This window comes from Mercenaria mercenaria, chromosome 14 (genome assembly GCF_021730395.1).
Source record: "Mercenaria mercenaria strain notata chromosome 14, MADL_Memer_1, whole genome shotgun sequence".
NCBI lineage: Eukaryota > Metazoa > Mollusca > Bivalvia > Venerida > Veneridae > Mercenaria > Mercenaria mercenaria.
Genome location: NC_069374.1, coordinates 12,356,191 through 12,500,369, shown reverse-complemented (window position 1 = coordinate 12,500,369; position 144,179 = coordinate 12,356,191). Strand labels below are relative to the sequence as shown.

At 35.3% G+C, this 144,179-nt stretch overlaps 6 protein-coding genes across 10 annotated transcripts; 5 read left to right on the top strand and 1 right to left on the bottom strand.

Moving 5' to 3' along the window:
* The first annotated feature begins 9,996 nt into the window (after nt 1-9,996).
* Nucleotides 9,997-15,051, top strand: LOC128548254 (SH3 domain-binding glutamic acid-rich-like protein 3). The gene is made up of 3 exons (XM_053522741.1): nt 9,997-10,129; nt 11,997-12,164; nt 14,960-15,051. The coding sequence occupies exons 1-3, from the start codon at nt 10,085-10,087 to the stop codon at nt 15,023-15,025; spliced, it is 279 nt and encodes a 92-aa protein (XP_053378716.1). The 5' UTR covers nt 9,997-10,084; the 3' UTR covers nt 15,026-15,051.
* A 13,494-nt stretch (nt 15,052-28,545) lies between these two features.
* Nucleotides 28,546-65,434, top strand: LOC123526406 (neprilysin-like). 5 transcript variants are annotated; one of them, XM_053522952.1, is made up of 23 exons: nt 28,546-28,670; nt 29,074-29,198; nt 40,310-40,452; nt 43,397-43,429; nt 44,468-44,629; nt 45,122-45,205; nt 46,113-46,327; nt 47,050-47,229; nt 47,607-47,717; nt 48,689-48,828; nt 51,907-52,003; nt 56,719-56,847; nt 57,380-57,478; nt 57,830-57,907; nt 58,857-58,960; nt 59,212-59,270; nt 60,045-60,096; nt 60,823-60,890; nt 61,834-61,964; nt 62,380-62,445; nt 62,920-63,018; nt 63,636-63,712; nt 64,494-65,434. In XM_053522952.1, exons 2-23 carry the CDS (start codon nt 29,101-29,103, stop codon nt 64,591-64,593), a joined length of 2,325 nt encoding a protein of 774 aa, XP_053378927.1. In that variant the 5' UTR covers nt 28,546-28,670; nt 29,074-29,100; the 3' UTR covers nt 64,594-65,434. The 5 variants fall into 5 exon arrangements, with proteins under 5 accessions (XP_053378927.1, XP_053378928.1, XP_053378929.1 ...); XM_053522953.1 differs by lacking the exon at nt 28,546-28,670 and adding an exon at nt 28,856-28,874; XM_053522954.1 differs by lacking the exons at nt 28,546-28,670; nt 51,907-52,003 and adding an exon at nt 51,174-51,267 and having other exon boundaries at nt 28,954-29,198.
* A 4,769-nt stretch (nt 65,435-70,203) lies between these two features.
* LOC123526408 (D-2-hydroxyglutarate dehydrogenase, mitochondrial-like) lies at nt 70,204-97,677 on the bottom strand. The gene is made up of 10 exons (XM_045305539.2): nt 97,232-97,677; nt 87,850-87,944; nt 86,070-86,172; nt 84,436-84,629; nt 83,675-83,843; nt 80,085-80,261; nt 79,347-79,456; nt 73,550-73,721; nt 72,300-72,393; nt 70,204-71,012 (listed from the first exon to the last, which is right to left on the bottom strand). The coding sequence occupies exons 1-10, from the start codon at nt 97,518-97,520 to the stop codon at nt 70,856-70,858; spliced, it is 1,560 nt and encodes a 519-aa protein (XP_045161474.2). The 5' UTR covers nt 97,521-97,677; the 3' UTR covers nt 70,204-70,855.
* A 19,037-nt stretch (nt 97,678-116,714) lies between these two features.
* LOC123527983 (very long-chain-fatty-acid--CoA ligase bubblegum-like) lies at nt 116,715-118,632 on the top strand. Its single transcript, XM_053522479.1, has 3 exons — nt 116,715-117,659; nt 117,871-117,965; nt 118,590-118,632. The coding sequence occupies exons 1-3, from the start codon at nt 116,727-116,729 to the stop codon at nt 118,630-118,632; spliced, it is 1,071 nt and encodes a 356-aa protein (XP_053378454.1). The 5' UTR covers nt 116,715-116,726.
* Nucleotides 118,633-122,133: 3,501 nt separating this feature from the next.
* On the top strand, nt 122,134-122,793 carry LOC128548096 (3-[(3aS,4S,7aS)-7a-methyl-1,5-dioxo-octahydro-1H-inden-4-yl]propanoyl:CoA ligase-like). The gene has a single exon (XM_053522478.1). It carries the CDS (start codon nt 122,230-122,232, stop codon nt 122,791-122,793), a length of 564 nt encoding a protein of 187 aa, XP_053378453.1. The 5' UTR covers nt 122,134-122,229.
* A 319-nt stretch (nt 122,794-123,112) lies between these two features.
* On the top strand, nt 123,113-133,851 carry LOC128548095 (ficolin-1-like). The gene is made up of 6 exons (XM_053522477.1): nt 123,113-123,176; nt 126,483-126,613; nt 129,443-129,539; nt 130,910-131,053; nt 132,807-132,959; nt 133,796-133,851. The coding sequence occupies exons 1-6, from the start codon at nt 123,113-123,115 to the stop codon at nt 133,849-133,851; spliced, it is 645 nt and encodes a 214-aa protein (XP_053378452.1).
* Nucleotides 133,852-144,179: the final 10,328 nt, after the last annotated feature.

Below are 144,179 nucleotides of genomic sequence, written 5' to 3'. Positions count from 1 at the left end.
ATTGCCTTCCAATTACCTACTACTGCATAATCGCTGATAAGCAGCAGATAAGACGGCAGTTGTTTATTGGATTGCGGTGGGGACGGGGGAACATATATAGTAGTCGATCTAGGCCTTTAATGGCGCTTAATTTTCCAAAATAAGTTTGGAAAAATTACATACGATTACCGTATTCCCACTTTTGTTGGAATTCCGGTATAGACTGAAAAAAGTTTCCTTTCCAAGAAACAATGGAGGAATGAATACTGGAAGAAATTTAAATAAATTATGTAAAATAGAATGGTTTAAGTCCAAAGTATAAAAATAATAGATGCTAACTAGATATATCTAGATTTGATGTAAAGGTATAACTTTTTATATTCATATTCACAGGGTGTTGTTATGAGATATGTATCTATTAATGATAGATGCTAACTAGATATATATAAATTTGTTGTAAAGGTATAACGTTTTACATTCATATTCATAGGAGTTTCAACCAGGGTGTTGTTATAAGATATGTATCTAATATTTAATAAAATTTCCTTAATAAAATACTTTTAGTGGGTGATGGAGCAGTAGCATTAACTAAGCTTTATATAGTGCACCCCTTATGAACTGAAGCGTGCAATTAGGACCTTCAGTTTGGATTGTCTGCTAAATTCTGGTCATCTGACCAGACTGAAAAAAAAACAGATTGTAAATATTTGGTGTAGATATACATCAAATCATTCATTCATTCATTTATTCATTAATCCCAAATCTAAGATAGACATGTATAAAATAACTCCAGGCATACTGCCTGCCATATATTCAAGGGATATATTGAGATCATACATTGTTTATTCATTGTCACTTGTATCATTTTGTAAAGTGTTTTTTTTTTTCATATTTTTAAAACATTTTATATGTCCTAAGTTATCTCTTGCTATATCTTTACACCTTTAGTTTTATACAAAATCATACTGCATACACTTGAATTATAATCCTAAAAGTAAATACTGGCTTCTCTTGAAAACTAGTGAACTAATTCTAAATCCATTAAACTTGTTCCAGTAAAAATATTATGTCTGGTGCAGAATTTTCATAGGAAATATGTATCTTAGCCATCGTGCAAAACTTTTGTATTTACCACTCACCATACAAGAGTAGACACATGAGAACTTTTAATTGTTAGCTATATTCCTCTGTCATACACACTGGCTAGCAAAAAAAATAAGCTTAAAGGAGAAGGCTATGTTGTGTTTATCTTAACGCAGTTCAAATCTTAAAAATGAGTCATGGGCGCTTAGATATTTGATCAAAATGATGGCCATTTACTTGCCATAGCAACAAAAACAAATGGCTGATTTATTAAATTTTTACCAGCTATTATAAAAGAAATTACTATGCTTTACATCTTACACTCGAGAAACATTAATCTGTTTTAAAAGTTACTTGCTAAATATAAACAATTTAGCAATGTGTAGATGACATCATAAACCAACCATAATGGCTGCTTCTATGATCATCCATTTTCTTAAATTTCAAACTGCCATATCTTTTTAAATAGTGGTCCTATATGAAAGACTTGAGGATGGCTTTCATATAACATTAACATGTCAAGCATTACTTGCCTTTTGATTGTGAATGGTTACAATTAGCTGAAAGATTCCAGGAGATTTGGAAAAATGGCTAAACTAGCTGAAAGATTTCAATAGATCTGGAACAATGGCTAAAACTGGCTTTAAGATTCCAAAAGAATTGGAACAATGGCTAAAATTACAATAAAGGTTCCAATGTCTACAATTAGCAAAGATTCTTATACATTTGTACTTGGAACAATGACTAAAATTATTTAAGATTCCAGTCTGCATGCGTAGAACAATTTAGTCATACATGTATATATATGCATACCGAGTTCCAGCCAGACATATCAAATATAGCATCAGTCTGTCCTTTCTCTAGGATTACTGAGGTTACCAATATCAATATACTATATAAATACTATTCCAGGAACCAGACATATTAAATATGGCACCAGTTGATTTCCTTTCTCTGGGATTACTGAGGTTACCAATCTCATTTTAACTTTTATTCCTAAAGCTAACCACCCAGATGCTTTAAAAACAACAACAAAGAATGACTGTCATGGGCGAGTCTAAAGTCTTAAAATTTAGTTCTCCCTTTATGGCTGTATGGAAAACATTGAAAATATTTTCTTCTCTTCAGAAACTGCAGGCCAGTTTTCAAAGTAAGTTGGCATTTCTTGTATATTTGTTCAAGCTGTGAAACACATAGCTCTCTTGTTCCTATTAAGACGCATTTTCTTAATTTGTTATACATTAATATCGATCACAACAAATAGTTTATTTAAGTACACCATGCATATTTTAAGCACAATTTAGCCGAAATAGCATTAATCTAGAAAACGGCATATTGCATAGCTCAATAGGGAGAGCTCGGATCACGGGACCGTCAGTTCGATCCTGTTCTTCGAGAAGAACTGATAAAAAACAGTGTGTCTGAAATAATTTCGCCCCGACCTCTGATTCATGTGGATAAGTTGGCAGTTACTTGCGGAGAACATGTTAGTACTGGTACAGAAGGATAACTGCTAGAAAACGGTGGTATTAAATCCAAAACAAACATGCTTGAACGCTGTTTTCTTATGATCAGGGTTACCTCAAAACATACTATTAAACTATTAACAATAACATGTACAATTCTATCATTTGCCATATAGTAAAAAGTATTTTTACACTGATTTGTGTTTCAAAGACGTTTAATATTTGTTTAAGGCTCTTATTCCGTGTGTAGTTCCATCTGATTCATTCGACAGTATGTTGAAGAGATAACAAACTTTCTATGTAGGAGAATGCATTTTTGGGGCGATCAGCCCCAGACTTAACAATACGGTTCAGATTCTCTTATTAAATATGGTCTGCCTACAAGCAACCGGTAAACAATCGCCCCCGAAATAGTCCTAACATTTCAGCAGAACAGTAATAACATGTATGGCATATAAATATGTATAGCTGTCCCTGTCCAAAATATATAGAATGCTATAATTTCTATCTGATTCTGGAACTTTTTCGTCTTTGGTAAGGTAAAACTCAGTGACATAATACACACACTGTGTAATATGCAGAGATAAAGCTAATAAATCATCATGAGAAATGTAAGATGTATTTAACAAAAAGATACACAATATTTATAATTAAAATTTTATCGAAACACTTAGATAATGTTTATGTTGTTTAAATGGAAACGAGATTCCAGCGACCACTTCCTCGGTCTATAGTTAGCTCATCAAACAGACATTACGAAACCAACCAGACTTATTGCTGACTGGTTCCGAGCACAGTTTTATTCATAACAAACGTTTTTTGAAATGAATTGTACTGTCAATTATATTTTTTTTAAATAAAAGTATTACCTTTACTAGGTATGATTTTGCATATAATGCAATAAATAATGAGCACAAAATGTGTAGAATGTAAAAGGGAAGCATAAATCTTAAAAATCAATTCTTCCAGATCAGTTGCTAGGTTCTAGGGGAGGTAAGCGCTGCGTGGAATTGCCAGAAACAAATTACCACATTCTACGATGTGAATACCGAGACAGCGTACCATATTACTGCTACATGTACATATTGTAATGCCGTATATACCATCGATGATTTTGGCAAAATTGGTAAAAGTATTTTATTCTTAGGAGTAAAATTCTTAGTTTTCTGGTTGGTGTTGTAAAAATTAAGAAAGCTTCTTTTTTACCCAAGAATGTGTTATATTCCTATCACGTACAAAATAAGGTCCTTAGTACTACTGTCCATGATAAAATGAACGAACTAAAATGCTACACATTTGTTTCAAAGTAATAACTTGTTATTTTGAAACAGACCATATATAGCAGAAATCAATTTTTCCCGTAGACACACAAATAAAAATACAAACAAACACAGGTATGATACTTAGTCATAACATTTCATTTTTTATTCCTGACCAAATAGTACCTTTATCGTCACATGATTTAGTATTTTAAAATCGGTAGGGTGTGTTGGAATATAGCTCATTTTCTAGCATTTTGTTACGTACAGATTCAAGATTCAAGATAATTTATTTAGGCAAAGACATACAATATGTTCATTGCCGAACATGAAATATAACATTGTAATATGACGGTACAAAACAAGGTTTCAAACAGTTAAAAGAATCTATATGAGAAAAGTATGAAAATAATGAATAAAAGATTTAGCCGACCAAAAGGTTCCTTCTAGCGCATATTAAATATTCTTTTTAAAGGATCTGCTTTTAGCATCATGTTACAGATGCAGTGGCGTACCTGGGCATACGCCGATACGCCTGTGCGTACAATTAAATTCGACACCGGGGAAATGAAAAAGTGTGAAAAAATGCAATGAAATATAAAGCCTAAAGGGAATTAGGCGGCTGTTTCAAGTTCTTCGTTTAACAATATCATCTGCATGAGATTTATCAAAGTCGTTTTTGAAATAGATTTATTTGTTCCTGTAACTATCTTGGAAAAGGTAAGGGTATATTCTTTACAAGCATAAGGCACAGCAAATACAGCCAGAGCCACACATCGCCAAATAGGCCCACCTTAAATAGAAACACAGACGTACACATGCACGCACGCACACAAAAAAAACAGACAGTGATGACAAAAAGAACACTGTTGGCACCGCCCAGGAACGGGCAGTGGTAACAACTTCGATATTTTTCTTCATTCTATATTATATAAAGAAACAATTTTATTGATGAAAGCTTGTCCTAGTTTTCCCACAAGGTGCTCCTCCTTGCATTATTTTACCACGGGCGGACACCCGGGTAGAACCAACGACCTTCCGTAAGCCAGCTGGATGGCTTCTTCATATGAAGAATTCAACGCCCCGAATGAGGCTCGAACTCACATCTGTGAGGTGCAAGTGATTCAAAGTTAGTGACCTTAACCACTCGGCCATAGAGGCCCCGAGTAAAACATTGGTATTCAAGCATGCAAAGGGAGAACAAAAAAGCGCTTAATATAACGTCAATATCGATGTGCAATTCAATCTGGACCAGGATACCGAAATACTAAAGCAATTTACGCAGTTTGAATTTTCGTTTGCAAAAATTAGATGTGGTTTACATTTTCTAGGAAAAGTTTACTTTCGTGTGAGAAAGATATACCTGTATCAATGATTATTTGATAAAACCGGTTACATTCGCAATTTATAGGTAGACGCATTTATAAAAAAAAAAAAAAAAAAAAAAAAAAAAAAAAAAAAAAAAAAAACCGTCAAAATGCGGATGCAGAAGTCATGCATGAAAATTAAACATTGCGATGATTTCAAAAACGATAACAACAAAAACTAGAATATCCTTACACAATTCAATCGAGACTCTCTCTCTCTCTCTCTCTCTCTCACCCTCTCACCTACCCCATACTCGCATCATCACTGTTTGGCTCATAGTTATGCTGGTCGTCTATCTGGCGTACAGTTCCAAATCATCCAGGTACGCCCCTGAGATGTTTAATAAAACAATGATGAAAAATATGTTACAGATGTTTAATAAAAGAGTGATGAAAAATATGTTACAGATATTTAATAAAACAATGATGAAACATGTGTTTTGTTAGTTTAGGTCCATTTACGAAACGCAAAAACAGATCTGAACTGGTAAATAAGTACGCAAAAGGAAAAAAATTGCAAACATGAATTTCAACATTTGCAAATTGTATATTGAAATACTTGAAGCTAAAAAAAATCACGTGACCAGCGACAATTTCATTACGTGATATAGTAACCGTTTTGAGTTCTTTATTGTCAAAGGTCAAGTAAGTGCCTTAATTAGTCCGTGCGTGGTCGGTAGGACACACCGGTCAAGGCTGAATGGGTATATATGACCTCGCACCAGCCGATCCCTTAAGACAGAATTATTCTCTCTCTCGAGTTCAACCAGTGTTCGGTAGCCTATGTTAACCTTGTCCCACTAGGATTCGAACTTTGCCTGACCCGCTGTGATATAAAGGGGCGGTTACTGTCCCCTAGGTTTGACTCTGGGTATATCCATTGACTCTAAAATCCAGCCAATAAAGAAAGAAACAAACTGATAAAGTAAAATCCAGCCAATAATAAAATTAAAGAAAGAACCAAACTGATAAACAGTTTATGAATTTTATTCAATAGTAGGAAAGTTTCAGTTATAAATGCAAATGAGAATTTCACTAGTAGCGAACCTACAGTGTAATCCTTAAAAATTGATAGATCAACCTCTCATAATTATAGCGACTAGGGACTTAATAATTTCAGACCTCAAAGCTTATCCTTTCGTATACATAATCAATCAAATAAAAGTAGGAAATTTTACTCTAAAACATAAATTTACACATATAGGCAATCAGAACCTACAAAGGTAATAATCAAACACCTTTAGATAAGCGATTTTACCTATTAGGTAATATCATCAGCCGACAATAAATAATAAGACCATCTATCAAAAGTCCGGGAATCCACTGTCGGAACCTTCCCTAGTGGCACAGATCGGAATCTGGCCATCTGTCTGCCTCTTTGTAAATGCACACGAGCGTAGATGGGAAAAGACTTATAATTTGACTGAAATAGCATGACCAGCTAAATAGAGAAAAGTGTAAGTTTTATATATGCAATGCGCTGGACAGGAAAGTGCTACCAGAACAATGAAACGCCCTTAAATGCAGCGCACGATTGATATATCCAGCTCATACGCGGATCCACCCAATTTTCTCGGGGAGGGGCGTTGGGGGGGGGGGGGGGGGGGTATTTTTGTGGATGTTTGCCGTTGACAAGTACAGGGTTGTAAATATTTTTGGGCTGAATGCGGTCCTAGTGTTGCCTTTCCGAAAAAAACATTTTCATTCCTTTTTCTCTTCTTTCCTTTTTTTAGGATTTTCAAGATGGGAGAGGGGGTAGGGGGTGCGGATTTACGATTTTTGTGAAACTATATGCTAGTTATTTATAATTTTATAATTGTATTGTACATTCAGATAAGAAAACTAATATTTTCTGGAGTATAGCTTTTTACTAATTCTTTTGCAATACCTATTTATGTTATTTTAAAACATTTTAAAGATTTTATCAGTATTTCATGTACTATAATTACTAAAATCCTCCCCGATTTTATCAGTGTGCTATAATTACTTAAATCCATCCCGCAAAATTCACATATAATGTCTTAGTTATATGATGTTTACAAACTGAGAGTTGAATGAAATGAACTTTGAAACTTTGAAATTCCAAACTGTTATACAACTGCAAGCAACAACAAGACAGTTTCGAAGTAATTGAAACAATTTTGAGTTTTAAAAAAGGAAGCCTGTGGTTAATCAACTTATATAAAGTCGTGGTCGTCATTTTTATATTTTAGAACATTTCCCAGTGACAAGTTTTTGATCAGTTTTATCACTGGAATGAAGTCAGACTGTACCGCTCTCAAATCAATGTTCGTTAAATGATGAAATAAGAATTTATTTTAAAAATAATTTATCTTTTTGGTTGCGGGTTTACCCGCTACCAAAGTTAAGTGTAATTCTGACAATCATATAGCATCTTTATTTGATTCCAAATCACATCCAGAGGATGTTCATGTGCTACACAAAAAAGTCCTATTCATGAACAATGCGGATTAATTATCAATGATCAAGCAGTTCTGATTCAGTCTGTATGCATTCATAGATTGTTTAAGATTATATAAGATCTATCAATGATAAGGTTTTCCAGCCCATAGTTACATCACAAGCTAGGTCAGACAGAGTTCATCTTAGATACGAGGCACATTTGTATTTGTTTTTCATTCATGTATATTTATAGATTGCTATTTAAACAGAAAATAAATCTAACAAAACCCGCAACCACCAGACATTTCAAGACTTTTTAGAGTCATTAATTCAAGACGTGCACGAACACGTTTATTATCCCCCGCCGATGAAATCGGAAGGGGGGTATTGAAATGGCGTTGTCCGTCCGTCCGTCCGTCCGCAGCCATTTCTCAGTAACTAGCTGGTAGATTTTCATGAAACTTGAAATAAACATGAACCAACATACTGCGATGATGCCCGTCAAGTTTTTTTTTGATTGGTCAATTTCCCTTAGAGTTATTGCCCTTGATTTAATGAAAAATGCAAAAAAAATGTCCGTCCGCAGCCATTTCTCAGTAACTATCAGGTAGAATTTCATAAAACTTGAAATAAACATGCACCAACATACTGCGATGATGCCCGTTAAGTTTTTTTTTATTGGTCAATTTCCCTTAGAGTTATTGCCCGTGATTTAATGAAAAATCCACGTCTGAAGCCATTTCTCAGTAATAAGCTGGTAGAATTTCAAGATAACTTCTTGCCGGATATATTTTTTGGCCATTCCTCACCACAAGCCCTTTCGGCGGGGGATACCAATTCATCGGATTTGCTTGTTTTGCCTTGCATTTAGTACGTTAATCAAACGACAAAGTAAGCAAGTTATAGTTATAGTGACGTAGATTGGTATGGTGACGTAGATTGGTATGGTGACGTAGACTGGTATGGTGACGTAGATTCGTATGGTGGCGTAGATTGGTATGGTGACGTAGACTGATTGGTATGGTGACGTAGATTCGTATGGTGACGTAGACTGGTATGGTGACGTAGATTCGTATGGTGGCGTAGATTGGTATGATGACGTAGACTGATTGGTATGGTGACGTAGACTGATTGGTTTAGTGACGTAGATTGGTATGGTGACGTAGACTGGTATGGTGACGTAGATTGATCTCAGTCTTATGTTAACTTACTTCCCTTTATAGATTAAAGTTCCTTCAGGCTTTTAACTTAGTTTCATGTTAAAAACAGAAACAAAATAGGAATATGTTTAAGTACATTGTTAGAAAATCAACTCTTGTAATAGTGTATATACACATTTAAAACCATAAAGGGAGATAATCAAAAACAATGGATTGGATAATACTTTCTATCATGTTAATCAATATTCAAACCTTTGATAAATATGTGACAAAACGATTATCAAATATAGGATTTAGCAAGAAATTCGTACATTTTATGTTCGTAAGAAAACAAAGTGGCAGCCACGTCATAAACAAAGCCATTAAGGCAGTCAACAGATAACATTTTACAGAAAGTAGGTTCATTAATTGCCTGAAAATGGAAATATAATAAAAGATATTCATTAAATTATTAGACTAGAATCTAGTGTAATTATAGCGATAAAGATTAATAAAGTCCAGAGAAATCAAGTTTTGGAAGAAGCCACATTAATTACTCGTACATATTTAATAACATAGTTTCATCTGCCTGGCTGGACTTCTCTAAGAAACAGAGAAATATCTCAATACTTTTTTTCTTCCAAAAGTTTGTCAAAACATGACAGAAACTGCATTGAAGGAATGGATCATTTTTTGCAATTTAATGTGTTTAGAAAAGTAAGTGTGGGCCTAATATTCGATATAATTTCACTACGCGTTTGTAAAAATATAACACGACAAACAACAGAGAAAAGAAAACGGGCAGAATTGCCCCACCCTTCTACATAGTGCCACGGAGTCATGGATATAAATAATAATTCGTGGATGATTCCAATTTAATCAGAGGGCTACGTCTTTTAATCACTTTTTGTATGAGCACAATTTTGTAACTTTTCGAAAAGGATTCTTTCTTCATGACAACAAGTATCATCAAATAAATATATTATATATTGTTTTGTAAAGAAAGGAGCATCATTTGCAGACGTATACTATCAGTTAATCTGCTGACTCCCCCGTAGTGAAATAATTGATACTGCCAGATGTCTGCTATCAAATATCCGAAGAGGCTGTCGACGGGGATTTCTAAAATCGGCGATTATTAGGTTAGGTTTTCATTAGAAAATATCAAATATATTCAGATTTCTATGTTGTTGCATGCTTCTTATTGTGTTTATGCAAAGCAGACGATATTCTGTTCTGGATACCGGAAGAGATAAGTAGCGCGTAGCAAAAGACATTTTCTTTGAAACCTGCCGCGATCCCCGAAGTGATTCAGAGAAAACAGAATCAATAGCTACTTCCGGATACAAAGAGTCATTTGTAGTTTTTCGTATTTAAATGTTGCAAAAATGGTTATTAAATTGTATACAACGTCGATGACAACAAATAGAGAGGTTAGAATTTATTATATCCTTTTACCAGTTTTCCATGCATGTTGTCTTAGATTTGTTTTTATTTTACTTCAAGCTGTTTTCACATAAAACACATTTTTTATTCCTTGTATGTGAAAACTAAAATGATTTAACTTTACAATTTACACTAGACACTGTGCAGTTTTGTTCCATTTGTGCGAAGTGTTCTGTCTTGAAAAATATTTTCTTCAGGTGAAAAGTTTAAGCAGACGCGTACGCGGTTATATGGTTATATCGAATAAACTACACTTATAGCGGCAGCAAATAACATCTGATAAAATAGCTGCAGTTTAATATTGAATGTCGGAGTAGACTTAATTTTGCTCTTTCTTCTGTTCTTTCCCTGATATGTATGTAGATGTGTAATACAGTTCACTGCAGGTGGCATATGATAGATTCCCACACGTGTTGCAAATCACGTTACACGCCGGTCGGTTGCCATAGATATTACTTAATATTCTTTCTCTTTTCGCCTATAGGGAAAATGTGTACATTATATATAACAGCAATGTTGCTCTATCTTGTTTATCAATATCAAAAGCAGTATTAATTATAAAAACTTATTAATATATATTAATACCATACATCAGTCTGATTAATGGGGCATGCCACCAGAACAGAACAGAACAGAACATGCACTATTTGCGAAGATACTAGTATTCATCTGTTACATGTGAACAAATAAGTAAACAAAACATATAAAAGTGTGACATATAAACGTTCTACCAGGTGTGCACATATATACTTAAAGATGGTAAATCAGATTTTGGTCAACATGGCCATTTACTCTTATTTGCGTTCACTGAGTGTTAAATAAATATATGTTAGATTTTTCCTATTCTGGTTGCCAAATCAAGATGACATTATTTTAGCATAAGTATAAATTTGATAAACATTATTTGCCTAAGGAATGATGAGAGTATAAGAACTACTGTATTACGTATCTCAGATGTTAGTCTGGCAACTGACTAGATAATCTTTTTTCAGAAAAAAATAATTCTGTTATATATTCTGACTTCATCAGTCTTGGCTCTAATTATCCAGTGTTTTGAAAAGAGATGGGACATAATTATACAAAATTTGAATAGGCTCAGGGGTTATCTCCTGTGAACAAAACACAGTGTACTACTGGCAACTATTATCTTAGAATGCAAGTCTGTAAATTCATTATAACCTCCTTTTGTCTATCTTGTCATTTAACAATGGATACATTGGAATTAAACGAAATAAGCAGCTTCAAACTATTTTAAATTCTCCCTTTTGGTCCAAATTATTGGAATATCCAATGTAAAACCTCTTTTTAAATACTTTCATATTAAACTGGAATAATTACAAAATTTCGTAAAAATGATGAAACATACATTTCTAAATAGGGATCTAAACTCTACGTTATGAGTCTTTTCTTGTTCCGCACATAAATCTTTACACTAAAAATACGGAATTTGGTTAGTGCCACATTGAATGTCGTGTGTCGCCCTAAAAAAATGTCATAAAATGTTCCTTAAATGTGACTGACCACCGTTAAAGCAAAACTTCTAACGCCTGAAGTGATTTTCCATGTTGCTTACTGTTCTTAAAGTATTACAACAGTATCCGTGCAGTCTGATCATGATCTATACTGTTCGGCATTCAGTCAGTATCTTATTGGTAAGCACCCCTTTTAACAGTTAATGGTACTGCCCGAGTTGAAAGATGGACAAGTTCGTTGTAGACATTTAGCAGGGTAAGGGTTAAATCAGTCTCAGAGTGACACGGACACAATTCATGTCATATCGTGACTTTTCCAGTTTCAAGATCATAGTATAGTATTCTAATTTACACAAACATATTGCCAATGTTCTTTTTGCAGATCTTCAACAGACAGAACAGAATTAAGCATGTGTTCGACGCGAAAGGAATTGACTTTGAAGAAATCGATCTTTGTCATAACCAAGAAGGTCGGGACCAGATGCGGGAAAAGGCAGGGATTCCAGACTTACTTCCGCCAGCCATTTTCAACGAAGACAGATACTGTGGGGTAATACATCTTAAAATTATTTCCTTCCTTTCTTGAGAAAAAAGACGGTCCATATAAATTCCTTTTTTGTACACCAGGGTATTATTGATGACAGAAACGTTTCTGATTTTTACATAGAATGTGGAGGGATTCCAGTTGTGTTCTCAAACAATGTCAAATTCAGGTTGTAACTTATGCTTTCGGAGCTAACAGGATTCTCCCGAAATATTAGCCACAGGATTTAAACATTGTTGAAGTTTGTGCCTTTAGCAATCTAGATTTGTTTGCGCGGAGGTTGAAAGAATATATTTCTGTTATGTTTTTGTCATGTCCTATGATCGGCCATGGCACAAAGGAGTAAGTAGCAAAGCAACAAAAGTTACTGTCTTCGGGAAGAGGACATAAAGGTACGATGACATGAAAGGACGGAAAAACGATATAAGGTTATGAGCAAAACAGGTCCCATGAAAGTCCATGAGAAATACATAACGATGTAACAGTTTGATGATATCTTATCAAGTGGCAAGTAAATAAAACTTTCTGTGAGCATTATCTATTAGTTATTTTGATTATTTAGAAGATGGGCATTAATCCTTATCAGCTCAATGGATATTTATAGCATTAAATACCTCCCTTGAAATATTTAGCCCGAATACTTGAGCTAACAGAGCATTTATGGGGTCGGCATTAATTCTCCCGAATTGAGAGTACGCACGCATTGAATGCTAATGTTAATTAAACCTAACCCGTATATTGTACACTCAATACGTGCGTACATTCAGTAGGGGCGATTTAATGTTTTCGGCATTTATGGGTTCGTTTAAGGACATTATTAACGCCTCATCCATACATGGTAATTCATACCTATTGAAATGTTTTGTTATTCAGTTTTCATTATTCATAAAATCTGATCTAGTTTGGTGATTTCTATATGATACTTGAATTATGACCTCTGTCACCTGAGCACGTGTAACTAGTGCTATAATGCACGTCATACAAGCTTTACAGCTAGCATTTACGAAACCTTAATGTTATTACAAAGTCTTGGTAAAATCGAAAAGCAAATTCACGAATAACCATTTTATCAAAATTTCCCGAATTCCATTATTATAAATTAAAGGTCTTTTCGTTAAAATCAGTATTGAGGATTTTTTTTCGTCTCAAACGTAGGCGTTTTCAAAATCTTATATTAAAACACTAATCGGTTTGCATTACGAATATCTTCTTGGATCAAACTTTCAAAATGCACACATAGGGCGTTTCGAAAAAAAACCAGCAAAATACATAGGCTAAACTAGGACAAAACAAAGGAACACAGAACTTTGGACAGGGCCTTGGAACGGCCAGAGGCAAAATATTTCTGGAAGTTAAAAATCAGTTATGAATCACATATTAATTTCACTAAACTTTAACTCTGTTCTTTTGAGAATTGAATACATTGTCTTCCTTTCCCGTTTAGTTGTCTCCGGAGTAACACGAAAAGACTTAAGCAAAATACATACGAATGTTGTTTTTTTCGGTGAAAAAAAAGCTGTGCGTATGCTATATCCTTTATAGCTCGCAATCACGAAATGAGCCGCATCATGAGAAAACCAACATAGTGCATTTGCGACCAGCATGGATCCAGGCCAGCCTGCGCATCCGCGCGGTCTGGTCAAGATCCATGCTGTTCGCTAACGGTTTCTCTAATTGCAATAGGCTTTGAAAGCGAACAGCATGGATCCTGGCCAGACTGCGCGGATGCGCAGGCTGGTCTGGATCCATGCTGGTCGCAAACGCACTATGTTGGTTTTCTCATGGTGCGGCTCAGTCATGAAATATGATTTTATTGAGCACACTACTTGATACCAGAATGCGGACAAGGCCATTTGGAATATTTATGTTAATATTTATAAGTTTACTTACAAGACAAAAATGAAAGTTTATCCACCTAAAAAGTGGAAATCGTAAATCACACTTAAGAAAACAAATGTCCCACGTTAAGAACTTGTTCCGATTGTAATTCTACTTTGATTCGTTATTTACTTTAAAAGAGTAAATAGCCCGAAAATGACACAGTAAAAACTTTTACCAAATCTGACCAAAATCTTGGGACAGTCTATGTCTGTATTGTTGCAAAGTTCTCTAGGGGGTGGGGGTGGGGGGAACAAAATGGTCATACAAATTATATGGTTACGTGTCGAAACAGTTTACATTGTTACCGATGCCTGACAATGATGATGCTGGCTCTTTGATTTTGGCGGTCACGTTTTTGCTTGATGAAAATCTTTTATAATGACAAAAGCTAACTGTCTAGCATTCCCTCACACACAAAAAAAAACAACAACAAAAAACGACCAAATACTAGTATGTAATAAATGTTCTGAATTCATGTCGTCTCCTCAGCTCGTTTTTTTTCCACTGGACAAAACACTCGTACATTTTGTTACGGCATTTTCGTGTTACTCCTAGAGTCAGGTGCAGTGATGTGCCATACACATAATCATGATAATGTAGATCTCTCTTTATATAGCATGGTAACCTAACGAACCCCATACGCACAATGTTAAATGACTGCAGTGGTCAGAGCAACAAGGGTCCAAGGAAACAGGTCAGAAAACAAATATCAAAGCTTCCGCTGGGAGTTTTTAACTGTCTGTTGTGAAGTCCACCACCTGTCCCTTCAGACACAAGCAGCAGACGTTTGTCTTTGTCAAAAACTGCTCTAGAAAATAGAATGAATCCTCATTTTACGAGAACTTCTCAGCTCCATGACTTAAAATTGTGGTTTAAATAAGAGCATATACTAAAGTAACGATTGTTTTTATCCTATTCAGAATTTTCAAGAATTTGAAGACGCGGTAGAGGACAATTTGTTAAAGGAGTTCCTGAAGTTACAGTGATGTATTCCTGATGCTCATTTTGTTTTAAATGTAAGTATAACTTGTATACTTGTATAAATTGCCGGTCCACATGTGACTGGTCTATAGCTCAACCCTAAATTTTGCCGGGTTTAAGTCAGAACTTGAAGAGAGAGAAAAGACGAATATTTGTATCGAATGTCATGTAGTAAAACAGTCACTGAATGACTTGCCGGTCGATAGTCAAAACTACTAGCCTCCTCGGTCTTTCAGACCTCGGGCAGTAGTGGTAACTATTGACCGTCAAGTCATTCGGTAAGTGTAAACTATTGTATCTACGTCTTTATTTATGGGGAGCCTGACCTAATAGAGGAGTTTATTTATGGGGAGCCTGACCTAATAGAGGAGTTATATTGATTTAGGTTCCAACTGTATCACAAAATGTGTCCGGAATATTCTTCAGAAATGTTTTAGATGTTACGGCCCGCTTAAAGATCATACTAGTAATTAAATACAGATTCTCCGGATTTGTTTTCACTGTGTAGGATTTCAATTAAACTTTATACGATTAATCGATGTCAGACATATTTGCGCGTTTTCTATGTGTTCTGACTGGATCTCTGAAATTTCATGTTAGAAAGTATGGTTAAATCGAGCTGGTTTCACACAGTTTGGAAATTTCAGGCTGAATTATTTCCACATTAATGCCACTTTTAATACAATTTGTCTGGAATATTCCATACATTAAAATTTCATCCTACAATCCTAATTGTGCACTATTAAATTTTATTGATTCTAAGCTTGAACTATATTTGGCGAATTTGTCCTGATGGCCGCACGACTCTTGTGAAATTGCTGGTTGTATTACAACCATACTCCTTAGATAGGTTCTATACCAAGACTTGTCTTGCACTTTGTCAGTGTTTTCCATTTTAATATTTTCTTGTGGAGTTTTGATACCATAAAGGCGATTTCTAGCTCCCCCGATTCTAGGTGTCAGAGTGAGATGTCAGTACAGGTGGATAATCCGGCGTCCGTAATTTTGTAGTGAACTCTGAATAGAGGTCACTGTTTTGGCTCAGTCTTACTGAAACCTTGTCAGAATGTTTTTATCAATCAAACGTCGGACAAGTTTTGTACTTGTTCATATGCGTATCCGTTTCACCTTTACAGTTTTACTATACATTACCATTTCTATTTGTTTACTTTACTTTTTTATTTCCTTACATTTTTAGCTCACCGGAACCAAAGGTTTAGGGTGGGCTCTTCGTATTGGCGGATGGTCCGGCGTCCGGCATCCGTTGTCAACATTTTCTTCTCTGAAACTTCTGGGCATAATTACACCAGACTTGGTCTGTAGCATCCTGCAATGTCCCCTCTTAACAATGCTTAATTTTGGTCAGATCGGGGCACATGGCCTCTTATTAGGGGCCACTAGAGGTAAGCATAGAAAAAACTTTTAACGACTTCTTCTCGTGAAACGCTTGATGGATCTTCATCAAACCTGGTCTGTAGCATCATTGTAAGGTACTCTCCAAATTTCTTTACAATTTTCAAACAGGAGTACTTGGCCCCATTAGGGGGCCATGAGAGCTAAAAATAGAAAAACCCTTTTTAAACTACTCTTTTTCAGGTTCTTTATAGCTGTAGAATCATTTTAAAGTGCTCCCTTATTTTTTAAAAAGGGGACACTAGGTCGTTTTTTGTCTGTGTATGCAAAACACAGATATACCATAAAAGATTCATAGGCAACGTACGTGTAAAATTCGTGTCAAATAGTCTTGGTCAGGTGAGCAAATTGGGGCCATTATGGCCCTCTTTTTTTTAATTTCCTTTAAATCAAACTGCTGTTTTTACTCCCGCTCCCTTTTTTCCCCCCCCACTCCCTTATTATTGAAAATTTTCTGAGACGTTTTCGAGTGTCTTTTTACCCCAACTAAAAAGTGCTACTGGTTCTTCCGGGAAAACCGGGCTTTCGCGTGCATTAGTGCTCTACTTCGGCAAACGATAAAAAAAAAACGGGTTTTTTTCTACTCACCTCCAAAGAGCTGGGCTAAGTTATTCGCACATGCCCGGTGACCCTCTCTCTCCCTGTTCGGGGGTTTTTGTTCGCTCTGTCCCTAGGGTCAGGGTCCCCCTTTGTCTGCATTTCCCCAACAGAAGAAAATTTTTCAGGGCTTTGAGTTCCTTCGTTTGTCGTTTTTTATAAAAATTCGGAAATTTCGCCCGTTTAAACGGGGTTTGTCTGTCTTGTGTGGTTAAAGTATGTTTTTTCAATCTTTTTTAAACTAACGATGCTGTTTTTTGGTTTTAAATTAATTTTGATATATTCAAAAACTATTTCCGTTTCATTATTTTCAGTGGTGCTTAATATACCTTTGCCCAAAATAAAAAAAAGAATGCCACCCTGAAAACTTTGTCGGGTTTGACAGGATGTCTGCGTGCTTGAACAATGGAAAACCCGGTCTTAGAAACTTTTTCGTTTTTCATACACGAGTAAGTTTTTCCCGTGACATTTCTTAAATATTGGGTTTTCCACGAACTCTCAAACAATTTTTTGGGATTAAAGTTTTTTATTCTGTTTAGTGTTTTTTTCCCAAAACAATGTTTATCCGGCTTAAAATTTAAATCCTAAAACAATATAAAAATAGCGGACCTATATCTTTTTAATTTTTTACTGAAAATTCATTCAAGGGTTTCTATTACAGTTTTAAATTCAACTTCTTCTTTAACATTTTAAAAAAAGCGGGCGGGTGCGCGAGGGTCTTCGACAATCTAAATTTCAAATGAATTGAGAAGAAAACAGACGATACCCTTCGTCTTCTGATACTAGGAAAAATTGAATTAAATGGATGCTTTATTATTTCCCATTCAAACATAAATGCATAAAAATTTATCCCGTTAGACACCCCAACGAATGTGAAACCAACGTTTGAAAAAAAATGGTTAAACCTCTTGGAGCCCAACTCGTTTTCCCTTTGCTACTCTCAAAACCCAAAATGTGAATCTTAAAGATTTGTCAGACAGGTTTTAAAACATGCATTTTGGTTTTAATTAAAAAATTAAAAAATTTTAAATTTTACAGTCCGGGATGCAACAAAAATGCTACATAAACACAAAAGCCCAAAATGTTTACATAAAATAAATTTTAAAAATTTTGCATCAACCAAGGGAACTACAAAATTTGGGGAAAGCCTTTACCCGTCCCCACACACTGGGATGTCGTAATGAAATTTTTTAATGATTTTTCATAGCTCAAAAGTAAAAAGGGAAATGGTGATGTCTTTACAAATTTCCCCCCTCACAACAAAAAAATTTGTTTTTGGGTGAAAAAAAAATTCTAATTTTCCGATTTTACATTTCACATTTTTAAAATACGAAACAAGATTTCCCTTTAAGTTTTCCCCACTTTTATAAAATTTAAAAAAGTTTTGTGAATTTTAGAAGTTTAAAAAAACGAACTTTATGTTTTTTTACTTCAAGATTTTACGTTTTTCCCCCTTTAAGTTTTAAAAAAATCGTAGAGTGGAAATGGTGAGGGTTTTTGATTTTAAACTTCACTATTTCAAGGGTTTTGTGAAAAAAAAGGGCCCCACAAGAAGTCGTGAAATTTAAAATTTTGAAATTATTTATTTCTTTAAATTCTGTTTCCCAATTTTTAAATTTTTAAAGTGTGATGTCTGAAGGCACCATCGGTCCCTTTTGTAATTCTCAAAGAGAAATTTCCCGAAAAACACTGAAATAAAGCACTGAGATTGAAGGGATGTTTTAACAGTTGTTTTAAATCCCCAAAAAAGGGAAAAGGGCGTCTTTTTTTGACCTTTTTACTGATTTTTAAGTGATACAACATTTATAAACTGTTACCTTTAGAAGTCGGTTTCCACTTTAAAATTTGTGAATTTTTGTTTTAATTTTAAAATTTTTAACTTTAAAAAAAAAAAGGGTTTTCTATTTTTAAATCGCCATCACCTGGGCGAGAAAAAAAAATTGCATATTTGAAAAATTTCCCAGGGTGAACCATTTTGCTAAATTCGTAATTTGATCAATATTTTTTCATAACTTTTTCTTTCAATAAAAATTTGCGACGCAAATATTTCGTTGATTCAAACGATATAGTACATATATTGATTAATACAAGTTTTCCTTATATAAAAATTTTATTATAATAATAAAAGCTTTTATACAGTAAAGAGTTTACATCTGGTCCTCAAACCTTAAATGTACCAAGCATACATTTTATAATTCAATCAGTGATATGGTTAGAGACCACCAGTTGTTTTCCCATAGACTTACATTGTAACATTATGGCGTGTACGCCTTCCATACTCGAAACATTTTATATCTAATTACAAGTTTTCAAAAACTATTTTAGTTCTACCACAATATCGGACGAAAAATATATGAAAGTGATACTTTATTTAATAATTTTCGTGTGAATTTAGATGACCCCCTGTTTAACCATTGACATGGCGGGAGAAAAATTTGTTTGATAAAACTTTTTTTCAATACACATAAAATGTAGCAAATTTTTTTCAAAAAGTATAATACAATACTGTAAAGGCAGTGAAAAAATATCAAATTTTGAAAAAATAATCACTTCCTGGGTTTGTTTACATGACTGACCAATCAGAACGCACAGACGTTACCTTATTCCCAGGTATACACTTACCTCATTCCCAGTAAGTTCCCTGTACTTTTTTGAATTGGTGGTCTCTGACCATATGACTTGTTTTGATGACGTCGTTTATGACGTCATAACGTTAACGTTTTTCTGTTATTTTTTTACATTACGTATAACTTCATTCTGTCTCCTTTAGAATACTATATAATATGACTGCGTTATGTGTTACATGTACGTTTTATATTAGCTTGTAATGGTAACAAATATTATGAAACACCCTGTACATGTAATAGGGATTGTAACTGAGAACAACTGAATGTGATTAATTGAAAAATGACATGCGTGTTTTTAAAATCTTTTTCACATTTTAAAGGTTTACATGTGTTAATTGTCTTTCATTTAACATGTTTGAAAGAACGATGACATGACGAATGAAAACGAATTTATATTACTGACCAAAGGGTATTTCTGATATTTATTCCAAATAAAAATGTAAATAAAATGAATGTAAAGCATTGTCTCACATATTTCTACATAAGTGTTTTAGCCATCTTACATTTTTGATAATGAGCGCGGTCTGTAGTTGTAAAAACACACAGAAATGGAGATATTAGATAAAAGTAAAATACGAGTTCATTATAATTTGTCATTTCCATTGTTTTATTTTGTCCATTTCTTTTATTCTGATTTCTTGATATGAACGGGTTAAAATTATAGGAAACGTGGAATTTTAAGTAGTATTATCAGTATTACAATACGTTCCTGATCATATCCAAATATGTCTTGATGTAAGACTTTTTTATTTTGTTTTTTATTTTTAGTTTTAAACCCCTACGTATATGTTTAAGGTAGTGGACTGGTAACGACATTCGACAAGCAGTCTCCGCTGTTACGAAAATAGCCGAGGGAATCCGAAATAGCATACGGAGGATACGTATTCACACGGAAATTGCCGATTGTCATTACGGATCAATTATCTTAATATTACCCGCCCGGAAATGGAATTACATATCTTTATCTCTATATCACTTACTTTGTGCACGGTTTAAAATAGCCCCAATAAGTGACCCTAGTTACCTCCCCTGACGGTTCATCCACAGACTGAAATGAAATGAAAGTGATAATTACGTCAAAAGTACACGAGGACCAGGAGTATGCTTATATGTATTTAAAGCCTGTTCTCAAATATGTAAATTTTTATGAGCTGCTTATATTTGATAGCTTTTTATTATCTTAAGTGGTACTTAGCCGGTGAACAAATATTTAGACGGATTTTTTGCAATATTTATGTAGGTTTTTGTTACAAACTTAATTTATTTTACTTCTAGGTTAGGTGGTAATCAAACACTCTATGTCAACATTAGGAGACGCGGCCGGCTGGCAAAATTGTATTTAACAAGAAGTAAGCCTTCTCTTGTCACATACGTTTTTAATTGTAACTAAGACAGTGACCCCCTTTGACAGCAGGTTAGATTGACGAAGATTTGGTTGCTTATACATTCAATGACGAGCAAAGTACACGCTTATGTTATATTGTCACATTTTAATGATTTATTCAGTTGAGAAAGTTCACGTCTTTACATTTCTGCTGATATTGCATATTTTAAGGAGCATTCATATTTAGTTTTTTAAAACCTTTATATCAGCTTATTGCATGCGTGTGAGCAGGTAGTGTACATGTATGTGGTTAGATTGGAATGGCATTAATTTGTTTTGCTCAATCCACAATTCGTCTGGAATGTGTTGGTTCACCTTAAGCTGATGTGGGGCCAGAGAAACAAACTCAATGAACGATTTAGGTCTATTAGTCATTTCGTTTATTAACCAAGATTTTTTTTTTATTTTGTGCACGAAAATTCCGTGCTACAAACGTCAGATCTTTTCAATGTGATATCTCTCTTTGTTTGAAACGCTCCCGTATTTTGCCAATGCAACATATACATGTATCAAATGCCTTAATTTTTTTATCTTTTTCTGCATTCTCTTTGACAGGTAAAAATATTGATTTTGTATGCACTCTAATATGTGAAATATTATACATGTACTGAGTTTAACGTCATTAATTTTGATTGTATTGAAATAAAATTATATCGAGGTATGTTCATATTTGTTTACCCTTCAAGACCCCAAACCGGTTCTTTCACACATGTATCTTGGTGTTTCATTTGTACACTAATACCAGAAGGTGTAGAACAAATTTCGAGGGAAAAGTGAGCTCAAAGTTGCTTTATTAATGGATGTAAAATCTATCCATTGCAAATAAATCATCTGACATAAGTAAATGGCCCGACCTGAGTTTCTAAGTCAGTATTTAATCGGGCCGCCGCTTCCCATCCAACCCGCACTTTACCACCCTCTGTAAATGGTATATCACAAAATAAGATTTTACTCCCAAGTGAAAGCTATTTCTCACAGCTTTTGTGACCGAAGTGTATCAGAACTATTAATACATTTCAAAACAAAACTTGAAAGGTGTCACAATTTTTTTTTACAAATTCTTAAATAAAAAAATCTTTAAATACGACAATATTGACGTCACATCATAAATTATTTGGCGTCATGCGGATGCTGGCAAAAAGTACTGAAGTACCTGATCTACTTTTCTTAATAAATACATTTCAAAATCGAAATTTGTATTATAAAATAAACTGTTATATTTAACTGACAGACACTTGTTGTGCGTGCAAAATAATTCATTAAACGTCTTCACGGCCCTAAGTTATTCCGCAGGACGTGACTTCCTGCCGTGCTTTGATATTGTTAAAACATGGTCATGTTGGCGTCACGTCGACCCACTATTTGATGCCATAAATGTTCAAACAAAAAGCGCTTCACTACTTTATCCTTTTTTACAAAAAAGACATACAAGAATCGGGGGGAAATGTGTTTTAATATATTTAGTAGTGATGGGCAAATCGGTTAGATTTGCCAACCGATTAATCGGCATAATCGGACAAGCCAACCGATTCGATTAATCGGATATAATCGGTTACTCTAGTTGCATATCTATAAGTTCACCTCACAGTGTATGTTTTATGTCATTACTTAAGAAATGAACGACACAGACACCAAATATCATATTTTCATTGTATCCCTTCATAAACACGAGTAAGTGAACAGCATAAAAGTAAAATATTTGTGAAGATAGTAAACTTCAAATCAGGTACTCGTCTTAATTTCACTAGGGACTTATCCAGTGATATTGTGTTATCAAATTAAAAATATTTGGAGGCAAAAAATATTAACGATTTATTAATTCTTAGTTAACGACTGGAATGATTTCAATCCCACAAAATCAAAAATTGAAATACCTTTGCTAAATATATGCTTGCGTAAGTCTTACGGCATGCTATGCATACTGCCATACTAATGTCAAGAGTTTAGGTTGATGGTTTTCCCGGCTTAATTTTGTAAAAGCCATATATCTTCCAAAATCTGCGTGATCACAGATTACCTCAATTTCTTTCGAGACTTTGGAGGAAGACATTTTTACATAGAGTAGTTTCCCTTGGCGTAATTGCCCTAAAGAACCGTAATTACCAGAAAGTAAAAGTTCAGAAACAACTAAATTATCCGTTTAGGGTGCCAAGTAATTAATCGGTCAGGCAAAAGTGAAGTCGGCGATCGCGCTCATGAATGCAACGCCGACGATTATTCGATTGTCGCCGATTGTCGGCCCATCACTAATATTTAGACACGCTGAATCGGTTTAACGCCGGAACTTTCTTATTTTAATCAATACCGAATTTTGTCATTAACATGTTTAGGAGCAAGTTTGCAATATATTTATCACATTTTATCATTTTTTTTTTTTTTTACTAATGATATTCGTAACACGTGCCTCATATGGACAATATGAGTTTGTTTTAGTCTGTCACTGCGTGAAGAAATTGGTGTTCTGCTCTGTTCAACACCAGATGCAGTATTTTTAAAATGTACCGAGTGAATGATATGATATTTTATTAGCGAAATACATAGTTTACAATTTGTATACAATGTAACAGATTCAGAAATGCGCTTAGGATAGGGTCGAAAGTGAATGATATTTTAATCATACATGTAAAATAAACAATAACATGTTAGAATAGTCAATATTTTGCTATTCGCAAACAGACCGCCGTAACTTGAACTTGTAGCTTGCAGTACATCCTTATTTTTGTGCCATTTTATTTTGTTCCTATTCAGAAAAAAGTTATACGCAAAAGAACTACTATATACTTGTCCTTTAGGACTCAGATATCATATACCAATATCCAGTTACAGTCTGTTAGAAATGTAACACAGTTAAGTTGCAAAGAACAAGCTGCATTGCTGGACAAATATCGACATCTATGTTCAACACTGTACAGGACATGACTGTACAATTTGTTGCTATTCAAATGTGTCAACAAGAAAGTCACAGAGCACGAAATAACAAAACACACACAAAAAATAATAATGATAATGAAAGAAAAACGAATACGGTGCATAGTTATCAAAAGGGCGTGAGCAAATAAAAGTGTCAAAGTCTATATAACTGATAGACTGATACACCCGGATAACGCCGTATCCATACTTACATTTATTAAAGATTCTTTTCCACCAGGTGTAGCATAGAATGTATATATGACACTGAAAAATGATAAACTGGGTGACAATTAAAGAAATGCAAAAAGAATGAAACATTTCTGCATTATTTCAAAAGCGTGACAACGGTTTACTACCTTCTGCACAACATCTGAATAACTTGCAAAAATCTTATGTCAATAAGTAGTCACGTTCAGAGTACTCAGTTTAATTCTTAGGATTTTTAGAGAAAATAATTTCACCAAAAATGAACGTGTCAGTCTCTTTAAAGGAATAATAGATATCCATCTATTCGTAGGTGTCTGTAGGTTTAATATTCGTCATTTCCGAATTAGCATATAATGTGAAAATTTAATTTGCGAGCGCGGCATGAATCGAGACTGAAATTCGATTTATCATGAATCCGTGATTAAAGTAACCTGAGACTTGATATATCGCCTATGAGTGAGCTTGGGCGTTTGAATTTTCGTCCTACTTTTCCACTACACATTTATTAGACTGAACACTCGATACCTTGTCTCGTGAAGTTGTTAATTAAGAGTTAAATTTCAGTTAAGAATGTTGAAAGTAGGTAAACTGTTCAGTATTTGTATTGTAAAGCCGCTTTTAGCCCACAATATAGTCGTATTACCGACACTAGTTCAGGCCCTGTTCACACAAGCACATCCATGTTGAATTTTTTCTACAGAAGTATGAAAGTGAAAAAGAATCATTATTACGCTTAAAAATTTTATGCCTGTTGAATGAATATGGGTTTAACTACTGTTACAGGTCAGATAATTTAACCAGTGCTCATGGATTCTAAAGCAGTATGACTAGCTCTCTGTCTTGGGCCTTTTGAATTATAGTCTAATGCTCAACTTGCTCAACCTGCTGAGGTTACCAGCCGTGATATGGTTTAACATCAGAGTAATTACTTAAAAATCAATTGTTATTTTGACACAGGCGTTTTAGTACGGCCGAAAGAGCAAACTGCCAGCAGCGTTTAACTCCCATAGCGCTACAAAAGTCACTATACCATCTCAAGCGTCACATGGCCATGAAAGCCACCAGTCCAACCAAGACGTTGGCACAGAGCTTGATACAAAAAAACAACAACAACAAATCTACTGAATGCAGTGTCCGAGAAATCGACAGAGATTCCCGTTTGGGGGGGGGGGGGGGAGGGGGGGGGGGGGGGGGGGGGGGGTGTCCGCCATAATGCAAGTCATTCCTTTATAAAATGGCGGATCACTACCAGATGAAATGTAAGTCTACGCAGGTCAAGCCACAAGGAGATCAAATATAAATAGTCCTAATCTTTCTTCCTGTCCTGTGCCATTTTTAATAGTAGCGTGTTTCTTTCACTCTTCTTCGTTTCAGTATGTTCTTTCGAAATCTGCATGTTCCTATGGTATGCTAGGTAAAAATGGTGGCGTACGAAGAGTTGTGTAATAAAGCGTAACTTTCTTATGTAAATGTTAACGCCCTATTTTCTTTTTCTATGGCAGCGATATAGTCTTTATGGGAATATAAGACCCTGAAAATCGAATATTCTAGAAAATGTTGAAATAACGTTATTAAATAAATGAATTTTATATGAAATAAAGAACAGCCGGATTTAGTGGTGTTCACAAGATAGTTCCAAAAAGTAGTTCTATCCCTTAAAAAAAAACTTTTGTATTATCACGCGCATACTTAATCGAGCAGACGTATTTAACAATTTCATTTCAGTTTCATTTTAGTTTTATTACAGAGCGCATTAAAACTTTTGGGCTAAAAATAACCATTATGGTAACTGGGGAACGGAATCGTGTGTTTACGGTGATCGAACACTGTACGGTACAGTGAGTTGGCATGCAAGACCACTGCATTCAATGTCGTTGATAAACACTACAAACCGAGGGTTGAACGAAAAACTGTCATAACTTCTCATCATTTAATATAAGTAAAAAAAAAAATACAGCCAATATTTAAAACCCGTCTTCATGAACTGAATAATCAAATAGATCTTATGCTGGTGGTAAAGCGTTACACAACACAAGCGTACATTCTGCAGTAGAAATAAAGTCATGTAATTTCGCCGGTGTTTTAAGTTTTACAGAGAGCTCGTGTACCACACGACAAGAATAAATTCTCCAAATTTCTCCACCCCATCAGTTTTCTGAAGCTTTGATTACATATATTATATACAGAGACGGATATCCGTGTCATACCGGAGTGGATAGTCATAGGACAGGATTAGTGATTCACATGACCGTTGTAATGATTCAGTTTTGTTTTTGTTTTATATTCAATTTTATCTTTTCATGATACCATTCATTCGATTCGCATATCAAATAAAGAAGAAATAATCCTACACGACTCATCAAAACTCTGATAAAATGTTTTTAGTATTAATTATGTATGATATTGCGAAACGAGTTGCACATTATAAAATGGATTTGTAAAATTCATAGGAAGATCTCATGAAGTCTAGTGGCTCAAATCTCGCTTTGTTCTGTTAAGTTAGGATTTCCGCAACCTGTGACTTTTTATTACGTGCCGATGCAAGAGTTGTATTTATTTCTTGTCCTTTAGTATCATTGAGTTCATTAATGTTCCACTGTAGCCGTTGTTATTAGGGGACATTTTAATACCAGTCATGAACAGGTTCCATCAAACCCACTGTCATTTTGCTTGTGCTGTGTTCTACGCTACCAGAGTCTTTTTTTTTTCATTGGTTTATTCGTTTATCTGCTGATTATATATTTTTAAAGTCAACTGTTTTATCACGTGTCAGTTCAGATGCACAGGAATTGAACCACGAGGGCGTTAGCCCGAGAGGTTAAAATATTTAACCACGTGAACGATGAACCTTGGTAAATTAGGCGATAAACCACAAGAAGGCATTGATTGTTTTTCTTTCTTCACTGCTTTTTTTTTATATAAATCATGCTGGACTTTATTTAGCCGAGTAGTAATGATCCGGACGTCATCTGTTAATTTTACGTCACATATGACGTCATAATGCTCTCTTAACGGTCCGCGCGTCATCAGTTGTTTATCGCAGACTATACAGCGCTTGACCTTCTCTTCGTTTAACTGGCAATAAGAGCGAGCCTAGACTGGCATCAGTCGTTAGAGTCATTAAATGTAAAGCACTTGGCCATAAAATCCTCTCTGATACCACTTTCTGATAAAATTTACAATATCTCTAGCCTCTGTTGAGATAAGCCACAGTAAAAGGGAGCCACAGAAAAGTTGATATATATTTAAAAAAAAATAAGATGGGAAATGTTTAATCTCAACAGACTGTGTAAGTCTAGAGCGAGCCATGTTGGAATTTATTATGTGTGCGAAAGTTCGCGATGTTTTATCCATCAAGTAGAAAATTTATACGTCGTTATTATTTGGCTTACCAGATAACAAGGTCTCTAACTTTCTGTTCAAACATCTCTCCCGAAAATAGTTTGTGAAAGTTGATGAATCTTGGCATGGTACGCGTTGTTCCTTGGACGGTTCTCTACCAAAGTTGTTCATTGAAACTGTTCGGTACTGTCGCGAAAATGGAGCGTCAAATCTCAAAGAAAAAAATGTCTTCAAACGAAATCCTCAGTAGCCACTTATCTAATATTGATTTCTTCACAGAAAAGTTTCGTGGTTTACCCTCTTCTATGACTGTTGTTCAAATCATTTAAATTCGCAAAAAAATGTTTTTGAAGCCATTTTGATTCTTTAAAAATCGCAGGGCAAGTCTTTCTTATTACATTATGTCTATACAGGAAAACTTAAAACAATCTTCTCTGAATCTGCAAGAAATTTTGAAATGTTTATTGGATGACTATCAAACTGTTCAAGCTGTCCGATTTAATTGGGTTCTTTTTTTCTACATGTTTGATTGAAACTTTGATAATCGTTTTGTTTTTGAAACTACTCGTAGTATAAATTTTCTGGAATATTTCTGGTGTAAATCTCTACCAGCCATGCCAACCAAGCCTTTGTAACCGTCAAAAGTTCAAATCAGTCACGGACAGAGCTTATTTGAGCCGCACCATGAGAAAACCAGCATAGTGCGCATCCGCGCATTCTGGTCAGGATCCATGCTGTTCGCTTTCAAAGCATATTGCAATTAGAGAAACCGTTAGCGAACACGTGGGTGCACAGGCTGGTCTAGATCCATGCTGGTCGCAAATGCACTATGTTGGTTTTCTCATGGTGCGGCTCATTTACTCTTTGTATAAAAAACACTTATAGCGACACTTGAACATCTCATCTAAAACGTCTTTTTCGGTGACCCTCCACGAAAACTCTTTATTCTGCGTTGATTTGTTTTTAAAGAAAACAAACCATAGTCATCATGATACCAGATCATGCTGTAAAACCCAAGTGAGCAAAGTAAGGACATCATCGTCATCTTCTTGAACTTTTAGCAATAATGTAGCGTGATATGTAAAAAAAACTTCATACCCAGACGATAAATTTTATCTCATTTTGATTTGATATTAAGCTATATTTACTACAAGGTTCGCACGAACTGCGGTACGGATTAATAATAATAATTTCACGCTCTATTATAGTTGTGGTGCACGTTTTGAGCAGATACAATTTCTATAAATTTATATTTATAACTAATACACCGGTTTACCCGGACATTGCAAAGAAACTGCAAATAATCTATTTAACATGTTTTGTTTTTTTATAAAGTTTTGGGTTTGGGAGATTAAAGATAATTCTTTATAACAAGTAATCAGTATTTATTCATGTTATATCACTTACATTAGTTATATATCTCGATCAGTTTTCTGTCTTTATTTTGATACAAGCTTAAATATTCGCGTCAGTTTATATTCGATTTGATACTTCTGAATCGCGGTGAAATTTACATCCAAATAAATTGCAACATAGAATGAATATTCATTTGCACATTTTGCAAATTTTTTAGAGAAGGTTGACGGTTAGTAGGTGAACAATGTCTGCGGGGTACGACAATAAGGGATATGATAGGAAAGATATGGAAATGGGGACTAGTGGATTGGATGTGGCGAAAGACTCTCACGTCAAACTGAGGTAAAACTCTTTGTAACTTCCAAAATCTACACATTTTTTTAAACTTACTTTTACACCAATTAACGAAAGAAACTGATGAACCGCTCGTGCGTGTGATCGAAGAGAACGACATTTTAATTTATTGCACTATCTAACTTAATTAAGTTACCAAAGTTCTATTTTTCTGTTGCAATTTAGTCATCATCAGCGGCGCAATAGGTAAAACGGCAACACGCTCTGGTTCGGACTTAAGGCATTTATATTTGTACAATATACATGCTTATACAATATAAAATATTTTTTCTGCTATATAATATATGTGATTATGTAGATAATACAAAAACATTTGTCTATTTAATTCGTTCCAGCATGTGCATGATTATACCAGCTCGCATATTTTTTTGCAGGGTTGTAAAACTATTTCTTTCTGAACTTGTCAATATTTAAACGCAATCGATCCGCGAATTTTAAAATTGATTTATAGAATACATAGTAACACTTTATTTCGAAACTAAACACGAAGAAATGTGCGGGATGTCAAATACATTTTAGTAAACTGAGGTAATATGAGAGTTCTCACAATTAAAGCATTAGCATATGATCCATCTAAATCCTAACATCATGCGAAAGTTCACGAATGACCAAAGGTCACAAAAATACAAGAAACTCGTACACGAGATTTTAAGGATTTTTTTTATATATATGTTATATGCAATTGGATGCCCTGATGTTAGCGTTAATGCGCGATGTCTGTTAATGTTAATTTACTGTTAAATTTATGGATGTTCAAACTATTTTGTTTTTCTTTTCAATAGTTTGTGGCTTTTTAAATTTTTATTTTAAAGCAAACATGATGCAAACAGTTTGTTTTGAAGCGGATACGGATGTTGTTATGATTTTTAAAATACGTATTTCAAGGACATGCAGATCAACGCTTAGAAATACATGTAGCTCTAATGGGTTTATTCATTTCGGCTCGAGTGAATTTTGTCAAGGCGTATCCACCGAGCTTTCACGTCAATTGGGATTCCGACTGGCAAATTGCACCAGGGCCGATAGTCTGGCTCCCTGGCTGCATGGTTATTTTTTATATAAAGACAGGAAACATTTTATTAGAAAAGGTTAAGCCTCTAAAACAGATCAATTTTATCTGATGGCTGAACCATACCTATGTTCGGAGCCAGGGGCAATAAAAAATCTGGAGTTACTTCCCTCTTAATGAAGAAAACTGATATATGTAAATAAGAACAAACATAGGGACGGGAGCCAGTCTACAGGGCCGGATCAATGTACTTTTTAATGACCCTTTTATTATACACAAATACCTATTCCCCAAAATTGACTATAATTTTAGAAAAAAAAATAAGACTGAAAACTCGTGCGAAACGTTGAACTAAGTGGCGCATGGATTGTCTAGTCATTAAATTTTCTGATTGAACATTCTTCCGTATCCGATGGGACGTTACTACATGATTCGTTAGTAAAATGAATACATATAATAAAGGAATATTATATGCTTCGATCATGTATTTGATTTAACATGTGAAGTGTACAGGAGCCACGGATAATCTACAAATGCAAATAATGATAAAAGTTATAAGCAGTAAAAATTTTACAGCACCCACCTGTAACTACAGGGTGTCTAATTATGAAATCAGGTCAGACAAAGTAAATGACTTTACCATATACTAAATTGAGACCTAGGAATTAGACAATTAGTGGTTTCTAACATTGAGAACGTCACTGTTTATTATTTCACTACAGGTAATGATTCCCGAGTGTATTTATTCACTGGTAAATTAAGATATCGTATCTCATAACGGCGACATTTCGTGGCTGGTAAACTCATCACGTGCACGGGTCACTGCCAGAAAGAGGGATCGCCTCGCATTACAGTCGTGTAAACCGTGGGACAAAAACGTCCGTGCAAAAAAGGCTAGACCATTTGTGGACTGTTCGTGTGGAATTCTATTACGCGGCTTTATTCACGTGTCATATGTGATATCTATACGTCAGTAAAACGCGTACTTTCCTTTAGAAAAGGTATAACGAATTTCAACAACAGCAGCAACAATTACATTGTAATAAGTACAATTAATTTATTGTTTTGGAAATATGAATGGCATTTCATACTGTGGAAATGATCAGAGTTTGTATCATTTAAAAACAATTTTGACTATATTTCTTGAGAAGTAGTTCCATTTTATGATAAACTAGTTTGTGTAAGTAAGAGATGGATATAACGAAAGTGAAAATAGTATCAAATGAACTATGAACAGAACAGAAAAAAGATACGCGGTGTCTGATGACGCTGAAGTAGCAAACGGAGGTGTAAGCTATCAAAGGTATGTTAAGAAGGAACCGACAGTTTTTACTACTTTGTTGATGCAAGTAGTTTTTTTTAAAATGTTGTTCTAAATGTTTGAAATACTTTTGATTGTCATGATTTTTTTTTTTATAAATCTTAAGTGATGCAATAAGTTCTAGACAGTAGTTATTTTTTTTTATAAAAAAATACACAAAATCTGAGAAAATCTATTGCGTTAGCCTTGCAATAAAGTTTGATAAAAATATGTCAATGCCGATATTCTAGCGACTTAACTGTCTGTTTCGTGAGGTTACCCAATACTGACCAGCCATTCAATAAGCGATTTATGACATGTCATTAAAAAATCAATATTATTATTATACCAGATTTATATGCTGCTGTTTTTAAAACGGCCGGCATATAATTATGTGCAAGGTCAGGGTCACTTGAAGGATTCAATGTAGTTTTAGACGATGATGTTTGGTGATATGTTCTCCTAATAAACTATAACCCTAATAAAGCTGTTTTACACCACAAAATTGTAGCAACGCAATTTGGTATGTTTTTTATTACCAAATGTCAACCTAATTACAGCAGTCGCTATATACCAAACTGCGTTATACACAAATGCCCTGGATCTACATTAATATGGGGCAAGTAAACAGACTGTTCTTTTTTGTCCCATTTTTATCAATCAAATGAGAATAATAATGGATATATCTAAATACGAATATTTTTTCATACCCTTAATTCGAGTTTAATGATGTCTTAAATTCATTTTATTATATTTTTCGACATTTTTCTGTTATTTCAGCTAAAATAGCTATACTTAGGTGTTTGGGTGGTATGTAGTAATTGAGGGAGTGAGGGGGGCATTTTTAATTTACATGCATCTATGTAAACACATATAAACAGGTTTGTTTATGTAAATAGGTTAAAATAGTACGCACCTAATAAGAGCTGACAGGTTTTTATTATTATTATTTTTTATCTTTTTATTTTTTTTACAAGTGTCTGTTCCTGGTTTTTCAGATAACTTCGTGCGAGGTCACATAGAATTCATCTTAGATTTGAGGTAGATTTGTAATTGTTTCTTATACATATTATTTTATAGTTCTGCATTTGCTTTGTTACAAATAGAGTGTTACAAGTAGATCAAAAATATATTATTAATAGCGAAATTTATGAGAGTACAGTAAAGGTGGTGACTCTTAATACATTTGTATATCACAGTAAAGTTTTTATTACATTTGTACACGTGGCATGACCTTTTTAATAGAAAAAAATCGTAAAGTCAAATATTCTCTGCTTTATCCAACATGTTAGTGAACGGAAGAGAGGTACACAATAAATGTCATTAAACAGAAAAGGAATGTACTAAAATCCGTCCCCATCAGACATCTCAAGACTTTGATTATATTTCGTCAAGTTAATTGGGATTGTCTACATTAAAGGTGGTCAATCACATTTAAGCAAAATTTAGTGACATTTTTTACTTTTTGTATATTCTGTTAGAGATTTGTTTAAAAAACAAAAATACCCATTACTTAGAGTTAGATCCCTGTTAGAAATGTATACTTTATTGATTTTCATAAAAATTTATAATTACTCCCCTTTAATATGAAAATATTTAAAATGCTTGGTATTTCTTTTTATTTCCGTATAATTCCGAGTTTTACATTCGCATTGGATAGATATACCAAATATTTAACAATCTGAATCAAAAGGTGGGTTTTAAAATGCATGTAGCTTCTGAATTTCATTTTTTTCCATTCTATCTTGGTTGCGCAACCAAGATAGGCAAAGGGAGGTAATAATAATTTTTCAAACTTGCATTTCTAATGAATTCAATCTATATATGTAATTGTTAATGCAATTATTTTACGAATATAATACAATATATCGGTTAGTTATACATTTTATTAGGTAAAGTATGTTTATCACATTTATACTTATGATAAAATAACTCGATCTTGGTTGGGCAACTGCAATAGGAAAACCAATTATTAAAAATATCTCCAGTGAAAACCTAACTTGTATTAAGCGCTAACTGAACATAAATGAGTGTAAATGATCAGATGTTAAAGTTTAAAACAAATCCGTTACTTAGCCAAAATCTGATTATCCACCTTTAATAAAGTGATGAAATATTTAGTCAGAGATGCGCACGGTGTATCTTTAAGCAAATGCATGAAATTAAGTACGCAGCTGATAACGATCTTAACAAATCACATGAGCCGTGCCATGGGAAAACCAACATAGTGGCTTTGCGACCAGCATGGATCCAGACCAGCCTGCGTATCCGCGCAGTCTGGTCAGGATCCATGCTGTTCGCTTTCAAAGCCTATAGCAATTAGAGAAACCGTTAGCGAACAGCATGGATCCTGACCAGACTGCGCGGATGCGCAGGCTGGTCTGGATCCATGCTGGTCGCAAAGCCACTATGTTGGTTTTCTAATGGCGCGGCTCACATACTGAATTTACTTATGCAGCCGCAAAAACCATCAAAATAACATCGACCATGCATAAAATCTAGGTATGGTATCCTGTTTGGTTAATTGTGAAGTCACTTGTTATTTTACTAAATCAAGCATACAGCAATACAATGTGACATGATGACATTGAACACGACAACGACACGACAAAGCAAGATTATTGTGGGAAAAGCACAAAAAAACCCAAAAAAAAACACCACACAATAAAACTACATGATATGCAATACAGCGAGCGATATAACATTGACACAACGGCATTCAAAACCACAGAACCACGCAGTTTACAAAACTAATTAATATTCACCACATTATATTCAGACTGCGTCGCAATATCAAGCTGTTGCGATGTTGAAACTCACCGTCAAATTATCACATAGCATTGTCGTGACGTTCCGCCGCACCGTCATATTGTCGCATCACTTTGTTTTGATATAATAACGCACCGTCAGATTTTCAGATAACATTTTCCTGATGTTGCGCCTTACCATCAGATTGTCGAATCACATAGTTGCGTTGCACCGTCAGATTGTGTTCACGTTGCGCCTCACCGCCATATTATTGTAATGTAGCATTGCACCGTCAGGTTGTCGCACCACATTGTCCTAATGTAGCGGCGCAACGTCAGATTGTGGTATTTGCTTTTCGTGATGTTCTCTTGCATCATTGTGTCGGGATATTGCATCGCACCGTGAAAGTATCGCATTATAATGTTGTGATATTGGGTCGCACCAACCAGTTGTCTTAAAACATTGTCGTGATGTGAAATTGCCGAATTACAATGTCGTAATATTGCGTCGCATAGCCCATTCGTCGTATCACATTGTCGTGTTGTTCTGTCACAACGTCAAATTGTCTTGGAAAAAACATAGGTCGCCCAACACGACATAAACGAAACTGTTGCAGGCTCGGTTTGGTTGAGCCTGTTCATGGACGGTAGTGGAAATGCAAGCTAGCGTGTCCACGCCCTCTAGCACAACATATAAAAACAATGATTTATTTTATAACCATTTACGAGACTATCCCGATTGCTCTTGTGGACATGGTATTGAAGATGCGGAACATTTCTTTTTTAAATGTAGCCATTATGCCAATGCTCGTCGATTGTTATTTATTAATACTCGAAGATTTTATCCTCTTAGTACTCACAAATTACTTCACGGAATTGATTCACTTACTACTGAGGAGAACAAATCTTTGTTTTTAGAAGTACAAACTTATATAAAAAATACACATCGTTTCTCTAGCACTGCCTCCTGATCGTTTGACTATATATCTGTTTTGAAGGCTCTGGGTTGGGCTGGGTGTGGGGATTCGGCAGCGGATGCGATGAGATGCACTGATTGATTTTACGCTTATCTGTGTTAGTTTTATTGTTGTTTTTTTTTTCGATTGTTTTTTTCCCCCTGCATTTCTTCTATTTAATTTACTATCTTAACTATTCTACTATGAAAATTATATTTTTGTTAAGCATATATTTTTTTTCCATTCTAGTCCAAACAAAAATCCGCCATTTAGTTTAATCTAACATTAATTTGACAGCCAGGGACGGACCGATTTCTAATGTTGGCAAAACGTGTGGTCCAACCATTTTGTATTATCGCACATTTGCAAAGTTACTGAATATTTCTTAATGTACAGTAGTAATATATATGACATTGTCTTGATGTAATGATAGTTTGCTGTTGTATATATATTTACATATGTATCTGTATATTATTGTCTTGATGTACATTTACCATAATGTCTTGTGTGATGATTACAATAAAATATGATTAAACTAAACATATAAAAAGAAAAAATGCGTTGCGACAACGCGACAGTTTCGAATTGTCGTGCGTCTCGCCGCATTGTCACAATGTCATGACGTATTATCGTAATTCCGTGCCTCATTGCAGAAATGTCGTGCTAAATTGTTGTGCTTCGTCCTAAATAAATTAAGATCGACGTGCATCGGTTTCAATAGGGCTCCATATTTAATTAACCGATGGGTATTTCTAAATTATGAAATAAAATCATTAATCACGTAAACTCACTTAATGCATGAACGCTCAGTCAAAATACACTTAAATTCTAATAGTTACATTCACTACAAATGTTGTATGTAAAGAAAAAAATGCGTTTTAAATTATTTACGTGTAAACAACATTAGTGCAATAATAGCAAGGACGGACCTTTCTGCGAGATTGCACGCGCAATCTGCCATCATCCAAAAACATGAACAAAATGGCGTCTTTCAAAATTGGGCGTCTATATTTCAAAAAGAACATTAAATTATAACTTTAATAAACAAATCTTTCTGACGGTAATATCAATATTTAAACGACCTGACTGTATGATTAATGATAGTTTGAATAATCAAAGCATTGAGGCGTCTGGTGGGGGCGGGTTATGGTATATGTATTGCAAGTATTGTACATCTCAGTACCATTCGTTAGAAGCGAATATCTGAATTTGTATTTTCTCTATAAAAATGTCATGTCACCAGTGCAAAATGTAATTTTATAAAACACAAACAAAACAACATTTTGCACGCAAGTCAAAAACAAAACTTCACTATGAAAAATTAACTTTCATTACATTTACTTCATAAATTATTACAGAGCTCCAGATAAGATGCGTATATGCGTAAATACGTTTTGAAATTTACAAAAAAAACGCATTTAAAATCAAACCTACGCGTACTGATACGCATTAAAAACGGGATACGTATTTTACTCGATTAAAGTGCGTAATCCAATTTTATCGTAAATCAAGCACAGCCTTCTTGTAATCGAGTACAACAAACAAAAATGGCGTCTCATAAAAGTAAACGCAAACGATATAGTATACTGAAGTGTGTGACAAGAGATGACTCGGACAATGCCTATCGCTAAGCACGTGATCTATGATATATTATGGGTAACTGTTGAAAAAGCCGAAGCACCATACATGTGGGTGTTTCTGAAAAAAAAGACAAAAAAAAAAAAAAAAAAAAAAAAACAACGACAGTCAAAGTACCACTGGCTGTTGATATATCGCAGTGGTCAGTAACTGAAATTAAGATGTAGTGTAAGATGTCATGTATGCAGTAAACAAAATGTTAAAACTATTTGAATGAAGGCTCAAAAAATACTCAGGAAAACAGCATTGGTCAACAAAGGCACTTCAGCGGAGCACATGAATATCAGAAAATTATACAAACAGTTATTATTAATATGAACTTAGGTGCTACCTAGAAGGCAGAGCTTCCTTGAAAAAGTCACCAGTGCCCCTTGAAAATTAAAGGAGTGCTGCTGGAATCATCTGGAATCCGTTTTAGGAAGTTTATGTTCATTAAGATCTAGATTCTATTAAAATTTTAAGAATTGATGATAATTCATGATTTCTGAATGAATGTCTTAGAATGCATTAAGATTAAATCTTGACATGCGAAAACTCTACAAATATGCTATATACGAACTAAAGAAAGTTAGGGTTCTTTTTAGAAGGAAGAATGTGTCCAGTTTTAATTAAGGCAAAAATACTGCTATGATAGACGTCTGGTATGGGAGAATGAAAATCATTTACATGTACAAAGCTTGTTTAAAATCCAAAAGACTAGCCATCTTTAAGAGTTAGTGATGAGAATTTTACCCAGAGAAAATCACTGTTTGCCGAAATTCTCGAAAACTTCTGTTTTATTTACTGAACTGCTAAGTTAACAGTCTATGACATTTTTATGGTTAATCTTTTAGCACTACTGGTATAGAATAGGAATGGTAGTAGGAGCCTTTTTGATGTTTGATAATTCATAAGCAATAAGGTTTTTTTTCCCTAGTAATAAACTCTGGTCAGTGATTTTTAAGCTTGTGGATGAAATATATGTGAACGGGGAGAAGAGCATTATGTGCTTTTCACAGTTCAATGCCTGTATATTTTGATCCCAAAACTTTTTTAAAAGTAAGTTTTATCTACAGACAGTACTTTGGAACCTGACATCACTAACAAAACACTTGTTAAATTTCCCATGAATGACTTATTTTTTACAATGCTTTTAAAACTCATAATAAATAAATAAAAACTGAAATAAAAAAAAAAAAATAAAATAAAAAACAATAAAAAAAAAAAAATGCGTCTGCTGAGGATCGAACTCCCGACCTTTGGTTTTCAAAGCGAATTCGCTAACCGCTGCACCAATGTGGAAGTATAACGTTATCAACTCAAATATAAGTATATATAATAAATTTCAGTTATGGAAGCGTGATGAAAATCGTTTCGCATTGAAAATATTGTATTTTATCTGTTTTTTCTTCGTAAAAAATGTATTTAGCACTAAATTCTTATTATCAAACGCTCATTTACATTTTTATTCAATATTCAAAGCAGTAAGCGAGACGCTTTTGTCAACCGTAAACAGTAAGCGTCTACTGACGTCTTTACTGATTAATTACTATGTGCATAGTGCACATGAAAAAATCCGAACAACACCGATTCCAGAAAGTACCACGAATTTTCAACTCGATAGTATACACAGTTAGATCTCTCTATTCGTTTTCTTGTTCATACGTTTAACCGTAATGCGACGCTGTCGGCGCCGCTTTGCGGCGCCGGTAGCTCTGCTATTACCCTTTTAAATGATTTCGAATTCTAAAAAACCATTTAGAATTCTAAAATACCCTTTTGAAAAAATATCTAGGAGTAAAATACCCTTTGAAAAAAAAAACTAGGGGGTAAAATACCCTTGAACCTAAAATCTTACCTGGAGCTCTGTAAATATCTCACTTACATATTGCGTTATTAATAATATATTTCTGATCTAATTGTAAATCTATTTTTAGATCTGTAGCAAAACAAATGCAAAACTTAAAATACATGTATGGGAAACAAACACAAATGTGCTTAAAATCTATGATGAACTCTACTTGACCTCACATAATCCAGGAATTAACTTTGTCTAAATGGCCAACTGGAATGCAGTGATGTAACCATGGGCTTGAATACCTTATCATGGATAGATCTTATATAATCCAAATGGTCAATGTTAAATTATGACTGCTTGATCATTGATAATTCATCCGTAATGTTCATCAATGGAACTATTTTTAGAAGCTCATAAACATCTTTTCGAAGTAATTAGGAATAAAATAAAGATTCTATGATTGTCAGAAATACACTGATTATGCCCCCGCCCTCTTCGAAGAAGGATGGGAATATTGTTTTTCGGACGGTCGGTCGGTCTTTCCGGAGACGAATCGGTTTCCGGATGATAACTCTTGGGTCTAGGATCATGAAAGTTGATAAGGAGATTGGTCATGACCAGCAGATGACCCTTGTTGATATTGAGGTCAGTAGGTCAAAGGTCAAGGTCACAGTGACCCGGAACAGTTAAACGGTTTCCAGATGATAGCACAAGAACTCTTAGGCCTATGATCATAAAAGTTGTTAGGAAGGTTGGACTTGACCAATAAATGACTCCTATTGATTTTGAGGCCAGTAGGTCAAAGGTCAATGTCACAGTGACCCGGAACAGTTAAACGGTTTCCGGATGATAACTCAAGAACGCTTGGGCCTAGGATCATGAAAGTTAACAGGGATGTTGGTCATGACCAGCAAATGGCCTCTATTAAGGTTTTGAGATCAGTAGGCGAAAGGTCAAGGTCACAGTGACCCGGAACAGTTAAACGGTTTCCGGGTGATAACTCAAGAACACTTAGTCCTAAGATCATGAACGCTGATAAGGAGGTTGGACATGACCAGCAGATGACCTCTATTGATTTTGAGGTAAGTCGGTCAAAGGTCAAGGTCACAGTGACTTTGACACTGAAAACAGATTCAGCTCAATAACAGAAGAACACTTTTGCCTATAGTCTACATAGGATGGTTGTCTGTGGTCAGTATGTGACCCATATTGAGTCAGTAGGTCGAAGGACAATGCTATATTGATCTCCAATTGCGGAAATTGTTTGTTTGCACGACTTTTAGAAATAATATTTATATGTAAACCTGTTCGCTGATTAGACGAATGCAAAAATGCCCTTCCGAAAGTTTTGAACATGGTCGTCTAAAGGACAGTTTTGCAGATATAGCCGGTTATAGGGATGCGTTTACACCTATCTAGTTAAACTGTTCGGGTGAAATTTAAAGCGACCGTTTATTAGAAAGGCCGCTTAATACAGGTGGTATGTCGGCTGTACATGAAACTAGCAAATTTTAAATTTTAGCTCTTGCTCTGAATTTTTCTAATCATTACTTTAAGCATGTATAGCACTTGCAAAATCGTACGTATTTCGTTTAGTTTTGATAGCAAGTTAATTTCAGAATATTTGTAACAACACCTAGGTTCATACATTAAACAAGAGGTTCTATTTTAGTTTTAAAAAGGAAGGACCATGCGAAAGAAGAACCAAATGCGAAAAAGGACTGATTTTCCTCCTTGTTATTTTCTTCTTGGCGGTGATTGGGTTAATAATTGCTGTTGTACTTGTGAGGAAGGAGTCGGCTGACACAAAACCGGGTATGTATACAAAATATTGCATTTTAGTTTTCATTATTTTGTTGGCTACATTCTGTAAAATATTCTAAGGCTGCAGACCCATAAAATGACACTCTGCAATTTGCGTGCGATTATGTATTCAGGCCTAACTACACTAATGGAACCAGTGCGGACTATTTGGTCTATCGTATAAAGGAAGGCAGGTTAGTAAACACTATTGTTTCACTTGGGCTGGTCGCAGAGGTCTAAATTTAATTTCATTGTGGATGTTTTTGGACATTTCAGTAGAATAAATGAGAGGGAAGTAAAGTAAAGTTCAGTTTCAGTATTACCCGTAATACTAGGTCACATTAGTGTGATTTTGATGAATTTGCAGTAAGCAAATGTGACAGAAAAAACCTCTCTTAGAAGTCACATGTGTGTCAATTTTAAGATAATTCTTTAAGACAAGGTAATGATGTTCACTCTAAAATGGGTCCAGCTATTCGTTACAATTCTGTATTCTTATGGGTAGTTCATTGTTCATTTTATATAGAATATAAAGGGAATGGTATTAAGGCGGCGTGTCGAACCTTCTTCGCAGATGAATAACAAAACACTGAATAAAGTTAACAAACATACAATATCTGTACCATAGATGCATAATTTAGCACACGTACCGACTATCGATGTTTGACATGCCACATTTGACATAACATTAATATTTATCTTTAGATAACGTTGATTGCAGTTTTATTACTCTCATATATTGAATACCCTTTTCAAACGTGGATATTTATGCATACCATTAAAATATCATTTAAATGACGTTGATGGCAGATTTATTGCTCTCATATATTCAATACCCCTTTTCAAACTTTTGTGGATATTAAATTTAATGCCGGCTTACCAGTGATTAATTGGAATCTGATGAATACAATACAAGCGGTAATATAAGTCAATATTATATACCCTTCTCAAATGCGCTCATTTGATTGGTCAAAGGGTGCACGCGCGGGTCCGCAAAAAGCGATATTGACCCGAAAAAGTAATAATGACTCTTGTGATATCACTTTTTTCTTATATTTATGAAATATGGACCAGTCAAATTAGTGCATTTGAGAAGGGCATATAATATAACAATTATGGATTTATGTTTCGGACTATATGTGTTTTTACAGACCTGCAAAAACGATATTGACCGAGGACATAAAAACACATATTGATCTCAATATAAGTCAATAACTGTATAATAAAGTGCCCTTGTCGTCGGTATTCAGGTTCTCTGTGTAGTGTAATGGGGGTCCAATATCTTCTTAGAAATACTCTAGACCAACCATGAGATGGAGATATAGACAATGTTTCAAACAAAAATATATTTTGTAAATTCTACTATCAGACAGTTGACGACGGATCAAATTTAAAGAACACCTGACATGTACGCATGCTAGAAATGATCTTTGCAATAAAGATGGGTGGTGTCGGGTTGGGAGTGAGGACTTGATCTATTTTGTGGGTCCGCCATTTTGTTGTTAGACCAGTGGAAGGATATCTGAGACACTTTTGAAAACATAGACAATAAAAAAATCTGTAATTTAGCAGTTCCGGAATAAGAATTAACAATCCTCCATTTTAACTTTATATATTGATGCGCATGTAAATGTAATGTCTTCTCTTTACTACAAATAAACTCAACAAATATATACATTTCGCCTTGTAGCGATGCACCCTGGCTACGAGAGGCCGTTTATTACGATACACATTATACAATTATACAATGTTATACAAATGATACTATAACTCATTAATTGTGGCTCTCTCAATTTTCCACCTCACCGGAAAACACGACGTCCAGGAAAAAATAGACTTAGGTTGATCAGGGCTACGGATATGCGATATACATGTATATTGTATTTTGTCATTATTGTTTCTTCTCTTCAGAAGGAATATTATAGTTTGGTAAGTCACACTTGACTGAGCTACTGATATCGAAAGCTGTTGTCATTACAAGCTGGCCAGTCAAACTCCGTGACCTTAGAAATAACCTCTGACGTTAAAACTATTCTTTCCTAATTGAGGCGACTCTCTGACTGAACGCGTCCATGGATTACATATTACTAAACCCGATGATGGTTAACTGATTCTTTTATTTCCTCCATTCTTGAAGAACATAACATATGTACAAACAGATAGACATATATCAGCAAATTTACATGTAAACAACTAAATATTATCGTTATATTCAAATGTATGGTTAATATGTGAAAACAAACCCCATTGCGACCCTCTAATTATATGCAACAAATTCACGCATCGAATCATAATGGATTGACCGGGTCAATGTCTTATTGCCGTATTTACTCAACTGAAAGTGGTAACAAATTATATTTGTTGTTGGATTTAACAATTTATGTTAAATAATAACATGCGTAAATACCTACTTGATTTTTTTTTGGCAGTATAAAACAGACATAATTTGCAACCAAAATTTTACAAGATGATCATTATATATTTATACAGATGTGCCCTAGAAGGAACTTTTGCTATGCTTTAACTTGTTTTTGAGCATAGATCGGTGGTGTAATGCTCCTTCTCCTTCAGTTTGGAACTGTCCATGTTTACAAACACGTTTGTTTATTTTTTGAGGAGTACTTTACATTTTACTGAAATAATAAATCCATAAGTGAATTTCTCGTGAAATCACGTATCAAATTGATCAATACACTAAACGTATAGACGCTTCTTTAGTAAAGATCAAGAAAAGCGTATTTTGGTTGTCACGTGATTTAGAGTTGTGGCTTTAACTCTTTGAGAATTTTAGATCAGTCTTATTTAATAGGTCTTTGATTTGGGACAAGGGTGTTATGCATTTTCACGTTTCCATGTAATTTAAGTTAAAATCATATATATATAGGACTGTCATAGAAAAAGAATTATACAGAATAGAACTTTAAAATTTGTATGTAAGTTACTTCTTTCGTTTCAGAAATATGTGGAACACCAGACTGTGCTCAAGCAAGTAAGTCGGGTTAAATTTAAGATTTTTTCAAAATTGCTTACATACTGATATCAAAAGATGAGAAATTGCCAAAGATTAGAAATCAGATATTTCCTTGACTGGTTACTTATCACCTTCTTTCATTTGGCTGCAAATAAGGTATAGTATATTGTCACATGTCTCAAAACCCTTGACTTATTAGATTATTAGAACATGATTAATAGACACTCCTCTTAGAAGAAAAGGCACTTTTCCTCTTATAGTGCGGGCTATTTTTCTACGCAATATTTTTTTCTACCGCTAAGGTTACGCACCATTGACAGAGCAATATATGTGTTTTACCAACTGTTGTTATTCATCACTCCACCAAATGTGTGATTCCTATGGAAAATGTGAAATACTATAGGCGTTCATGAAAGGACCAATAACATAAAAATTGCGTGGACGATGGGAAATATAGAAATACAAAAAAATGTATTTTCACTTACAATACTTAAAAACAGAAATATGGAAATATGGTTTTGTATATATGCACGGATAATATATTGATATTGAAACATCCGTCAACGATTCAAATTGCATCGTCCATCTTTTTCAAAGACATTTCTTGTCCAATAATTTTAAAATCAAATGAAGTGAATTTATTGTAACTTCAACGGATGAAAATATAAACATAACATGGAATGAAAAGGAAGAACACCTACCAGATTGAACAGAAAGGCACCGAGTAGTATTTGAAAGGATTTAAAATAAGTGTCATTTATTACCATTTTTGCCTTTTCAGAGGGTACGAATCAGCTTCGGTGATAGCTCTAGTTTACATTATAAAAGCAGTTTTCAAACTGTCTGTATATAACAATAATACTCCACCTTTGTCCTCCAGAACATTAAGCATGTGATGGAGAATACGTTAGCATGTATGCAGTTAAAATGACCCTAGGCCACGGTTGACATTGAAAAGAGGTTTGATAAAAACAGTCTCTGAAAATTATTATGTTGTTATTTCATTTTAATAAACATAGATGCAAAATCTGTAGAGTATTTCTGTGTTATATTTAGCTGCAAGACTTCTAGAGAATATGGACATGACAGTTGACCCTTGCCAAGATTTCTACATGTACTCGTGCGGCGCGTGGAAGAAGAAAAACGTGATTCCAGAATATAGGTCAGGTTATAACGTGTTCGGTGTAGTCAGAGACAATGTCCAGGTGATAAATAAATGTAAGTGCGTCTTATTTAAAAATAAGGTAACAAAATTTCAAATTTGTAACTTTTTTCCTTCCGTTAAATTCACATTGGTTCAACTGCAATGGAAGCACAAATTTTTTTTGTTCAATTTCTTCAATTTGAATGTATAGGACAAGGCCATCACTTGAGTGGGTAAAGAAACAAAGATATTGAATTAATAATCTGACATATAATCTTATGTTACATTACTACATTATACTACAGTATAGTTTTAGGAAACATTAGTTTCTTTACGCCTACGGGAAACGGGTTTCCTCTGCTTCAGCTTATTGCCATTTGGTGTCTTCATCATTTACAGGGTCATATAAACGTTTATTTGGTCTCGTACCTTAATGAATGAGTCTTGGTGAGCTTTAGCAATATAGTCAAATTAGTCAAACCTTTATTGGAACTGCACTTTGTTCAAAGTATGAATATATTTTCGGTCCACCATAATTATGTGCACGCTGTTACGTCCTATTTCAGACCTGCTGGAAGACACGGCGTCGTACCCAGATGTGCCGAGCATTCAGAAAGCGAAAGACATGTACGCGTCTTGTATTGATCTAGGTAAGATGAAACATCCGATAAGTGAGAAAATGTTACCTTAATTTGGAACTTATTATAACTTAATAAAAGATTTAGACTGGCATATGGTCTTTTTTAGTGTACTAGAAATACTTCTATATGGGGAATCATGTCAAACAGTAAAGCTATGCACTGAAAGGCAAACACGAAACAACCGTGATATGGCATTATAAAGAAAGCGGAATTCTAATTTTATCATAAATCAACTCCTAGACAAAGTTTCTATACACATGTTTCTAATCTAGATCATTAAATAAATTTAGTTAAAGATATCTTGATTTATATCACGCTCTTAGATGAAATACCTGAAAATATCAGTGGAATTAATTGCCGAACTTTTTATTGATAATACGAGTACTAGCAAAATATTGATTTGGTTGTTGTATCTTTTATTGGTGTATAAACTTTAAGTCTTTATAAATTAAAATTAAAAAACAAACAAAGAGTAACCTTATCCATTAATACATACGTGACAGCCTCACATACCTATTGAATCTTGAGAATAAAACTGGTTTATAAAAATCGTTGTATAAGTATGTCCTTTTTCTTCTTCTTTTTTTATATGGAAACAAGATGGCCTGATGACGTTAGTTTGCACGGTAAATAGCTTCGTACTTTCTCATAAAATATTGGTGTTATTTTAAGCTGTTTGCATATAATAAACAGAAAAATCGTTAATTTTCACAAATACCATATTTATCCGTCACTGCGAAGATTTTACTCACGGTACGTGTTCGTTAAAGTCCTGGTTGTCTCCCTTAGCATTTTGAATGTACCTCTTTAAATAACGCCAGTTGAATATGTTAAGATAGAATATGTGTTTTCCAGAAAAAGATAATTTCCTACATATTCCATGCATTGACTGTCATAGACTACTTGTATTTTCCAGATAAAATCGAAAACAAAAATTCTACCGTTGCTATACCTTTGTTGGAGGAACTGGGCGGTTGGCCGGTCCTTGAATCAAGCCCAGGCGGCAGCTGGTCGGCTAGCAACTTTAATCTATCTCAGCTGCTGATCTTGCTCAGAAAATATAACAATAGACCTATAATCAACATATATATCTCCTCAAATGTTAAAGACTCAGAGAAGTACATCATCTACGTAAGTACCTTAATTTAAGACTGACTGTTTTAACCAATCTCACTGGTTCAGTTTTTACCTTGCTTGCCTTCATACGTACACGTATTTGCAAATATCTATGGCATATTAACTTACGTACTATGTAAGTCCAGTTATACCTGTACAAAACCGTTTCTATTTTGAAAGTTGTAAAGATTTATACTTTTGTTAGTATTTGCAAATGATTTTGCATAACTACATATATAGTTTCTTCACAGTTCATATATAGTATGGTCCTGCCATTAGGTCCAGATGTGATCAACCTTTCCACTTGTATGTATTTCCCTGATGGCGGTATTCCAGTTACGGTTATAACTTTAGCAGGATTTGCGAAAGTTCTGACTTCTTCGTCAGTGTGTTCTGCATGGATTTTTCAGACTTTACTGTACCGAAAGTTTGCAATAAAAAAGTATATTTGATATTTAGGAGAGTGTTGATCACTAACCTCATTACGTCCATATCTCTTCTATAAAGATCAAAAGATAACTTAAATGACATTTGTCTCTGTGGTCTGTCATTTTCCTTCGCAGTACAGACTGTATTGACGTATCATTTTCACTAGCCAACCATTAGGCAGTTGGGAAACTTTGTTTTTTTCTGGGTAACATATTTGATACTTCTATGTAGAAATGTGTTTTAAGCCGGTGGACATGTTATTCTAATAGTACTGATGACTGTTTTTATAACTTTATACATTAAAACAGTTGGACCAGCCAAGCTTTGGTCTTCCGGGAAGACTGTATTACCTACAAGACAGCTTATCGCACATGCGCGAGGCATATGTCACCCTTGCGTCATCCATCGCCAAGCTATTTGGAGCTGAAGAAGCCATTGCAGAGAGAGAAATGAGAGAAATTCTGGAACTGGAGATCGACCTAGCAAACGTGATTTACACAACACTCTTTAGAGCTAATTGCCAATAGAATTTTATCTAAAATGTTTTATGTTGAAATGTTTTGAATTTGTTGTAGACATACTATAATATTGGCTGTAACATCGGACTTTACAATGTGATTTTATTGTTACGAATGCATTCTTGGACGAAAGTGTGTTTGCATTTACATTGTACTAGTAAACATTCTATTTCTTGATCGTTTTATACTGTGTGAGGTCAAGGTAAGGTGTGTCTACTTTTTAAATGCATTATGCAATACAAGACTGCATTTTGTAAGCAAATAGCTAAATTGATATCTTCGATTTTATCTTATTAGAAACATCATCCTTAACATTGTCACCATAAGATAAAATATATTTGTTACAGATTAGCATGAAGCCAGAGGATAGGCGTGACAATGAAGCTTTGTACAACAAAATGAGAATATCAGAGCTAAAGCAGAACTTCACAGAACCGGGATCCACCGATCCTATACAGGTACCTGCTCTAAGCGTACGAATTTCAAAGGGATCTTAGACAGCATAATGGTATACAGAAAAGAGAACTTAGAATTCATAAATAGCTCTAGACAAAATGTTAGCCCTTACCATGCTAAATTTCTATAATGAACTTGTCCATCTTTCAATTTGGACAGTACCATTAACTGTTAAAAGGGGTGCTTACCAAAAAATACTGACTGAATAGCGAACAGTGCAGATCATGATCAGACTACATGGATGTGCAGGTTGATCATGATCTACACTGGTCGCAAAGGCAATATCAGTTGTGTTTAGCATGATAAGGGTTAATCTCTGCGTTGCGAACGAACGTGACACGTGACACCGGCTACAAGTTGGTATGCTGTAGTAGAGTACTCTGATAGACTGTTTGCATTTTAAGTGAGGAAGAATATTTTAAAAACATTTATATAGTTACCCCTAATGACGTAATAAGTTAGGAAATGATGTTAATATTATTGAACAATACCAACACTATATTTTGACGTCACTGGATAATCCAGGGTATACTATGTGTATTGTTTCTACTCAAATGACATACGTCTCTCAAATTTTGCAAGCACGTTGCGAGTAGATGGACAATATTGAGTTTGAGATCTGTGGTTCAAAGTTCAAGGTCACAATGACTGTTATTACAAAAGACATTTTCAGCTCAATATTACAAGGATGAGTGGCTATACGATCAAAAGACTTGGTAGGCATTTTTGCCTATCAAAAAATGAGGGACCCCTATTTCTTGTTCGGCTTAATTCCGAAAGTTTATCTCTTCTCAGATTGGCGAGGGCTCGCACAGATAACAACATTCACTGCATTTGAAGGTTTCTGTCCTTTCCATTCTTTTCAAGCAAACATTCTATCGTAAATCTGGTCGTCGAAAAGGGCAGGAATTGAATAAATAGATTTATAAGCTCGGCCAAGCATGTTTTTTTTTCTGCATTAATTCCATTGTAGTTTGACTGGTTAGAGTACATCGGTGGTGTCTTTGATCTGGAGGGTGTGAAGATACCGATGAACGAGAGTGAACATGTTGTCGTAAGAGCCGTGCCATACTTCGAGAAACTGTTCAACGTTCTTCAGAAACACGGGAAACGGTATTTTCTTAATTTCAAATGTAAACCATATTAAAACAACTCGTAGTGTGCTTTTTCTGGGTAGGAAAAAGAATTTATAGGGCGGAAGTGTTTGGGAAGAGCGTTTTCCTAGACTGCATAATCTGAATCATAATATAAGATTGTCGGTACGAAATCCGAAGAGTCCAGAACAAATATTCAGTACTGGACTTCCCAAGGAAGGAGACAAGAAGACTAGAATAAACTAGACAAGGTGGACTAAACTATTACAAATATAGTGTAGGTAGATAACAAGACGAGAACTACACAGTCAAGATTCGAGAAGTATCATAGAAGGTTGTGTACGTATATTTCTTTCTGCAAATGTAACTTGATAATGCAGTAGTAATTTATAAACAGAAGAAGAATTCTTACAGCAATATGACTGATATTTTGCCACTATCTTATAAATTAATAAAGATACAAAAATAAAAACAAAAAGTGTTATATAAACATAACGTAATATGCTGTTTTTATTTGAAAGGTATTGGCATAATACTAGGATATACATTATGCACATTTGATTGATTGTTTTTGTATAAGTATTCGCTAGATCTAGCACCATTTGAGCATTTCTCTGCATTTCTTCTGTATCTGTGCATGCATTAGTACCTGCTAAATGACGTTTCACTTCAAATTTCTATACGCTTATTTGTTAGATGTTGCTAGTAAAAAAGTTGTTTCTAGTACTGCCATGTGCACTGTATTTTTCATCTTTCTGTCGCAAAGAGTAGTTGAACTGTGACACGACAAATGATTCACTCACAGAGTTGCCATTCCTGACCTTGTCCGCTAAAACGTGATTAAATTCTAATAGGTACAATTCAAATGGCATATGACGTTAGGAAAGATAACGAATTTTTAACACGACCCGATTTAGTTCCCTGTAAAAAAAAGAAGCTATGTGCGTATGCAACAAAATGACTGTCTGGACGTCACAGTTAGGGGGCGTCCGGGTAAATTCGGACGATTTTTAACAGTTCGAGTTTGACAGGTTGCTGTGAAGGTAATTTTGATTCGCTGCTTAACAAACCCAAGCAGTAAGGAGAAAGAATATCTACAGATGCAATATTCAATCATATTTAGCTTTGTTATTTGAAAATGTTGTCACACAATCGATTTCATTGGCCCTGCCCTCAGTCGGCATAACTCGGACGAGGTAGGAAAATTCGGACACATTGTAGGAATAATTCGGACATAACGAAATACGTAGGAATAATTCGGACACTAAAATTGTTTTTAAAAAGTAAAATTCAAACATCTGAAAAATATAGATATTCATCATTATTTATATGCAGTCAAACCTGTCTATAAAGACCACCCTCGGGAGAGTCTTTATTAGGAGGTGGCCTATATTCACAGGTTAAAATACGCTGAAAATGTTAAAATGGGAAACAAAATATGCGGTCTTTAGAGCCAGGTGGTCTCTGTTCAGAGGTGGTCTTTAACACAAAATCGAAAACAACGTAGTACAGGGAGTCTGCACTGTCCCTTAAAATTGCATGTTCGAATGTTTCCTACTATAAGAAAACAGGTGTTTTAACCCAGACACTTAAACTTTTGCCTTATTTTAGACAATCCTTTGGGGGAAAGCAACAGATATTATTGAGTTTTTAACATATTTATCTTCCATTTTGAATACAAAGTTAAAAGCAGTACTATAATATTATGCCTGATACATGAATTGAATCCTCTTCGAAAAAATCCCGCCTTCAAAGATATCTTTGTTGTTCGCAGAAAGAATGAGTACTACGTCATTACTTCAGTTGTTACGTTATATCCGATATTAAGATGTTTGGTGACTTGATTGTATTTTAACGGAGACATATCAATTTCACAAAAGAGACATAAATTAGCCTTATCGGATGTGAGAACATATAATTATAGATTTGACTTTAAAACTGTACGAACTATGCCGATGTCCGAATTTACCCGGACACCCCCGTGTTAGCGTCAAGCTTCATAGCGGCCCGCTGGGAGAGAAAACCACACATGCAGGCACATATTTGGATATTGTCAAGGATGTAGATAATGATCCTTAATCTTGTATTAGAATCGAAAAATACAAACAAAAATACTTTAATAAAAGACCTTCTCTTAAACGTTTTGCACGAATTTTCCTGTCTTATTTAGTAGACGAATTTCTAATCCAGGGACAACACAGATCAGGTTAACTGATCGTCTGTTTACGTAAACAACATAAACATATAGACATGCATACAATACATCTTTGATATATAACCCGATACAGTATGGCACTTTTTGTCGTGATGTGGTTCAGTCTTGACTTCTGTATTACTATGCTAGTTAACTTGTATCTTCCACAGCGTAGTTGCTAATTATTTGGTGTGGTATATTACGAATAATCGAGCCAGAAACCTTGACAGCAGGTTCAGGGATCTCAGAAAAGCCTACAACAAGGTAAGACTTTATTCAAGTTTCATTTCTATCTTCTCTACCATTTGATTCACATATTCCGTAGCAGTGTCTATTTTTGCACATATATTGTAATTTGCCTATTTTTGAAATATGAATTATTCGTAAATCCTCCAGAACTGGTAATTCTAATGATATCGTTAAGCCTAGTCTAAGTGCTTTTTATCTCTCCATTGTAAAAAGATCGCAATCTTGGAATGATCTAGTTACTACTAATAGTAACCCATTTGCATTTAAGAAATGACTATGTAAATGCGTGTCAGCCATATTGGATCTATTCTAAGAATGACATCAAAGTGTTGTGTTTTTTTTTCGAAGTGTTTGGAGCTGACTCATATACTCACGCGGACATTGAGGAACAGGTCCTCGGCTCTAGACGGAGATATCTCAATGTGCAAACAGAAAAAAAAACATGGCTAATGAAAATTCGATTTTTTTAGACTGGTGTTTAATTATTTTGTGTAGTGCAGACATTAAGAACCTCATAATAATATCATTAATATGTGCACATGACCTGCTGCAAAATAAGTGAATCAAAGGAAAATGAGAGCATTTTTATTACATAAGAAAGTATATGTATTGATACAGTTATTTCTTTTAACACTGTTACTAACTATATTTCAGCAAAGTTACTAACTATTTAATGTGGTACGTTGTATTCAAAGAAGTTGTTGGTAGGCTGGGCAGTAAATTCCTTGACGCAAGATCTTCATACAGAGAGGTGCTTGTATTTGCTAATTTTGATTGAAGTGTGATTCGATTCTCTACCAAAGACACTTTATAACAAAGTTCATATATTATATATGTGTTTATGCTGCTACTAGTTGTATATCTGTAGAAATACGAAACAGCAAACACAGATCGCACAGTAGTAGATTCAAAAAGTGCTAACTGAGTTTTTGTCCTGTCTAGTAACTTCCTTTAGTTTCGTTGCAGTACCCTGCAGAAATCACATGACGGACGTTTGGTAGCATTTTCATCATGAAATGATTACTAGGATTCTGAGAACTAATATAAAGTTGGTCGGGAAACCTTGACTGTTGAGATACAAACCAGTTTTTTTCGGTTTTGTTTTGTTGTAATAAGAAACCACCTTTTTCGGTTCTGTTTTATGTTGTTTAAGATGTTGTTGTATAAAGAGACCAGTTGTGCTTGAAGACCACTTTTTTGGCCGTCTCTTAGTTGGTCTCCTAATGCAAATTGTACTGTGTAAGGCTACACCCCACAACTAAAATTTACGTTTTACCTGACTGAAAATGTTTGAGCCGCACCATGAGAAAACCAACATAGTGCATTTGCGACCAGCATGGATCCAGACTAGCCTGCGCATCCGCGCAGTCTGGTCAGGATCCATACTGTTCGCTAACGGTTTTTGTAATTGCAGTAGGGTTTGAAAGCGGACAGTATCGATCCTGACAAGACTGCGCGGATGCGCAGGCTGGTCTGGATCCATGCTGGTCGCAAATGCACCATACAAATGGTTTTCTCAAATGGTCGCAAATGCAAATGGTTTTCTCATAGTGCGGCTCATTTTAGTTGCATCAAACATGAACCCCACGTTTACTCTGGTTTGACATAGGCAATGCAATGCACTTCAAGGATTGTAAGATAAAAACATTTAAAAACGGTAGATGACTACCCTTATAAAGTTTGCTCATTTTATTGGTGATAAAATTGGCAGCTGTTCTAATCGGAAACCGATATATAGAGCTATATATTTTCTTTGCAAAATCTCATAAATCTAGCAGTAATTTTATGGCACTTCTCACACATTTAGGCAGACATTTCAAAACAACCAAATTTGCAAAAACATCTTTACACTGATTTTACAATCTCTACCCATTTTGACATCATAATTTACAATAACGGGGTCACTCTGTTATCATACGCCGAATCCGGGGTGTATCCCTCTCTGTGGTAAATAATAAAACGGATCCCTCTCTGTTCACGCACAGGACCTTCTTTGTGGTAAACAATGAAATCCAACGTCGCCGCTTTGACAGGGAGGTTGGAAAATCAAATTTTTCATCCTGAACACAGGTTTGTGCATAAAAACGTATGAACCACGGGAAGACGTAGCTATCTACCATTGCTTTTTTATCGTTACATTTGTTTTATCAGTTGATACACGTCCAAACGAAGATGGAATGTAGACCGAGGGTACTGGCTCGGATGAACATCGTGCCATGTTTATGAAACTTAAATACGGCTTTCCTTGAATATAGCAAGTATCTAGTACCTTAGATGTGAAGCCGTTGATCCAATCTAATTTGTAAATACACTATATGTGGTTATTTTCCTCATGTTTCCTTAAAAACACCCTACTTTCGATTTCGTTAATTCACGAGATCCGTCTCGGTCGGTGCAATTTTGCCTCACAGGATCCCTCTTGACTCTCTGCACCCGGCACGGGAACCATCTCGGAAAATTTTTCTGTCGGCACCGGCACCCTCAACTTCGTTGTTAGAATTTTGAGATGGTATTCGTATTTAAAAACAGCACAAGAATACAGACTTGTCTGCCCGGATGGACGGGGGGTTCCTATGTATGTTATGGTACAGATGTGCCGCTGAAATGTCCCCTTAGGCTCTTAGATTTGTGATCGTTCACCGTCCGGCGTCCATCCACATTTTCCTTTAAACAACATCTCCTCCTAAACCACCAGGTCAGGTTTGATGAAACTTCACAGGGGTGTTCCTTGGATGGTCTTCTTTAAAATTTGTTCAAAGAATTGAATTCTATACAGAACTCTGGTTGCCATGGCAACCGAAAGGAAAAGCTTTAAAAATCTTATTGTCCAAAACCACAGGTCCTAGGGCTTTTATATTTGGTATGTGGTATCATCTAGTGGTCCTCTACCAAGATTGTTCCAATTTCCCCCTAGGGTCAAATATGGCCCCGCCCTTGGGGTCACATGGTTTTCGTAGACTAATATAGGGAAAACTTTGAAAATCTTCTTGTCCAAAACGACAGGGCCTAGGGCTTTGGTATTTAGTATGTAGCATCATCTTATGGTCCTCTACCAAATTTGTTCAAATTATCCCCCTAGGCTCAAATATGGCCCAGCCCCGGGGGTCACATGGTTTATATAGACTTATATAGGGGAAAACTTTGAATATCTTCTTGTCCAAAACCACAGGGCCTAGGGCTTTTATATTTGGTATATAGCATCATCTAGTTGTCCTCTACCAAGGTTGTTCAAATTATCTCCCTAGGGTCAAATATGGCCCCGCCCCGGGGGGAGGAGGAGGCACATTGTTTAAATAGACTTGTACGGGGAAAAACCTTTAAAAAAAATCTTGTCTTAAACCGTAAGGCCCAGAGCTTAAATATTTAGTATGTGTTATGCTCTAGTGGTTCTCTACCAAGATTGCTCAAATCATGACCCTGGGATCAATATAAGCCACACCTGGGTGGTCCCTAATATTTTACATAGACTTATTTGCAGAAGTGGCAAAGAAATTTAGACCACAAGCATAATGTTTGATACAGATTTCAATATTCATCTTGAATTGTCTTAATCATGACCTACTGACCTACTTTCTTGTTATTGAAGGTACAGCATAGAAATTTGGACCACCAGTTTAATTTTTTTAAACAGATTTCAGTAGTTATCTTGAATAATCTTTACCATGACCTACTCACCTTGTTTTTGTTAGTGAAGCTTAAGCAAAGAAATTTGTTCAAGCAAGCAACTAAACTCAGGTGAGCGATATAGAGCCATCATGGCCCTCTTGTTTGTGTTGGTAGCTGGCATGGAGAACTACTAAGAATAAAACACTTTACATTCACGGACAAATGTGCAATTCGGGGAGCATCCATCGTTTTTTAAACGATAGCCCTTGTTACATAGACTAAGACATGTTTGTCCGTTCGTTTTTTTAAATGGTCTGTTGTATTCACACCAATAAGTGCAATTACGGTTATCACCTTTAAATAACGGGAATAACGGTTTAACGGTTTAGTACTGCATGGTGAAGTAGTTCAATCCTTACCGTTATCCCCTTTCATATATTCCTACTATAAATAGTAAATGTTCGATTATTCAGAGCTATAAAAATAAATCTGTGTATTTTATACTTCTTTGAATAAGAATACCATCTCAAAATTCTAACACTGAAATTGAGGGAGCCGGTGCCGATAGAAAATTTTGTCCGAGAGGGTTCCCGGGCCGGGTGCAGAGAGTCAAGTGGAATCCTGTGAGACAAAATTGCACCGACCGAGAGGGATCCCGTGCATTAACGAAATCGAAAGTAGGGCGTTTTAAGGAAACTTGATGAAAATAACCGCATAAAGTGTATTTACAAATTAGATGGGATCAACGGCTTCACGTCTAAGGTACTAGATACTTGTTAGATATATTCAAGGAAAGTCGTATTTAAGTTCCATAAACATGGCACGATGTTCATCCGAGCTAGTACCCTCGGTCTACATTCCATCTTCGTTTGGACGTGTGTCAACTGATAAAACAAATGTAACGATAAAAAAGCATCGGTAGATAGCTACGTCTTCCCGTGGTTCATGTTTTTATGAGGACGTAAAATTTGATTTGCCGACCTCCCTTTCAAAGCGGCGACGTTGGATTTCATTGTTTACCACAAAGAAGGTCCTGTGCGCGAACAGAGTGGGATCCGTTTTCTCATTTACCACAGAGAGGGATCCGATATGCATATACACCGTAGAATCATTATGCGCCTTTTCCTGGACATTCATGGAAAGCTTGTGACGTCAGAATGCTTGATGTCCCGGCAACCGTCATTAGCGCGTTATTTGATCTTTCATTTTATAGCTTCAGATGTAGATCTAGATCTACGCAAGATTTAGATTAGCCTACTGAAAAAAAAGTGAAATATATTTCAGCTTAAGCAAATTTAAGTTTGGTATGAAATACAAGGGATGTTCTGTATAAAGTGCGTGAGCAAACCCCTACCTGTTACACACCTCTGACTGTCTTATACATCCCTAATTGAGCAAGAAACAAGGTGTAACAACCGCGACCTCGTTACATCGCCACTGACTGTTACAGCAATCGGTAATATAAATGTTACACTTTTTTTCGAAGCTGTATCGAGGAAGAGCAACTGTTACATTCTTACTGTTTATGTTATCATTAGTGGTTTATTTTTAGTCACAAAATGTGTTTTTATATGTTTCACTTTTTTATTTGTAACAAAGGTAAAAACATTTGTCGGTTATTTAGTGTGTACAAGGGTAGTATTAAATTAATAAACTAAAATTTTTATACACCTTGAGCAAATAGGTTATAAAAAATGCAAAGTTTCAAAAAAATCGTGTACATATACAACATTTTACAGCACTGGACACTAACTAGCCTGAAACAATTGCCTTCTCTGGACTCTATATCCTCAAGCCAAGCCATTCCCGTTTAGAAGGAATTTTTATTTATTCGTTCAGAAAATTATTTCCTTTTCTTAGGTTGTGTATGGAACAACATCGACTACTGACAGGTGGAAAGACTGTGAATCTTATACTACGAGTTTGTTTGGCATGGCGGTAGGGCACATGTTTCTAAAGGAAACATTTGACGAATCTGCGAAGAAAGTGGTACAGTGCCTATTTACTTACGTTCAAAGCTGCATTATGCAATTAGTATTTTGCACATTATACCACAAATAAATCTATCATGACAGTGGGAAAGGATCCCCAAGATATTTTAAGTTCGTCGAAAGAGGGATTAGTTTATATTCTACATATACCTGAGCATTCTGAGTTCGGAGAGATCAGTGTTTAGAATGTGAAACAACATGTATTAGATCGACAACATTTTAGGCTAGTCTTTTAACCATTCGCCCGCTTTGCTTACATGATTGCTTTATATTTGGATAAATATTTACTATAATTTATGTTAAAAAGCACATCGTCACCATCATTTCGAAAGGCTTAGCATTATATAAACGGTTTCTACCGCATTTTATGTGATTTCGTAGTTTGTATCATTGTCAACTTCACTTCAAAAATGTTTCGCCAGATTGCATAATCAAAAATAATTTTGTATGTATGTTAACGATAAGTGGATGTGCATCGTACTCGTGTTTTTGTGCGCAAGAATATCTATTTTTTTGTCTTTATCTTCTAGGCGCTTGATATGATCAGTAACATTAGAGCTGCTTTTAATGAGCTGCTGGAAGAGCTTGATTGGATGGATGAACCAACAAAAGAACTTGCAAGAGAAAAGGTAAAAATGCTAGGATTTTTTTCTCTCAGGCGCAGTTTAACAGCGCAGTTTAACAGACAAAAAAAAAATAAATTCCTATCTAGAACTTGAACATATACTAAATTCCTGATAGGATATATTTTACCTATATGTGTTGTAATATTTCAGCATAATTGAGCTCAAAGCATCCCGTTTAATAGTACAGGTAATTCCGTTTAAGGACTGATGAAATATTCCAGTTTCCTCTAACATGTTTTATCGACCAGTATATAACGGTTTATATTATACATTTTACATAATAACGACTTCTTTGGTGCGCGTAGCCTGGAATTTTATTACGTCTGAAATATTATGATATTTTTGCTTTGTCAGGCCAAGTCAATGAGGGAATGGATTGGGTATCCGGACGATGTTGTAATTGTGGAGAAAGTAAACGAGCTGTATGAAAATGTAATGCTAATTTAAATTCTATATATCACTGTTGTACAAAACTATACTGGTTTAAACAGATCAAGCTTTTTATACAATTGAAAATTCAAATTTTATTTACGTATACTCTATAACGGTTTTGTAAGTACACAACTATTAATATTAAACATCTCTATACACAGACGTCTTGTGCGTTAAATACTAGTATTCTAAATTCCCGTAAAATAGCATTTATTCAATGAACCAAACCGGAAGATGTGTATTAATGTATTTTATGTGTTCAAAGGCCAGCTTCGCCATGTGCCTTGCTAACCATTCTCTACTTTTACTCTGTGCATCATACTTTGCATGTCAGCTGCTTTTATTTCTTTATTCCTTCTTTGAACTCAGACCCCTTTGCCAGTGAACAGAAGCTATTATACATCTTTCTATACAGATGATTGGGCATCAGTTTTATCAGTAGTGGTTCTTAAAAAGCTGAAATTACATTTGAACTAATAGAGGATTACACTAAATTCAGTTGCTATCCGTTTCGATCAGTTATCATTGTTTGCTAGTCTATACCGAAGGATATTAGAACCCGCCTATATAAAGCGTGCAGGGAATTGGCGTTGTCTTGGGGGTGGAGGTATGTGACTGGGAATTTTTGTTTGGGCAACAGACAGTTTTAAACCCTTAATTACATAAATATTTAATATAACCCTGTTTATTATCGAATGCCGAGCATGTATTAACCTTCAGCCTGCTGCCAGCTAGTGATCTTGCCTTTGCGACCAGTGCAGACCAATACCGCCTGCAAGATCTTGGTCTGCAGCTGTTCGCTATTCGGTCTGTAAATTTTCAGTGAGAATCTCCTCAAATGATAAATGGTACTGCCCAAATTGAATGATAGACGTCCGTTTTAGAAATTTAGCATGGTAAAGGTTAAAAATAACCATTCCATAATCTTATTTGATATTACCTTTTTCAGGCTACGATAAACAAAACCGAGTATTTCCAGAATGTCCTCAACAATTTAAAGAGAACAGCGTCCACTGGTTTACGAGACCTAAGGAAAAAATACGACAAGAATGTGTTAGTTAAATAAGTATTTTCTTCACAAAAGATATGTTTCTATAAATAGTCATTGGTATTTTAGAAGTTTAAAAACGGTAATGGAAGTTATTCTACCGTGTACTCATTGGTAGATATGTTAAGTAAGACTGTAATACTAGTATACCTGATGCCGTGTACTTTATAGTAATCTGTTCTGAAACTGGTGAGAAACCTTCAGCACAATTGTTATTGTAACCACCAATTAAAACAGACAACATTTTCTGTTTCAGATGGACCACCCCTCCGTCCACAGTTAATGCATTTTATAGCTCAATCCTGAATAACATAAGTAAGTTCAGCCAATATAAGTAAAAGGTATAGTTTGTTTGTTTGTTCTGGGTTTAACACCGTTTTTAACAATATTTCAGTTGTGTAACGTTGGGCAGTTAGCATAACCAGTACTCCTGGATTCTGTACTAGTACAAACCTGTCCTCCACAAGTAACTACCAACTTCCCCACGTGAATCGAATGATTTCAGAGACAATGTATTCTATCAAATTGTCGCGGAGAACGGGGATCGACCTCACGACTCCGCGATCCGTAGATCTATGGTCTCCCTATTGAGCTAAGCGGGCGGGCTTAAAATAAATTTTAAAAGAAAATTTGCTAGAAGTAGGTAAATCAATACACGGTTTATCAGATCATTTTAATGAGATGCCTTTGTATATGTCGTAACTCAAAATTAAGCAAGAACAGGCAAGACATGGTATTCTGGTACAGATCAGTGCATTTTGATACATGTTAAAACGCGATTGTTTTATTAAACATTGCAAAGGACCTGACTATGGATATATTCTAGGAAATGCGTTATACATGAAATAGCATTAAATATTGTATATGGCAAATGCCTAAAATCAGTAAAACACGTGCTAAAGAGCGACCATTTGGCACTTAAGACCTCCAGCTTTATTTCCAATGTAAACTATGGAAGGGTATGCTTACTTTTACTGTAAATTTTAAACATTTGAAACCGGACTCGCACATCATTTGAATTGGAACCCATGCAGTCAGAGAAACATTTAGGCCTTTGGTGTAAATGAAAATACTTTTATTTCTTTACAGTGTTTCCAGCCGGAATATTGCAGCCACCATTTTATAGCAAGGGTCAACCGAAGTACGTTTTTACACTATGCTTACAGTTTTTTCTTCTCTGTCATTATATTCTGATTCATGTCCAAGGAATTGGGGCGGATGGGGAGGAGAGGGATTAAAATCTGTGTTATACAGATCTAGTGTAAAATGTTTTAGAATATCAAGATAATGTGACATGGATATCATTTTTCTATTTGTACTTTGGAAGTCTTCTATTATTGTCAAACGTCTGCTCGAACTATTTCGGCTACAAAATCTGTATATAAATACCACTGTATTGTAAATTTACCTATAATCTCGAGTCCGCTTCCTGGAAAAACCAGTACTAGTGACATATGAGAAGTCATGGTCGTGACCCCAATGGGGCTCGAACCCACCACCCTGGATGGATTGAGCAGCCGACATCTTAACCACTAGACCGCCGCTCCCCTTTTTAGACTTAGAGACCACCTGTCAACAAAGACCACTACTATGCATACTTCTGTTTTTCATAAGCAGTTTCAGTGAATGAATAGCAGAAAACTTTGATGTTAATACTAATTAATGTGTCTTTGTTCCCAATTTCCTTTGACAACAGTATGCAGTGCGTCTCAGATACACTGCTTACTTCAGTTATACCACTATTTTGTTTTGATATTTAAGCTCCACTCTGTACAGTTAATGTAGCACTACAAACTTTAAAGAAAACACACTAGACTATGATACAAGAAAGCATGTCTCATAATTCATCAAATCTTATACACTGCAGATCGATGAATTTTGGCGGAATTGGTGTAGTTATAGGACACGAAATTACACATGGCTTTGATGACAGAGGTAAATTAAACCGCATTTATACATGATAATAATAAGTATCCCATGGAACCATCACATAAGCTGGTGCATTAGTATGCCAATATCTAACAAGTCTGTAATGACTTGACACCCGTATTGTCCTGCTGTTAGTTCATACAGTGCGTATATGTACGCGGCCATATAATATCGGTAGAAAAGCTGAATATTATTTTCATTAATAGATTATTTTATTTCCATGTAGATCTATCTGATGTAAGACATTTTAAAGTGACCGTTTAACAAGCTTGTCGATAACATACTAGTATATGTTTATAATGAAAGATTTACACTTGATTAATGCATTTCTGTTAAATATTTGTTACTATGATCACAATACTGTACATTCTAGTCGTTCATTCTAGTCGTAAGAGGGCCCCATGGAAGATTAGCTTTGCTAAATGGGTTACCCTCTTTAAATAAAGAATTTACTTACTTACTTACTTACTTACTGCATATGAAGTATAAATTCGCTGTTTCTAGCTTATTTGTTTGAAAATCTGTAAGAAAATTCTTTACAACCATAGACCAATCAAATTATAGCAGGCTCAGTATGATCGAGTTGGTACATTAAAGGTTTAGAAGTGTACGACACCACTCACGCCCTCGCCACCCGGCCGTTCCCCAAGCACCGGCAACACCGAAACTCTTATTATACAGTTACACTGTGAGGACTGCGTGATCCCAAATGACCAGAAATAACACCAAGTCCTAATAATTCAAGATTTACCTTTAATTTCGGGTTAGTAAAAACCTTGAACTATAAGTATTTTGGTTGTACTTCAACATCAAAACAAGAATTTGTGCTATGTCTTGATTGTATGTTTAGACGGAAGGTCTGGAACATTTACAAAATATCCTTACCAAACGAAAACGCACGGACAGAAAATGCTATGATACTAACAAACTATTGTGGTTTAATTTACAGGACGACAGTACGACAAGGATGGCAATCTAAAAGAATGGTGGGATGCTTCAATTATTACAAACTTCAAAGAAAAGGCACAGTGTATTGTTGATCAATACGGTCAGTTCGTAGTACCAGAAGCAAATTTAAGTGTAAGAGAACTTGGTTTATTTGAAAAAGCATAGCTGTATTAGCACTATTTTTTTCCAAAAAAGACAAAACTTAAACTTTAGCCTGCTGGCGGCAAGTGATTCTGCCTTTGTGACCAGTACAGACCAAGATCAGCCTGCACGACGGACGCAGGCTGATCATGGTCTGCACTGTTCGCTATTCTGACAGTAAATTTTCAGTGAACATCCATTTGATAAACAAGCGGTATTGCCCAAATTGAATGATGGACCAGTCCATTTTAGAAAATTAGAGGATAAAGAAATACTTAAAAGAAGGCATACTTATTCGAAAACACACATGAAAGTACAAGTGTTTGTACAGTTCATCTGCGCCATTGGTTTCTCAAGACCTAAGTTCAATATGAACAAAGTATATAACTGTTCATTTTAATTTTAGGTAAATGGCATCAACACACAAGGCGAAAATATAGCAGATAACGGAGGACTCAAGCAAAGCTTTCGGGTAATGTTAACTTCAAACAAATCAGACTGGACTGGAGACGCAGTTTTAGGCCTCAAGTGTATTAATAAGATGTGAAAAACGGGATTTCGATAAACTTTTCATAATGAACGAAACATGAATAGACACAACTACTCTAAGTGCCACTGATTATACCAAGTCTTCCCTTACTTGAATTCAGTGTTGTAATATTTTCTGGTCCTTCGGGATCATGGTGTCCATTAATATATCAGTCTGTAACAAGTGTAATAAAACTCCGCTTAAGCCGGTGATAGTGAGGCGTGAGGAGTGTTGCACTTCCCAGTTCCTCTGAAAACAGACTCGGACAAATCGAGTCTGCTATTGTTTTGCTTGGATGCATTCTATGCATCCAAAGGAACATCTTTTATATTTCATTAATTAAGAGACCTCTTGATGATCTTTTTTTTAACCAGAAATGCCAAGGACTTCTACAGCACATTATGATATCTATTTCAGGCATACAGAAAATGGGTGGAACAACGTGGAAGCGAGGAACCGATGTTGCCGGGGCTGAATTTTACTAACAACCAGCTGTTCTTTATAAATTTTGCTCAGGTTTTGAAATTGTACTTTATATCAAAATTATTTAAATGTCTATAAATTACAATATTGTGGTATTAATCGCCATGTGGCTAGTCGGTTTTCAAAGTATCATTACTAGTTCAGATGACCTCCTGTCATGCAAGTTTTTCCAGGGGTTTGTTTCTCGTCGTGCTTGTTCGGTTTGGACTGGTTTATGCCTATTAGTATTCTTTGAGTAAACTTGAACATTATCAGTATATTCATACTGTTCTGTTTATAATGGAATGTTTTACATTAAGATATATAACGTCCTCTTGTTTATTTTTATATCTAAACCACTAACAACAGGGATACATTTGTTGGACGTGTCAGTTTACCGGTATATGTTTTTAGGGATTTGTAAATGAGAAAAATTATCAGTCAAGCCTGGTTTCCGCTTGAATAATACAGATTTAAAAACTGAATAAAAGTTTATGACTGCGTGTATAATTCATTCAATATTTAGCTAGCATGCATGTCACGAGTATACTTTCATTTCATGTATAATCTGCAAATAATACAATGTCTTTCTCTTCGTGTTTTTTTTTTGTTAAATATTTTCAAAGAACGTAGTCAAACTGAGAGGTGTTTAACATTATATTATATTCCAGATCTGGTGTAACAACATGCGTAAAGAAGGTATGATCAATTCCATTAACAATGGTGTTCACAGCCCTGGTCAGTTCAGGTACGTACATGACAAATCTCTATAGGCTATTTTAAGTTGGGATATATTGAATCAAGGTTACATTTCAGCTCAGCTTGTTTTACGGTCGAAAGCCGTAAAATGCTTTCAAAATGTAGTTCATACAGTTTAATAGGGGTATGTTTTAACGCTGTAAAGGTATCAACAACGTAAAGAAAACATCGTTTACGGGACTTCTTTTTTCAGTCCCGCTTGTTTCTAAATTACAAATTATAGGCGCCCCAACTTCAACCATATCCAATAAGCATATTCAAAGAAATGTTACATATACATGTATTCGTTTTGATGCATTGGCAATAATATCCCAGTGCTGAAATTTCACATTTAGGCCCGTTTAAAACTAGGGTGATAAACAGGGCCGAAGTGACAGTCCTGAAAACAAACCGGGGTTTGGGGATCGTATACATCCCCAGTGGGGTCAAGGGGCAGAGCCCCATGTAGGATGCCAAGGGGCAGTGGCGAATACGCATTTTAAGCTTTACCTTCTACATTCGATCTAAAGATGTTCTAACTATATTTTTCTTGAAATTCTACACACCAAAATATCTCAGTCGAACTCCTCTTATTTTTGGTATTACTTTACCATAGCCGTAATAAATTTCTAAGCATTCAGTCGTACAAAACACGCATTAGACAGGTAGATTGTTGGTAAATACGTTCATATTACTGTGGTTTTGTAAGATACTGCTAAACATGAAGAAAACTAAACGTTTTATGACAATGATTAAATTGATAGAACTATAAATATTTATTATATTTTCAGAGTGATCGGGACATTACAGAATTCTGGAGATTTTTCAGCTGCATTCGGCTGTAAGAAGAATAGTTTCATGAATCCACAGAAAAAGTGTTATGTGTGGTAATAAGTATGGCGATAAATCATTAAACGATCTTGATATTAAGATAACGACGAAATCACGCGCTACGTCTGAAATCTCGATAAAATAAGATTGAACGAGGTAGTTTTATCTCCATAACTTGCATAACGAGAAATATTTAGATTAAATATTTATTGTATTACTTATTTTATGAAAATTCTTGTTTCACGTAACGTATTTACTAAATCTATACCGAGTGTGTCTGTGATGTGTAGTATAGTTTTCAGAATTAAAACAAGAGTAGATGCTAAATACGCGGGCGATTCAGAAAAGTTAGTGTTTGCTGCATTACTTTACGTTTCAAAAAGAGGTTCAGACATGTCTTAATAATGTTAAATATCAACCACTGAAACAAGAATACACGAACGAGGTTCAAGCACTAACACAGGAGTGTCAGTTCAATGCCAAAATATTTAATCAAGTATTTTTATTGTCACGATATAGAAGAGGTTGACAAAGCCTGTTGTGTTCCTGTATTAATAAGCTTGTACTTACGTGCCCGGTTCGTAAACATTTGTTTTAAAATTTGTTAATAAAGCAGGCCTAGTGGTAAATCGTGTTTATGAACATCGACTTAGATTCGTTTGTTGTGCCGTCTGTTATTTTGAAGGACCGATGAACATTTTATTACGATTGATCTTGTTGTGTGCGTACTCTGTATTCATGAAATCCTTATTATATTTGTCTCAGATTAGGGTTTTGAATTTTAAATATCTACACGGTGTTATACTCTTTTTATGTATATATCTCTTGCTATGTTATTTCTGTAGTCCATATGTATAAAATGTATTATGCATTTTATATAAAAAAAAACTTTGTTGCTTTTATTTAAAAAATACTTTTAGGATCGTTTTCTTCTCCACATCCCCAATATCCGTGTATGATCGGGCGAATTCTCCTCCACCCCCATCAATACCCATGTGCTCCTCTACCTCCCCGATGTCCGCCTTTGAGTGGGCGAATGAACCTCTACCACAACCTGCCCAGATTTCCGTCTTTGACAGGGCGTGTCGGGTCATCTACCTCGACCTGCCCAGATTTCCGTCTTTGACAGGGCGTAGGACGTGTCGGGTTATCTACCTCAACCCCCTGAGAACTCCGTCTTTGAGCGAGCGTATAATCATCTACCTCTACCTCCTCAGATATTCGTATTCGCGGGCTGATGATTTTCTTCCTTCAACTCCCTCCACCTCCGTTTTTAAAGGGCCAATACTTCCCTCCCACCGATCAGCGTGTACCTCGCTAGACGGGCGAATTGCTCTTTGTTTTAACATGTAACTTTGGCAGATAAGGAAAGACACACTTTTGATGCTGCAAGTCGTAACAATAAATGCATTATTATGTTCAGTTTCTTTTTGATAAATAGATCTGACGATACACATCAGGTTTGAAGCCTAAATAAACTCGAAAGCGTGTATTTTACAAATGTCAGATTGTATTACACAAACATGTATATCCCTTACTATATTTGTCCTAAAAATGCACAAACAGACGAGACAACATACTTGTTCAAATTTTATCACATGTTAAGATAAGATAAGATAAGATAAGATAAGATGAGGTTTATTTAAAGTCGGCAAGAAAGCAAACATTATAACATAAGCTCTGAAGAGCTTTTGAACCGACTATAACAACATGATGAAAACAGTAAGAACATATTATATAAAAGCTGTAAAAAACAAGAGCTGTCACTAATGGTGACAAATGCCCCCACAGTACCTTGACCTTTGACCTGGTGACCCCAAAGTCAGTAGAGGTGGTGTACTCAATAAGTACTATCAGCATGTGAAGTTTGAAGGTCCTGGGTGAAGTGGTTCGCGCGTAAAGTGCCTTCATGCAAAAAGTTAATGTTGGCCCCTGTGACCTTGACCTTTGACCTGGTGACCCCAAAGTCAGTAGGGTTGGTGTACTCATAAAATACTATCTGCATGTGAAGTCTGAAGGTCCTGGATGCAGTGGTTCGCGAGTAAAGTGCCTTCATGCAAAAAGTTAATGTTGGCCCCTGTGACCTTGACCTTTGACCTGGTGACCCCAAAGTCAGTAGAGGTGGTGTACTCAATAAGTACTATCAGCATGTGAAGTTTGAAGGTCCTGGGTGCAGTGGTTCGTGAGTAAAGTGCCTTCATGCAAAAACTTAACGTTGGACCCTGTGACCTTGACCTTTGACCTGGTGACCCCAAAGTCAGTATGGGTGGTGTACTCAATAAGTACTATCAGCACGTGAAGTTTGAAGGTCCTGGGTGCAGTGGTTCGCGAGTAAAGTGCCTTCATGCAAAAAGTTAACGTTGGCCCCTGTGACCTTGACCTTTGACCTGGTGACCCCAAAGTCAGTAGGGGTGGTGTACTCAATAAGTACTATCAGCACGTGAAGTTTGAAGGTCCTGGGTGCAGTGGTTCGCGAGTAAAGTGCCTTCATGCAAAAAGTTAACGTTGGCCCCTGTGACCTTGACCTTTGACAAAGTCAGTAGGGGTGGTGTACTCAATAAGTACTATCAGCATGTGAAGTTTGAAGGTCCTGGGTGCAGTGGTTCGCGAGTAAAGTGCCTTCATGCAAAAAGTTAACGTTGGCCCCTGTGACCTTGACCTTTGACCTGGTGACCCCAAAGTCAGTAGAGGTGGTGTACTCAATAAGTACTATCAGCATGTAAAGTTTGAAGGTCCTGGGTGCAGTGGTTCGCGAGTAAAGTGCCTTCATGCAAAAAGTTAACGTTGTGACTAACGAACGAACTAACTAACGAACGAACGAACGGACGGACAGTTGAAAATTCGGGGGGCATAAAAAGAGAGACAACTCAAGCAGGTCATGATTAAAGCTATGCTGGAATTGCTGATTTTGACACAAGGGTCTAAAAACTGCCATAAAAAAGATCTGTATAAGACACTGAAAAGAAAAAAAGGACACAACTGTGTATTGCTAGAAAATGGTGTTAAAAGACCTATTATTACCCCAAATCAGATTTGGAGAGAACTGATCAGCAACTCCTTCATAGACGTACAAATTACAAAAACATTTAAGGATTAAAAACAATAAGCAGTAGACATACAGAAACAAACACAAGGAGCATTATAAGCTGATTAAATGATACATCTACAAGTACATGCAAGTGTGATGGGAACAAAGGCAAGCACATTTAAGCAATAAATCAGCAAAATAGTAATAATACATTTCATTAGCACAGAACAAACAAAAAGCAAATAAATGAGAAAAGAGCAAAGTAATAATGATATATTGCATTAGCAGAGCAAACAAAAAACAAAACAGCAAATAAATGAGAACAAAAAGCAAGGAAAGACAATTTATAAATAAATAAGGGAGGACATACACAAAATTTGCATTGAACAAATATTGGCAGCAACCCCTGTGCTGTGTCCCTTCTTACGAACATGCAACACACCTACAATCAGCTCCTGTTTATGGGGACATCAGCCTCTTGAACTGACTGAAGCTTGTTGCAGTTCTGTAATCGTCTGGTAAAGAGTTTCACAGCACGGGGGCAGCATACCTAAAAGAGTTCTTACCGTAGGTTGTTGTTTTTACTCTAGGGACCTGTAAAATGTTTTTTTTACCCATTTTTTGCCTCAATGTAAGGTTACAGTATAATGCACATCATGGATTCATGGACTACTTAATTCTTCCCATGTGTACAGAAAGTATTACAATTGCCGAAATTGAAATTCACTCGAAACCAATAAAATTTTGATGGGCAATCTGATGGACAAATCATGTGAGGATGTTCAAAAACTGTATTTGATAAGAGTTTTTTTACGACCAAGAGATTTAGCGAAATTGGTAGTTTGTAAACAATACCTACTGCCTACTGCCTTCTTGCTGAACGGATAATGTGTAATCACAACAAATTTCTGACGACAGTATTACTATAGCTGCCAGAAGCAATTACTGTTTTATCACACATGATTAAATTCCCATGATGTAACGCTGGATGTGTAGTCCAAATACCACCTGTTCATCATTTAATTGCTACCCAATTATTGCTGATATATTATATGTGTATTTTAAGGATCGCAGCAAAACTTTTGTTCTTATCACCAATTATTATTTGATGTTCATCTTGAGAAGAAAATGACCCAAGAAAACTCTTCATAATAACATTTCCCAGATTTATTTACACAATCTAACTGTCGTATCGGCACTGGTTGAGACAAACACAGGGGCTGAAACATGTTCTTCTGGTGTTTTAATGGACAAATATGATTAAAAGTATTAAATTCTATGAATCCCTGTGGCTACACAGTGAAAAAAGGCCCCCACAGTGTGAAAAAGGCCTGCTCTGAAAGAGCGGAAGCAGATTTTCAATTTTGCGTGGCCTTAGAGAGATTACTAACATTTTACGGTTAGCGACTACTATTTTTTTAAGGTCAGTAACTACTAATATTTTTAAGGTCAGTGACAACCAATTTTTTACAGGTTAGAGACTACTATTTTGTTAAGGTCAGCAATTTCTAATTTTTTAAGGTTAGAGACCACTTTTTTTTAGGTCAATTACTACTGATTTTTTAAGATCAGCGACTACCAATTATAGGTTAGAGACCACCAATTGTTTTCCCATAGACTTACATTGTAACATTATGGCGTGTACGGCCTTCCATACATCGAAACAGGTATATCTAGTTACAAGTTTTTCAAGAACAATCCTAGTTCTACCAAAATATCGGACGAAAAACATGAATAGTGACACTTTATTTAAGTAATTTTCGTGTGAATGAGATGACCCCCTGTTTACATCATTGACATGGCGGGAGAAATTCGTTTGATAAAACTTTTTTTCAATACACATAAAATGTAGCAAAGTTTGTCAAAATGTATAATAAAATACTCTAAATGCAGTGAAAAATATCAATTTTGAAAAAATAATCACTTCCTGGATTTGTTTACATGACTGACCAATCAGAACGCACAGACGTTACCTTATTCCCAGGTATACACTTACCTCATTCCCAGTAAGTTCCCTGTACTTTTTTGAATTGGTGGTCTCTGACCTTTAGGTCAATGACTATAAATTTTTAAGGTCAATGACTACCATTTTTTTAAGGTTATAGACTACTAATTTTTTAAGGTTAGTGACTACTTATTGTTTATGGTAAGCAACTACTAATTGTTTTAGGTCAGCGACTACTAATTTTATAAGGTTACAGACTACTAATTTTATCAGGTTACAGACTACTAATTTTTAAGGTCAGTGACTACTATTTTCTTAAGGTTAGAGACTACTAATTTTTAAGGTTAGAGACTACTAATTGTTTAAGGTCAGCTACTACTAATTTTATAAGATTACAGACTACTAATTTTTAAGGTCAGTGACTACTATTTTCTTAAGGTTAGAGACAACTAATTTTTATGGTTAGAGACTACTAATTGTTTAAGGTCAGCTACTACTAATTTTATAAGATTACAGACTACTAATTTTTAAGGTTAGACTACTAATTTTTAAGGTTACAGACTACTAATTTTTTAAGGTTACAAACTACTAATTTTTTAATATAGAATGTGTCTAAAAGGGAATCTAATTTGCGTCAACACTAGTGTACTAAGGATTGTTACAATATTCTCAGGGTGAAATTGTCCAAATGTGTACATAAACTTATTCATGATTCATTTATATTTATTCAAATTAATACGCATACCTATACAATCACTTAAATTTGCATCATTTGATTAATACATACAATTATCACAGATCTGCTAGGTGTAAAATCATGAACAATTATATAAACAACAGCTGTCACTATGACTAGAATACTCTGGAATAAATATACCGACTGACTTGGGTTTTAAGGCACGCCAACACAGTGAATGATATATGGCACCAAACCAGACAAGAAATTTATGTCTCTATCTCCTTAACATCGAAAAATATGGAATCAATTTTTTTTTTATTCCTGCTGGAAACACAAAGATACAGCAAAGTGAAGTGTCCAGACCCTCCAAGTCGCTTCTTACAATCATTCAAGGGTAGGATAGTGAATACAGTCAAACCTGTCTATAAAGACCACCCATAGGGAGAGTGGGAGGTGGTCTTTATTTACAGGTTAAAATACACTGTAAATGTTCAATGGGAAACAAAACACATGGTCTTTCGAGCCAGGTGGTCTCTGTTCACAGGTGGTCTTTAACACATGTTTGACTGTACATAAGTTATTCCAAAACCAGGTCAAGGTAATGATTATTAAAATTATAAAACAGATTTCAAACTTTGTGCTGTATCCCTTCTAGGTGAGACTGTTTATGCTAATCATCAGGTAAAGTCTTATAGGGATTCATAATTCCCTTAGGGTCAAATATTCCTTTAATATTCTTCATGACCGTGACTGCTGACCGTGACTTGCTGTGATAGATAAATTGTCTTTTCTTGAAACCTAAACCATGTTCAGCACTTATACTTCCCCTGAAAATGCAGAGATTCTAGTGAATACATATTTATATACTGGTATGTACTGAACATACTTACAAACACGGTTATATTTGAAAGAATTACTAGTACATAAATTTGATTTCAGTTTCAACCATTATCAACAAGAATACTTCAGTTCCAAGCTTTCGTTTAGCATTATTTTAGTTTCAAATCTATGTTAAAAGGTATCCAAATGTCAGGTTGTGTTCCACTGTATGAAATTACTTCAGTTTCAAGATATTATTCAGTTTTCTCTGTTTCAATCCATTGCTCTACAACTTCAAGCCATTACTAAAACTATAGTAAGTTATATTGCCTATAGTGCTGCATCTTTGGCACACAACACTGCTTTGCACCATTAAAACATAAAGAAGAAGATGCTTTTGTAGAAAAGCGCATGTCTCCTTCAATGTATAATCATACAGACAAGAAGTCAAAAGCGGACAGGAGTGAAAGTCAAATGGCTGCAATAGGGATCATGTAATTGGCATGTATTGGACATCCCATCCCACTAACTTTCAACACTTTAGGCCTAGTGATTCTCAAATTATGAATTGGAAACCATTTTCCATGTTCAGGCCCCTGTGACCTTGAGGTTTGATTGAGTAACCCCAACATCAATATTTATGTTTATCTACTCTGCATGTCCATTCATCTTAATAAGTTTCAACATTCTGGGTGAAGTGATTATCAAGCTATTGATTGGAAATACTTTTCTATGTTCAGTCCCCTGTGACCTTGAACTTCGATGGAGTGACCCCCAAAAAGACTAGGGGTCATCTACTCATGAAGTCCTATCACCCTATGAGGTTTGAAGGTTCTAGGTCAAATGGTTCTCAAGTTATTGACCAAAAATGAATTTCCATGTTCTGTCCACTATAACTTTGACCTCTAATAGAGTGACCCCAAAATCAATAGGGTTCATCTACTCTGCATGTTAAATCATCCTATGAAATTTTAACATTCTTGGTCAAGTAATTGTCACGTTATTGATCGGAAATGGTTTTCTTTCTTCAGACCCCAGTGACCTTGACCTTTATCAGAGTGAACCCAAAATTAATAGGGGTCATCTAATCAGCATGGCCAATCATCCTATGAAGTTTCAACATTCTGGGTCAAGTGGTTCTCAAGTTACTGATTGGAAATGGTTTTCCATGTTCAGCACCCAGTTATTGATCGGAAATGAAGTGTGGCAGATTGGCAGACTTATAGGGCAAAAACAATATGTCTTCTGGGGAGACATAATTCATTTTTACATGTAGGCTATACAGTCAGAATTACCTGTATTTTGCCACCCAGTCATAAATAAATGGTTCAATTAACTCCATGACTTCTGTATTATACTCTGGTGTTGTCGCATTCAGATGCAAATTGCCTGAAATTGTAACATGAGAATTTGGTAAACACGTGTTCCAACCATGATAGCTTTACTGACTTGTCTAGCAATCTTGGAAGTAAAATCCTTTCACTAAATCTATCATAGTTCCATACAAAAAAGATAAAGCAACTATCGGAACAGATGTTATGCCTGATTACATGGATAGAATAGCTGTGTGTCCATAGGTCATTGATACCTCAACTCCCTGCCAGTACAGAGTTATCTGACACTCGTTGACAATGACAACTAAGTAAAGTTTAATACTACATTGTGTTGGGTGTAAGAGTCTACATCTTGGGTCTGGATACTACAAAAATCATTATTAAAGAAAAACAATGTTTATTTTCAAATACGAATTTCATACAAACGCATAATAATGTGATAGGATTGAGGAGTAAGTTAAAATCTCCTTTTTGAGAAACAACTTCACATGCTGAATGATATTCCTATATAGGAGAGATTGCCATGACTTCACACATTAACACATGTTTATCTGGTGGTGGGCAAAACAAATGTTTTTACATTTTTTGTGTATGGAATTGTAATTTTTAATTCTAAGACACTTTTTTGCTCATTTATGGATTTTCAAAATTCAAAAACACAATTTTCATATTTTCATATTCAAATATCTTTTCTAAATGAATAACCGTTTTAAATGATATATAGTTTAATAGCGGTGTAATGATGTTCAAAACTTTTAGAAAAACACTAAGTTAAGCATTCATAATAAATCCATTTGATTTTGAAATAATAATTAAAAGTGATAAATAAATTGCTTGTTTTATAACTTTCCATTGATCAAAAAATTATTGATATAATTGTGTTTTAAGAAAATTTAGGCCGTTAGAAAAACATCACTGTTTCCAAAAAACATGGACCTGCCCACCCAATCGCTGTCTTATCAGTTCTAAAAATAGAAAATACAACTGATTTGTATACAAACACGATCTCTCCTATAAGTTAGACATTATGTCAAATTATTATTACTTTTTCAGATAATACTTTTAGGCTCTTTAAAAGCCACACTTTAGCAATGACTTTGTTTTATAATGTTTCTCATATCAATAACAACAACATAGAAATTTTCCCAACCATATCTACTGAATGCTATCACTATGGCATGCACAAAGTCAATTAAAAGAGTTAAACTCACCATCACCAACATGGCCATATCCGACAACTCGAGTGACCTTGTCACCTAACCTGTCCCTCATATCACTGACCAGACCATAAAAGTTCTCCAATGGCAATGACACGTCGTACTTATAGCAGTATCCATCATGCATCAAACCTTCTGCAACACGTTCCCTTAAATTCCATATATGCTGTTTGGAGAAAACACAGTAGCATTAGAATATTATCTAAAGCAGATATTGACTTGTCTGCATGTTATACTAGTTTCATTCACTGTCTTTCAACAGAATTTCAGTTATGTTATGGCAGACAGTTCAGCTAAACAGTGTTCCTGGATTCAGTACAAACCTGTTCCCCACAAGTAATGCCAACTTCCCCACATGGTTCAGAGGTGGAGGACAAATGATTTCAGACACAATGTTTTATCAAATCACCAAGGAGAACATACGTACAGCTTGCCCGAGGATAGAACTCACAATCCCGCAATCCTTAGATCAATGCTCTCCCCTATTGAGATAAGGTGGCTGGCTTCTACTGATTTGAAGAAGTTTTTCAGTTTCAAATGGACTGTGTGCCCATAATCTTTTACCTTCTGGACAAAAGAAAGGCAGGAATCATGTACTGAAAACACGCACTCATCCTAGAAAGGTGTTCAGTCTTCCAGTCTCTGTGACCTAAACCCCCCTAATTTAGCAACTTATTCCTTCAAGAAAGACCAACTAAACACCCAAAGCATTCTCAAGTCTTTCATTGGAAACTGTTTTCAGTCTCTATGTCATTGTAATCTTGACTAGTGAGCTAGTAGATCCTAAAAACAAGAGCTGTCACAGGAGACAGCGCGCTCGACTATTTCGATGCTGGATAGTGAAACTGGGCACATCTGGGGAAACTAGAGCTGTCACTGGAGTGTTTAATGACTCCAATTGTGGATGAAGATATTACACAATAGCCTGAGTCTATGTCAAAAATATCAACTTAAAGTAATAAGAGAGGTAAAAATAAAATGTATCAAAACACTATATAAGTATATCCTAAGCAAAAAGGGACATAATTCATTAAATATTGGTGCCAGAGTTATGCACCTTGTGTCATATGGTGTGGGTGATGATGCTGAACAACTATTTTAAGTTTGAATCAAATCCATTCAGTAATAACAGAGACAGAGTGAAAGTGCATCAAAACTTTAACCTAAAATTCTAAGTAAAAAGAGGGAATAATTAATGAAAAATTGGTGCCAGAGTTATGCACCTTGCACCATATGGTGTGGGTGATGATGTTGAACAACTATTTTAAGTTTGAATCAAATCCATTCAGTAATAACAGAGACAGAGTGAAAGTGCATCAAAACTTTAACCTAAAATTCTAAGTAAAAAGGGGGAATAATTCATGAAAGATTTGTCCCAGAGTTATGTACCTTGTGTCATATGATAAGGGTTATGATGTTGAACAATTGTTTAAGTTTGAATCAGATCCATTCAGTAATAACAGAGATAGAGTGAAAGTGCATAAAACTTTTACCTGAAATTCTAAGTAAAAAGGGGAATAATTCATGAAAAATTGGTGCCAGAGTTATGCATCTTGTGTCATATGATGTGGGTGATGATGCTGAACAACTATTTTAAGTTTGAATCAAATCCATTCAGTAATAACAGAGGTAGAGTGAAAGTGCACCAAAACTTTAACCTGAAATTCTAAGTAAAAAGGGGGAATAATTCATGAAAAAATGGTGCCAGAGTTATGCACCTTGTGTCATATGATGTGGGTGATGATGTTGAACAACTATTTTAAGTTTGAATCAAATCCATTCAGTAATAACAGAGATAGAGTGAAAGTGCATCAAAACTTTAACCTGAAAATCTAAGTGAAAAGGGGGGATAATTCATGAAATATTGGTGCCAGAGTTATGGCCCTTATGTCAGATGATGTGGATGATGATGAGGAATAAGTATTTCAAGTTTGAATCAAATCCATCAAGTAATTACAGAGATAAGTTGAAAAAAGAGAAAGTGACTTTAACCAAGGTGGGGACGCGGAAAGACGCCGACACCGGGGCGAGTAGGATAGCTCTCCTTATACTTCGTATAGTCGAGCTAACAAAAGGGACCATCTACTGACCAGAGAAAATCATTGTACGGTGTTTGACTGCACTGAAGGCGTATGTTCTTCCCTTATCTGAAGTTGTTTTCACACTTGACGTCACTGTGACCTAGTTTTAAGTCCAGATAACCCAGTAATGATCTGCTAAAGATTTTATAGAGTATGATATTCAGACCAAGTTTCCATAAGATTCTGATGACAAAATAGTGATGTCTTGAGTGATAAGAACCAAACTGTACATGAAAGATGACGGACACAGGGCGATCACAATTGTTCACCTTAAGCAGTTTGTTTCAGGTAAGCTCAGGTGAGCAAACATCTGCTTCTCTCCATGAAAATACTTGAAAATGTAAGATATAATGGAATGTGAAACAAATCTGTTTGTAAAACACATATGCCTCACATGATGGCCTACTGGAAGATACTGTTTGTGTAATTATCAGTCTCGAGTATCGTTTGACCTACCCATACCCAAAACAAAAGAAACAAGCAAATTCGAAGAATTGGTATCCCCCGCCGAAAGGGTTTATGGTGAGGAATGGCAAAAAAATATGTCCGGCAAAAAGTTAAGGATGTTAATAAGAAGCAAATAATTTCATTAGTCAAAATCAATTTAACAGAAAACAAATGTTTATTTTAAGAGTACATAATAAATGTATGATACTTTGATCCTGACTAAAGAATTTATTTTGAATGGGATATGCTTACTGTAATAAGCTTAGCTTTTAAAATTAAATGCAGATATTGAAATGTGCCCTTGAAGTTTAACTGGAATGAAATATTGTCTTTGAGTGGTCTGGCACCAGATGTTGCTGTTTAACATGTACATTTGAACTTAAAAGAACAGATGTCCTTAAGAGAACACAATCAAGTAAGATATCTTGAACATGGCTCAGGGCAAGGTTTGTGCAGTCACAACTTAACATGTTGAATGTTTGAACATTTAAAAAAAAAAAGGAATGAAAATATATATATGTATATATATATAGATAGATATATGTATATATTTATTTTTTAAGGGGGTGGGGGTGCGGGGGAACGGGTGAGGAAACAAAATTTCACATGTTGAAATATTGATGGAAAATTAAAAATGAAAATAAAATTAAAAAAAAAAAATGGGTGAAGTGGGGGTGGGGTGGGGGGCAGAGGATGCATGATCAGTGGTGGGTGGAGGTGGGGGAATGGTACAACTTGCATCATGTTGATAAATATTCATGGAAGGTTTGAAAAAAATCTAAAATAAGGAATGAAAAAAAAAATCTTTTGTGGGGGCAAGTGGGTTACCAGGACTGGTGTGGGTGTGCAACTTCACATGTTTATAATTAATGTTCATAGGAAAGAAAAAGAAATTTAATGAAATTCTGCCAAATGGTAAGTTTGTTATGTACAAAGATGTGGATTTTTAGACAATTAAAGGGCAATAACTCTGAAGTTACAAAAGAAATCCCTACGAAATTGTGTGTGCACAACCACATTATAGTGCTCAAAATTCTTTTTAAGTTTCATAGTTCAAGTTCGAATATATCAAAAGTTATGTTGCAGAAATTGCCGTATCTATAGATCTATAGTACCGTATATAGTTAACACTAGAAACTTCTAAGGGCCATAACTCTGGTGTTACTAGGGCAATCTGACTGAAACTTGATGGGCCCCATAACCTCATAGTGGTGAACATGTATATGAAGTTTGTTTGAAAAAAAATCTTAAATAAGGAATGATTTTTCTTTTGAGGGGGGTGGGGAGAGGGGTTAGGAGGGGGAGGGGTGTGATCAAGGTAAGGGGGTGACCAGGTGTGGGTGCACAACTTCACATGTTTACAATAAATGTTCATGGAAAAGAATGAAAGAAATTTAATGAAATTCTACCAAATGGTAAGTTTGTTATGTACAAATATGTGGATTTTTATAAAATTAAAGGGCAATAACTCTTAATTTACAAATGAATGCGAACGAAATTGTGTGTACACAACCACATTATGGTGATCTAAATTCTGTTTAAGTTTCATAGTTCTAGGTCAAATATATCAAAAGTTATGATGCAGAAATTGACATATTTATAGTACCCTATATAGTTAACAGTAGAAACTTCTAAGGGCCATAACTCTGGTGTTACTAGGGCAATCTGACTGAAACTTGACGAGCCGCAAGAACTCATAGTGGTGAACATGTATATGAAGTTTTATATAAATATTCCCAACCATTTCCTAGATATGGCTCCGGACGGAAGGACGGACGGAGAGACGGAAGGACGGATGGAAAGATGGATGGAAGGACGGACGGACAATGCCAAAACTATATCCCTCCGACTTTCGTCGGGGGATAATAAGGTTCATGCACTGACAATAATGCTAGAAAGACCAATCACCATCCTCTTTATCCTTCAGCTATAAACCCTAAACCAGTTTAATCTCTAGGTCATGGTGACATCGACCTTTGTCCTTCTGACTCCCCCTCCCCCACCTCCTAACCCTGTAAAAATGAAAGGGATCATATACTAACCATAGACAATGAAACTAGAAAGTTTAATGGCTGCACACCCCTGTTATCTCTAAACTGTTGTTCAGAAACACCTTTTACACTCAAAGCAACTGTGACCTTGCTCTTTGATACACTGGCAGGGGCCAAGCTGTCATTTGCCACTTGAACCAATTGGTGAATTTGCGATCAAAGTGGCGAATAAAAATCATGAGTGGTGAAAATGGAAAATTCTACATATTTGTTGGTTCTAAGTTGTAACCTCTGATTTTGACTGCTTCTTATAATTTGCCTATGATCTGGATAATTAAACATCACTTTAATACTGGTAACCAGTCAACATTTTATGCATTGTGTGAAGAAGCACATATTATAAACCTTTTGACACGTGGGTCTGATTCCCAAAACTGGTCATATACTGGCAACAGGCAACCATCATAAGAAATTTATCACTCCTACACTAAAGCATTCTCAATTTTTGTGTGTGAAGCTTTTAAAGTTCTGTGACTTTGTTTCTCGTTTTATTTTTGTTACGTTAGAGATACACCAACACAAGTGAGGTCATAGGATGACTATTAACATCAGGTTTTGATGGTGGAGGAAGACCCAAGATCTCTCTTAAGGCATTCTTTCCAGCATGGACTAGTACCTGGTACAACCACTGATCCTCCATACACCAGCCAGATGGCTTCTTCACATGAAGAAGTCTACATCTAAGTAGGGTTCTGAACCCATATTGTTTAAAGGAAAGAAATCCGAAGTCAGCGATGTTAACAACCTGGCCACAGAAGCCCCTCACCGTGACCGTGAGTTTCATAATGCCCCCTTAAGCAGTTCTGTCTTCTTAAGTTTTCCACAAGTATGAAACTTCTTCACATGAAGCACAGTAGCAAAAAAATGATTTCAATCAAATTGCTTTCTGTCTTCACATCACTGAACCATGTACTTTATCAAAAGAAACTTTTTGCTCTCCCTCAACAGAGCAAGCTGAGAAGGATAATTACTGTAAATCATTTAATTTCGTGGGCATGAAATTTCGTAGTTTTGGTCAAAACATAAATTTCGTGGGGATATGAATTTGTGGATTTCAACTTTTGAGCATAAAATGAATGGGAATTTTTTTTGTTCGTTGGGATTAAATTTTGTGGATTGACTCAACCACGAAATCCACGGAAATTAATCCCCCACAAATATTAATGATTTCACAGTAACTAAAATACCCTAATTACATGTAGTCTAATGTACCTGTATTTTTGAGTTTTCAGCAGCTACAGTACCATCCAAAACTTTACCAGATTCCATCATAGATTCTAGAAACTTGGTCAGCTTCTCTTCGTCATGGGCACTGTTTGAACCTATAGATTTGACATTGGCAATAGTTTTATTGTTGAATAAAACAGTATAATGCTATCTACAGAATTACTGAAGATAATAGGGTAAGGCTGTTTTAAATTTATCAACAACCAAACTACAGTGACAAACTTGTGTGTTTTAAACGACGAATACCTTCTAGGCATATACATTAGTAATCAAACAGTTTCTTTTTCATACTAAACTAGAGCTATCACTGAAAGAGATTTACCATATCTCCACTAAAATTCTTGGTTGAAAACTTCATTACGGTAATAAATAATATTCTTTGTATCCTTTATAATACAAATCATTGTACCTTTTCTGTTCAATCTCACAGAGTTACAAAGCTAATATTATGGCTCTTCTTCTTCTAATATGCATTTATTTTAAATAATTTTAATATGAGCTTAATATGCACAGAAAACAACAGTCTTGCTTCAAGTATCATGAAAGAAACCACCATTCTAGTTCAAATTTATTGAATAAAATTATGAATAACAAAGAACTTACTTAAAAGTTGCTTGAATGAAACAAATGCCAGGTTTCAATGAGGTCTTTTTATTGTCCTGAAGCGTATTTCAACTAACAAATATAACTGCAATTTAAAATATAATAAGCTTGCAACCCCACCTGATGTTTCTATAAGGACATAGAAAGGATGATCAGAGATTGGACTTGTCAGTTTTAGATTGTCTGTACCAACTCGAAGAGATTCTGCATCCAGAAATTCAAATGCCGACAAAATCTCTGCTAAGTTTTTCTTCGTTTCTTTAAAAACTTCAAGTACTCTGGAAAAACTGTCCACACCTGAAATAAAATGTCATCTGTCATATACAAAGAGTTGAATTTAATTCTAACTCTGAAGATTCTAGAATTGTTACATCAGCTTTCATGTGTGTTTATCAATTCTCTTAAGTAACAGTAAACAACTGACTCAAATATTACTTTGATAAAGTCTGCATGTCATTTTCAGCATATATATAAAATTGATTCATTTAAGTTAGCTTAGCACTACTTCATCTGCTATTAAATCTGGATTAGTTTAGCAACCGACACCTTTCCCACATGAATCACAACTAACTGAAAAGTCCCCCACATGAATCACAGGCAAATGACAATTTCCCCGAATGAATTATGAGTAAATGACAATTTCCCCTGAATGGATTACCAGTAAATGACAATTTCCCCTGAATGGATTACCAGTAAATGACAACTTACCACATGAAACACAAGTAACTGGCAATTTCCCCACATGAATCATGAATAACCAACAGCTTCCCCATATGTATCAAGAGTAACCAATCTTCCCCACACATAACATGCAACTAACAGCTTTCCCACATTTATCACGAGCATCTGACAACATCCCCATAATTGAGCCGCGCCATCATAAAACCAACATAGTGGGTTTGCGACCAGCATGGATCCAGACCAGCCTGCGCATCTGCGCAGTCTGGTCAGGATCCATGCTGTTCGCTTTCAAAGCCTATTGCAATGAGAGGAACTGTTAGCGAACAGGATGGATCCTGACCAGACTGCGCAGATGCGCAGGCTGGTCTGGATCCATGCTGGTCGCAAAGCCACTATGTTGGTTTTCCAATGGCACGGCTCATATTATAAATCTCAAGTAACTGACAAATCACAAGTATTTCACAAAGTCCCCACAAGAATCATGAGATGGAGGACATATTTATTATATTAAATAAAATTGTCTATCAAATTTACTAAGTAATAACAGAAACAGTGAAAATGTGTCGTGACTTCAACATGAAATATGATGTAACAGTGGGCATAATTCTAAGAGTTATGGAAGTGGACATATAATTATGATTAAAAAAAAAACTAAAAAACTCTTTTCTCAATTTCAACTAATTTAAGGGCCATAACTCAAGAATGACAAAGACCATCTGGTTGGTTTTCAATACTGACGGAGATAATATGTAAAGTTTGAACTGACATTTTTGACTAAATTTGACGAACATTGGACAAGAATAGCTATTATTTCACAGTCCATTTTTGCAATTTTCGGCAATTCGAGGGCCATAACTCAAGAGTGACTATGAGTATCCGGCTTGTTATCAAACATTTCTGAGATATCAGGCATGTTAACATTGTGTCCAAGTTTGGTGAACAATGGATAGGAAATGCTAAAGTTAGAGAAAGGACACTGTCAATTTTCACAATTCTAAGTTATTCAAGGGCCATAACTCCAGAGACACTAGGACAATCTGTATTATAGTAATAACACTTGGCCCAGATATTATGCCTATAAACTTTGTGCCCAAGTTTAGTGAATATTGGATAAGAACTACTATAGTTAAGAGAGCAGACACTCTTAATATTTCCATTTTTGAGTAACTAAAGCCCCATTCTCCAGAGTCACTTGGACAATCAAGCTGGTTAGCGAAAATGGCCAAGACATTATGCCAACAAGAGCTCATAGAACACGAAATTCCCCCTTAATGCATTCAGTAACTGCACAAGGAACAGAAATTGTTTGGTCACTGTGCACTGAATGTTTGACGTACTGACCTCAAGTCAATAAGTATGGGGCATTTACCAGTCATAAGTGACCTCCATACCAAATGTGATCTTAGACCAAAACATTCTCTTGTTATCTGCTTTTTGTTTTTTTTTTGTTGGATTTAACGTCGCACCGACACATGATCATATGGAACTTTCCAGCTTTAATGGTGGAGGAAGACCCCAGGTGCCCCTCCGTGCATTATTTCATCATGAGCGGGCATCTGGGTAGAACCACCTACCTTCCGTAAGCCAGCTGGATGGCTTCCTCACATGAAGAATTCAATACCCTGAGTGAGGCTCGAACCCACATCGATGATGGGGAAGTGATTTGAAGTCAGCGACCTTAACCACTCGGCCACGGAGGCCCCCTCTAGTTATTTCGCAAAAATAGTTCTACTGTTCTGGGTCAATGTGACCTTGACCTTTGACCTACTAATCTTAAAATCAATAGGGGTCATCTGCTGGTCATGGTCAACTTCCCTATTAAATTTGGTGGTCTTAGGCCCAAGCGTTCTCAAGTTATTGTCTGGAAATGGTTTAACTGTTCCAGGTCACTGTGACCTTTACCTTTGACCTACTGATCTCAAAATCATTAGGGGTCATCTGCTGGTCATGACCAACTTTCCTATCAGCTTTCATGATCCTAGGCACAAGCATTCTCAAATTATCGTCCGGAAACAGTTTAACTCTTCCAGGTCACTGTGACCTTTACCTTTGATCTACTGATCTCAAAATCAATAGGGGTCATCTGCTGGTCATGACCGACTTCCCTATCAATTTTCATTATCCTGGGCACAAGCATTCTAAAATTATCGTCCGGAAACCGTTTAACTCTTCCGGGACACTGTGACCTTTACGTTTGATCTACTGATCTCAAAATCAATAGGGGTCATCTGCTTGTCATGACCAACCTCCCTATCAACTTTCATGATCCTATGCCCAAGGATTCTTGAGTTATCATCCGGAAACCAATTGGTCTACGGACCAACAAACAGACCGACCAACATCTACAAAACAATAAACATAATAAACACTGTGACCTTGTGACCAAGTTTTGTGAACTTGAATGAGAACTACTGAAGTTTGAAAGTGGCCATGCACTGTCAATATTCTAGGTGAGTAGGACTGCTCTCAATAAACTTCATAGAGTACATTATGGTAATTTAGATACTCTGTGTGTACATATTAGTAATTTAGATACTCTGAGTGTACATATTGGTACTTTAGATACTCTGTGTGTACATTGTTGTAATTTAGATACTCTGTGTGTACATATTGGTAATTCAGATACTCTGCGTGTACATAACGGTTATTCAGATATGCTGTGTGTACATTGTGGTAATTCAGATAAGCTGTGTATACATTGTGGTAATTCAGATATGCTGTGTGTACATTGTGGCAATTCAGATATGCTGTGTGTACATTGTGGTAATTTAGATACTCTGTGTGTACATTGTTGTAATTTAGATACACTAGCTGTTTGTACATAATGGTAATTTTGATACTCTGTACATAATTGTAATTTAGATATGCTGTGTGCACATTGTTGTAATTTAGATACTCTGCTAGCTTTTATGTGCACATTATGGTTATTTAGATAATGCTCTTTGCATACCTGCATGCTTGCATTCGTGTTGTGCGTGCAAATTATTTTTAACATTCTACCAATATTTCTAGATTCTTTATTTTCTTACCAAGAAATGCTACATTGACAGCCTGAGGTTTTTGTGGGCACAATATGGCTGCCTTGGTGATAATACCCAGTGTTCCCTCTGAACCTATAAATAGCTGTTTGACATCATATCCTGTGTTATCTTTCCTTAATGATGACATGCAGTCCAAAACTTCACCATCAGGTAATACCTGCAAAAATATAACACTGGTCTGAGACTTAATGAAATTGTATGCTAATCTTTCACTAAAATATTTTATTATTACATCATAAAGTTAAATCTGTACTGCGTAGTATTTTTAACTTAAAAGTCCTATACATGTATACAAAAAAGTTTGCGAGTCCTAAATTCAGGCTTTGGGGAAATATTTCTTCCAAATAAATTAAGATTGCTCAGTGCATGTCAAAGTTACGGTCTAGACAATATGTAATATGACATTTGACCTTTGACCCATCCCCCAAGTGTGACTTTTACCTCCGAGATAGCGACCTGCGGTTTGCACTTGATACTATTTCTTCTTGAGACAAACATTTCAATTCCTCTATGCATGTCACAATTATTGCCAAGACAAACTTTAAAAAGTTCTTTGACATGTAAGTGTGCCCTTGATCATTGAGACAGGGGCCTGGCATTTTTGTGAGACATTTGGTCACGTTCATTCTAATATGATAAAAGAAAGATTGCTCCTTTAAACTGCATGTGACCTTGAATTTGTAATGTAATTATGCTTCACCAACTCAACTAATCATCATAATCTGAAAATTATTTGATAAGCAACTTACTGCCTCTAAACCTAGGACACTTCCATGTAGAGATCCGTATCTCAACAACCGTAAACCACCGGCATTGGTTGCTAGGTTACCTCCAATATGGCAGCTGCCCTTGGCACCCAAGTCTATTGGCATAGTTAGGTTGTGTTCTGAGACATAGTTGTCTAAGTTGCCAAGGATACAACCAGCTTGACACATTAATATACCTGCAATAAATAACTTTGATATGTACAACTAAATACACTAATTAAAATGCAATGGCATGTTTTACATGGTAACTTAGCTCAATGAAACATACATTACTACAAAGAAGAAGCCCAAGTACCAATAAAAACTTAGGAGTACCAAAAACTACATATGACATGCTAATGCCATGTTTTGTAACGAGCAGTTAATTATTTACCTAAATCCAATACCAGGTATTCAATGAATTTAATCATTTAATTTCATTTAATAGACTGAGTGAAACTGAATGTAGATTAATTTTTCAACACACACCCATAGTGTGCTAGTAGCTTGTTATTGTGTATGCTACCCTTTGGTATGGGTTATAAGATATTGTCATGCATAATTTTATCACTATTTAACATGTTTGACGTCGCAGGAGTGAAATAAAGCCATTGCATAAATTTGATAATACACTAGTGTAATAACGCTTTGACGTCGATGTTGTTTAAAGTATCGAAGATGTTGGTCAAACTGACTTGTTTTTAATAGTTAAAGAAAGTATGATTTTTTTATATTTTGGCTGGAAAAGCTTACATGTGATAAAAATATTACATCTGTGACTATCCACATTGAATTTATCAAACTTGTTGAATAAAATTGATAAAATGCTCAGCAGAGCCTCGCATTTTATTATTTTATTCAACGTGTTTAATAATTTCAATATGAAAAGACACTCATGTAATACCCTCTATTTATAAAACTGATACCGGTATATATATAAACTATGTCTTTAAGTGGGCATGCTTCCAGACTTTTATCTAGGTTTTTTTTTCCATTGTAAATAAATATTTATTTGTCAGGGATTATAAACAACAAGTGGAAACAAAATACTGGCAAAAATGTGTGAAGTTTGAAAGCATCTGGCCTAGTAGTTTCTGAGAAAGCTTAATATTTCAATTTCTACTGAAAACAGATCCTTTGAAATTTGACAGTCCTTGGCCAAAGCATTTTGAAGTTATTGACTGTAAACCATAGTCAGTCTCAAGGCCACTGTGACCTTGACTTTCTATCTACCGATAACAAGAATAACAAGTGACCAAGTATTGCAGAGGCAATACCGAAGTCCCCTACCAGTGACCTTGACCTTTAACCGACATAGTTCTCACTAGGATTTTCTAAGTAGGAGTCCTGGACTCCCTTCCTGGAAAAAGCTGGAGTCCCAGTATAAAAAACTGGAGTCCTATAGTTTTACCGGTCGCAAGTATTCTGCTAAAGTATTGTTTAACTTTTCAATGCAGCATGCAGAATGATGGCAAAAATTGACTGGCTGAATCCCTCCCAGGTAGTAATTACGAGACAGTGCTCATGCTCACCAGATAAATGAAAGAAATAAATCAGAGGTTCATCTCGTCTCGGGATTTTCACAATCCTCTGATGAATGAGAATGTTGAAGTGAAGAATAAAAATGTTAACAATACCTGAGAGAGTGTCTAAACTAATTATTTCATTCATTTGTTGCGTTGATATAATAACTTCATCAAACACAGGAACACTACCTCCAACCAGACCTGTATTTCCACCCTGAAAGTTGAATGATTTCCAAAGTTCATTTTTCACAGATTGTAGTAGTATTTAGAAAGCATGAAACCTAAAATTTATTATTATTATTATTTAAAAACTAGAATGTGTCTGTAGGATACAGGGTGTGCCCCCCACTGGTACATTTGTCACAAATAAGGAGCAATAATTCAAATGTTTGCAGTCTAAAGGGGGTAATATAGCCTAAACTAACATTTTATGAAAAGGATTCAGTATTCTAGGCCATATACTTCTTGAGCTATGAGCATAACAAACAAAAAATCCACTATTTTGGCTATTTCAAGGGCAGTAACTCTGTAATAAGCACTAAAATTCTCAAGAAGAGTGCCAAGTGTGCAAGGTCACATCATGATAAAGACTCAAGCAAGGTTTCATGAATTTACATCAAATACTTTTTGAGCAAGGCACATTATTAGGTGAAAATGTGCATTTTTGACTATTTCAGGGGCCAAAACTTTAAAAATAGGGGGTGGAGCCTGCCAAAAAATAAGAGGTGTGCAAGTTTATATCATGATAAAGACTCATGCAAGTTTTCATTCATTTATATCATATACTTTTTGAGCAAGATGCATTACAAGGTGAAAATGTGCATTTTTAACTATTTTAGCGGCAATAACTCTGGAAATAGGGGGGCGGAGGCAGACAAAAAATAGGAGGTGCGCAAGTTCATATTACGATAAAGACTTATGCAAGGTTTCATCCATTTATATGAAATACTTTTTGAGTTAGATGCGCCACAAGGTGAAAATGTGCATTTTTAACTATTTCAGGGGCCATAACTCTGGAAACAGGGGGGCGAACCCAGATGAAAAATAGGAGGTGCGCAAGTTCATATCATGATTAAGACTCATACAAGGTTTCATGAATCTATATCAAATACTTTTTGAGCTAGGCACATTATTAGGTGAAAATGTGCATTTTTGACTATTTCAGGGGCCATAACTTTAAAAATAGGGGATGGAGCCTGCCAAAAAATAAGAGGTGTGCAAGTTTATATCATGTATCATGATAAAGACTCATGCAAGGTTTTATCAATTTAAATCAAACTCTTTTTGAGCTAGGCGCGTCACGAACTTCGGACAGACGGACAAGACCAAATCTATATGCCCCCACCACTCATGGGGGGGGCGGGGGGGGTGTGCACAATTATCTTCTTGGAATAGTGTACTAAATACCAAGTGTTAAATGGTTCACTTTCTAAAACCTCTATGACCTTTGATCCTATCCCCCCAAAATAGGGTCCTCTTCATCTTTGATGTTCTAAAGTTGTAGATAATATACATACCATAGTCTGGAAATATTACAAGAAATTAAGTAATCATTTGAGTGTGATATGGAAACAGTGGTCATTTATATTAAGTACAAATGAACTAGTTCTTTCAATTTATAAGGTGACATATCACCCACAGGAACCTAATATCCTATCCATCAGCCACAACATGTCTATGATATGAAAAAGACCCCTCCTCTCTCTAAAAAAAAAAGCAAGTGTACTTTGTTTTATGGTGAGGAGGGTCTTTTTTATATATAGATTTGTGGTGGATTACAGATAGAATTTAAGCTTCCTGTGCATGGTTCAGAACTCTGAATTTCACCTTCTATCATCTTATATCTACTTGATTATGTCTTTCATACAGTAAATTTGCAAAAAGCGTATACCTGCGGTACTACAGCCAAGTTTCTTTCATTACACACTTTCAATATTGCTGACATGTCATCTGTGGTCTTTGGTTTAAGTAAAAGTTGACTAGCTCCTGCAGTGAGAAAGCAATTATAAAGTACATTTCAAATCCGAGTATAAAAATATTTCTTCACAGTTAACCCTTACCCTGCTAAATTTCTATGAGCTTGTCTATCTTTCAATTTGGACAGTACCATTAACTGTTAAAAAGGGTGCTTATCAAAAAGATACTGACTAAATGGATGTGCAGGCTGATCTTGGTCTGCAATGGTCGCAAAGGCAGAATCACTTGACGCCAGCAGGCTGAGGGTTCATTAAATTAATATCAATTTGTCAATATATGAATAAATGGAGTGAGTAAGTATTAAAGTTAATTTAATTAACTGTGAAGAATATACTTTTATCTTGGGTTTAACATTGTACCAACACAATTATAGGTCATACAGGGACTTTCCAGCTTTTGATGATGGAGGGAGACCCCAGGTGCACCTCTGTGCATGCTTTCATCATGGGCGGGTACCTAGGTAGAACCAACAACCTTCCATAAATCAGCTGGATTACTTCCTTGTGTAAAGGATAAATACAATGTTTAACCCTTAGCCTGCTAAATTTCTAAAATGGACTGTTCCAACATTCAGTTTGGGCAATGCCATTTATTATTCGAAGGGGTGTTCACTGAAAATTTACTAACTGAATAGCGAACAGTGCAGACCATGATCAGCCTGCACGGATGTGCAGGCTGATCTTGGTCTGTACTGGTCGCAAAGGCAAAACCAATCGCCGCCAGCAGGCTAAGGGTTAATGTTACGTGACAATGGGATAATCCATCAATAATGGGTATTGCAAATGCTGTAAACTGAACATTCCATTTAGATTCAGCAGACCATGAGTGAAAAATTTGTAACAACTAGAATTTGTGCAAAAAATAATATCATTTTAAAGAAAAACAATATTCTTCATAATTCAAAAACAGCTTAGTAACATACAGATTGCTCCACAGCATCCGGATTGATAAAAAATCAGAGAAAATGTCCATGCAGAATAAATCAAATGCAAAATATTTGAATCTGTAGTGTAAAATTGTTTTTCACAAAAGAAAATCAATATTGCACTTTTTGTTTCACAATTCTTCGGAAAATCACTAAAACTTCACAAGCTTAGGAAGAATTGTGCTTATTTTTCACGAAACAAGAATCTGTAATCCTATACTGGCACGCGAGTAGTCCCCGGACAGCAGTAGTCCCCGGACACCCGCAACGCTCTATTTTCGCGATTCTTCTACATATTTAAAATAATGTCATTTTAAAGAAAAACAATATTCTTCATAATTCAAAAACAGCTTAGTAACATACAGATTGCTCCACAGCATCCGGATTGATAAAAAATCAGAGAAAATGTCCAAGCAGAATAAATCAAATGCAAAATATTTGAATCTGTAGTGTAAAATTGTTTTTCACAAAAGAAAATCAATATTGCACTTTTTGTTTCACAATTCTTCGGAAAATCACTAAAACTTCACAAGCTTAGGAAGAATTGTGCTTATTTTTCACGAAACAAGAATCTGTAATCCTATACTGGCACGCGAGTAGTCCCTGGACAGCAGTAGTCCCCGGACACCCACCCGCAATGCTCTATTTTCGCGATTCTTCTACATATTTTTGTGCCTAATCATACAGACGCTTGTTTTGGAGAAGTTTATCAAGTTCATTTTTTCACAGGTAATCATTTGAGTATAATTATCGTGGAAATCCTACCCAGAGGTACTTGTTTACATTTTCACTGGCAGGGCTTCCGTTTTTAATGCGCATGCGCAAGAGAGGCCCCTCTGGCGGGTTTTAAAATTAAGGCTACATGTCTTTACTTCACGACTAGCAGACGATACATACACTTCTAACAAGAAAAGTTATTTTCTTTGTGACAACAATACTAATTTGCCAAAATATTAAAGAGGTGTTATAGCACTACATTGTCCAGATATCTGTAACTTAAGCATAATTATTCTGTTTTCTGTTGTCGCAATTTCCGTGTGGCCGGGACAAATAAATATGACGCAAACTTGTGATCTTTTTACAGTTACCGGTATATAAAATATCATTTGTCTTTTTCATAATTCCAGCACATATGGGCAGTTCCCGATAAATATATTCATGAAAAATTGGTGTCCGGGCATTACTATCGAGCATGTTAAAATTTGACGTTCTACAGACCCCTTTTCGGGCCTTGCTAATCCCCTGCGAACGTGACGTCATTTCACAGGAAAAACCCTAAACTGGTAATACCGGAGCTAAGGTTTGTATATATGTAAATCGTTTTTATTCTTGGTATTGGTTAAGCTTTTGAGGACGAAATATATGCGATTTCTGTCCAGGGACTACTCGCGTGCCAGTAGAGTATCTCTTGGATGAGTTAAAATGTCAAATATGTCAACATCCTAACCTTCCAACAAACATACACAAGTTCACAAATGTTATGTATGTATGAGTTGGGAGAGGGGCAGCGCATTTTACGTTGAGTCTATAGGCATCTGTGGTGTTCAATGCATTCTAGGCTTCAGGAAGTGATAAGGAGAAATGGGGAACAAACACGGTACTGACGTTTTACCTGACTGATGTGGAATAAACAGTGAATACAAAATAACAGATTTATAATGGAATCATCGTTAATATTTTTCACATGAACTGTTGACCAGTCACTGATTAAATTGATACCCAATTTATAAGTGTTGTTTAATTACATTTTCTAATATACTGATATAAGTATTGATCTATATAATATACTATCTACAGATCTTTTTTATGTGATACTAATGACTGTGATAGCTTAATTGATGCATACTTTTAATAATCCCATTTTCCACAAAAGTCTTGACCCATTGATAAGTCAATAGTACTTTTTGAGTATTTAAGTTGTTATGGTGGCTGATTTCTGCCGTCTCGTTCTGGCGTGTTGGCGCATTTGCAGGGCGCCAGAACAACAGGACTACAATTATACGCTCCAATACGACAAACAAGGCATTTGTCGTTCCGACGGGGGCGCCAACACGCTAAATTGTGAAGTTGTCGTCCTGGCGTTCTGGCGTCTTAGCGCGTTTGCAGGGCGCCAAGATGCCAAACACGACAAAATCCATATTTGTCGTTTTGGCGCGTTCACTTGTCGTCTTGGCGCGTTGGTGGCAATATGGATTTTGCCGTCTTGGCGCGTATAATTGTCGTGTTGGCGTCTTGGCGCCCTGCAAACGCGCTAAGACACCTGAACGCCAGCTTCCCAATTTAGCGTGTTGGCGCCCCCGCCAGAACGACAAATGCCTTGTTTGTCGTCTTGGCGCGTATAATTGTCGTCCTGGAAACGCGCCAACACGCCAGAACGAGATGGCAGAAATCAGCCACCATAAGTTTTCATTCTTTTTTTAATTTTTGTTATTATGAACCTTATTGGAAATAAGCTTTTAGCTTAAAGTAGTGTTATTTCTAGAGCTCAAAAAGGGCAGGGTGCTGTCAAAAAGGGGCAGGGGGCTGCCAAAAAGAAGCAGGGTGCTGTTTTTAACAGGAAAGTTATCGTAGTTGGGTTTCCAGATGTTAACAGTTATGTATTCATAACAGTTATGATTATTGCACATTTATCAAAGAATAAAGTGGTAAATGATATCTTCCCAAAACCAGTAACAGTGTTTACAAATGGGTTTTTACATTACTTTGTACACCTGGTCATAACATTCAAGCCTTTTTCTTAAAAATGTCACCAAGGATGTCAACTTATTCATGTGAATATGAAATTGTGGAGGCCTTTATATGTATATAAGCTTGAAACCATGCAACATATTACAACATAATGAAAAAGGTCTGTTTCAGGTCACATTGTAAACTAATATTTATCAAAATTCATTTTATACTGATTAGGTCTTTTGTCAACATTTCATTAACAGAAAATAGCTATAAAAATCTGTAAAAAAAATGTAAAAAAAATATATCCAAAATGAACTATCTTGATACTGGTACACCTTCGGAATGTCGTCTGTAAAGTGTTTTTTACTTAGTTTACTTGATGCATTAGGATAAACCAGAGATAGTTCCTTAAATTTTGATGTTACTCATCATAAAAAATATGCTGATTGTCAGCTCTTTTGAAGGAATTATGGAAAAATTGCATACAACATCGGGTGTTACAAAGTTAGAATCATGAACGAACATTCTAAACTTATTTTTGCGTTTGAAATTCAACAAATTTGTGTTTTTTCTAGTTGAAATTACGGTAGGATCGGACTGCACTGATATACATTTATTCTTATATTAAACAATGATCTAATTTAAGGCTTGCATGAAGAAATCTTACAGGGCGCTTTTCACGTGCTCGGTAATCAGCTGGCTTACGGACAATTCATTAATTGGCGCCATTTAGACAGTACAAAGGATCAGTGCTCTTTATCGATTAATTTTAACACTTCACTGATTCTCATCGACTGTGTGCATTCGCCATGACTTAACTCATTAAGGACGCAGATCGCATTTATGCGTTAATTTTAACTCTTATCGAGTACCGCATGTCGTATTTATCTGTCAAGAGATAACAGGCGTGTATGCCGAGGATCGCATAAATGCGCTATCCGCCTGATAGTACTGATAGTACTGTATGCCGCGTGACGTGATTTTACGTTTGTAAGAGTACCAACGATTGGACTGCTGTCAAAGTCAACCAATGAAAATATTTTACTCTAAAGATTTATAAAACCCGGAAGCGATCGAAACAATCAAAATATTTATCATTTAAGCATGTTTTAAGATATACTCATCACTAAATATCGGAATTAGAATTATCTTTCTTTTTTATTCAGTATTTTTAATTTTATTAAATAAAGTATAATTTTGTTCTTTCATAATGTCATTTCCTTTAAAGTTTAGCAATAGATGATATTTAAATAAATATAAAATAATCAAATAATGGCTGTTTTTCTATGTCCAATCTTTCTTGAACACACCCTATTACCTGATGTCCACCACGCCGAGGGATGCGGCTGCCACAGAGGTCAGAAATCAATAACGATGAGTAGTGGTGTTAGTTTTTTGAGCTGTATTTTTTTCATTTCGACTTTCCATGAAAATATTCTGGTGCAAGCATACGTGTAAATGCCTTAACATATTATATAATTAATCCTGGTCGCCAGCTTTGCGAAATAAAGAAGTATTCAGCTGTTTAAATGGGACGTTTATTAAAATTGATGCGAAAATCATATTCAACGGCCCAATTCGAAGTGTTTACAAAATATTTTGATCGAATTTACCTCACAAGTCAAACGATCAATCATCTGGGGATAATCCTGGCAAGTTTCAAGTCTGTCCGTACGTCTACACCGACGTCATTACCCTCCAAAGGGACCTGGGTATAGTTACGTATGATAAACTTTACCGCAGAGGGCATTTTTAAATGATGCCCATCCCACCGAGGAGTCAAAATATAGGATACCGTTTACGGCAGAGGGGAATTTGGTGTAAAAACGTCTATTTTGGCTGTTTGTTTCGCTTTTAAGTCTTGGGAGGTCATGGAATCATTTGCAGTATGCATTGTTTATATACTTATGTTTAATAATGGGCGATTTTCAATGGCGAACACCGCTGTAACACTGTTAATCAGTCTAGATTGTATTTCTGTCTCCGACATTGCATACTATCTGCTACATGTATAGATTGGTTCTGCTGCTGTAAATGTTCATTTTGTAAATTCATTTTTGTTTCAATTTCTTTTATGATGAAATATACAGAAATAATGATATCTTAAGTCCTGGTACTTGCGTTCTTGCAGGATTCTGTGTTGAAGTTACGGTTAATATTAGGTATTAAATCGCTTTTGCATTTATCATATACAGCTTTCATTTAAATACACATAAAATCATATAGTTAAACACAGTTTGTCGAGTAGTATATTTAAGCATATATATTTGAAATGCATGAGAATTGTTTAAAAAAAGCTAAGACACTGATTTGCAGCTTACGCTAGAGTGATTGACCATTTAAGTACATGGAACTGGAATAAGATGAAAACATTTGGAATGCTGGATATAGGACAGAAAACATATACCGACGTGATTCCAAAAGAAAGTGAAATATTCATTTCTAGTGACCAGCGTGTGGGCATGTATCGAAGTTACAGGGAAAAATATCAAAATTGAATACATCTTTAAAGTTTTCAAGAGAGATCGATCAGAATGAAATCTTCATTTCAGATAGTAACTCGGTAATAACAGATGGTTTAGTTATTTCCATTGCATTTTGATAGATCTCTCTTGACATGACAATTAACTAAATGGTCAATCACTCCAGTGTTAACTTCAAAATCATTGTTACAGTAATAACACGTGTATGCCTTCATCTTTGGTTCTGAAATTGAATACAAAATAAATTGTTTAGAACATTTCTGTAAACGATTAATGAATAACAGCTTTATTTAGAACCGATCACTTGACTTATGCCACTGACAACAAATATATTTAAATTTTCTAGCCTAACGGATCTTTTATGTAGAACTATGTTACTATCAGTAGCCTCTTAGTACGAAAGCTTGATAATGCAAAACAATTATTACTTGATATTAACCTATATTCAACACTGAATCCAGCAAGAACGCAAGTACCAGGACTTAGGATTTCATTGCTGGCAGCAAATGTCTGTATATTATGATAAAAAAGAAACAAAAATGATTTTACAAAACGAAGACTTTCAGTGGCAAAACAACTCTATACATGTACAGTATCAGATTGTATGCAATGTAGGAGAGATATATATATATATATGTATAAATACAATCTAGACTAGTTGCAAAACGATTTATCATTTGATATAAACCGTAAATTCAACACTGAATCCAGCAAGAACGCAAGTACCGATACCATCAGGACTTACGATATCATTATTTCTGTATATTTCATGATAAAAGAAATTGAAACAAAATTGAGTTTACAAAACGAAGACTTATAGTAGCAAAACAACGTCGGAGATAGATAGAAGTTCAATCTAGACTGATTACCACCGTGTTACAGCTTTGTTCGCCATTGAAAATCGCCCATTATTAAACACAAGTATAAACAATGCATACTGCAAATAATTCCATGACCTCCCAGGTCTCAAAAGCAAAACAAACAGCCAAAATAGACATTTTTACACAAAATTTCCCTCTGTCGTAAACGATATCCTATATTTTGACTCCTCGGTGGGATGGGCATCATTTAAAAATGCCCTCTGCGGTAAAGTTTATCATACGTGACTGTACCCGGGTCCCTTTGGAGGGTCATAACGTCGGTGTAGACGTACGGACAGACTTGAAACTTGCCAGGATTATCCCCAGATGATTGATCGTTTAACGTGTGAGGTAAACCCGATCAAATTATTTTGTAAACACTTCGAATTGGGCCGTTGAATATGATTTTCGCATCAATTTTAATAAACGTCCAATTTAAACAGCTGAATACTTCTTTATTTCGCAAAGCTGGCGACCAGGATTAATCATATAATATGTTTAGGCATTTACACGTATGCCTGCACCAGAATATCTTCATGGAAAGTCGAAATGAAAAAATACAGCTCAAAAAACTAACACCACTTTTCACCGTTATTGATTTCCTACCTCTGTGGCAGCCGCATCCCTCGGCGTGGTGGACATCAGGTAATAGGGTGTGTTGAATATTGCAGTTTTCCATATTCATGTTACTTCATTTGGCCTGTAAAACAATTTTGCAAATCAAAATAATAGTAAATTTTAAATTATTGATTAGATCATGAATTGTAGTATCAGTTGTGAAAATTTCAGTTTTATTCATCTTTTATAAACAGATGTTTGTCCCTAATTTTGATCAAAGGATGCCTAGATCTTATCGATTATTGATTATCATTGAAAATCCACAGGCATACAAAGCAGATAAATTGATAAGTGGCTCAGGAATGTATCGGAAAATTGATACCAGTAATTAAGCAGCGATATGGCTGCAGGTATTAATGAGTTAATTTACTGACCAAAAAATCAGCGAGGCATATCTATAGGATAAAGGGCGGGATTTAGCAGAAGATCAAAGGCAGGAGGGCATATTTTAAGGGCAGCGTGGCGGCAGTTAAAAAGGGCAGGGTTGCATTGTCATATCTTGTCAGAATATTAATAATCTCTAGAATTTGCAATAATGTTTTTTTCAGGGACAAAGGATAAAATCCTTCAGTTTTTTTATCACTTACTATATACTGGTTGGCGACCCCGAATTTTGGACGACCCAGAAAATCGAACAGTCGCGTAAACGCTTATTTTGGCGTAATTTTTTATCATTTCTTGACAAGTATACAAAGACTCTTGCATTATGTGCAACATCATCTGCAATTATTGCAAATCAGTAAGTTAAACCTTCAAAAATGGAATATTTACATTTGTTCACGAAATGTTGTGACAGCTCTCACAGGGGGAAGCTGCATGTGCTTCCAGTGTGCATGCGCATACATGTTTTGATGCCCAAACATTATTCAATTATTAACTCATCTACAATCTGCTAAATGCCGACAAGAAAATTGCGAGTTATAAAACAAGTATCAATGTTTTCCCATTAATACCACGAGTTAAATGCGTTTAAAAACAAAGAAAAATATCAAACAGGGAGTGCCACGCACCAAAAGCGCAGCCTCCTCAAAACGAATCCCCCAGCACGCAAACGCGTGCACCACACTCACACTCAAATTGTTTTACCTAAAATTTTGTGTCGTATGTAGGCCAGCTGGATTTTTCAAACTCTCAGCAGCATCAAACATATACAGTTGAATGTAAACAAAGTTAACAATACTTAAAATGTCTTTTTATCATCAAAACCGACCTAAACGTGATTCTGCCAAACAGAAGTGATAATAATTTGTTTTTTCCTACTGTCTGATTTCTGGGTCCTGCAACACGCTGAAAACGTTAAATTTACGTACCCTCCTTCGGGCCTTAGTGCCGTGTTCAGTTTATTTTTATATACAAACAAATTTTTGTTTAGCGACACCGAAGAACTGAACTTGATCCAGGTATCATTTCATGAATCTTGAATTAAAAATTAAAATATGACAGATGAAAAGGTTGTGAAATTGTCCGAATCTGGGTCGGCAACCAGTATTCAAAACAACGTTAACAAACAAGAACTGATGAAAAAAATGTACTTGATTTTTGAAAACATCTCTTTATTGCTGACTTTTGTGTGCTCTTTGTAAATACCATATTTAGAATTCATATCGATTCTCTAGACAGCTAGTACACAGGTTGTTCAGCATGTTCAGAGGTTGAATTAATGGACATCTACAGTGGATCTCTAGACTCCGAGTCAAGAGGTCTGGTTATTGGATCTCTGGGCATAAGTGTATTTACCTCTGCAGTTCTTAATCCAATCTGTGTTGTAACCCTCTAATTCTGATGGTTCAGTTATAACTCTTTCAGCACCTGGTAAAATCCTTTCAAACATTGCAACATCTGCATCAGTCACCTTGGAATAATTGCCCCTTTTCAATTTCGGATAACGCACGCTCGTAAGTTCTGTATCACGTCTTGATGAAATATGAAATCTTTTGACACAAGTTTTGTAGCCATTTTTAACAATACTTTCGGTCCATTTCATTCGATTACTTCTGATTAACAAAGAGCAAATTACCTTATCCATTGTGGCTATTTGTTAAATAAAGTTATTTGCTCTAAAGAATTTCTTCCTTTACAAGGTGACAACTTAAACTGACCTTAAATTACACTAAAAAGTTAAGGATATAAAATGCTCCAAATTATGACAGCCATTCCAACAGAGCTATCCGCATTCTATTGGTTAATGTATTCGAATGAATAATCTAAAACGCAACGAAATATGCGAATTTAACAACTGTTTCATCAATTTTGAAACATAAAATTAGACACATACTGTATATGAGTCCTGATAGTGACAACAATAATGAATTACTTCAGCAAAATTAAGAAAATGGTTAAGTTTGTAATCTTTAAGCATCTATGGTATTAAACAACCGTATGTTATGTCATCTACCTATTTTTTATAAGTATGTTGTATATTGACAATGCTGACTAGAAATCTGCTATTTTTTGCCAAAGAAGTATAATTATTTTTATATAGATCTACCAAATAATGGATCTACTGACACCGAAAAGAAACTGTGCACTTTTACATTGAGCGTAACTTTTTCGTTACTAAGTTTAAAAAGATAGATTTTACCATCATAAGTGACAAAATAATCTTCCATTCATTGCACTTTACCCAATATTTAAGCGCGTGGATGTCCTTCAAACTGACCAAAGGCTTATATCATGTATATGCCACAGACGCATGGTTAGAGGTTACTGAAACCTCTGAATGGTCATAGTTATGAGTGAAAATATTTGACTAAGCATGCATATAGACCGAAAATGCCCAGAAAGTAACAAAATAATGGGTTTTACCGACAGCCGGCGGATCAGACTAGCCTTAATATACACATGCAGTAGGCCTACTCAAAGAGCTATAAAAAATTTATACTTCTTTGGCCTACTGTAGACCTATTAAGGCTATATATATAGTCTGATCCGCCGGATGTCGGTAAAACCCATGTTTTTGTTACTTTCTGGGCATTTTCGGTCTATATGCATGCTTAGTCAAACACTAATAAAGTTTTCATTATAACTATGACCATTCAGAGGTTTAAGTAACCTCTAACCAAGCGTCCATATTGAACTTTTAATTTTTCCAATATTCGGTATAATCGGTTTTTTGACAAATTAAATAAAGAAGGATAAATTCGATTTATTCTTTATATATCTTTTAAGTTTAAGATAACGAATTTGCTTCGGCGGAAATCGTTGATTTAATCTTTCCTCTAAATAATGATATATTTTTAAAAATTCTAAGTTTATTATTTCACTTACTTTTTGGAGTGTGTTACCATATACCTTTCAAAAGTCCCGGTGACGGAAGACAATGATCGCAAAAACACACTGCACACCAAGACGTCTGACCGCCGACTACTGCGGTTTACTGTGAGCGGGAAAATATTTTTTTCACGTAAATTATCTTGTTCCCTAGCTGTCCTGTAATGATTCCCATTCGAAGATGGCGAGGGGCCAGTCTATACACGTGAGGCCCGTATGTACTTGATTAACCTATACCCTGCTAAATTCCTAAAATGGACTTGTCCATCGTTCAATTTGGGCAGTACCATTTGGAAGGGGAGTTCAATGAAAATTTACTAACTGTATAGCGAGCATTGCCGAACCATGATCAGCCTGCACGTCGCTAATCTTGGTCTGCACTGGTCGCAAAGGCAGAGTCACTCTCCAGCAGCGGACTAAAGGTTAAGAATCACTGCAAATAGGTTATATTCAGTGTTTCGAAGCCTGCATGCAAAATGAATTAGACTTGAATTTATGTTGTCCGTCGTTTTATATCTAGTTTAAAGGCACTGACCTCCAGAACTTGGCCAAAAATGACCTTTCTCTGGTCATCATAGTACTATGAACAAAAGAATATGATTGTGTGGTGATGTTTTCGGGAAAATGGAGTACATTCAAATTAACCATAAAAGATTTTTTTCCTGCGGACAGAATTTCTTTAAACTTTGTGTACTGACGAGACATGTTTAAAACGGAAATATTTATTAAAAATCATATCTCTACCTGTAACCAAGCTTGATCTTGAATCATCTGCCCTTGAAAGTCAGAAAATACTAAACCTCTAATTTTCAAGGGCTGAAAATTCAAGATCAAGGCAAGGAAACTGTGCATTTCAATTTAAATTTCTGTTTTCAAACTTCATTTGCAGTCAGTATAGAAGGTTTAAAGAAATTCGATCCATGGGAAAAACCAGGACTTTGCTGTAGTATTCTGTCATGTTCATAGCTAAGGATACACAGTTTCCCACAGTTTCTATATTGACATGGAGCAAACTTTTCTTACAGACAGAATTTCTTCTTTAAACTGTGTTTACTGACAGAGAAGCAAATCAAAAAAAACAGAAATCTGAAACAAAACAAATCATACGTACCCAGCCTTGGTCATGAATTATCTGCCCTTGAAAGTCGGAAAATGCTGAAAATCTATTTTTAAGAGCAGATAATTCAATATCAAGCCTGGGTACCTATGATTTTTAATACATATTTCCGTTTTAAACTTGATTCTCAGTCAGTACACAAAGTTTAAAGAAATTCTGTCCATAGGAAATGTTGTTGCCGTATATACATATTAGAAACTGTGGCATTCATCCTTATTAAGCCGGTGCTTGTGGGTGTGATATGAACAGACCCGGTTGCTTTCTATGCTGCCAAATGATTTTCCATTTTATGAATATGAGGTGAAATTCAAGTCTACTTTTTAGGCAAATAGCATTGTAATATCGCAGTATAGATAAAATATTTCATTTTGCAAGTCGTAATTTGTCTTTTTAAAGGAACTGATTAATGGAACTCTTCTTGAAAACTGCATGGATAGCCTTTAGATGATCTTTACTTTTACATTTTTTGTCACAATTTGGCAATTTTAATGATATGAATACATGCAAGTGTATTTACATAAAACTTCCTAATTAGTTTGCATACTTTCGTATGTTTAGTGACATTGCAACTAAAACTGATAAAAGGGAGGTAATTAGCAATTTTAAAATTCGTAGGTCATTAAAATCGTTGTACATAAGCGTATTCTAACACAAATATGTTGCAAATGCAAAGCAAACTTTTCTGGTTTCTGCCGTCCGTTAGCAGGTGACCGATATGGTATCTTTCTGTACGACAATTCAACGTGCTCGTGTTTTGATGTAACAGTTATCTGGGTAGATCAATTGATGAATATATTGAGAAAAGACTTGGGCCACTTTCATTGTGTATTTCATGGTTTTAGTGTTATTCATCGAGTATATGTCTACACTCAAACTTTATGCAGAAAGATGATTCTCACATAGACGGGCCTCCTACAAAATACAAAGCATCTGTGAACAGGTTAAAAAAAGTTTAGCTCCTAATAGCTTAGATTGAATAAGCAGTAGCCTGCGGCGAAACTGGTAATCATCATATACCTGACGTAATTAAATTGTTTTAGTGACAGGTTCCAACATTATTTACCTACTCCCTTTTGTTTAATCTGGTCTTGTTAATCACTTGAAGACCGCTTTACCAGGCATTTAACAGTCATCACAACTGGAGCCTTTTTCACAAAAGTTTCATCGTATGTATGGACTTTTAAAATACATTTATCTCATCTGTTATGACTTGTATCGTTTAAAAATGCCATTAATTCAATTTTATAACCGATCTAGTATTCGGCTCAAATTCTACGAATAACAGAATAGTTAGACTAGCTCCTAGACTATGATATATCTTTTTACATTTTTATGATTGAATGTAGTGAACTGAGCCAGTCTATATCCTATGTCCAATATGATAATTTCAACATCAGTCCTATGTGAAAATCTCTAAAATAGACTGGCTTTTGTCTCTATGAAATTGAATTTGTCAAAAATGGGAAAAATATAGAAATATAGTTATTATCAGTCTAGTGGCTAGTCTACAGAATAGTTAAACTGAATCTTCCCAAAAATCATGTTCGTTAAACAGTTCAAACTTTATCCTTACCCTTACCCTGCTAAATTTCTAAAATGAACTTGTCCATCTTTAAATTTAGACAGTACCATAAGTTGCTAAAAGGGGTGCTTACCAAAATGATACTGACTGAATGGCGAACAGTGCAGATCTTGATCAGATTTCACGGCTGTGCAGGCTGGTCATGATCTACACTGGTCGCAAAGGCTCAATCAATCGTATCCAGCACGATAAGGGTTCGTGGTACTTGCTAAAGAAAATTTGTTTAGTGAAAATTAGAGCTGTCCCAGGAGTGACGAATTAGACCCCCACAATACGGCCTTGTCACAGAAGTAAGCTCCTATGTCAAAGGCGAACCTCAAACTCTATAGGGGTCACCTGCTGGTCGTGATCAACCTCCCTATAAAGTTTCGTGATCCTAGGCCCAAGCGTTCTCAAGTTATCGTCCGGAAACGATTTAACTGTTCCAGGTCACTGTGACCTTGACCTTTGACCTACTGACCTAAAAATCAATGGCTGTCATCTGCCTTCCTATCAACTTTCATAATCCTAGGCCAAAGCGTTCTCAAGTTATCGTCCGGAATTCTAATACGATCCGATTCATTTTCCTATTAAACAAAGAAGGCTGAAAACAGTGAATTATTATACAACAATTCACTGTTCTGACGCTACAATTATTACGTCATGTAGCGTCAAGCGGCATAGCGGCGCGCTGGAAAAGAAACCAATTGAAAACGGGCAAATATTTAATGAATTCCGTCAAGGATGTACTTTAAAGTCCTTGGTAACGTATTAGAATCGAAATAATATGTCTCATTTAGTGATTTGCTCTTGAATAAAATCATTGTTTGTCGTTTAGATGCGTATTATTATATCACTCGGGCTGCGCCCTCGTGATATAATTCCTTCGCATATGAACTCCAAACAATGATTTATTCAGCGACAAATCACTAAATGAGATATATTATTTCTTAAATAGTTTAAATGTTCTGGGTCACTGTGACCTTGACCTTTGACCTACTGACCCCAAAATTAAGAGGGGTCATCTGGTGGTCATGCTCAACCTCCCTATTAACTTTCATGATCCTAGGCCCAAGCGTTCTTAAGTTATCATCTGGAAACCGTTTAACTGTTCCGGGTCATTATGACCTTGACCCTTGACCTACTGACCTCAAAGTCGAACTTGACCTGTATTTTATGATCCTAGGCCCAAGCATTATCAAGTTATCATCCGGAAACCTTTTAACTGTTCCGGGTCATTGTAACCTTGACCTTTGATCTACTGACCTCAAAGTTGAACTTGACCTGTATTTTATAATGTTACACCTGTGTACAAACATTTATGATCATTGGCCTAAGCGTTCTCAAGTTATCATCCGGAAACCGTTTAACTGTTCTGGTTCATTGTGACCTTGACCTTTGACCTACTGATTTCAAGGTCGAATTTGACCTGTATTTTATAATGTTACACATGCGTACCAAAAATTATTTAAATCTGTCAAGCCTTACATGAGTTATTGTCCGGAAACCATGAAAACCGACCGACCGACCGACCGACCGACAAGCTCACTCCTACATACCCCCCAAACTTCGTTTTGTGGGGGTTTAAAACTGTGTGCAGAAATTTAAGTATTAGTTAATGATACTAAAAATAAACTACGGGACATGAAATTTCTTAATAATAAACCTAAAGAACATGCAGCGAATTTAGCAATAAAACGAAATATTTACTAGTATTTTACTTACTGGCACAGTAGGCCTGTCTCGGACGTTTATTAGGTCAGTTTCATAGAAACCCTGTAGTTGGAGTCATTGTGGGACTTCTGGCATAGTTAGGACTTACCAACATATGACACGCCATAACTGCCTTCTACTTACACTTTTTAACCCTTACCATGCTGGATAAGATTGATTCTGCCTTTGCGACCAGTGTAGATCATGATCAGCCTGCACATCCGTTCAGTCTGATCATGATCTGCACTGTTCGCTATTCAGTCAGTATCATTTTGGTAAGCACCCCTTTTAAAAAAGTTAATGGTACTGTTCAAATTGAAAAATGGACAAGTACATTATAGAAATTTAGCAGAGTAAGGGCTAAACGGTGATTAGTTATGTCAGTTCGTGATGTGCATTTCACATTTCCTGATGTGCATTTCACATTTCTTGCAGTATACTGTTTGCTTATTTATCTGTTTTTTTTTTTCCAAAACATATACTTGTATCAACTAAGAAAATAAATATCATTTTAAAATTATTACGATTACAAAAATAAGGGAAATCTGGAAAAACAGAACCTGAAATTAATTGCAAACTTATTTTATTTTAGAAAATTATTTAAGTAGCCATTTAAAAGAACATGTTTTAGTACGAAAGGCTTATAATAGATTTGCATGTACAAGGAGTTCTTGCCCTGAGTTAGTGTTTCATATGTACCCGAATATCATTGACAATTTCAGGAACTCGAGAATTGTACTGTTATGTATCCAGTTGCATCCTAATATAACAGAATGATACAACAGTACCGTGGATCCGACAATGAAGAAATGTTGTGTTCAATTTTAAGAAACTTCCTATATGAATAACATTCAAATGATAACAAGTAAAACAAGAAAAGATGAGTTTATGACAGATTTTTCCCTCTTCACTAGAATGCAGGATTTGGCGCTCGCTCCCATCTTCCTAAACCTAACCTTTGAGTGAGGGACACGGATATTACACATTTTCCAGCAAAGTACCCTCACCCGCCAACTTTGAAAATGCTCAGGACTACTCCATTATATGCGGACTACAATACTTGAATGGAGTGAATGAGTACTACTCAGTACTGTAGTGAAATAGGGTTATTGTAATAGTAGCGCCATCTGGGATGCTGTATTCGGCTCGAGTGGATTTTGCCAGGTCGGAACTCATGAGGTGCGCAAGCGCCGAGTGTATTCCGACCTTGCAAAATCCACGAGAGTCGAATACAAAATCCCAGACCTAGCTACTGTTATAATGATTTTTTATTATGTATATTTTGTTTTGTTTGTTATTTTGTTATCGAACGGAATCTTCAATGTTTGTCAATGTTATAATAGAACTGATTGAAGTTTCATGTGCGCTGTAGAACAGTGACAGGTCATGCATATTAGATGTAAGTGGTCCAGCAACATACAATACAAAAGGTACAATACGGAATTTTTTCTGCCTGTTCATATTTACACGTTAAATACAAGCCGAGATATAATTTATATAGGTAATAAAGTCTGAAATATGATGAACGGATATTAGAATCTACGGGTTATTGTTACAGACCTCAACCGTCTTTAAAATATTTGTTTTGAAAATTGCTATATTTCAAAAAAGGTTTAGAACGATGAGTGAAATCGAAACATGAGGTCATACAAATCTTTTATTTTACGACATCTGTCTTTTTTTTTTACAAGAGTTCCGCCAAGCAGGGAAATATATACGCCCTGAGGGTTTTATCAGAGCATGACGAAAGTAAAATGTTAAGATTTTTTCAGGGGTAGTGAGGTGGGGGTGGGGGAGGGGAGGAGTGCGGGGGGATGTGTGTGCGGTGGTGGTGACAGGATACAAAAGGGCAAGACACCAAATGATTTTTTAAGTTGTAATGTAAATTGTTGTAGTCTGCACATAATCTCATCACCACCTGCCTATATACCAAGTTTCAAGTCAACATCTTTAATACCGTTTTAATTTATGCTCTGGACACGAAATATGATGGGCAGATTTGACCTTGACCTTTGACCTACCACCCTGGTTCATGCACTCTGCATATTGTCTCCATCCCGAGTTTGAAGTCAATACCTTGAATGGTTAATAAATTATGCTTCGGGCACTAAATATGACGAACAGATTTGACATTTGAGCTCAAAATATGACCTTGACCTTAAACCTACAGACCAGGTTCATGTTCTCTGCACATCGTCTTATCACTATACCTACCTACATGCCAAGTTTGAAGTCAATACCTTGACTGGTTAATAAGTAAAAATATGACGGACAAATTTGACCTTTGAGCTCAATTTGTGACCTGACATTGGACTTACGGACATGGTTCATCTGCTCTGCACATTGTCTCATTGCCACTTACCTACATGCCAAGTTTGAAGTCAATACCTTGCATGGTTATTTAGATATGCTTCGGACACAAAATATGATGGACTGTTTTGACCTTTTAGCTCAATTTGTGACCTTGACCTTTGACCTACACAGCCGGTTTAAGGGCTCTGCACATCGCCTCATCGCCATCTACCTATATGGCTATAAGTTTAATGCCAATCCCTTTAATTGTTATAAAGTTCTGCTCCGGACACGAATTATGATGGACGGACAGACGCACATGCCGTCAGATAATACGCCCGTTCTTTTTTCGAAAAATGGGCATATAAAACTGCCACAAAATACAGACTTGATATAATTTTGAAGATACAGCATATAAATATTTCATTGTCGGTTTTAAGAATTACACTAGATAATAAACAACGTTGTTATAATGCATTTTAACTCCATATTATGGAACGCCGCAGCTGTCTTATTACCGGGACATATCATGTTATCTTGTCCATATAGTGCCTTATCATGTAACAAGATATATCAAGCCTCAGTCACAAATGGCGAACTACCGCATTCAAAGAATTATCGGGCAAAATCTTCCGGACGGTGGCATGATTAATTTTGGCTCGACGGAGTCCGGGAAAAGTTTAGAGAAAAGTTAAAAATTAGTGGCATGGCAGCCGAACGGTTACTTGGCCTCAGAACATCGTCCAGATATACCGGAAATTTAATGAAGTTGATGGACAATTACTGTACTCATTTATTAGTTTTTACGCGTTTTATGTTAGAATAGCGTTAGCGCATGTTCATTTCGTATTACAACATCTCCAGCATCCCTACCGGGCTCGGGCACCAACCAACCCCTTGGGATTCTGCAGATGTTATAACACGAAAAAAAAACTTGCGCTATCCCTCAATCAACAGAGGAAACCACTACCTACTTAAGGATTCTGTATAGTCCAAGGGAGACAACAGCGAAAGGAAGAATATTTTCGCTGCTCTATGTATGAACAGAAGGGAACGTAGGACTTGTTTACATAGATGTTATGACGACAAAACATAACCTTCATACATTTTTAATGTGGTCGTTATCGATAATGTTGACGGAGAAATAGCTTTATTGTCTATGTATACATTAAAGGCCTAGATTCACTACTATATAAGTGTACCCCCCCCCCCCCCCCCCAATCCAATATACAACTCCCATCTTATCTGCTGCTTATCAGCGATTATGTAACCGTAACTGATTAGAGGGCAATTAGCACAGCAGGGACCCCTAGACCATGAAGATGTGTGCAGTGGAGTTGAAATTAAGATATTAACAAGCAAAATAGTTTCAGAATATTAGCGGTGTTACATATGATCAAAGTTTTAAAGTAACACAGATGGGATGAAAATAAATTCAATATAAATGAATTTACATTCTTAAGGAAAGTATTAAACATCACCATCCACGTTTCCCGTTTGTATGGAGGGTTTACAACATGCTTCAAAATGTTTTTTGTTTTTGTTTTGTTTTGTTTTTGTTTTTGGTGATATCATAGCAAATGAAGACTTGTTCAACATAATTCAAAATGCTACTGGTTTCAACATATCTGGAGACAGAGAAAATTTTCTCCCTGAATAGTACGTCAGGCATTTAAAGTAAGCTTTGAAATACAACAATATCACACAGGCATATCAGATCATAAAATTTGCATATTGTATAGACAACAACGTCATCAGTAAAGAATAGAACAGAACAGAACATAACAGAATATCTATTTAGAATTTGTCTCCATAACTTGCTAACAAATGGCATGCAAAAAGAAAATGAATGGCAAGTATATATATGCATGAGAGTGTAAACAAATTATTACGTTATTTATACAGGAACATTTATACTCCTATCTCCTAGTTGAAATGCCTTAATAGCAGAATTTGATAGTCGATGTAACAGTACTTATTACATTGTATTACTATTTATCCAGTTTATAAACTTGAACATACTATATAGGAGAACTCGTGGAACATGTAAATATTTATACTGTATAGAATGTTCAGGTTTGTTTTGAGACATTGAAAACGATAATTGATTTTTTCAACGTTTCAAAGTAACAGAGTGAAAACTTATGCGTTTCAGTCAGTTGATATTCTGTCAAAACGAGAGCAATGTCTTTCTTTTATATGATTGAACTAAAACATGTAGACGGTTTATAGTTTCATTTAGTTTAAACATATTTTATTTCTGAAATTCGTGAAACATTTACAAAACATTAGTTAAGGAGTTGGACAGAAAGCTATAACAGCTTACGGTTGTCCTCTCCTTAAATCATCCACAAGAGGTATAAAATATATGTGATGTCACATGCTTTACTTGACAATAATATCAAAAAAGTTAAATCTTGTATATATGCTGTACAGAGGTAAACAATTTGGTCAATATTTTCTGGGGAAAAAATCGAACATCAAATTATGGAAAGAAAGAGTTGTTGTTACAGGAAAATTGAATAGTATATAAAACATTATATTACTTATTAAAGGTTTGACATTTCTTAACTACATTTTAGAGAAAAACACTGCATGAAAGGGCTACATTTCTGGATAGTGCAACACCTGCAAATTCTCACCATTTTCTAAAGTGCCGAAAGTTCATATTACTGGGTTTCACATCGTTCTCGGTATTTTTTTTTATATTTCCAATGGAAATTTGTAAAGTGGGCTAACTGTTTGAGAATAATTTAAGTATCCAAGCATGTAGTGGGTAAATATTGTTCGTTTATCAACAAAGGTTCATTTCGCATTTATACATGAATCATGCCAATTTCATAATGGTCATTATATTAATTTCTTTACAAAAGTTGTTTCCCTTAGATTTAATTGCAAATGGTTATCTGCCAAATGATTACATAAACGAAAAACTTATTTCTCTTATTTATCAGTTTTAGGGCTCGGGCATTTGTACATACATAAAACATTGTACGCGTTTTACAGAGCAATTGCATTGTTTTGAAACTTTAAATTATCCGGAAGTGTGACTCCTTCCTGGAGTCCTTTTCCAGATTCTGAGTCAATTGTAAAACAACAATTCTTTAGCAGCATAATAAACATGACAGAACCAAACAGTACAAAGAAAGTGGCGGTTTACATGATAATTGAATAGCAATGATAAAACAATTGAGCCACGCCATGAGAAAACCAACATAGTGGCTTTGCGACCAGCATGGATCCAGATCCGCGCAGTCTGGTCAGGATCCATGCTGTTCGCTTTCAAAGCCTATAGTAATTAGAGAAAACTGTTAGCGAACAGCATGGATCCTGACCAGACTGCGCGGATGCGCAGGCTGGTCTGGATCCATGCTGGTCGCAAATGCACTATGTTGGTTTTCTCATGGTGCGGCTCAATTATGGCTATTACACTGTAGAAGAACTGCACCCTTTAACCACAAAATGCAATATTAATTGTTGCCCACACTTTTGAAGATGGCTATGTTTACTTACTTAATAAGGAATTGGTCATGGCCGTATGATCTGTCATACTTGTACTATACAAGTATATGATGCATTTCTTTCACCTTTCTATGTTTATTAAAGCAGTTTTTTTTCAAGACAGATTGTTTACACATGTAGTGTATCGAACACAATATTATGGAGAAAATGCTTAAAGACGTTATCATAACCTTACCGACATTACTTTCTGTTCACTTCTTTTTCTTCAAGTTCCATAAAGGTTTAAATTTTATGTTAAAAACAGACGAAACAGCTATCTAAATAAAAGATATGTATAATTACATGGTTAGAAAAGCCCTACTTTTAATACTGTACATGAACTTATACAGTTAAGGGAGGTAATAAAAAACAATAGATTCAATAAAACTTTCTACTGCGCTCATCAATATTCAAACTTTTGACAAATATTGAGAAAACGATTATGTTAAATAGGATTTGACAGGAAACTGATACATTTTATGTTCATAATGGAAAAAGTGGCAGCCACATTTGAAACAAAGGCATTATGAGCCTTTAATTTAGTGCAAAATGCTTGCACTTATTATTATATATTGAATAATGTAATATTCGTGTATCATTAGCCTGTTTTTGCGCCAGAAAAATAGCTACAGTATAATTATTTCTTACGGATATATGGACCGTCCTGCCAAAATGTATGCCGTATAAGGATAAGTAAAGGATTTGAGAAAAACAAATGTAAATTTGCATGCATTTGCAATTTCCTGCATTGTACTCGTTTTACAGAGCAATTGCATTGTTTTGAAACTTTAAATTATCCGGAAGTGTGATTCCTTCCTGGAGTCCTTTTCCAGATTCTGAGTCAATTGTAAAACAACAATTTTTTAGCAGCATAATAAACATGACAGAACCAAACAGTACAAAGAAAGTGGCGGTTTACATGATAATTGAATAGCAATGATAAAACAATTGAGCCACGCCATGAGAAAACCAACATAGTGGCTTTGCGACCAGCATGGATCCAGATCCGCGCAGTCTGGTCAGGATCCATGCTGTTCGCTTTCAAAGCCTATAGTAATTAGAGAAAACTGTTAGCGAACAGCATGGATCCTGACCAGACTGCGCGGATGCGCAGGCTGGTCTGGATCCATGCTGGTCGCAAAGCTACTATGTTGGTTTTTTCATGGCGTGGCTCAATTGTTTTATTTGCTATTCAGTTTTCGTGTAAACCACTTTCTTTGTACTGTTTGGTTCTGTTTAGTTTCACACTGAACATAAGCCTTAATGTAGATTCATATAAGATACAAAATTCTTTGGGAGAAAACAAAGGCATACTGTACATTACCTTCTTCCTTCCTGAATATTTTATTATGTTTATGAAAGATAAATTTGCAACAAACAGGACAAACCTAGTTCCAGTTTACGTGTTATCAATAATTCAGTCCTTTTCCCTGACTTCAAGTATTCAATACCTTTAATGTCACATGACATTACTCTCATGTTTCATGCTGTTTACTTAGAGACTGATCACTTGTGGTTTTGATGCCGTTGTCTCACTTTAGACTTTAAAATAGTGAAAAAAAATGGAGAACGTGAAATGTCGCGCGTTGTCAAAGTGTATCTTGATTTTCGTAGTTGTATGCAACTTTTTATTTTCTGACGGTATTACGTGGACGAAATACAACTTTGACTCCGAGTATTCCGGCTACAGATGTGCCCCGAGCTCAACGGTCTTTGAAACGAACGATGTTACGGACTCTTACACATGCAGTAAACTGCAACAATAACAAAAAGTGCGTAAGCTTCGTCTACCAACCAGACGACCGCAAGTGCGTTGGATGCTCGGTAGATCTTTTCGGTCCGCTGTGGAGTAATTCTGTCGAAGAACTTTCAGGATCAACTTACTACAGAAGTTATGGTGAGTACATTTTAATTTTGTGATTCTTTCATTCACCATTTTCGAACGTAATGAAATGTTCACAACAAATCTTGAATGAACCCAAAACCACATGTACTACGGTATTCCGAGAGGGCCGTCGTTGTTTTTCCCCCTTCGCCCTGTAGACGTCGGTAAGGGCAGTAACAACGGTGCGATAGTATGATGCGAAAACACGAGGTGAAGACGCGAAATTATTGCAATTTCGCATCACTGATGGTGTTTACGCATCGTATTATAGCTCTGCCCTTCCTTCGACCAGCAGTGATATAACGAAAGTATGATAGTGCATTTTAAGGTAATTCTGCACGTTCGTATTAATTAAATTTCTATAATGTATACCTCAGCAAATACTGGGAAAAACAACAAATAAAAAGATTGGGTCGTTAGCTTGTTTTTTTTTTTTTTGCTAATCTCTTTCAAAACAAGTAGACTTTGTTTGGAACTACAGGTATTTCGCATGTCAGCATTTTTACCTATATTTTTATAATGGTAGAAAAATGCCATGCGTATAATTTGCACGCGAATTGTCGATACGCCTTAGATGGGTTTATGATTCCATATGGTGGACTTAAACTTTATTCCATGTTATCCGGATAGATGACGTTAGGCTATTATTTCAGGCTTATCAAACATGCAGAACTACATTGTACCTCAATATTGCACTTTCACATCGCAATTTCACCCTGAATCGAACGGGTGGTATTACAGTAATGTGATGCGAAAACAGCGTATTATCATCATTATGTACCAAACGCCCCCCCCCCCCCCCCCCCCCCCCCCCCCCGAAAAAAAAAAGTGGTGATGAAGAAACCCGCATGCAGATTAAATTTAGTTAGATCTGGCTCAATTACGTATCATACAAGACGAAATGAGGCCCCCAGAATGTAAACACGGCATTTCTATGATTTGACTGACAGTCCTAGTTTGACATCTCAATTTTAAAATGACCCTGTGTGTCAAGGAGAATAAGATTCTGACAAAGGTTTATCAAGGTGATCAAGATGAATACTAGTATTTTGCACCTGAAGTGCTAATACGGCTTTCTATGATTTGACCAAGTAACCTAGTTTTAGACCTCGGGTAACAAAGTTTTATATTAAAGACAATTTTTGTGAAGATAAAACGGAAAATGTGGCCTCTAGAGTGTTAAAGGTTTTTTTTTACGATTTGACCGTACTGATCTAGTTTTTTTACCTCAGGTAAATAAGTTTCAGACTTGTTCTAGATTTCTTAAAGACAAAACAATCTAACAAATATATATATGAAGACAAAGAAGAAACTGTGACCTCCTAGTTGCCAAAACGGTTTTTCTATGATTTGGCCCACTGACCTCGTTTTTGGCCTCAGGTTATCCAATTTTGAACATGTCCTATATATTAAGAAGAAAAATAAGTTAGCAGACAATTTTGACGAAAATCTTACAAGAAATCTAAATATGAAAAAAAAAAACAAAAAAAAAACAAAAAAAAAAAAACAGAATTAGATCGATATTACGATGAAAATATAAACAGTATAATAATGAGAATAAAAAGTAGTGGAGTAGAAAATGGTGAAAGGAATATCAAGTTACTAAAACATATTAGAGAAAAGAAATGCTGAGAGCAAACTAATAAAGAATTTAAATGTAAATGGCTCGGTTACATCAAACCAAAACGAAATTTTATTGGAACAAAAGAAATACTACGAAAATCTCTATGAGAAAGAAAAACAAAGTAATTCAGAATATAATTTTTATGACGAAACAAAAATACCAAAATTGAGCCAAGATGAACAAACAATTTGCGAAGGAATATTTACAGAAAAAGAATGCGCAGAGGCAATTAAAGACATGAAAAATGGGAAAAGCCCAGGATCAGATGGTATAAATGTTGAGTTTTACAAAATATTTTGGAACGAAATAAAAAATGATGTCATTAATTCTTTCAACTACTCTTTCGAAAATAACTATTTAAGCCAATTGCAAGCACAAAGTTTGATAACATTAATTCCAAAACCAAATAAAGATTTATCTCTGTTGTCAAACTGGAGACCTATAAGTTTGTTAAATGTTGACTACAAAATATTAACTTAAGTAATTGCTAACAGAATAAAATTAGTGTTAAATAATTTAATTGATAACAGTCAAACGGGTTTTATCAAAGGAAGATACATCGGTGAAAACATAAGACTGATATATGACGCAATAGAGTATGCAGAAAAAAATGATAAACCGGGCATTTTATTTTTTGCTGACTTTGAAAAAGCTTTTGATAGCCTAAATCACGCATTTATTACTAAAACACTGGATCTTTTTAATTTTGGTCCAGATTTGAAATGTAAATGTACTTTATAAAAACCCGACAAGTTGTATACTATATAACGGTTTTTTGCCCGATTCCTTTAATATTAAACGAGGAGGCAGACAAGGCTGTCCTTTGTCCCCTTACATATTTATTTTAGCTATTGATCTACTCTCTATAGCCATTAGAGAAAATAAGAATATTAAAGGATTCAAGACATTTGATATTGAAGTTATAAACAGCATGTTTGCAGACGATGCCATTCTGCTATTGGACAGTTCTGAAAACAGTTTTAAAGAAACGATAAACATGTTTGAACAATTTTCGTTTATCTAAGGCCTTAAACTAAACTAAATGTACAGTTCTTAAGATAGGCTCGCTCCGAAACCAACATGACCTAGTATACTGTAGAAAGAAATATGAAAACATTACATGACTTCAGAAAGTGTAAAAACCCTGGGTGTAACTTTTCATTCAAGGACTGATGAAATACTTAGACTAAATTATGATAATAGATTATCACAATTTCAATCGGACATTAGTAGATGGAAAGCTAGACACCTTACAACTATAGGTAATATTTCAGTATTGAAAACACTAATTCTTCCAAAGTTAACTATTTTGTTTTCTGTTCTGCCTAATCCTTCGGATGAAATTATAAAACGATTTACTCAAAGTTGTTATGAATTCATATGGAACTCAAAAAAGGATAAAGTTAAAAGGGATATAATAATACAAGAATTTGAAAACGGGGGCCTGAATATGATTGACGTACCAATATTTTTAAACTCCTTAAAATCAAGCTGGATTAAAAGAATAATAAGCGACTCAGATAATGGACTGTGGAAAGAAATAATAAAGAAACACATGCAACACTTAGGAGGAATATCTCTATTTAAATGCAATATAGATACAAAAGACATATTAAAGCTAAAGCTTAAAAACAAATTCATAAATGATACATTAGTTGCATGGAGTAAAATAAATTTTATTGAAAATCCTCAAAACATATTAGAACAAATTGTTTGGCAAAATTCATATGTAAAGAATAATAACTCTCTACTTTTGTTCCCGCTATGGAAAAGTTAAAACATAAATCGTATTAAAGATGTTTATGATACAGGCAAAAATAATTTCAAAACTTTCAATCAGTTACAAATAGAATACAATATTCCTAATAACGAGTTCTTAAACAATCACATACTTATTTCATCAATTCCAAAAGAATGGAAACGAAAGTTGAAAAACATTATACCCCCTATAATATCTGACAAAACAAATACGTATGGAATTCTAGAAAAAACAGAGTAATACCTTTTAAACAAAAAATTAACGCAAATACAGAAACAGAAAAGGCTAATAATTCAAAATGTAAAACCAAAGTCCCAATTAAAAGGGGAGAAACACTTCCCAAACAGATCTTTTAACTGGCACGAAATATAAGAATGCGTTTGTTATCTGTCAAGATAACATTCTAAAAAAAATTTCATTACAACTTTTTGCACCGAAATATTGCAACAAACAAGTTTCTGTTTAACTGCAGGTTAAATGAGTCCAGTCTCCAGACTTTTGTAATATGGAAATAGAGAGTCAAGAACATATGTTTTGGAGTTGCCAAAAAAAAAAAACACAAATTTTTTGGAACGAATTGTTTCAATGGCTTATTGAAGTTGGTATAAATGTTACTCAAGATAAATTTATATCTTTTTTTTTCATTCAAGAAATAAAATAATATCATTCATTCTCTTGTTTTCCAAATATATTACATATATAATTGTAAAACGAAGAAAACAAGACCAAACATATGTATCTTTAAACAAAAACTGTCCAACAGATTAAAAATCGAAAAGTATAGAGCTTTTCAAAACTCTTCTCTTGATGGTTTCAACAATGATTGGAGAAATTTCATATCAGTGTTGAATATGTAATATGTACAAACGATGTTTACTACCAAGACCGTTACCATTTTTTCTTTACATTATTCCTTTTCATACTCTTCTTGTTATTTTTTCCCCTTTTTTTCTAGCAATAGTGCATTCAAAATTATAATATTGTATAAATACATGTATCTGTATATGATGTATTGATGTACTTACGAAATAAAACGAAAGAATTACGAAAGAAAAATATTTTGACAAACACTAATGATAATCAAGTAGTAAATGTGGTCTTTAGCTTGTAAGCAATTCTTTACCTCAGGTAACCTAGCGTACTTTATACAGGGGGACATCTTCACCATTTACCATTAACATGTGACTGTAACATTTTCTATTAACATGTGACTGTAACATTTTTCATTAACATGCGACTACTAACACGTGACTGTTACATTTTCCATTAACATGCGACTACTAACACGTGACTGTAACATTTTCCATTAACATGCGACTACTAACACGTGACTGTAACATTTTCCATTAACATGCGACTACTAACACGTGACTGTTACATTTTCCATTAACATGCGACTACTAACACGTGACTGTTACATTTTCCATTAACATGCGACTACTAACACGTGACTGTTACATTTTCCATTAACATGCGACTACTAACATGTGACTGTTACATTTTCCATTAACATGCGACTACTAACATGTGACTGTTACATTTTCCATTAACATGTGACTGTAACATTTTCCATTAACATGCGACTACTAACACGTGACTGTAACATTTTCCATTAACATGCGACTACTAACACGTGACTGTAACATTTTCCATTAACATGCGACTACTAACATGTGACTGTTACATTTTCCATTAACATGCGACTACTAACACGTGACTGTTACATTTTCCATTAACATGCGACTACTAACATGTGACTGTTACATTTTCCATTAACATGCGACTACTAACACGTGACTGTTACATTTTCCATTAACATGTGACTACTAACATGTGACTGTTACATTTTCCATTAACATGCGACTACTAACATGTGACTGTTACATTTTCCATTAACATGTGACTGTAACATTTTCCATTAACATGCGACTACTAACACGTGACTGTAACATTTTCCATTAACATGCGACTACTAACATGTGACTGTAACATTTTCCATTAACATGCGACTACTAACACGTGACTGTAACATTTTCCATTAACATGCGACTACTAACATGTGACTGTTACATTTTCCATTAACATGTGACTGTAACATTTTCCAATAACATTTGACTACTAACATGTGACTGTTATATTTTCTATAAACATTTGACTATAACATTTTCCAATAACATGTGACTGTAATATTTTCCATTAACATGTGACTGTAACATTTTCCAATAACATGTGACTGTAACATTTTCTATTAACATGTGACTGTAACATTTTCCATTAACATGTGACTTTAACATGTTATGACTTTACATGAGAAATACAAAGAAGTATTGTCAAAAAGTCGTATCAGCCCGCTTAGAAATGTCATATTCTATACATTCGGATACTTGCAAACGTTATTTTCCTTAGAAATAATTGAGCCGCACCATGAGAAAATCATGTTTGATAGACAATACGAGATAAACATTTATTTCTTTGTGTAATTACTAACACTGAGAGTATTTACATTCACAATGGAAGAACGGCTCACGGAAAGTTATATAAAAGTAACCGCAGAGGAATATGAAAGTTTGCAGTTTCTTACAATAGTTGACAGTTTAAAACTTTATGCAAACATAAATGGTGAAAGTGAGGCTGTTGTTTTTGTGTCAACGGATGGAACACGTCAGAGTGTTACGTGGTCGGAGTTGTACGAAAAGTCCCGAAAAGCGGCACAAGCATTTGTTCATCTTGGTCTAAAGGAGCATGAAGTGGCTGCATTGAATATCCGGAACTGTCCGGAATGGCTTTACGCTTCGTTTGGCGCTATGATGGCGGGAGCAATTCCAATTAGCATTTCATTCACCTATACAGACACCAGTGATCTTATAGCACTGATGGAAAAGCTGCAGACGTGTTCGTTACTTGTAATGGATCCTGGATTGGATAATATAAACTGGAATATTCTCAGACAGGTTATAGACGAATGTAATGCCAGTGGTAGAGTCACAAGTGAGAAGATGCCGTTCTTACGATATTTGGTAGGTGTCTCATTTGACCAAGTAGGTGCAAAGCTTTTAAAGTTCAGTGACCTTCTGAACGAAAATCATTCAGATATCGATCTTCCAAAAGTAGGTCCGAAAGATATATCTCTCCTTTTTCAAACTTCGGGCAGTACTGGAATACCGAAAGTGGTCGCACATACCCACGAACCATACGTTAAAGGTGTCACTGGAAAACACATAGATGTTATGGACGCCAAGTACAAGCTTTTCAACGACCGACCATTCGCTTGGTCAGGAGGGTTCCCCTTCTCTGTGCTTACAGGTCAGACAAGGGTAACTGTTTCTGGATTTTGCGAGCATCCTGAGGACAGGGTACGCTTCATGACTGAGACAATTGAACGAGAGAGATGTACGTCTGTATTCGCACTTCCCCCACTGATGCATGAGCTGATTAAAAGACAGGTACCCGTTTCAGTTTTTTACGAATTCATTCTTGAATATAAGACATCAAAAAAGAGTATGGTTGAATGTGGCAATTCTTGTAAAATTTTACATCATAAATGCAGTCGTAAGAGGTTTTTTTAAATGCAGAAAATGTTATTTTATGTTTTTGACTTTCTTATCCTCAGCCTTGGATATAAGGTCATTTTAAACTACAATTTTGCTTTCTTAGAATGAACTTCCTCCGGATTGGCCGGTAATTATCATTTTGTGCTCCGGACAGCCTCTGACAAAGAAACTCGCATCGTGTATCGGAAAGTCCTGCAAGTTTGTCAGAATAATTCGTAGCTGCCTGTTGCAAAACGGTAAATTTATACTGTATGCTAGCTTAAACAGCAGCTTAAAACAAGTTTATCTATACGCTATATTGTACGGCTTGTTAAACCTAGTTGATAAAATAATCACTGCAGTATATAGAGAGAGAGTGGGCAAAATAATTAGGTGTTGATAGGTACATGGAATTTTACACAATTCAGTTTTGGTCGCGCTTTAGCGAGAGAAAGACGCATGTTATACATGCAGTAAAATTAATGTTGTTTTAGAGTCAATTGTGGCTCGATTTTTGAAGGAAAGATTTGTTTCTTGATTTATTTGCTGGAGATTGGTGGCGTACATTTTATTGTACATAATTGTTGAATTGCTCGGCGAATATTTTGGTTGTTTGGTTGTTTAATCGTGGTTTTGTTTTGAAGCTGATACTTGGTTGTTGAAGGTTGGAATTGTTGGTTCTTTTGTGAATTGAAGTTTATGATTTGGCTGGTTGTTTGAATGTGTGTGTTGATGGGTTCTTTTGTGTTTTAGAGGTGTATAAATTGATTTTCTGCAGTTTGGTGGTGTATCGTTCGAATATATATTGCTCTGAGTTTTGCAGATTAATTGTTTGGTTTTCAGTTGTTGTTGGTTGAAGCTTGTGCTGGCCGAGCATAAGAATTGAAATATTGCGATATTTTGTATATCATATATACCTGCGTACATGTGATAAAGTTTGACGAAAAGCGGTGCAAATTTAGTTATACTTGTATACAGAATGTTTGTGGTGTGTGTTTGATCTAGGTGTAAATAGTACGTCAGCATGCTTAAGTATATAATGTATATACAGTGAAAAATATACAGAAAAACTACAAAAAATACACACAAGAAAATACATAAGGAAACTATGGAAGCGTCCTGGTGCCAGCAGAGAGATTTAAATTTGTCATACGTACGACTTACTATCTCCTACGTAGGACTTAGTATCTCCTACGTAGGACATAGTATCTCCTACGTAGGACATAGTATCTCCTACGTAGGACATAGTATCTCCTACGTAGGACATATTAAGTACTACGTAGGAGTTAGTATCTCCTACGTAGGAGTTAGTAACTCGTACGTATGTCACTGACTAAAAGACTCTCAAGCATGCGCAGTGGAACAATATACTCGTGTGTACTATTATTTAGTAAGGATTATCTGATACCGGTAGATTATATATTTGTAAATAATTAAACATCTCCCTTCTTTCAATGTCTCACACAAACTTCGTAAATATGAATTAAAGACACATTTGACCAAGTTCTGAATTTGACAGATGAAGTAGTCAATAAATTTGTTTTAATAGATATTTTTGAACATTTTATTTTGTTGTTGATGTTGTTGTTGTTTTGTTGTGTTTTTTTTTGTTTTGTTTTTTGTTGTTTTTTTTTTTGTATTTTTTGGGGGACTACGTAGTTTGGGTATAGTTACACTGCGCTACCCACAAGGTGCACTTCTAGGCATTGCTCCAGGCATGGGCAGACATCAGGTTACAACAGCCGACATTCCATAAGCCAACCGGGCAGTTTATGAGCATGAAGAATTGAAACATGTCATGTGAGGTTTCGAACCTTTACCATTCGGCTATGGAGGCCTCTCTTGAAATTATGTAGAGAGTTTAAAAGTATGATTAAAGTATATCATGAAAGTTGCTAAATATAATTACCGCCAGTTATTGTTTTGACCGATTGTGTGATTTGATTAATAAACTTTCTCTCAATAAAGGCACTGACCTACAAATTTTGGCTAAAAATGGTCTTTGAAGTTCGGTCATATATACTATGGACATTAAAATTCGAGTTTTTGTTTCTAAACTATCCTTAATCTACTCAATCAAGGAAAAAAGATGCCAGAGCCGGGAATCGAACCCGGGCCGCCACGGCAATGAAAATTTTCCTGCTGTCTTTAACAATATACACCACGGAGGAATATGTATACAATGACCCTTGAATGTAGATATTTAATAATTAGGCAGTTTACCTCAGTAAAACGTTACAAACGCTTTTCAATTTCCAGTGTAAAAGATAGCTAAGACAACTAGTTCTCATGTGTTTCAATAACATATAATCTGTTAGTAATTAATTCAAAGCTTTCTTAAGCGGTATTAGCATTAATTTCGTGATACTGGTACCTAAAATTTCCCTTTTTTTCTGTTGTCGTATGATCTCAAGGACAGTGCCTTTAATAATCAATATTTATTAGGTGTTATCATCATTTGAGCTGCGCCATGAGAAAACCAACATAGTTGCTTTGTGACCAGCATGGATCCAGACCAGCCTGAGCATCCGCGCAGTCTGGTCAGGATCCACGCTGTTCGCTTTTAAAGCCTATTGCAGTCAGAGAGACCATTAGTGAACAGCATGGATCCTGACCAGACTGTGCAGATGCACCAGCTGGTCTGGATCCATGCTGGTCACAAAGCCACTATGTTGGTTTTCTCATGGCACGGCTCAATTTTCTTTTTCTACATTCAGGTCATGCATTAACTAGTTACAGGAAATTACTGTAACTGCATCTAAAGCATGATTTAACACGATAATAAACTATTGATACTTTTTTGTTTTAAACACTCATTTCTACTTTATTTGCATATTAAAGATGATACATTTATGAAGTTTATTAAGGTATAAAGTTCATTAACACCTCTCCCATTCATCCGGTGATAAAAGGTACTCATTGGCAAGCACTTCATTATACAGACTGTGAAGGTCATAAAGGATATTCTATGATCCAGGGCACTGGAGTCAATCGAGGGTTATGTTACATCATGAATACATTTGCAATGATCTCTAATGAGATGGTGATTATTATAGCTGGGATGAAAACTGCCTAGCTCAGATCGCATTTGTCCAGTCGTTAGAGTCAGAGGTAAGAGGTATTGAATTTTTTTCCAGAAAGTGGTATCAGAGAGGAAAGTGCTTTACATTTAATGACTCTAACGACTGATGCGAGTCTATAGTGTTCCGAAAAACTAATGTCAAATCAACTTGTGGTCCGACGGTTTTGCTTTCTTTAACATGGTGTGTGTATCTTCTATATATTGTATATGTTGTGAAAAAGAGGAAGAATAGAATAGTATTTAAATAAAGTGAAGCATTTTTTGACAGTAAAATCTTTTAATTACCAAATATCACGGAATTTGTAGGTTTCAGTCATTAAATCTGGTTATCCTTTGTTTTGTTAAGTGTATGCCTAGAGAGAAGAAATTAAGGACGAGTAACTTGGTAAACATGATTTTTTCCCCTTTATCGCTCTTCACAGTAGAGGCTATTTTTTTATATATAAGAACTTATTTCATGCGAAATAACATTTACAATTTTGTTTGATCAGAGTGACTAGATAAAAGAATAATTGATTAGTTGAAACTAACTAAATGTTATAGAACATTGATAATCGTGTCATGCAATCAGGTCTATATAAATTCATTCTTTGTTATTGGTTAGAAACAGTGGTTAAGAGATAATTTCACTGATTGCAATATGAAAAGTTATTTATTTAAGCCCCTTCTCGAGACAACACATAAAATACAAGAATATAAATAGTTTAGAAAATAAATCAAATATTGCAATAAATGCCATTTATCAGCACGCAATTAAAAAGTCAACCAGCAATGTTCAATTAACACATGTACCGGAAACGCGAGTAGGACCACAGAACGCTGCAGTGCCCCAAAATAGGAACCCTTATGTATGAGTTACTAAGTCCTACGTAGGAGATACTATGTCCTACGTAGGAGATACTAAGTCCTACGTAGGAGATACTATGTCCTACGTAGGAGATATTAAGTACTACGTAGGAGATACTAAGTCCTACGTAGGAGATAATAACTCCTACGTAGTACTTAATATCTCCTACGTAGGAGATACTATGTCCTACGTAGGAGATACTAAGTCCTACGTAGGAGATACTATGTCCTACGTAGGAGATATTAAGTACTACGTAGGAGATACTAACTCCTACGTAGGAGATAGTAAGTCGTACGTAAGACAAATTTAAATCTCTCTGCTGGCACCAGGACGCTTCCATAGAAACAATTAAGTGCTAGTTTCCGAGGTAAAGATTAGCCATAGACAGGCGGTGCAGACTACCTATCTAACCGTTGGTAACGCCTCGCACCGGCCACCATCAAATCCTGACAAAGTTCCTTCTCTGCGCTTATGGCTCAACAGAGTTTATTGTCTTGGCAAAGGCTGTTATATCTCACCCCGAAGAATTTACAGAATATTCGTGCGGCAAACCAATGCAGTATCCAGGCTTAGAAATAAGGATCGTAGACGAAGATGGTAAAATCGTTCCGATTAAGACAAGGGGTGAAATTTACTGTCGTTCACCTGTAATGTTTAAAGAGTATTTCAACGACCCTGTGAAAACTAAAGCCGCGAAATCTGATGATGGATGGTTTAGAACAGACGACGTCGGCAGAATGACTGAAAGCGGGGAACTGTTTGTTGAAGGTCGGAAATCTAATACTATCATTTCTGGGGGATTTAATGTCGCCCCTGAAGTTTTAGAAAAGGTGATGAAAAATTTCACTGGAGTGGAATCAGTAGCGATTGTTCCTGTTCCCGATGATATTTATTACCAAGTTCTATGCGCATGCGTCGTGAAGAAAACAGATAGAGACGTCACTGAAGAAGAGCTGCGGACGTGTTGTGTAAATTTCCATGCGGACAAACCAGGACTGTTTACAGTCTTGCCAAAATTTTATTTGTTTTTAGAAAGTTTTCCCGAAACCAGCACGGGGAAACTAGACCACAGAGAGCTTGAAAAGATTGCAACACAGCGATTCAAATCTATTTCCTAAATATTGAGTTTTACAAAAGGAAAATACACGTATAGATATGTAGACATTTCCTACTCCAGAAAATTGATATGGCGCAGCTGTATATATAATAAGCTTCTGAGCATAGTCGTCCGTTAAATATAACTAAAGAATCCAATGTGTCTTAAAATTATAGTGAAAGCTATTGGGCAGTTGAGAAATAATAAAATTTCAAATTTCTTCTGTATCTGATGATTTACTGAATGAATATCTAAAAGATTCACACCCAGCAATGATATGTATTTTGCAAACTGTTTAAAACATTATTTTATAATCAGGCATATTTCTAGAAGTTTGGAATATGGGTATTATTTTTACCTTGTACAAAAGTAAAGGTGACCTCAATGATCCTGATAATTGCAGAGGTATCACAATACTTAGCTAGGAAAACGTTTTACTTCTGTTCTAGATCTAAATGCAAGGCTGAATAAGTTTTTGGAAGATACATAATGTAACAATGTAGTTTGTGAGGAACAAGCAGGATTTAGGAAAAAAATATAATACTTGTGATCATATATTTTCCTTGAAACTCATAGTTGACATGTATTTAAATCAAGGTAAAAGGGTATTTTGCCTTCATTGACTATCGTTAGGCGTTCGATTCTGTTGCTGGAGTTGTGGCGTAACTACTTAGTCAAAACATAGAGGTAAATGTTTTAAAATTATTTTTGATATGTACAGTAAAGCAAAATCTTGTGTAAAAAACAATGATAAATTGTCAGAACTTTTTACAAGTCATACAGGTGTAAGGCAAGTGAGAATTTATCTCTTATCTTATTTCCTCTGTAATTGAACGATTTAAGTAGTTTTTTGTGTAATAAATACAATGGCTTACAGCATTTGACTGATAACGTTAAGCAAATGCTAAGTAATGATGAGGTAGAGGTTTATTTCAAACAGTATTTACTACTTTATGCTGATGACACAGTAGTTTTAGCTTAATCAGCCGAGCTTTGAATGCAATGTCAGAATATTGTACTTTATGAAGTTAAAGTGTAAATGCCAGTAAGACGAAAATTGTAATCTTCTGGAAGAACAAGAGAGGGCTTAGAAATGCTCCAGTTTTTCACTTTGAACATAATGTTTTAGAAGTTGTAGACCATTTTTCTTATCTTGGTGTACAGTTCTCCTTTAATGGTAAATTTGGTCGAACAAAATCATATTTGATAAATCAAGCTAGAAAAGCAATGTTTGCTGTTATTATAAAATCAAGGAAATTGTGTTTACATATAGATATGCAGATTTCTCTTTTTGATACAATGATAGCTCCAATTTTAATGTATGGATTTTAAGTGTGGGGAATTGAAAATTTAAGTTGTTTAGATAAGTTTCAATTAAAGTATTTAAAACCTATTTTGAATATGAAGCAGTCAACGACAAATAGTATGTTGTATGGTGAGTTAGGTGTTTTACCACTCTCATTACAATTTAAATGTAGAATTCTTTAATTTTTTTTTAGTAAAATTGTTAACTCTAAAGAAGGTAAAATATGTTTGACTTTGTATAAAACCGCATACTAGTATTTACTATCTACAGTAAGTGCTGTGAAATGTAGCTGGATTGAGTTTGTTTGTGAAAGCCTGAACAGTCTGGGACTCGTTTATCATTGGTTAAATCTAAGTGTTGAATCTAGTAATACAAAGTGTTAAAAACAGAGTCAGAGATCAATTTATACAGAATTGGAATAGCACAGTTCAGGATTCAAATAAATGCCTTAACTATAGAATGTACAAAGGGGAGTTTTTATTGAAAATTATTTTAAGATTCTACCAACTGATCTTGCTATCATGTTATGTAAATTTAGATGCACTAACCATATGTCACCTGTTGAGAAGGACAGATTTAGTAATATTCCCAGAGAATCAAGATATTGTCATCTCTATGCTATAATCTTTTAGGTGATGAATTTTTAATTGTAGTTATTAGTCTAATACAAGAAAGAAGCATATTGACAAGTTTTATTTTGAACATACAAATGCTGTACAATTTTCATTATTAATGAATAGTAATTGTAAAGACACACTGTTGAAATTGTCAATATTTTGTAAAAAGATCATGTTAACCTGTAAATAATCCGCATTCTATTTGTTTGGCCGGGTGGTGTTGAGTTTACCATCTTTTATTTGGGGTTTGTTTTTTATGCTTTTAGAAGGAACGTAATGTATGTTGTAAATTTTAGTAAGTCAGATTTTGATAAGGATGGAATACATAACATTTTCTGGTTAAAACAAATTGGATATTACAAAAATATTTTTGGTTATACAATAGTTGTCTTGCCATCTGATATATGTTACATTGCGTTATTTGTCATGCATGTCGCATGCCCTTATGGGCCCTGAATAATATCAATAAACTTGAAACTTGAAACGTAGAGGGATCGATTCTTTAAAAGTGTATCTGTCCAGTATACGTTTGGTGATTCTCCCATACGAAATAAATGAATTGTGTTTGATCTTGTTGCGTTTTAATAAAAAAAGTTTGGAAACACCTACTTTAGAAAATAATAAAATTCGATATTTATCTTAATAAATGGACATTTGATTGCAACTGTGTTCATGAGATAGTAACCTTTTCTTATTTTTTATGCCCTGGAGGTGGGCATATTAAAATCGCACCGTCCGTCCATGCGTACGTGTAAATTCTTGCTCGGGCTTTAACTCTGCCATCCATTAAGGGATTTTGAAATAACTAAGCATAAATGTTCATCATAATAAGACGGCGTGTAATGCGCAAGATCCAGACCCCTAACTCCAAGGTCAAGGTCACACATAGAGGTCAAATGTTAACAGGGTCTATTTCGTGTCTGGTCTATAACTTTGTCATCCATGAAGGGATTTTGAAATATCTTGGCTTAAATGTTTACCATAATAAGACAATGTGTCATGCGCAAGACCCAGACCCCTAGCTCCAAGTTCAATTTCCTACTTATAAGTCAAATGTTAACAGGGTCTGTTTCATGTCCGGTTCAGAACTCTGCCATTCATCAAAGGATTTTGAACTTACTTGGCATAAATGTTACCCATAATGAGACGTGACAAGCGCAAGACCCAGACCCCTAGCTCTAAGGTAACACTTAGTGGTTAAAGGTTAACAGGGTATTTTTCTTGTCCGGTCAATAACTCGGCCATACATCAAGGGATTTAAAAATAACTTGCAGAATTGTTCACTATAATGAGTTGATGTGTCATGCGCAAGACCCTGACGAACCCTAGCTCCAAGGTCAATGTTATCTTTTGAGAATTTGTTTCGTCTGGTCACAAAATGAGTGATACCTAAACTATTCTCGCATATTTTGCGCAGACAACTGTAGAACTGTAGCATTCTTGGGCACACTTCGGGGGCATTTGTCACTAATAGTGACAGCTCTTGTTATCTTAAACAATGACTTCTGAATTGTACATAAAACAATAATTTTCTTTCAAGATATCCAATGTTTAATCTTTTCTGAAATATTTTACCTTTGAATATTTACTTCGAATGTTGGAAATCCGCATCAAATTTATTTAATTTGCATGGTTAAATGAAAATGTAATGTTAAGTGTTTGCTCAGTCAGACTTCACCGCAAGAAGTGCAGTATCTGTTTACAGTCCACTTTTGTTTGGATGACCAGCACTTTCACTCCTGTTTACGTTGCATCATTAAGATAAGGTATGTCTTTTGTCATTTTTAGGGGCCGATTGCAAAGACATCTTGGAGAAAGATAGTACTGCAACAAGTGGTATATATGAAATAAAACCGTGGAAAACAAGAGAAAAAATCAAAGTCTTCTGTGATATGGAAACAAGCGGTGGTGGATGGACGGTTAGTATTTTTCACATTGATAGTTTACTTTGAAACCAAGAATGACCTTGCTTTTTATAAGTCAGTTTGCAGTTTACTGAGTCCCTTGCTGGTATACTGCGATATCTTAATAACTGCTAGGGGCTCAACGGTATGTTTACGGACTCATTTGGCAATTCACATAAGAGAGGAGCTTAAATGTAAGTTTATAGTGTCACTTACATGTAATCTACTGCGAAATGTAAAAATAAGATAGGGCCTTAACGGTAAGTTTATGGGGTCACTTAACAATCTACTGCGAAATGTAAGCATAAGATAGGGCCTTAACGGTAAGTTTATGGGGTCACTTAACAACCTACTGCGAAATGTAAAAATAAGAGAGTGGCTTAACGGTAAGTTTATGGGATCACTTAACAATCTACTGCGATGTGTAAACATAAGATAGGGGCTTAACGGTAAGTTTATGGGGTCACTTTACAATCTTCATATGGACTTTATTAACTACAACGTGTGGCGGCCGTACAAAGTCATCCCGTACTTTTAGTACTACTCGATGGTTTATATATTTTCTTGTCCTCTGGGATCACGGATTCCATCCAGTACTCAAGTATATCGATTCCAGTGGGTGTGCCTCTCGCGAACAGGTTCAATCTGGCGAGTCTTGTTTTTATTTTGCTTGGGTGCATCCCATGCTTCCAAAGGATTGTCTTGTAAAAGTAAGGGGCCTCGGTGGTCGAGTGGTTAAGGTCATTGATTTCTAAATCTTTTTCTGCTCACCGCCGTGAGTTCGAAATCTTGCTAGGGTGTAGAATTATTACATGTGAGGAAGATATCCGGCTTGCTTGCAGAAGATCGATGGTTTTACCCAGGCTAGCAGGGCGCCAGAAATAATGCACTAATTGGAAAGTCGCTATATGACCAAATCTTTGTGTCAATGTAATGTTAAACTTAACAAAAGCAAAAACAAACAAAAAATATCAATAGGAATGAATAAGTAAATCAATCAATCAATAAAGAAATACAAATGAGAATAATCTTATAAATTTTATTTTATATACGCATTTGGTGACATTCGATATGTCTATGATTATTTTATCCGTAGGACATGAAAATAAGAAGCGTCAGACTCGCCCGCACTCTGAGAGACATGTTGTTTTAACCATGACGAGAACTGACCTAGATTTTAACCATATATCAGTAAGAGCAGTCTGTCGCTTCTGACTATTGAGAATAAATAACAAATGCTGATTGAATGGGATAAGGCCGTGACGTTTATTATTATAATATCATTACAGAAAATTAATGAAATATCATGGCATATTGTATGAGATAGAAGTATCATGAAATGAAGCATGAAATGAAAGATTTCTAGCCAAATTGCATAGAAACAAAATAGGCAACGCTATGATGCTGAAGCTCTAAATTTATGATAAGTACACATGTACTAGACAATGGAAGGAGAATGCAAAATTGCAAATTCTGCTAGCAAATCCAGCTGCCGAAATTCCGAGGCCAAGATGCTCAACGAATTCTCAACATCATGATAATGGATTTAAAGGAAACAAAAATATGAATCCGGTGCACGTGCAAGAGAATATACAATTAGAATAAAACTGCCAAATAGATACCATATTTTGCCGTGTTTATGCAGAAATATATCAGCCACGATGTGAACAAAAGTCACGACTAACAATTAAAACTTAAGTGTTTAAAATGATTTTTTTAAATTTTTTATTTATTTATTTATTTATTTTTTTGCTCTTAAGAAGATGATATTTTGCAGCAAAATAAACAAGTCCGCTGCTGCCCGCGTGTTTACTTGATACAATATAATTATCATATTCTACAAAATAAATTATTTTCTTTACTGAATAAAACAAACAGTTTCTTTTGTTACACAACCTTAAAGTTTCGCTGAATCTATTTCATTTTGTTATCAGGACTCTTTCAAAGGGAAGTCGACTAACTGCGAGCCGGCTGCCTAACCCCTAACTCCTATTTATATATCTTTTTTACCCTCATCTTTTAGTTATTTATCTTAATTTGGAGGGCGAAGGGGGGAGGTAGTGATGTCCAAATGCTGCAAACAGAAAGGTGTCTCCACCCCCCGACTTCCTTGATCTATAACATTCGTTTTTCTGGTATTAAATGAAAATTGGACATGATACAGGTCTTAACATTTGGACAAATTAAATATACAGATAAATACTTAAATAAACTAAAAAAAAACGCTGAATTTCGTAGATGAAACACTTTCATATGCATGAGCAATATCTTAAACAATCCATAATGAAGCCTTCATATACATGGTGGCGAACGTTTGACTTCTTGGAAGGAATAATTGTCTTTATCCATAAAAGGCACTGTATACCGGTGTGGCAGTATGTGGCATGACCTGGTGTACTGGCGCTGAAAAATATATAACACGACAGCAGAATTTTTTCCAAAAATTGTTAGGGTGAGGAGGGTGGGTATTTTTATACATGAAGTGTCGACTTGCCTGCTTAGTTATTTGTGAAGGAATGAACCGGTTTGAAATATAAAATTGATCAAAACGACCCAACCCGTGAACCACTCGTGCGTGAAAGTGATTAATCGAGGCACGTTATATTATATGGACTGGATTTGAGTAGCAGAAGCAGAAATTATAGCTCATGCGTATCTACTGAAAAATAACATAGATTTATTTCTCAAGAGAACATAAATTCCTCTAATCAAAATCCGTTATGTTTTAACAATTAGTTTAAACTACTAAGATTTATAATGCAAGGACACAGTTCAGTACTAGATGGAGGTGGCTCTTTCTGGTTTTATCACTCGCTCTTATATCAATTTATTCTTATCTTGCAGGTGATTCATAACCGCTTTGATGGTTCAGTCGACTTTTATCGAAATTTCAAGGACTATGAAAATGGATTTGGTGACATAGCTGGTGAATTTTGGCTGGGTAGGTATAGTTGAAGCGCATAGCCTGCCTGACATGTGAGGTCTGCTTGGTATCTGATCCTTTGATGTGGAATTTCACACATCCTTTTAGGTTGTACTCCATTTAAGCTGTCTGAAATTATGCTGTATATAGAGATACAATTGAAACTCGATATCTCAAACCGGCTTTTCTCAGAATTCCGGCTATATCGGAGACATTTTCAAGTCTCGTCCCTATAGCACGTGCTTAAAATATCTTTCTAAGGTAGTTCTGCATGACTGATAAAACGGAAGAACAAATGTATTGGCACTACATCATTTAACAGAATAACGAAAACTTGTGCGAGGTCCAAATTTTTCTAATCAGTCTAGCAAAAAAGAATATATATATATATATATAATTAAAAATAATAAAGCACACGACCGTTATCATTTTTCTTTGCTAAATTTTCGAGGTTTATTCTGAGCTTTTGGAAAATCAGGGTTTAATCAAATTTTACATTGTAGAAAAAAGTTTGATCCGAACGTGTAGAACAACCTTAAGACAAATTTCTGTTATCGCGAGGTAAAATGTTCGCTCCCTTTGAATTTGAGATATTGAGTTTCAACTGCATTTGAGCCGCGCCATGAGAAAACCAACATAGTGCATTTGCGACCAGCATGGATCCAGACCAGGCTGCGCACCCGCGCAGTCTGGTCAGGATCCATGCTGTTCGCGAACGGTTTCTCTAATTGCAATAGACTTTGAGTGCGACCAGCATGGATCCTGACCAGACTGCGCAGATGCGCAGGCTGGTCTGGATCTATGCTGGTCGCAAATGCACTATGTTAGTTTTCTCATGGTGCGGCTCATTTGTTTTATTCATAGAGAGCTCTAATATCTTGAACAAAGTAGACTAGTAATAAGGCAATGTACATGCAAGTTCTGAAACTGGTTTCTGGCTACTTAAAAAAAATGTGTATATTTGTTTCTTATAGCATGCGTTGTACAGTACTCATCTGGAATAAAAATGCGTTCATTATTATTGCTTACGGATACACTTAATACATCGCAATTCACAAATTTAACATGTTCTGGTTTAAAAATTCAACATTTAAATTAACACCAAAGTATATATAACATTGAAATAATTCGTTGAAATTTTGTAGTTTGTCATCCTCCAGGGTATGTGTGGTTACAAATCTAAATTTGATTTCTGAAAAAGTATGATATTTATTTCTAAAGCCACTACATTTTTAAAGTTTTGTTTTACCAAAGTGGAAACCGGCAGACACTCACAAATGCAGCTCTTTGATTGGTCAGTTAGAAATCCTGCTGTCGTGTTAAAATCATGAATCACTTCATGTGAAATATACAGTTAGTAAAGTTTGATTTTCATTTAAACTATCTAGGCTTAAAGTACATTCAAGAGATTTCACAGAAGAGCTCAACCCAGCTACGTCTAACGACGACGGCAAACAATGGCGATATCGCAGAAGATGAGTTTGAGGAGTTCAGGCTTGAAAACGGAACTGAATATAGATTAAGTTACGCAGGTAAAGCTATGAAAAATAACAGAATAATAGAAAAGCACAAAACATGTTGTTACATTTGAATTCTATACAGCAACTACTGTTGGGAATGTTGTAAAGAGTCCGTTGCGTTATTCAGACTGACTCTATCTAACACAAAGAAAAGTATACCGACGTTTCTGTAGAGAAATATTATATATTACACAGTGTTGAGAAAAAAAAAACGAAATTGTCTGACAGACGCTTTATGCATAGAAAATCACCCTTTCTTGTCATTGATGTAGTTGTTGTTGTCAAAATTAGTCAGTAAGTTATTGACAAAAATATTACCTGAACTCTAGCTATTTTCCCGTATGTGCGTTACCAAATGCATTTATACGACAAATTCTGGTATGCAATAAAATTGTTTAGGATATTGTATTTTATTACACACTTATGTTTAAACTCCGTTAAGTTATAATGGAATATCAAACGTATATATATATATTATAGGAAGTGTCTAGGGGTACGGATCCGCACCTCTAGACAAGTCTGTTAGGGGTTTTCTAGAGGTACGGGCCTCCGTTTTTCTAGATATTATGGGTTATTTACATTTCAGATTTTGTTGAAAATGAAAAAAATAAATAAGACATCGTCAGTATTCACCTTAAACTTCAAAAAGGTTTACATATACCAACGTTCATCCGATTGGTTACATTTTCTTTCGAAACGTAAATAACCGAGGAACACCAAATAAATCACGAGGATTTGAATTGGCAGAAAAAAAGATTAAAGATTAAACAAAATAATGTTAATTTATGTTGTGAAAAAACCCCAACTATTTTTAAATGATAATTAACCCTTAGGATATTTATGTTTTCCACACATTTGAATGCCGTTACGAGATACAAGGGACGTTTTCAGAAATAGCTTCTTTTACTTAATGTCGGTTAATTAATTATTAAACAATCAGGTCCGTACCGATTATCATTATATCTTGTTAAATAACATAATAAATAGGTGAATAGTATTATGTCTAATGTTTTTCTGCTGAATTTCAAATATAATTCATTCAAGGGTAAGATTCACTCATTAATCTGTTATCAACAGTTTATTTCACAATAAACTAATTGGCACGGAACAGTGTATTCATTTGGAGTTCCTCGGTTATTTAGGTTTTGAAAGAAAAGGTTAACAATCGGGTGAACGCTGGTATCTGTAAACCATTTAGATCAATGTTTTAAGTGAATACTGACGAAGTCTTATTTGTTATTTCATTTTCAACAAAGTCTGAAATGTAAATAATCCATTATCTCTAGAAAAACGGAGGCCCGTACCCCTACTTTGAAGGACTTTGAAGTTATATTTTGATTATTTTAAGAGACAAACTTTATTGCATAAAACGTTTATGTTAATCAGCCAGATATAGTTTCTGCGTTGTTTGTTTCATTGAGGCGATATGAAAAAATAAACAGGAATTAACCCTTATCGTGCTGGACACCATTGATTCTGCCTTTGCGACTACACTGTTCGCCATTCAGTCAGTAAATATACTGTTCACCTGTTATCTTTTTAGTAAGCACTCCTTTTATCAGTTAATGGTACTGCCCAGATTGAAAGATGGACAAGTTCATTATAGAAATTTATCAGGGTAAAGGTTAAGTGGTCACATGATCAAGATGGACGTGTTTTCATGCCGCTCAGCAAATTTTGAGAAAACAGATTGGATAGTTTTATTTGTTATTGAAATTTTAGATTTTTTTTGTTAATACTGCATACTTAATACTTATTTTTCTAGCAATATGGGGCTCAGTTTGCTTACCCAATCTGTCTGGTATTGCATTCACAACCAAGGACAAAGACATGGATTATTCGACAGGTAACTGTGCTGTTGAGTTGAACAGTGCATGGTGGTACTTAAAATGTACGTCAGTCGACTGCAATCTCAATGGTAAATTCTGCACTCAAGGAGAACCATGTGACCACGGCAAAAACGGAGCGACTGGATACTTTTTCCGAAAAGACGACAAATACGCATTACTCAAGGCATCCAGAATGATGATCCGACGAAAAGATCGCTAAAGAAGATGGTCAGCCCGTTTGAACTGCAGACAGTTTACATGGATTTTCAAGCTAAACGTGGCACGTTGTTGTTGTTGTTTTTTTATTTTGTTTCATTTTTATTGGACTGCGCTGCGTAACTATGACGTTTTTTTTTAGCTTTTGCTAATGTGAATTTTGAATTATGGGTCCCGTAACCGAAGACGAGCTGGCCTCTGTATGTAATCCAAATAAAAAAAAAACGGGGGCTTTACTTTCAGGTCCAGACCCTAATTTTTAATATATGTTATAAATTGAAAATGATGTTACATAATTTGAATTTAAAAGAATGGAGTATGAATAAACATGCCAATATCATCTACGAAGGCACGCAGTGTATGACCATTTAACTTTATTATCACCTACGGATTTTCGGTCTGAACAAGGCACAACAGGGCAAAATTTAACAATCAAACGTTATAATACCTAACCGTAAAATCCTGTCCCTGTGTCTGGGGTTGTGAGGTAACTCATTTACACAAACAGGAATTTATGTTCCGAACAGTTAACTAAATGTGACAGAGACTGCCGTAAATGAGACTCTGTGTATTTTCGTTGATTTTACTAATGATGAAAAGAAATAAAACTGCCGTAAATCGAAAAATAAACGTTTGTTTCGTACTTGAAATATTAAAAAGTCCAATATTCCTTTTCATAAGACAGACTTTTAATTCAAATTAATTTCAGACAATGAGAAAAAGTATGGTATGGTGGCAATAGAAAATGGTACTCGATATTATTAGATAAGTTTTCGAAAGGATATGTTGCCTTTTTCTAAATATGTTGCCTTGTCGTGGAAAATTTTAAGCCCTAGAAAAAAAACGGCACCAAAACCTTGTTGGCCGCCCTGCTTTAGACATTTTCTTCTTTTTGTGTATATTTTCTCACATGTCAATATGGTGAGACCAAATGTTGCATTCATTTTACATATCATTTTGCCTTGGAATATTCTGTTGTTTTTAAATTGTTTATATAGACGTATACAAGAAATAAGTGTCATGATTGCTGCATAGTATTTTCCTGTGTTAAGACGAATCTTGAAGTTATTTATTCAATTTAAATACTTTTAAATAATATTTTAAGACTTATATTATAAAACACAGGTAAATTGACCGACTTTATACAAAATTGTTAAAAAATGTATTTCATTAATTATATGCAAGTACGGTTTAGATTATTGTTAAATTATTCTCATAGACGTGCATGTGTTCTTAAAATAAAAGTATCAAACTGTCATTTCTTGTTTTGGTTAGGGCCGTTTTTCAATAGTATTTCAGTTATAAAACAGCGGACAGTTAACCTAGTAGCCAGTCTTTCTTGATTCTGTAGCTGTATTAACATTTCTTCCGCAAGTAACTGCCAACTTCTCTGCATGAGTCAGAGGTGGAGCACGAACGATTTCAAATCGTCACGGAGAATATACACACTAGAAAAGGTTCGACTTAACGACCCGTAGATCTCCGCTGTCCCTAATGGGCTAGTTTTCGGGCAGTTTTAATACAGTTAAATTCCCCTATGAATCAAGTAAAGTATCCTCGATTATTGATATTCCGAACTTCTCTCAAAACGTGTTACAACGTGTTGAATAAAACCGTTCTTTGGTATTTCTGACGTACATGTATGATACTGCCAGGAAATTGCAAATGCATGCAAATTTACATTTGTTTTTCTCAAATCCTTTACTTATCCTTATACGGCATACATTTTGGCAGGACGGTCCATATATCCGTAAGAAATAATTATACTGTAGCTATTTTTCTGGCGCAAAAACAGGCTAATGATACACGAATATTACATTATTCAACATATAATAATAAGTGCAAGCATTTTGCACTAAATTAAAGGCTCATAATGCCACTTTTTCCATTATGAACAAAAATGTATCAGTTTCCTGTTAAATCCCATTTAACATAATTGTTTTCTCTAATATTTGTCAAAAGTTTGAATATTGACGAGCACAGTAGAAAGTTTTATTGAATCTATTGTTTTTTATTACCTCCCTTAACTGTAAAAGTTCATGTGCAGTATTAAAAGTAGGGCGTTTCTAACCATGTAATTATACATATCTTTTATATGGATAGCTGTTTCATCTGTGTTTAACATAAAATTTAAAGCTTTATGGAATTTGTAGAAAAAGAAGTGAACAGAAATTAATGTCGGTAAGGTTATGATAACGTCTTTAAGCATTTTTTTCTCCATAATATTGTGTTCGATACAATACTTGTGTAAACACTCTGTCTTGAAAAAAAAAACACTGCTTTAATTAACATAGAAAGGTGAAAGAAATGCATCATATACTTGTATAGTACAAGTATGACAGATCAAGTACGGCCATGACCAATTCCTTATTAAGTAAGTAAACATAGCCATCTTCAAAAGTGTCGGCAATAATTAACATTACATTTTGTGGTTAAAGTGTACAGCTCTTCTACAGTGTAATAGCCATAATTGAGCCGCACCATGAGAAAATCAACATAGTGCATTTACGACTAGCATGGATCCAGACCAGCCTGTGCATCCGCGCAGTCTGGTCAGGATCCATGCTGTTCGCTTTCAAAGCCTATTGCAGTTAGAGCAGCCATTAGCGAACAGCATGGATCCTGACCAGACTGCGCGGATGGACTGGCTGGTCTGGATCCATGCTGGTCGCAATTGCACTATGTTGGTTTTCTAATGGCACGGCTCATATAGTCAAAACGTCTGCGCCAAATCAGCTTGAAAATCAGGCTACTATTCCTAGCGGATATGACAGTGCCCATAGCAAACTTTCGTAGCACAGTTATTTGTGAAATTATTACTGAATATAACTATTACCATACCCATTATCTAACTTAAAAGATGAGCAAATGCGAAGACTGGTTGCATCCCTAGTACCATGTTCACTTACAGCTAACTCTTGCCCTGCAAAATTTCTATAACGAACTTGTCCATCTTTCAATTTGGCCTGTCTATGTCAAAGTACTGAATATTATGAAAATAAATGTAATTACGCTGTCAAAGTTGAGACATTATGCTATTAATCAATAAAATGTATCCGAGAGGTTGAGATGCCCCAAAGAACTTTACTCCATAACTTCATAAATGCTTACAGGTGTCACCTTATTACATGGTATACATTTATGCATAGCGTAGACCCTCGAACGATTTCTGAAATATGCGTATGTATAGAGATTTACATAGTTACGAAAGCTTCTTCCCCTGGCGATTTTAGAAATATAGGACTGAAATGGTAGCCTCTGGTGCACGTTTTGTTCTTAAGTCTGATTTCCCACACATCATTTATCAAGATACAGGAAGAGACAGAGACACATAACGACCTCACTGCTGACACCCCAAATAGTGTTCAACATCTTGGGATAGGTACGGGAGGCGTAGCCCACCTGAAAGGGCGGGGGTCTGAAAATATTTGAAATAAAAATAAAATATCTATCCAACAGCTTTTATTGGTTGTATAAAGTGGTAAACCTCACTTGTAATAAAAAGAACCCAAACTGCAAGCACCTATGGATTATTTGCTGTACAAGTTGTCTCCCTTACCAAATAAATGTCAAAATTGCTCACGATTGGCATTGCAAATGACGTTATAATCACACACATAATGAAAAATTCGCCAGAAGTTGCATTATTAGGTATGTTAGCACATTTCAGCTTGTCTTCTCAATTTATAAAAGGTTCTTGTTAAATGCACAGAAACTAAGCTAAGCGTTAGAAAGTGTTGTTATATTTTGAAAACGTGAACATTTACTCCATCCTTTTTAGTACATAAAACTGAGACTACTACTGTACTACTGAAATAAACAAATCGGATAAATTCTAAGTGACGCGAACTGCACAATTAATCCTAGGTTTTGAATTGACAAATGTACACTTTTTCTGAGAACTAACGTTTATATTTCAGATCACAAGTTTTTTCTTTCCAGACGAACCTGACATCAAAAGTTTTTACTGGTTGATGATTCCTAGTTAACTGCCCGGTTTTCATTGGCTAGTCGTTAATTCATGCTGTACTCCAATTCAGCCGCCATTTTCAATCGCACGAAACATTGTGTAGCATTAACATATCCTATAGAAATAGAAGAAATGAGCTACGCTAGTTTGTTTCGATTCGAAACATGGCAGATTTGGACGAGATTTTCGACCGAGGAAATGAAAAAATGTTTAATATATCCTAAGTAACCCCCCCCCCCCCCCCCCCCCCCCCCCCCCCCTCACCCGCGTCCGCGTAGTCTGGTCAGGATCTATGCTGTTCGCTTTCAAAGCCTACTGCAATTAGAGAAACCGTTAGTGAACATCATGGATCCTGACCAGACTGCGCGGATGCGCATGCTGGTAAGGATCCATGCTGGTCGCAAATGCACTATGTTGGTTTTCTCATGGCCCGGCTCAAATGTTAACCTTTACAACTGTGTTACAGTCCCTTATCTAACTTAAAAGAGGAGCAAATGCGAAAACTGGTTGCATCTCTTTTCGAACATCACTCATAACATTTTCACTTACAGCTAACCCTTACCCTGCTAAATTTCTATATACAGTGCAGATCTACACTGGTCGCAAAGGCATAATTAATCGTGTCCAGCATGATAAAGGCTAAATCTAGCTGCCCTAGTATGCGTTCAAAACGCAACCTTGGTTGTTTAATATGTGGTGACATTTCTGTTCTTGATTACTTGCACTAATCAAATATATTAAACGTAATAAAATTAAAAAGTGATCCTGGTTCCTTTTTGCCACGACCAACAAACGTATTTCGGGGATATTAACCCTGATTTTAATTGTACAATGGCATCTGCTGTTTGATATAACTGTAAACAAATAACAATCATCAATCAAAGGGAATATTATATATATAACTACCCGTTGTATTCAGTTCATTGCGTAATTATAAAGCATTTCAAAGCAAAAAAGAGGCCAACTAGAATGCTGTAAATTGCCATTAAGCAGAAAAGCAATCCGAAATTACATCTTTTATATATTTGCAAACACTTCTGTGTGAAAAATGCTTCTTCAAGCAATCATCTCTAAATAAGCCCTAAAAAGCTTAAAGCTACCATCCATCAATAGCATATCGATTGTACAAAATTTGACACAAAGCACAAAGAGCTACATAAATAACGAAATAGTGACAAAATCATGTAATCGCTTCCAGTTTAGATAAGTGATTACTGGCACTCCTAAAATTATAAGACACCCTTATGCCAAAATATGTTGAGTCGCGTCAATAACCATGGCCTTTAGTCACGTCTTTGTAAGTCAGTAAGTTCATAATATTGCATGGTGCCATTTATCTAGGTTACATATGCCATAAGCACGCCAAACATGAATTGCCCACGTGTGAAATACAAAAAAAAGTTGGCGTTTATTAAAGTCATGGTTTTTAGGTTCACAAGTCAAAAGTATGTACGGGACAAGAAGTGAGTATAATATTATCCTTGGATGTTGTCATGCTTTCACATGTACTTTATATTCAAATTTCTTCGTTAAATTCTATTCCACTTTTGTAACTTAAAATACATTTTTGTCTGAAAGTTGAGACAAAAAAACACCAAGTAGTGAAACATTATATTCCCTATTCTTTACATGACCTTTCCAAAGAATCAATTCGAGTTATCCCGCGATGTCCTTCTAAATATATCAAACTGGACATGGTGCATAGGATAGGAAATATTGACTTTGTATGTTAAGGGTATGGTTGGGCGATTAAATTGAAAACAATTACAGGAACCCAAACAAGTTGCCTTTTCTTCTATCTGTCGTTGACCAAACCTGGACGTCTGCTTTAAAACTGGTTTCAAAATACTCTTTCTTAAAATCACGTTCATGTTGTTGTTTTACGTCTGTGCCTTGCGTTTGAATAATTATTTTTTACAAGTAATTTATATCGGTTTTCAATTAGTCCTTTGTAGCTACTCGTAACCCATGTCATTGTTTTGAAATGATAAAATGTTTACAAAAAATATTCCAAATCAGATTTGACAAAACAAATATCTTTTCTGCTATTTCTTAATGTCAGATATACATTTCATATTGAAACGCTCGTATTAATGAACACATTTTCGAAATTTTCAGCAGATCAGAAACCTCTAATAAAAGCTGCTATCAAAATATATCGAACTATATCTATGACAAATAGAGCGATGTAATAAATGAATAATTTGTAAACTCTCTGAAACATCACAGGAAGTGTACCACTGTATAATAACGGATCTTGTTAATTAACTTCTTATCAATATATATCTGAAATTGTTATTTTGTTGAATGTGACGAAGTGTATAAGGTGATACAATACAGTTTTCAATTTAAATGCAAATTTCATCTTCCTTTGAGAGTACATAAACAGTTTATAATATCAGAATAATTTATGAATCGATTGGTATATAATTGGTACGATGTCATGAAAAGCCTAGGTTTGACATGCATTTAGTGGCAGCGAGTCCCTTGAGACGAAATTAAAAATTCAAGTATAGCATTAAAATAGTATTCGATAATGCATATACGCATCTGTGTGTTGTAAAATAAGTCGCACCAAATTGACCCAATCATCCGGGACGGTTTGCATGCTGTGATGCATTTCGCAGACATCATACCGTTTAATTCTGTCTGTTCAAAATGTAAGATATCTTCTGTTCTATTCTGCTTTGACCTGTGTCTTTGATAGGTCAGTTAATGTTTTATGATATTGTATTTTTGTTTCATGTTTTGATCTGCCTACCTTCCAATTTAAAATGCTTGGTATCTTATTACCGTAATGTAATTTTAAGTTCTTCTATAATAGTTCAATTGCCATTTTTTACTGAACTTTATATAAATGTTTTTATGTAAAGCACGTTTGAACGTATTTTCATATGAAAAGAGTGCTAAATAAATGTGGTATATAATAATAATAATAATATTCTATGTCTAGAAAGTTATTTATACGGATCATAGAACGCAATCAAACTAAGAAACTGTAGACTCGGTTTAAATGATTGTCTTCATCAGAGGTAGTGAAATACGTTTCACTCCTCACTAACGCCTCCTAGCACTGGTTGTAAATGGAATTTAAAACATATACATTGATGAGACCCCTTGATCCCATAGAACAAGATAATATAACATCAATTACATTCTAGTGTCAACGTGTACCAGAAATCCTAAAGGGAACATGGGGTCTCCCGTTGTCATTTTAAGCTGTAAAGTAACATTATGATCTAAATTGTGTCAGTTTTACTTAAATCCTAATCAGTACACACAAAAAAATATTTTTATCCCCCGCCGATGAAATCGGGAGAGGGTATTGAAATGGCGTTGTCCGTCCGTCCGTGCGTACGTGTGTGCGTCCGTCCGTCCGCAGCCATTTCACAGTAACTAGCAGGTAGAATTTCATGAAACTTGAAATAAACCTGAACCAACAAACTGCGATGAGGCCCGTCAAGTTTGTTTTTGAATTGGTCAATTTCCCTTAGAGTTATTGCCCTTTATTTACTGAAAAATGCCCAAAAATGTCCGTCCACAGCCGTTTCTCAGTAACTAGCAGGTAGAATTTCATGAAATTTGAAATAAAGATGAATCAACATACTGTGATGATGCCCGTCAATTTTTGGGGGTTTTTTTTATTCAGTTTTCCTTAGAGTTATTGCCCTTTAATTGTTAAAAAATCCACAGATTTGTACATAACAAACCAACCAATTGGTAGAATTTTATTAAACTTCTTTCATTCTTTTCCATGAATATTTATTATAAACATGTGAAGTTGTGTACCCACACCTGGTCACCACCTTGCCTTGGTCACACCCTCACTCCCTCTCCACCCCCCCCCCCCCCCAAAAAAAAAAAAAAAAATCATTCCTTTTTTTTTTCTTTTTTTTATTCAAATCTTCCATGAATATTTTATCGACATGCAAAGTTGTACCGTTCCCCCACCTCACTCTCCACTCAGTCATGGCTACCATCCTGATCATGCATTCCCCCCCCCCCCACCCCCATTTTTTTTAAATCAACATGTGAAGCTTTATACCCTCACCCGGTCACCCGGGTGTTAAAATGATTTTGACTACCGAAATTATTTGCTTCTTAGTAACATCCTTAACTTTTTGCCGGGTATATTTTTTGCCATTCCTCATCCGCGCAGTCTGGTCAGGATCCATGCTGTTCGCTTTCAAACCCTATTGCAATTAGAGAAACTGTTAGCGAACAGCATGGATCCTGACCAGACTGCGCGGATGCGCAGGCTGGTCTGGATCCATGCTAGTCGCAAACGCACTATGTTGGTTTTCTCATGGCGCGGCTCAATTATCACTGCAGGTATTTATTGAACATCATGATCCCAAATTAGAAAATATACTGTAATACAAGTAATTGAAATGATCCCCTATGCAATTTTCGATATCGTATGCTGTATGATACGTTAGGCGAATATTTCTGCCTACGTACATTGATTGCATTTTTGCTGAATGATTTTAATTAAATCAACAATAATGGAATCAATTATTGAGATATATATAAACCACTAATTCTCTCGGATTTAGGAAATACCTGGCCCTGCCTTCTAAAGGAAATTACATAGTGCAAGCTAACTATGAAGGCTAAGCGTAAGCTCCTCAAATAGTGTGCATGTGATCTCACCTTGAAGGACAGCCAATCTCGTGCTGTTGCTTTTGAACCACGTGAGAAGAAACTTTTGTGCGCCAAGTGATTAATATTCTTGTCTCTCTTCGTGCTGCAAGTGTACCGACATAGAATAAGTTCTTGTCAAGTATACTGACATGAAAACATTCGTGTCACTTTTGTGCTGCAAGGGTATCGACATAAAAGAAGTTCTTGGCGTTTTTGTGCAGCAAGCATATCAATATATGAAAAAGTTCTTATGTAAACACTATGTTTCTTAGAATGAATAAATAATATTTAAATGACACAAACACTGTTTATCTGTTTTTCATGTACACATCCATGCAAGCACTGCTACGGGATTCTTGCTTTTGGAAAGCTGAGTGTTTGGAACGTGGCTTTTTCTATTGCACATTTGTCAAAATGCTTTGAGGTTGAATTTTGATTGTGTTACCAAAAAAGCTTTCACGAAGTTACAGATGCAGTCGTTTCGGTTGAGATATGTAACTATTCTAAAGACCCAGGAAAACATGTGTTTTGTTGTACGTCTATGGTTGTTATTATAAATGCATGCATAATTTGCAAGTAACAAAAATGTAACATCATTGTTACTACAGTTACAAGATACCGACAGCAACATTTTTATGGTAGCACAACAGAACACACATTTTTCCCGGGACATAAGAATTGTTACACATCTGAAACGATTAGGGCTACCCGTTGTGCTTCTTATCTCTGAATTATCTATGAATAAACACAATATGGAAGGAATGGCCTTCAAATGTCCAAATCTGGTATCATTACATTGTCAATCAGATGAAACGGTTTCATGAAAAAGTATGTCGTCTGTTATTAGAAGGTTTTATGACCGATAAATTGATAAAATGTTTACCACGTTCATAATAATTGACATGCAGAACAGTTGTTCGGTCAGTCTCTGTCAGGGTCGTTTTCCTCATAAGAGGCATCTCAGGTTTGCAAACTATATGTGAAGGACAAAATCTGTAGAAAGTTAAACTAATATTCAACTTATAATTAACTGATACTGACGAAATACATGTACCTTCTCATCCCAACTGAGACAAAATGGTCAAAGTCTTTATTACGTTTTCATATATATTTTATACCATGTTTATAATTCTATCATCAAATAATCATCTATATACATACAGAGGATGAGATAGGGCATAAAATTGGCCCAATTGGTGACACACTTTGCATTTGTTACAAGAATAACATCAAGTAACAAGATGTAACATTAAGTAACATGTATAAAGACGTTTAAATAGTGTTCAGTAGCATGCAAATAGTCGCCTACAAAAAGACGCCTCTTTTCAAACACTCGTAACATAAGTAAGATACATGTAACATCCTTGTAACATCCTAGTTACATCTATATAACACTACTAAAGACGTATCTCGGCCAAATTTAAGAAATGAGGTGTAACATGTGTAACATTTTCACTACAAAAATACGCCTCTTCTCAGACACACGTAACATAAGTAACATCCATGTAACAGCCTTGTAACATCCTTGTTACTCTATATAACATTACTAAAGACGTTTTTCCGCCAAATTTAAGAAATCAGCTGTAACATGTGTAACATTTTGACTACAAATTGACGCCTTTTCTCAGACACACGTAACATAAGTTACATCCATGTAACATCCTTGTAACATCTTTGTTACATCTATATAACACTACTAAAGACGTTTTTCGGCCTAATTCAAGAAATGAGGTGTAACATGTGTAACATTTTGACTACAAATTGACGCCTTTTCTCAGACACACGTAACATAAGTAACATCCATGTAACATCCTTGTAACATCTTTGTTACATCTATATAACACTACTAAAGACGTTTTACGGCCAAATTTAAGAAATGAGCTGTAACATGTGTAACATTTTGACTACAAAATGACGCCATTTCTCAGACATACGTAACATAAGTAACATCCATGTAACAGCCTTGTAACATCCTTGTTACATCTATATAACATTACTAAAGACGTTTTTCGGCCTAATTCAAGAAATGAGGTGTAACATGTGTAACATTTTGACTACAAAACGACGCCTCTTCTTAGACACACGTAACGTAAGTAACATCCATGTAACAGACTTGTAACATCCTTGTTACATCTATATAACACTACTAAAGACGTTTTTCGGTTTCGGCCAAATTTAAGAAATGAGGTGTAACATGTGTAACATTTTGACTACAAAATGACGCCACTTCTCCGACACACGTAACATAAGTAACATTCATGTAACATCCTTGTAACATCTTTGTTACATCTATATAACATTACTAAAGACGTTTTTCGCCCAAATTTAAGAAATGGGGTGTAACATGCGTAACATTTTGACTAGAAAAACACGCCACTTCTCAGACACACGTAACATAAGTAACATCCATGTAACATCCTTGTAACATCTTTGTTACATCTATATAACACTACTAAAGACGTTTTTCGGGCAAATTTAA

What these genes read in the sequence shown, in the direction of transcription:
- LOC128548095 (XM_053522477.1), top strand. Translation starts at nt 123,113, where the DNA reads ATGGGTATTATTTTTACCTTGTACAAAAGTAAAGGTGACCTCAATGAT. An exon ending in TGATCCTGATAATTGCAGAG is followed by an intron (nt 123,177 to 126,482) that starts GTATCACAATAC and finishes TGTCATTTTTAG; the next exon opens with GGGCCGATTGCAAAGACATC. An exon ending in CAAGCGGTGGTGGATGGACG is followed by an intron (nt 126,614 to 129,442) that starts GTTAGTATTTTT and finishes CTTATCTTGCAG; the next exon opens with GTGATTCATAACCGCTTTGA.
- LOC128548096 (XM_053522478.1), top strand. Translation starts at nt 122,230, where the DNA reads ATGCAGTATCCAGGCTTAGAAATAAGGATCGTAGACGAAGATGGTAAA.
- LOC123526408 (XM_045305539.2), bottom strand. Translation starts at nt 97,520, where the DNA reads ATGGATAAGGTAATTTGCTCTTTGTTAATCAGAAGTAATCGAATGAAA. An exon ending in TTGGATTAAGAACTGCAGAG is followed by an intron (nt 87,945 to 97,231) that starts GTAAATACACTT and finishes TTCTCACTGCAG; the next exon opens with GAGCTAGTCAACTTTTACTT. An exon ending in TGTCCTTATAGAAACATCAG is followed by an intron (nt 79,457 to 80,084) that starts GTGGGGTTGCAA and finishes TCAAATCTATAG; the next exon opens with GTTCAAACAGTGCCCATGAC.
- LOC123527983 (XM_053522479.1), top strand. Translation starts at nt 116,727, where the DNA reads ATGGAAGAACGGCTCACGGAAAGTTATATAAAAGTAACCGCAGAGGAA. An exon ending in ATGAGCTGATTAAAAGACAG is followed by an intron (nt 117,660 to 117,870) that starts GTACCCGTTTCA and finishes TTGCTTTCTTAG; the next exon opens with AATGAACTTCCTCCGGATTG. An exon ending in TGTATCGGAAAGTCCTGCAA is followed by an intron (nt 117,966 to 118,589) that starts GTTTGTCAGAAT and finishes TTTGGTTTTCAG; the next exon opens with TTGTTGTTGGTTGAAGCTTG.
- LOC128548254 (XM_053522741.1), top strand. Translation starts at nt 10,085, where the DNA reads ATGGTTATTAAATTGTATACAACGTCGATGACAACAAATAGAGAG. An exon ending in CGATGACAACAAATAGAGAG is followed by an intron (nt 10,130 to 11,996) that starts GTTAGAATTTAT and finishes TTCTTTTTGCAG; the next exon opens with ATCTTCAACAGACAGAACAG. An exon ending in ACGAAGACAGATACTGTGGG is followed by an intron (nt 12,165 to 14,959) that starts GTAATACATCTT and finishes TATCCTATTCAG; the next exon opens with AATTTTCAAGAATTTGAAGA.
- LOC123526406 (XM_053522952.1), top strand. Translation starts at nt 29,101, where the DNA reads ATGTCTGCGGGGTACGACAATAAGGGATATGATAGGAAAGATATGGAA. An exon ending in TATAGCAAGGGTCAACCGAA is followed by an intron (nt 60,097 to 60,822) that starts GTACGTTTTTAC and finishes TATACACTGCAG; the next exon opens with ATCGATGAATTTTGGCGGAA. An exon ending in GACTCAAGCAAAGCTTTCGG is followed by an intron (nt 62,446 to 62,919) that starts GTAATGTTAACT and finishes TATCTATTTCAG; the next exon opens with GCATACAGAAAATGGGTGGA.